Consider the following 135,355-nt stretch of genomic DNA (forward strand, 5'->3'; position numbering starts at 1 on the left):
ATGAAATGTATAAGATCAAATGGTTTGAAGGACACATAACGCCTTTGCGAGTCGAAGAAATAACAATAGATAAGTCGGAGTCTGGGGAAAGTTCGTCAGACTTCGACTCCGAAGATGATTATGATTAACAGTAATTATTAACAATAAAAGGGTTATTCCCACTAGTTACCACCAAGTTCTTATCAGTGGTAACTACTGGGAATTATTTTCCCACCTTTTACCACTGGTAACTACTGGGAAAAAAAATTCCTAGTAGTTACCACCAACTCGGTTTGGTGGTACCTACTGGGAATTTTTATTCCCAGTAATTACCACTGGTAAAAGGTGGGAATTTCTTTTCTACAAACCGAGCTTCGAAGGAGAAATGTTACAGTTGATGGAAAAAAGGCTGATTTGATGCAAAGATAATCACTTAATATATGTGAGGTTATCTTGTGTATTTTACCGTTTATTAAAATTTTGGAAGGCTCACGCGCAGTTTTTCCTCTTATATTACAAGTGTTCGATTGAAAACTAAGCTTTGGTGTATACCTGGATCACCTGCATGTACAAGAAGGCGTTTCATATACGCCCGCCCATCAGATACGTACACAAAGTCATGATGCGTATGGAATACAGCATGTGTGGCCAAGCCATTATGCCCTAAATTATGTACTACTTCGTTAAAACTTAGCTTACCTGTGTATTTACTCTTTCCAAAATATTTATCTTCCTTAAAATGCAGCCTACACAAACGGTCTTTGTCATTTGCCTTAGTTTTTGGTACTCAAAGCTTTTTCTTACCGATTTATGCATATCGGGTCCTTGGGAAAAAAGGGAGATTCTATAGGTATATTTCCACAATTTGTCGCACACTATTGCAGTATTGTGGAGAAAAAAAAACATACAACAGAATTGATAACCTCCTCCTTTGGTATTTGGAAGTCGGTTAAAAAAGGAGAATGTTTACAATTTATTGGAAACAATGTATGTGATTTGACAGTGACAGCAACTCCACTATGGAGGCGCCACCTGGCGTGATAAAATGTCAGTTATGCCTCCTCATTCTATCTGTAGTGGAAAAGTAGGATATACGATTCAAAACTTGTCAAAAATCGATGAAAACCTTTTTATTTTTGACATCTGTGAGACATCATCTCAACGTAAGTGTTACTCTGAAACCACGTCAGTAGTTAGAAAACGTTATTTAGATATTAGATAGATTTATGAATAAAATTTGAACTGAATGTTTTCTTTTTTTTTAAAGCCCTCTAAGACCTCCATGGACTCATTTACTTATGACTTTTTGCAGTTAGCATTATTAAGTTAAGTTCAAGCTGTGAAGAAACCATATTTTCAATATAGAAATTATTATTCTTTATAAATGTGGTCGGACTGCAAAAACTGCCTGGCTAAGGTGAGGCCGACCAAGACATACGTCAACAGGCTTATTTTAGCTATTATAATCCGTTTGTTTCATTCTATTTTTCGATGAGGTAAATTGTAGCTCTCACGTGGTACCACAAAATTGGTCGGACACAGGAACCTGCCAACACAGGATTTGGCCGACCACTTTTTTTTTACTGTCCTCAAAGGCAGCTATTGTACCATACAAGTTTCATACGATTTTGCGATAAAAATTTTTTGATGATTTTTGTATAAATTTGGTCGGACTGCAAAAACTGCCAGGTTAAGGTGAGGCCGACCAAAACATACGTCAACAGGCTTATTTTAGCTATTATAATCCGTTTGTTTCATTCTATTTTTCGATGAGGTAAATTGTAGCTCTCACGTGGTACCACAAAATTGGTCGGACACAGGAACCTGCCAACACAGGATTTGGCCGACCACTTTTTTTTTACTGTCCTCAAAGGCAGCTATCGTACCATACAAGTTTCATACGATTTTTCGATAAAAATTTTTTGATGTTTTTTTTATAAATTTGGTCGGACTGCAAAAACTGCCAGGTTAAGGTGAGGCCGACCAAGACATACGTCAACAGGCTTATTTTAGCTATTATAATCCGTTTGTTTCATTCTATTTTTCGATGAGGTAAAATTGTAGCTCTCACGTGGTACCACAAAATTGGTCGGACACAGGAACCTGCCAACACAGGATTTGGCCGGTCACTTTTTTTTACTGTCCTCAAAGGCAGCCATCGTACCATACCAGTTTCATACGATTTTTCGATAAAAAAATTTTGATGATTTTTTTATAAATTTGGTCGGACTGCAAAAACTGCCAGGTTAAGGTGAGGCCGACCAAGACACACGTCAACAGGCTTATTTTAGCTATTATAATCCGTTTGTTTCATTCTATTTTTCGATGAGGTAAATTGTAGCTCTCACGTGACCCAATAAATCTGGTCGGACTGCAAAAACTGCCAGGCTAAGGTGAGGCCGACCAATTTTTTTTTACTGTCCTCAAGGTCAGGTATACTACCATACAAGTTTCATTCTATTTTTCGATGAGGTTTTTTTTGATGAATTTTTGTCCAACGTTTTTGCCATTTGTACAAAATCTGCCAGGTTAAGCCTAGGCCGACCAAGTGCGTTGGAAGCTACTAAATGTCAGGTACCTCTACAGGGTAGGTATATTCTATTTTTTGATGAGGTTTGTTTCATGCAGCCGGCCACCGGACTATTCTTGTCTCCTGCCCAGTCTGCATCGGAGTATCCAGATAGGTTGGCATCTGCAGTTTTTCTAAAAATCAGTCCTCGCTCTTTGGTTTCCTTGAGATAGCGAATAACTCTCTTGCCAGCTTTCCAAAGTTGTTCATTCGGCTTGTCTAAGTATCGACTAAGATAAGATACAACAAATGTCAAATCCGGTCTTGAGGTGACTGTTAAATATATTAGACTTCCAACTAGTTCTCGGTAGGGGACATCTGTTAATATTTCATCTTGCATTGGTATATTATAGTTAATTTCCATAGGTGTCTTAGTCCCTTTGCAGTCTTCCATGTTAAATTTCTTTAGAATTTTCTCTATCATTGTAGTTTGTTTCAGAATTATGCTGTTTTCATTTCTGTTTACTTCCATTCCTAAAAATCTTTTCATTTCTCCTAAATCTTTTGCATTAAATTCCTTTTTCAAAGCTTTTATTGTATCTTCTGTACGTTTTCCAATAATTAAGATATCATCCACGTAGATAAGCATCCACGTATCTTCTTTGTAGTACATACAGTAATCATATTCAGATCTTTTAAATCCAATAGTTTTCACAAATGTGTCTATAGTTTCGTTCCAACATCGAGGTGATTCTGTTAATCCGTATAGTGCACGTTTCAATTTAAGTGCTGTATTTCTGTTCTTAGTTTCGTAACCTTGTGGTATTTTGATGTATACGTCTGACTTCAGTTTACCATTTAAAAATGCTGTTGGTATGTCAAGTTGAGCAATCTTTAAGTCTTCTTGAATAGCTTTAGATAGGAACATTCTTACTGTTGAATGTCTCGCAACTGGTGAATAATTATTTTCAAATATGGTTTCTTTCTTTTGTTGAAATCCTCTCGCGACTAATCTTGCTTTCTTAGTTCCTTCATCTTTTTCTTTAAAAATCCATTTCGTATCTATTGCTTTCTTTCCTTCTGGTAATTCTTTTTCTTCCCATGTTTCTAGTTTTTCTAATGCTTGTAGCTCTTTATTAATAGCTTCTTTCCATTCTGGCTGTCTTGCAGCTTCTTCAAATGTGTCAGGTGCATTTGCACTTAAACATATAACTATATTTGTTTCAAAATCACTCAAATATGTAGGGCGTTTGACTACTCTCCCAGATCGTGTAGCTTCTTCATGTCTTTCATCATTCATTACTTGGATCTCGCATGAATGCCTTCTGGTTTCTTCTATTTGCTGTGGTTCATTTTCTTTGGGCGGTTCTGTTTCTTCTCTAATTTCTTGTCTTACTATTTCTTCTATATACTCTCTTACATTATTCTCTTCTTTTTCTTCTTTATATAGTGTATCGCTTTCGTCGAATATTACATCTCGCGAAAGTATGATGGTATTATCTTCTGGATTCCATAATCTATAACCTACACGGTTATATCCAACCATTCTTGTTTCTTGTCCTCGTTTACTTAGCTTGTCCTTTCTTGGTATAATTGTGGCCTCGTAGTTTTGATAGATCTGTTTCACCATATCTCATGTTACAGGGTGTCTCATAGTTTATTGCCCATGACGGAGACCTGTTAAGTTGATAAGCTGCACACTGAATTGCTTCGCACCATAAAGATTTGGGCAGCTTAGTTTCTGCAAATAGAGTTCTTGTTTTGTCACACAATGTACGATTCAGGCGTTCTGCGCAACCTGATTCTTGAGGTGTGTAAGGTATAGTATATTGAAGTTCAATCCCTTTTCTTCTACAAAAGTCTTTTACTTTGTTTGCGGTGTATTCTGCACCATTATCAGTACGAATTCTTCTTACTTTATTACCTGTTTCGTTTTCTATTCTCAATATATAGTTGATGAGCTTCTCTGATGCTTCTGATTTGTAAACTAATGGGTATACCACGCAGAAATGAGAATAATCATCAAGTATAGTCATGAAGTATTTTTCACCATTTAGTCCACAGTCTTTAATTGGTCCTGCGATGTCTGAATGCAGCATCTCGGCGACATAGGTTGACTTCGGTCTTGGAGTTTGTTTGAAAGGTGCTCTGGTCGCTTTACCTTCTAAGCAGGGGCTGCAAATTTTATTAGAAATTGGTAAATTCATCATACCTAGCGATTTCCTATTCAGATGACCAAGACGTTTGTGCCAAAGAACATCACCAAGATCATTAGTTTTACTTATGTTGCAAGATTCTTTACATATGTTTGCACGTAACTTATAAAGTTTGCCTTCTAGTATGCCTGCAATAAATGCATTATTTCCTTTAATAGTTACTCTATGATTATTAAAAAGAATACTATATCCTGCCTCAGCTATCTTTTTGACTGACAGTAAATTATATGAAATATTTTCAACAATCAATGCCTCTATATTTATTTTACGTTTATCATTATATATTGTTTTAAATTTTCCTATTTTATTGGTTAATATGTACTCACCGTTAGCAACTTGTATTCTGACAGTTTTTTCTAATTTTGTGACATTTGTCATTTCATGTTCAAATTTGCTACTTACAATGTGTTGAGTACATCCTGAATCTATAATAAATGTTATATCATAGTCTTTGTCCTTTTCACTAGTACCACTTAACGCGATTTCACTTGCGATGAAGCTTATATCCTCTTCTGTTGTTAACAATGCTCCTTGACTCTGGAATCTTCCATTTCCTCTGCGAAGGCCTCGTCCTCGTCCTCGGCGACTCTGCCCAAAGAATCGTCCTGGTGGGCGGGATGAGTAAGCTCCTCTGTATTCTCCACTTGAAGTTTCTTGTTCTTTCTTTGAATTGTCATATTTTTCATTTGTTTTGCGTTGCTGGTATCTGGAGCTAAATGCTGCTTCAGATTCTTGACTTGTGCTCTCTTCATTATTAATTTTTGTTTCTGCATCTAAAAGTCTTGCTTTTACAAAGTCAAAATCCAACTTCTTCTTTTCACTTGCCATTGTTTCTATGGCTGTTATGACATTATCGTAACTTTTAGGTAAAGAGGATAGCAGATAGCATATTTGGTCTTCTTCTTCTACTTTAACATCTATAGCGCTGAGGTCGCTAACTATAGAGCTAAATTTTATTAGATGAGCTTGTAGGGGCTCATTGCACTTCAATGTGATAAGTTTTCTTTTTAAATAAAATTTATTATACACGCTCTTTCTTTCGAAGATGTTTTGTAGGAATGTCATCATTTCATTCGCTGTTTCGCCGTTTTTTATTATTTCTATATATTTATCAGATACTGCTTGGGCAATGACGGATTTTGCTTTCGCGTCATCTTTTTTCTTCTCAGTCGTATCTAATTCCTCTTTTTCCGTTGTAAGCACGTAGGCAACTTGTTTTTCTTCTAGTATTAGTTTTAATCTGAATTTCCATGTGCTAAAATTGCTATTTTCACTTAAAATCGGTAGATGGGTTGATGAAATTGTAGTTGCGGTCGTCATTTTTCTTTTTTTCTTTCTTCTTTTATTTTTCTTTCTTGTTATATTTTCTTATTATTTCCGTAAATCGTAACCCGAAATATATTATTATTCCCATCGATATGCTACCATGTTGAGGTTTATGGGCTTTTTAATTTAAAGAACGTATGACTCCGCACATAGATTATTTTATTTTATATTAAAACACAAGAATTACATGTTTAATGTTTTACATATTTTTCAGAAAGCGGGGCGAGTGACGTGTGTCAATGCTCAGCTCATTTGTTTGTTCATAGACTAACCAAAGACAATCTCAACAGACCGAGCAGCAAAACTTGCAATAACCGACGGTATTCCATACCGTTGTACACAGCGAAGTACTAGGTAAAGTTAGGATTAGTTGCAGGCAGATGTGGAGGGAATACTTTGATAAGCGGTCTCTCACTAAAGGAATCTGGTACCGAACAGTTCAATGTCAGCTCCCTCAGGTCCCCTGGTTTGACAAAAAGCTTAGCAGGAAACAGGTAGTATCACTCCTCAGACTTCGTTCCGGGCACATTCCGTCAAACAAATTCAAGCACCTGATGAAACTAGCGGCTTCACCAAATTGCCAAGAGTGCGATAAAATAGAAGATGTTCACCATGTGTTGATGGAATGTGTCCGTAATGAGGCGCTGAGGAATGACATGACATTTATTAAATCTACCAACATAGGTAGTTGCAACATCGTCCTGGCATCGCCACTATCAGACGAGGCCAGGTTGATGTGCAAACTATACTTATATGTGAATTGATGTAGTGGTGTAGGTAATACTTCACTACTACATCATTATTACTATTAGATCTCATTACGGGGGTGACATTGTCACTGCGTGACAAAACCCCTTAAAAAAAAAAGATTAAAAAAAAATATATCGATAAACGCTACACAGCGGAACGAAATAGCGATTAATTGAAGCTTCAATATCTTCGTTAAACATAAACATGATTGAAATGCTAATGGAAAATTAATATATTATAATGTAGTAAAATAATTCAATTATTGCGGAACACATATTTTAGTAGGTATTTATGTATTTTAATTAATTATCTGAACTTTCCCCTCGTTCCCTGCTGGGGCGTGACGATAAAATTGTGATCTGATATCCACAATAAAGAATAAAAGCATTTTTGTTAATTTTAGGTATCGTTAAACCTTTGAAGTAAAATTAAAATTGCAAGAAATGTCGATAGTTTATCGATATGACTTTATCGACATGGCTACAGCAAGGTGGTGTTAAATTGTTAATCGTACACTAAACAAAAGTGGCAACAGTGACAGACAGCTCGCTGAGGCGTCATCTAAATATAGTTGGTCAAGCAAATCTTGTCAGTAGAAAAAGGCGCGAAATACAAATTTTCTATGAGATGATATCCCTTCGCGCCTACATTTTTCAAATTTGCCGCCTTTTTCTACTGACAAGATCTGCTTGACCAACTATATATCATATATCTATGCGTTGGGGCCTTGTTTCAAGCTGTGTATGTTGCATAAAAAAACGTGTATGTGTGCAATTTTAGGGAAGTGAAAAGTCGATTTTAATCATGTTATATATCGATAAAACCTACATATAGAGATGAAATGGTAGAGCCGGGAGATGACTACGGAATGCAATAACCGACCAAAGTTCATAACCGGTTTCGGTTACGGTTATGCCCGAAAAATAACCGATAATTAATCGGTTATGGTTATTTTCGACAAGAAATGATAAATTTACAACCATTTAATCAAAAAATTAAAAAGTTGGTCAAGCAGATCTTGTCAGTAGAAAAAGGCGGCAAATTTGAAAAGTGTAGGCGCGAAGGGATATCGTCTCATAGAAAATTTGAATTTTGCGCCTTTTTCTACTGACAAGATTTGCTTGACCATCTATACCTACAATATTCGGGAACGTGAGTATAAGTCTTCGTTTTTTTTTTCAAAAACAAATTCTTTAAAAAATAAACTAATGTAAGTAAGTGTCAACGCTGTTCAAACATTTCAACAGAATTGATTGAGAAATGCAACCTGCCGTGTCGGAAGCCGGTGTTGCTCGAAGTGCCGAGCAGCCGGACAAACAGCGTACATACGAGCACGAAAGCATTTGCCCAAGCTGAAGCGAAGACTGAAGTCTGAAGCTTCGCTCGGTCAGTCAATAAGTGTCTGTGTTTGTAGTATAAGGGTATTATCCACATCCACTAGTTTGTTCATGCGTGATAATAACCACGGAGTATGAGTTATTATAAAAAATAAAATACATATATATAAAATAAATAAATAAATATTATAGGGACATTCTTACACAAATTGACTAAGTCCCACGGTAAGCTCAAGAAAGCTTGTGTTGTGGGTACTCAGACAACGATATATATAATATATAAATACTTAAATACATAGAAACAACCATGACTCAGGAACAAATATCTGTATCATCATACAAATAAATGCCCTTACCAGGATTCGAACCCGGGACCATCGGCTTCATAGGCAGGGTCACTACCCACTAGGCCAGACCGGTCGTCGTATATTATAGTATATATGTCGTAGTCAGATCGTATAATCCGCCGTATTACATTACGGCTAGCCGTTTTCAAAAACAGGGGCGTTTTGAAATGCAGCGGTTTGACGATTAGCCGGATTGTCATTGCGTTACGTTCTTCAATAAGGCGGCCTACGTTTAGCCGCATCGTACTACTATTTAGATTGTAGAGTGACCAGTTCTTTCGGTCGCCTACGTAACCGGAGTTTGACAATGTTTGCAATTTAATTTATTTTTACCATGGTCCCACCGCACTACATGTGTTTCTTTTCCAAAACATTCCCTTCACAACTTAAATAGACGGAGCCCGCGAAGCGGGGCTCCTATTTCTGGGCGGTTTGCCCTTCGGGCATCTGAAGCTACCTAACGAACCTAACCTACTTACCTACCTACGCTTTTTTCCCCAAAGTGTAATGTTTTCACGGACGTCTCACTAAATCAATACGTAGGTAGGTTAGGTTCGTTAGGTAGCTTCAGATGCCCGAAGGGCAAACCGCTCAGAAATAGGAGCCCCGCGAAGCGGGGCTCCGTCTAATTAAGTTGCGAAGGAAATGTTTTTTGAAAAGAAACAGTTCTACGAACTCCAGATTTGATGGACACCCCAGCGTTTTTCATAGTGTGTTGTTGTTATGTCAGGCAGCGCCACGAGTGTTAAAAATGTGAACTAAAATCTGTCAAAGCGGCGGCTAATGACTCGCTGTATTACATTACGGCTAGCCGTATTGAAGAACGTATGGCGTCGAATACATTCCGGCGGATTCTGATTCAGCCGCATTCAATCCGGCTAATCGTCAAACCGCCGCATTTCAAAACGCCCCTGTTTCATGCCACTGCGCCGCACCTGCGAGTAAAAAGACGGACAAGTGCACAAGCCAATCATCCATTTTTTTCATGCCACTGTGCCGCACCTGCGAGTGAAAAGACGGACAAGTGCACAAGCCAATCATCGGTTTTTTTCATGCCATATCGGACCATGAAAACTCGGACTGCCGGACAGTAAAATTAATTGTAGTGCACAATCGCCCTAGAAGCTTACAAGGATTCATTTTTAGGAGCACTGAGGGCCTACCGCAAACCATGTTCGAAGTAGTATTGCCTCTCTGTCGCTCTTGTAAATTCGTAGGTAAGTGTGACAGGGAGGCAACACGTCGAACGTGGTTCGCGGTAAGCCCTCTGGAAACGTACCTCACAACCAGAAACACAACACTACATACTTACATAGTAAGTAGCAGTGCTCATTAGTGGTAATTTTTCCGTACAAACGTTCTCGACAATTTCCTCACTGGTTTTCGGCTATGAGTCATTCTTTAGAACTATTAGGTTACTTCAAAGTAGGCCAAATAAATACGCCGTTAATAATCTCCATTTCTGAGATAGCTGCAGTTGTCCTTACCGCACTAATTTTGGGAGCCATCCCCGTCAGCGCCACGGAGATATTTAGCAAAAATTTTCAAATCGGAGAAGGGGCTCAGCTAATCCTCTCCTCCTCCTCCTCTTCTTCCTCCTCTTAAAACCCTCCTCCTCCTCCAAAACCTCCTGTGGTTTTCTTTATAGTCCAATCAATGGTCATTGGGGCGCTGGGTCAGAAAGCTTATTGAGTGGCGACTGTGAACCGCAAAAAGCAGCAAGAAAAGGCCGCCAACATGGCAGACCGACAACCAAGTTACGAGGATTACAGAAAACAGTTGGATGAGAACAGCGCAATGCCGGTCATTGGGGAGATCAGTGGGAGCAGGGGTGAGAGCAGTGGGCGTAGGAGGAGCAGTGACAGTGGTAGGTTTTAAAAAATGTTCTTACTTACTACTTATACTGAAACGTGTTTATTTTACTTATATAATTCATACAATGTACCTGTATTGAAACACCGGTGCGGACTCGGCTCTAGAAACTAGAAAGCCCTTTACATTTGCTACCCACTCACCCTACTAGGCTAAGAACGTTTTGAGGCATTCAATCAGCACGTTCAAAGGCAGCTTCCTCATTCAATGCTTGCATTTTTATGAATAACCATCTTAACCTCACCTCTAACCCAATAATGCCCTTGCAAAATAAACTCTGCGCCAAAAACCTAGGCTTCGATTAGAATTAACGCGAGCCTTGCGGTAGGCTTTTGCGAAAGTAAGGATGAAATTTCCCATTCGGGATTCACGCATGCGCTGAAACCGAGACGCCATTCTCACTTTCACTGCACCACAACGTGAGATGTTTTGACGTATGAAAGTCCGGCCGGTTGGACCGTAATGTGTTCTTGACACGAAACGTTAATTCGGGAATGAAACCCGGGTGTGAACTTAGCCTTATGATAGTGAAGTGTTATAGATTAATTGAGACTGGTGAGTGTTGGTGTTTTTTGGTTATGTTGGTGATAGAGGCCGTTGCCTCTTCAAGTAAACAAGTGCATCTTGTGATTATCTCCGTAACTAAGTATCTACTACGATGCCTCGCTTTGTAAATTTTATATGTAAGTACCTAGTGGTTTCCAAGAGCCGCACCAAAAATTCCCATATAAGTACATATTTCAAGTTCAAATAAAATATTATAAATTAAAACTGTTATAACGTATATTTAAAATACATTAAAATTGATAACATAGCTATATAAGTAAGGGCTGGTTTGTGTAATAAATTACTTCTCATTATTGTAATTATTTAGCCGGTAAAAACATCTTTTCGCGAACGTTTGGCCGCAACCTACCGCGCAAATGCACGTGTACAACAACCATTTAAATGAAACAACGTAAACCTGTAAGGGCTTCATACAGACTTACTACATTTTGGTATTGAATCGTTTATGGTTTATCGTAAAGTGGGGTAGGAACCTGCCGGTTGCCATGGCGACGCCAGAGGGTTGAAGGTCCGGAGGGCTTTGCTCCCCCTCAGCTGATTGGCTATCTCGCTGTTCGGGTTTGCTTACCTATAACTATATTGTAATGCAATTAAAGGCCATGACAGGATACCGGGAAGTTAATTGATTGCCGTGATGTGATATTGCACGCGAGTTTAAAAAAGTAGAATAGGTATCTCGTAGCCAGTCTGATGCATTGAGAAAATTCCGCGTGGCGGATACTAAAACAAAAAAAAATCATTAAAAGTTACAAATTTATAGACGATTATTGGTACTTCTACATTCCTAGTAGTACCAATAGTACTTTCATATATTCTGGTAGCCAGGCCAGGCCCCAGTCAAGTCGTGTAAAAAGTTAAAAACATTGATAAACGTCATAAAGTCAATCGAAATAGCAAAATTTCAATTCAGAGCGGATATTTTCTTAGAAAGATTCAACAAGCGACGGTTTAATTATATTGTGTTCAATCAGTTCAATGACCTTTTATTTATGTAGACGTGTGACGTTCATAGTTGACAAAATTAAAAATTGATCCAACGATTTTGACAGCTTGACAGGTTGGCGTCACCTATACGCCTAACTAAATATAGGTTCCGAAACCTATATTTAATGGCTCACAATCGTGCGCCTGGTACCATATCTACCTCAATTTACTTACATCTATGATTGTGTTATGATATTAAGTAAGTATTATGTTCTATTTAGGTATTTAGTGATAGTGACATTAAATGCAAAGTCCAAAACTTTTTATATTACTCTGTAGGTACATTTTAAATACTTAGGCCTTATAAATCTTAAAAAGTACATTTAATTCATGAGGCTTACTCAATACTCATATGCCCCACAATAACCTACTTCACAGCGAAACGCAAGAGGCTAGTGAGTCAAAAGGTCCTTTCAATAAAACAAACATTTGGCACCCCTCAAAGAAAAGTCAAGCACCCTACAGGGCCCCACGCTACGAAAAATCATTAAGACGTTATTCGCGATTCATGAAGTCTTAAAAAGAGTCGGCGTGTTTTTAATTATGTTGTGATCACAAGTAGGTACCTACCTAAAGAGTGCCTTAATAGATTTAAAAAAATATATAAAATTCGGACTTCGCATTTATTACGACTATACCTACCTTATACCTAAGTACCTTATCTAATACATAGAGGAGGGTGGCCTAAAGTGAGTAAGCTACCGGAGAAGAACCTAAACCTTATTGCCAAGTTATAAGGCCCACCACCCACCACTATGGTCAGCTTAAAGTGTTGTTGCTGTTAGTAACTACATAATGTACATACATATGCTTCGTATGCGAAGCTTTTACTCCGATTATTCTTCTAGGTAACTAACGTGGGGCTATTTGTACCCCGATCAAATACTACTACATTATTCCTAACAATTTTTACCGCAGAATAATTGAAGCCCTGTAACTCAAGTTGCCGCAATGAATGACCAACTTACCCTTATTTATTGCGTAGGTACAGTGCCGTACCTTACTTTACAAATTATGCTTATTATTTATTAAACTCTTACTTATTTGAGAGCAAAATGGGGTCCGGTCTGGGCTGTAAACGTAGCAACCCTTGCCCGATGCTACACAGGGATGATAGGTACTTTATACTGTTTTTATTTCTAAAATATTCATAATACAGCAGGGGTCGCTTTATAGCGCCTATAACCTCTGTAAATCTGTAATCCCCATGCCTGTAAGAGATAACACGTCACAGCGTTTATAAAACTAATACATACATCTACTATAATTATGTAACATTTTTGAGGAAATCACTGAGCTAGTGTCCAAAAAATAATTAAAAAAATTATTTGTTTCAGATGTGCCACATTTCAACCATAGATTTTTAGAGTAATAATGTGCCTTAAAATCTTCCTCCAGTATAGTAACTTACTTTAGTCTCAGATCTTTTATACCTACCCATTAATTTAATACCATGCATAATTAATGTCCAGAGACAGTACCATCCAGAACATACGTATTTCGTGGTCCCGAGAAGCTTCTGTCCATAAAAAAAATATTATAAATTTATATGATCGCGAAAATTTACAACTAAATTAAGAGTTTGAATATAAAATACAACACTGCCTTATCGAATATGTAAAATGGCAAGTTTATGAGAGCGTTTTAACATATTTTTAGTAATTTTACTCCACGAATGCCAAAATACTTGTTGCCAAATTGCCAAGCGCTGATGCCGCCGCGTGGAAACACTGGAAACCCCATTCGGGCCTAAATCCAGCGGTACTAAATAAAATTCCAATCTAATATGAATAAATGCGCCGCGCTTTTAAATAAAAACAGCGTTTAAGCGAAGACCAATACGATTCGTACCAATACGATTCCAATCAGTTCTGGAATAAAAGAAATATAGTGCAGTGTGAATGTGGGAATGTCAGTGTGGGTGGGAAGCGGCCGCGCGGGCGGCGGACTCGCGCCGCCCGTCACCACAGCCCCGCTGCTCTCCACCAACACGTCCATGGAGTCCGGCATCGAGGCCGGAGTCCTGCCAACGGTCACAGGCTCGCTGGCCTCGGCACGGGATTCGCTGGGCTCGTTGTCGAGGGCCGCCGAGCCGCTCTATGATACGGATCATACGGATCTCGGCTCGGAGTTGGACGAGGCGGAGATCCGAAGGGAGTTGATGCATGACGTAAGTATACCTGTTACGAATATGTACCTAAATATGTGGAACTGCATGCGTAAAGGGTCCTTATGATCCATGCAGTTCATAAGGACCCTTCTCTCATGGAAAACCACATATTATGGCATAAATTTCTCTCTGTGCAATTTTCTCTCAAACCCTCTCAACAAAAATATTTCTCTGCATCAGTCTATGTTCTGCCTACATATGTATTGTATACATATATACATAATGTATGTACCTACAATTAACGCTGCTACAATACATATAATTTGCGCTACACCGTCAAATTTACTCGTATTTCTCAGTATTCGTATTTCCATTTTCAGGAGGAATTTATAACTATTTGTTTTTTTTTTCAGAAATGGCGGTTACTCTTTGATAGGGTAAGTACCGTTTAATTAATGTTTTATTCCTGTTACCTCAGCTTAATCATAACAATCATATATGATTAAAACAAATTAAAAACAGAGTGCTAGGCTAAACGCGAACTTATTGTGCTTCCAACTTCCAACACATCAGAACCACCACAACCCCCCACACCCTTTTCTCTAAATTCACATTAACGATGCCGTTATGATAGGTGTGTCACAGATAGATCATCTATTAGAAGAAACAATTTATATTCATGTTCGCACGTGAGACGGAGACGTTTATTCCCATTCTTCCCTAGCGCATTACCTCAGGAGGACTACTGTAAGTCTGGTCTCTAACTTAGCAAGGATGTTAAACATTCAGGGGTCAAACTATACTGGAAAGACGAGAAAAAATGCTTTGTGAGTACCTAGTTAGATGGGAGATGCGTTTCGCTGACAGCCCGGTACTTCATCATCACGATATCTTTATCTTATTTTATTTCGCTACCTTTTTACTCCATACATTGAAAAAAATGTACGGTTAACTAAAACTTTTTCACCACAACCTCGTAAAGGCTGTCTTTATTTCGTCTATTACCAACCTGTCAACCGGACATTTCACCCAGTTGGACGGTTAGTACTTTTTTTTCCCAACCGGACATCTGGTTTGCTGGTTAATAATAGGCAATCCTGACCTACACCCTGGCTGTACGGTTGAAACTTTTTTTTTCCTAACTATTCATCCAAGTCGCAATCAAGGTGTTCTGTTAGTATTTTTTTCCTAATCAGCCAATTGAATTGCCAACCAGGTGGTCAGTTAGTAAATTTTTCCCAACAGACCAATTAGAAATGCCAGCTGGTTGGTCGGTTAGTATATTTTTCCCGACAGGCCAACCAGACACACCAACCAGGTGGTCAGTTAGTACATTTTTCCCAACAGACCAATTAGAAATGCCAGCTGGTTGGTCGGTTAGTATATTTTTCCCGACAGGCCAACCAGACACACCAACCAGGAGGTCAGTTGGTACATTTTTCCCAACAGACCAACCAAGATATACCACATCTTAATAAATGATAAGTTTTTGGCAAAGTTTCATTTACAGTATATGGTTCTATTTTCCCGTACTAGTGTGTAAAATAGCACTTTTCGTGCGTATGTCAAAAGTTTAAAGGGCCATATGTACTCTGTAAAACGTCGTACGATACACGTGCGAATAGGTAATTCGCAACTCGAGTCGATTTAAAACACTCCCTTCGGTCGTGTTTTAATTTATCGCCACTCGTTTCGAATTTCCTCTTTTCCGCACTTGTATCGTAAATAACTATTTTGGTACAAGCTTTTATCGCTGACTGTACTTTTCTTTCCACAGGCAACTAATGCTCATCGAAACAATTCTAAAAACCCCAAACACAATTAGTATGCGTTGTTTCATCACATAGTTCCTATGGCCACCTCCTATCTCCATCATCAGATCAGCTCGATGACACCATAATATTGCATTGTCACCCGACTTACGTATGAATGCAAAATTTCAGCTCAATCGGAAACCGGGAAGTGGATCAAATTTAACTTGCAAGATTTGATTACACACAGACAGACAGACAGACAGACGCACGAGTGATCCTATAAGGGTTCCGTTTTTTCCTTTTGAGGTACGGAACCCTAAAAAGTGTAAAAATCAAGTTTAAGTGACAAGTTTACCAATAACATTTATTTTGTATGTTCAAATACATTCAAAAAATTGAAAAAACAAAAAGAATTTTTTTTTGCGGAATTGACCTAAACTCATATTACATTTTTTTTCTTCTTTTGACCTCAGAAATGCGTGGTTAAAATTATTCGGTTTCCTCATGTTACACCGTGTATACAGGGTGGTTCCTGTTACAGGACCAATAAATTAAAGGCTGCACTCCTCAAACTGACCAACATTTGTTCTGCAACTTTTATAAATTATGAATCCTTTAGACTTCCTCTTTTTCATACAAAATAAATATTGACTTCAATGTACGCTCACATCAGTGTGTATGGCGTTGCTTGTCAGTTGTCACGCTTTAAACATAACAAAATTTGCAATACATTGCGTCTTAGAAATCTTAGAATAAACTTTAAAGTGTAATAAAAATCAAAACATGACTTATTTTCAACAATTGCTGAACAAATGTTGCTCAGTTTGAGGAGTACAGCTTCCAGTTTAATTTATTACTCCTGTTATAGGAAACATCCTGTATGGCAATGTTTTTTAACCGCCTTTAAAAAAAAGGTGGTTCTCAGTTTGACCCGTATGTATGTATGTATGTATGTATATTCGCGATTATCTCGCGCTTGGCTGAACTGATTTTGATGCGGTTTTCAGAAAAGTGTTTGTTACATTCTGGAGAAGATTGTAGTATACATAGATCTGAGCTGATGTTGAACCCTGGCTACCGTCCACCTAGTGGAACTCAGGTTTGGTGCAACATAGGCCCACGTTATTTTGCCAGCTTGGTGCAACATAGGCCCACGGTATTTTGTCAGCCGTTCGGGGCAGTTCCAAATCGGCATACTATAAAAGGAAAATATACTAACCGACCAACCAGCTGGCATTTCTAATTGGTCTGTTGGGAAAAATGTACTAACTGACCACCTGGTTGGTGTGTCTGGTTGGCCTGTCGGGAAAAATATACTAACCGACCAACCAGCTGGCATTTCTAATTGGTCTGTTGGGAAAAATTTACTAACTGACCACCTGGTTGGCAATTCAATTGGCTGATTAGGAAAAAAATACTAACAGAACACCTTGATTGCGACTTGGATGAATAGTTAGGAAAAAAAAAGTTTCAACCGTACAGCCAGGGTGTAGGTCAGGATTGCCTATTATTAACCAGCAAACCAGATGTCCGGTTGGGAAAAAAAAGTACTAACCGTCCAACTGGGTGAAATGTCCGGTTGACAGGTTGGTAATAGACGTCTTTCATCAAAATCTGATAAGAAAGTTGCGTTATGTTTTATGTTATATTCACAAGAGTAGCAAAGTAGTTCTTATTGACGATATGCTATCTGAAGTTTCTTTTAAACACTTTATCGAAAATTAAAAGCTTGAACCTTAGAGACTTATATTAAGACTTACGTACTTAAGCAAATCTTGTCAGTAGAAAAAGGCGCGAAATTCCAATTTTCTATGGGACGATATCCTTTCGCGCCTACATTTTTCAAATTTGCCGCGTACTACGTTGATACGTCGATTAGATAACAACACCTGTTTTAGCAGGTTCAGGTATAAAACACCTAACGACTAAGGCATACCAATTAAAGATAAAATCGTTGAGCTTTAATTCTTCACAGCTCCCGTTCGCCATTAAATTTTAACTAACGCGTGATAATTCATAAAAACTGTCGTTTATGGATTTTATGATACAGAAACAAATTTCGGGGAATGTTCTTTTGGTTGATTAAAATGTACGGAAGCGAAGTAAACGTGATAAAGGTTAACGCACATTATCAATGCTTCTGATCGTTAAACCTTACTTTATAACAGCCGTACGACGTACGTACAAAATTATTAAACATAATTAAACCCCTCACGCGCTAATGAGTGAATTCTACCTACCTACACAAGTTCTACAGGCAATTTCAGCAGGTACAAATTATTTTAAGATGCAAAAGCGGCTTAAGACAAGCTGATATTAGCTTGAGCAGCGTTTTTAACTACTCTCATTACTTTCAGTAAACACATCGTAACTGCATGTAAAATGTAGGGTGGTGTGGTGAGGTCGAGTTGTGTTTGCCAAATCGAGCAGGGTCGTGACAGTAACCTTGCAGTAGCCACGCCAAGCTAAGTCAATTCCTGTTAATTTTTAGCTTAAATTGACTGTCTGCAGCGAGTCATATTCTTACGGCAGTATTTATAAACGCGCTTCAGGGCTCAATCACCTATTAATCGTTTGTCTTGATCATGTATTTGTAAGAAAGGGATAAAACATAAATTAACTAATTGAGGCTTGTAAAGTTTTGTGGCATTGGCAAATCTCTGTGTGCGATAACCTTTATAAAGAGACAAAGGGCGGTAGCGCCGAACATCAAAAGCCGTGCGGTCACGTAGGGGACATTTCAGATAATGCCGGCTGAAGATAGGGGCGCTTACGTTTTGTCTTTTTAAAATTATGCTGTCACAACAGAATCATGTGCGAAGTTATGGGAGTTAGGGGAAGGTGCGTGCTTTGAGTGGATGATCTGGCTAGATATTCACGAGTTCGTGAGAATAGGGTGTTTGACTCTCAAGTCAAATCAGCTTCTTTTTCGATCTGACAAAACAATAACGCCACTATGGAATGTTTATTTTTTAGTATAAGTCAATAATTATGATATGAGCGACACGCATGTGACGTCACGGTCAAATTACTACAATAGCCACTCTTTGTGGTTCATTCAGATTTATTTAATGTAAATAGTGTTTAAAATGCCTGTGGCCTACTTTTTTTGTAGTATTTTTCTAGCTCTAACCTCATGAATGGTGTGAAATAATGTGTTTTAAATACAGACAACATCCCTATTTTAGCCTTGGAGTTTATTACAAGTACCTATATTAACTGGAGGTAAAACTTAAGTATTCTGGCTTTGTAACGGTGCTCTCGCTAAGGGCCGTGAATAACATTAACCGCCCTTTGTGGACGTGACGATAGGTGTCGCGTAGTGTTCTCATATCCCTTACTCAGCAACTATTCGACTTTGTTTTTGGAAACCAAGTTTTCATAAAATTACCATGCTTTTGTTTCATGTGTAAGAAAAAAGGCCATCGCAAAAGTGTCACTTCCAAGCAAAGAATATAATACTCACTAGGAGAAGAACGATAACTCCATACAAAAAAATGTCCCTTTCAAAAGTTCGTTTATACTACTAGCGCTCTGGTGGGATACCATTGTAATTAGAATTGACAACCCGTTTAGCCTAGCGGGTATTGGCAGTAATCCAGTTCAGGAAGCTAATGGTCCTGGGTTCGAATCCCAGAGAGGGAATTTCTTTTTGTATTTTTTTATTTTTTGTTGGGGTCAGGTTTTTAAGAGCCCATCAACGTGCACACTAGCGCCACTGCTGAATACAATAAACTAGTTTTTATGTTATTGGATTCGTCAATCTACCCGTCCAAAGTTAAAACGGCCGTTTTTGTTTTGAGCTCATAGATCGACGAATCCAGCAACATAAAATCTAGTTTGATGTATTCAAAAGGTACCTAAATACACAATACAGTCCGTAGCGGCCCCTTTTTTAAATACATGTCGTTAAATTTAAATAATCACGATTATTTAGCAGTGGCGCTAGTGTGCACGTTGTTGGGCTCTTAAATTAGCATTTCACAAATAAGTAAAAAAATACGTTAAAAGATAATGATTAGGTACTATATTCAGAAATTCGTGAAATATAAAAGGTAACAAAAAGTTACGTATTATTAAGATATAAATATTTTCATAATACATATGAATACATACACTGATATGGCAAATGGTTACAAGTTGTTATTACATCTATCCGGTTATCGGACATTTTCTGCTTCACAGCTCCGCGCAGCGTTCTTGGTCACCGGGAAACTAGTTTGGATATGCGGCAGATACGTGCCCTTCTGAGCTTTTTCCAAGAAATCATATGACGGCCCAGGATTATATTATTATCTCACGCTCAAGCCATCTGCTGATTCACTTTCTAAAACAAAATAGTCAAAAAATTAAACAATATAATCTATCTTCCTAATTACTAACGTCGCTAATTCCTAGGGTTACCAGCTTAAACACTGTGGGGTTTTACATCTATGTTGAATTTTGATTATAATTTCGGACGCGTCCGCGGGACTTACGGGGATAGTAAGATTAAATTATTATATTTTAATTTGGTAATTAGCACGCTCATTTTTATTTAAAGATTAATATATATCTTACCTTGAAATTATCGCTGTTTCTGATTTACTACAACGGTTTCCACACACACATTAGGGCTTTCCATAATCCGGATAAGAATTGTTGATAAAGTCGCCATTGCCGGATACATACAGCAAGGAAGGAAGAGAGACAACGGTTTAAATTTAACTAAGTCTGTGCGAAGACGCATTTAGATATGTTGCTCGTACATATGAATAGATTTTATTTTCAAAATTAATAGGTAAATAAATATATTTCAAGTGAATAAATCGTTTTATATGAAAATTTATATTTTTGCATTAAATGACTTAAATGACAGCATTGACATTACAGACTTTTATCTTGTCTATGTTCTTACCGGCCAGACCCAAATCAAGGCCTATCAAAGAGGCCAATTGACAAAGATTTTTTTTTATTTTATCAAGGAGGGTAGAGGCACGTCTACCCTTCGTAGATTTTATGAACATAGACAAAGAAAAACTGAAATATAATAGATAATAATATACATATATCAAAAAATAAATAATAATTTACATATGACTACTTCATAAAATACAAATCAAAATAATTTGATTTGTTCCTAGAAATCGCATCTATAGACAAAGCCAGTTCTAGCAATGTTGCTGTAGTAAAATATTTTGATGTTAATTACTGGCAATCTCGTCTGGGAACGGACAACACATGCACAATTTTGAAGGGTCACATCGTTTCAAGGAAGTCAATAGGCCTTGCTTCCAAGGGTGACATTGCCAAACCTTTAAAATCTTGTAAGACTCCTGTTTTTGAAGACCATCACGTCATACCTACCTGGTCGTCATATTATGATAGAAAGTTTAAATCATCTTATGTTTGACGTATATTATGTCATTATATACTGACATTAGATAGAATCAAGATAGAATAAGGCTGCTATTTAACTGATCACCAGATTTAGTAAAATTTAATACCAAAAAAATCTATTTTACCACCCTAAAATCATGAATGATCACCAAAATTATAACACCATTTTAATGTGAAATGATTACCAATTTTATTACATTTTACTATCCTTTTAAAGGAAATGACACCAAACTAATCATTATTAACCCAAAAATAGTCAATGATTACCAAATTTCAAACCCCATTTTAATGTGAAATGATAACCAAATTTGTACATCTTGCTATCCTATTAAAGAAAATGACACCAAAATAATCATTGTAAACCCAAAAATAGTAAATGACCACCAAAATTAGAACTCCATTTTAATGTAAAATGATAACCAAATTTTTAAATCTTGCTATCCTATTAAAGCAAATGGCTCCAAAATAATCATTGTAAACGCAAAAATAGTAAATGATCACAAAAATTGTACCCACATTTTAATTAAAAATGTGCAAACATTTAATATATCGTTATCCTATTAAATTAATTAATCCACTTCGTCATCTTTTTCTAGTAGCATTTTATTTCTGTAACAGTCGCAGTTCTAACCTAACCTAACCCACTTTTCTAGTAGCATTTTGTTTCTGTAAGGGTCGCAGTTCAAACCTAACCTAACCCACTTTTCTAGTAGCATTTCTTTTCTGCAAGGGCCGCAGTTCAAACCTAACCTAACCCACTTTTCTAGTAGCATTTCGTTTCTGTATGGCTCGCAGTTCAAACCTAACCTAACCCACTTTTCTAGTAGTATTTCTTTTCTGTAAGGGTCGCAGTTCAAACCTAACCTAACCCACTTTTCTAGTAGCGTTTCGTATCTGTATGGGTAGCAGTTGAAACTTAACCTAACCTACTTTTCTAGTACCATTTCGTTTCTGTAAGGGTCGCAGTGCTAACCTAAGCTAACCCACTTAAATGATAGCAGTTTAACTTACTTTTCTAGTAGCATAACGAAATGCTACTAGAAAAGTAGATTAGGTTAGGTAGGTATGCGGTGCGGGCTACGGGGGGTTGAGCGGGAGGGGCTAGTAATTTTGGCATCAGTTTACTTTATTTGGTAATATGTATACATTTTTTGGTAATCATGGTGGTTTATTTAGGTGAAAATATCGCATTAATTTGGTCTTCAAGATTTGGTGATCATTAATGATTTTTGGTGATCATTCAATATATTTGGTATTTGAATACAATTTGAAGTGCAGTCGTAATTAAAGTGGTGGTACTTTTGTATTTTTAGGCCTTATTTTTTTGGTGTTCAGTAATTTTTTTTGGTAAGCATGATTTTTTTATTTAGGGTACCAAAGTATTTTTTGGTGGTCATTATATTTGTAGCCATAGAATAATAGAAACGAGTTGCCAAAAATAATGACAAGCGTGCCTCTGATACCTTTTTATTAATTTTATAACAGTTTACAAACTGATTTTTCATTACAGTTTGACCCTGAAGGCTTTGGCGAGATCCCCTGGCCTGACTTCCTGGTGACACTACAGAACCCTGACTTCAAAGCGCAAGTGCCGCCCCACAAACAAGAGGTATAGTCAGCAAAATACTATCTCAGATAATGAGCACTAAAATATCAACAGCATTGACGATATTAAGAAATTAACATCAACCTACTCAATTTCTCTGGTTTTCTACAAGGTTCCATATTTTGTAAGGATAATTGTTTCTTTTTTCAGATCCTTCTGGACAAAGCTCAGAGTGCAACTAGTGATTCCATCACGTTTCAGGAGTTTGTCAATGTGGTAAGTAAGACTATGTATTTTTTACCAAACTAATAATGAAAGAAGTATATAGCGTTTCTCGAGTGACGCTTTTACATTTATAACTCCTGTAAATTATAACTATGTATAATTGTATATGTACCGACATAGTTTTGTTAGACAGACACTTATTACTCTTTATTCATATTTGGTCGCGTATTCTAACTTCAATTAATTTCGCTTTAGCCTTTTGGATAAATGACAAAAGAACACGGCATTCTAATTCTAGCAACAAGCTCTTCAGATTCAGCAAATTCAATAAATTAACTACATACCTATGACTCAAAACCCAGGAACCGCTGAATATAATAAATAAGAAATCCCTCTTGTACATTATAGGACAAATAATAAGCTGAGATTGTGATCCTATAAATAAAGATAGGCATTTATTATGGAATCACGGTGTATTTATATGTGTGGCGCGCCGCGCGGGCGTCCTTTGCCTTCGCAGTGGGTTAGGTTATGTCCCACTGGGCCCACCATACAAGACAACTAAATTAAGATGCGACGCCGATTACGCTCAGCTCGCGCGCGTCCGAACGCAGCTCGAGTCCCTAAAAACATTTCAACACGAATAATGTCCATTAAACCTCTCCTTAATACGTGACAAGGAAACCCAAACGCAAACGAAAAAGTTCAACCAAAGTTTCGACTCGGACCCGAGACCCTGTCCTTATCTGGTTCTTATTGTCGCCTCTCGAAAGACGATAAGGCTCGCACGATTTATTAGGTGGGCATTTTATTTTTGTACCGTAAAATATATATTATCTTAAATGCGTATTAACACTGAGCACCATCGTTTATTATTAACGATGAGGTCTATTTCGTTTTTGGGTTTGAAAAAGACCCAAATTGAAGCTAAAGTACACATTGGTCTGAGATAAGCTTGAGTAAATTTTAATTATATAGTTCCTCTTGATAAGTATATTACGGATAGCGAATACTGCAAGCAATATTTCATTCGAATCGAAAGCTTTCTCTCGTCTATCTATTTTTGGGTTAACTAATTACAAGGCGTAGGTAGGTACTACATGTACTAACATCCTAGTTGCTCTTGATCTTATCTAAACTACATATATGTATGTACAAAAATATAAACATACATTTATACTCGTATGATTACTCATTTACTTTTTACATCTATCGACCTTCACCGGGCTAAAAATAAGAAAAATAATAAAGTAAATAAACTTAATCAAAATTTATGAGCTGTTTAAAATAATTAGACGATCATTAACCCTCATATATTAGTTTAATGCACGAACACGTCACATGCGAGCAGACCCTTCATTAATAATTCCACAGATGTATATTTTTATAACATTTGCATAAAAGAATCTTAAGAAGCACTTTTCTGTGTGCCCAATGTGGATCATGAGTTATGGTGCGGTCCTTTGCTTTTATTAATTAAGATATTAAGTGCCTACTTAAAGCGTCAACTTACATTTATTACCGTGCTGTTTTTAAATGTTTATTTTTGATTTGTATGAAGATATATTTTTTTGTTCAGGCTGTCTTTATTTAAGTATCAATGTATTAATGTATCAAACACTAATTAATCGGGGAAAGGTACACTTTATCTTACGTCTCTTGTTGCTTATATAAATAAAAGGAAAATTGCAGGTTAGTCATCAGACAATGTGAATTTGGTTTTAAATTTTTAACCGACTTCTAAAAAGGAGGAGGTTATCAATTCGACCGTATTTTTTTGTACGTATGTTACCTCAGAACTCCGAGATTTCTGAACAGACATGACAATTTTTTTTTGTTTGAATGTATAGAGGTGTGGTGGAATTAAAGGACCACTCTTTTAACTATTAGTAGCAAAGTAGCATAGCCTAGTTTAATTTAAGTGATTAATTTATGTTAATAATAATAATATTAACATGAAATTTGACTGACCATTTTCACTGAAATTTAACTCTACTACGCCATTCAGAATTATCAAACGTCTCAATTTAGTTTTTTTTTTCATATTTTTTTTTGCCATAAACGAAAGCGGAACCTGTTAAATAATGCATCTATTTTGTGTTGACGTGAGGTAGCGTACACAAAGTTATTACTTAAAAGCTCCGTACAATAGGCGCATCGTCACCGCCTCACAATAGGTATTTAATCCTCAACCTAAAAACGTTTTGCGTACAATTGTATGGATTGTCGTAAATCAAAATTAAATTCGATGTATAAGAGACAAGGGACAGTGGTCGTGGGCGTCCCTGACGCGGCATTCTTATGCTAATCCACTCGGAACACCACATTCGAACGGGGTGGGCCAAATTGTTATTTATATTGTCACCTCGCGCCTTTTTATATACGGCTAAAGTACTGGCTGACTTCATTGGACGGCAGAAACCTGGGTGACTAGACACTAAAAATATTCTTCGCTTTGCCTCCTTTGGACACACGCAAATAGTCGTGTTTTAGAACTCGGCCTAGGCCTAGCCAAGAAGATGATAATAGTTGATAGAAAACGCCAATGGAAACTTAAATGATGTATGGATATAGTCACATGACTTTTCATAGCATCTGTCACCCCGATTTTTTTTTCGTTGGGCGTTTGTCAATGTACAGTCAAGTGTAAAAATATGAGTGCACACATCATACTCAAAAATATGTCCCATAGCTCTTATATCAGCGAATTAAGAACTATGGGACATATTTTCAAGTAAGTTATATGCACCCATATTATTACACTTTACTGTACGATTGTCAGCTTGGCTAAGCCCCCTATTATTTATCCTGCCGGGGTTTATTACGAGTGACAATGCAGTCCAACCTGAACCATCACGGAACATTACAGGATGTATAGGCGTATATTGCTGCCTGATCGTGAAACCCTAACGTTTGTTATACTAAATTGATATTTATTCCAAAACGTTACGCTACACGAAAACATCATTGTTGTTGGACCATTACAAAACCATTGCTCACGTCCTAAGTGGGCCAGCGATTGTGCAGTCCGTCAGGAAAATAACATTGTCATGCATTTGTTATGAAAAATACGTTTTTCCAAAGAACATGAAGCCATGATTGATGTTGCTAGAGTGACTGGTAAAGAACAGAAGCTTTTACGTAGGTACTTTAGAACATTTGGTCGGGAAAGCAATTTCCTCGCAGGAAATTGGCTCGCTACATTATGCTGATTTGGTCTCGAAGCATTTCGTTTAAGCTATTAGCTTAAATGCTTCATTTGGCAGTTCGGATTTGATAAAAGTTTGCGGTTGAACGGGTTGGATTAATGGAGATTTTTAATGTTACACTTATTATTTAGGTATTGATATATTATTTATTACTTTTAGTACCTACATTACAATTAAAATATAGGTAGGTAGGTATTAAATAGAAATATGAAAAAATAAATGCATTTAGAATATTTAGGTAGATAAGTGTAAACACAAGTTTTCTTATCGCTAAAGAGCACCTTCTCCCAGACAACGTCGTAGATGGTTAAGTGGAGGAGAAATCATATGAAATATTAAAAAAATCTTTGTATGTTTGTTATGTAGGTACTTACAAACGCTTCCAATGCAAAACTATCTTAGCATAGGTGTGAGTTTCAGAATCGCTCATTTTCATATAACGCCGCAAATAAAGGTTAAATAGAACATTTGGATCCACTCGTTTTTATCGAAATGCAAATATGTAAAGTAAGTATGTCCTTACTTACAAAATATTATTAGTAGTGGTGTAAACACACAGTAAATAGCGCTTGTTTATGTGCTGTGTAGTGGAATGCCGCGGTGACCCCAGAATGGCAGCAGCCGAGTCATTACCTGTCCCGCATCACAAAAAAACCTCTGACCGTCGCCGCAGTCCCTTAATCAATTTATGGGGCGCTAACTGGAACACGAAAAATGTATTAAAGCGCTGTGGGAACCGACCCCGACCCTAATACTAATATTAATGTGTTATTTTGAACACCAATCTTTAATTCGAACCTCCAACAATCGATAGAAATAAACTTTCCCATCCATCATCAAACACCGCGACACAACTCTACCATTGTTGTGTTGACTTTACGGCGCGTTTCAAATTCACGTATTGGAAACAAAAACAATTACTTAATAAAACACACCTCAATCAAAATTAATTGCTTTACGCATTAATCTCTTTATCTTCCCTCGGCTACAAAACAACGTGTCCGTCCGTTCTCCAAGGTAATGGAAGCAATCATTCCAGATAAGATCCCTCTAATGTGAGAAAAGGTAGACGTTCGGGTCGGATCGTTAATTTAATTTGAAATAATAAAAGTTATATCCATCATTTATCACTTTCGACAAATTTATTTTTAAGTGTCTTTTTCGTCGTCCTTATCTGTGACTGGCCAGTAGGGAAGATGTATAAAAACAAAAAGGTTTGTTTTAAATATAAGGCGTGCCGCTGACGGCGAGGCGTCAAGTTGTGGCGCCCGCGGACGCCCTGTGCGAAATGTCAGCCGTCAGCCCCAATAATTAGCTTTAAAGGCTTATCTTCAAAACTGTCAGGAGTCGTACTTCAATAACCCATCCATTATTAATCGTTCTAAATTATAAACCGAAATTAAATTAAGCACCAGCCGTGTATTCGTTAGCAGGTCCTGCGGCCGGCGCATTCCATCGTCGAGTAGGTTTTCGTGTTCGGTCTCACTGTCCGTCCGTAACTCACACGGTATCGGTGCCATCTAAATTGAGATTTTATTGACGATTACTGTTCTAGCGGCGATATCGTTGCGATCTTGGCGCCAGAAACTGCTGCGTCTTCTTTGATCCCGCCCTTGATGAAATCGCCTAAAACAAAAAACCCTAGCAGAGCACTTTCCATTTAATGGAGTAGTTTTTTAAACTCGGGCAATCTTAATGTAGATAATTGCCATTAAACAAATAACGAAATAAAATGAGCATGATCCTCAGATATTTAAACGAGTATTTGTTGTCATTGATCAGATCATTAATTTCTATATCGCCTATTGTTTCGAACGACAATGCCAGGTATGTTAACAGGCTAAACATTTTTGATTTTTAGCCTTTCTTTCCAGAACGTCCTTTGCCATTTTGAATACCTATATTATCATACAAAGCGAAAACGATTGACAATACGAACTTAATTAATGTCTTAATTAGAAGTATTCAAAAGATACAGACCCATCTTGTTGTGTACAATAGGTATAGGTAAATATTATGTCATTAATACGAAAGGGGACGACGTCACGTAACCGCTTCTCCACAAACGTAGGAGAAACGTTAGTACCTACTTACCTCTCTCTCTCTCTCTCTTCTTATTAGCTTTTATCCCGGTTGCATCCTCAGCTTTGCTTTGGATCCCAGGGTCCGCTTTTCTACTTTACTCGTATCCCCTCCACTTCGCACGGTCTTTGGCACCATTGGCACGCATGCCATCCCTCGCAACGTCCAGCCAGCATCTCCATGGCTTTCCCCTTCTCCATACAACTACGTCCCCATTTTATTGCCTGACAATTATAGAAAATACATAATTTTTACGCAATTTGATGTATAATAACCGCAGCGATGTCCCTTCGTATTTGTATTGAATTAGTTTTTCGCTTCTAACCCTTTTACACTCTAAATACCTATTGAATTGCATTGATGGTCGGTATAATAAAGTAAGTTTGAAGGCTAAAGGCAATGAGGGTTGGTAGAGTAAATTATTTATTATGATCGCTCATCAAACGCCGACTATTCGACCGCTCTTTGGCCAGTATAAATGCTAGCTCCCATTACACGTAGCTTTTATGGGTCTCTCAGGTAAATTAACACTGGTTTGCCTGAGTGACCAACCCACGTGTACTGGGTACGCAATGGGAATAAAACTGCAGGTTCCGTGGCGAATCACCGTCGGGGTAGGGCTCAAGTAATCGCCACACTTTTTCTAGGACCACACCGGAGCAAATCCACGTCAATTTCATGGTCGGCAAGTTCACACGCACCTGCCCTTTCGACACGTTTGTTTACGTTTTGGATGAAAGGGTTAATAGTGGAACATCCCTAACGACTCATTTAATTTTTAATAAAAGTATTACGATTTTTTCTATCTTATTACATACTTCATTTTACATCCCGATTCCCGGCATAAAACCATTAAGTACGTATGTAACTAATAAGTACTATGTAAGTAATAGGGATGTAGTACCTACTCGTACTAACACTCAAGTGTGAGACCTAAAGCGCTCACTTTTTAATGAACAAAAATTTTGTACAAAAAAAACCAACAAGGGTAAGTATAGGACAATGCTCCTTGAACTCAACATATCGCTGCTTGAATGAATTATTGTAACATTCTACTAATAGATAAATCAATGATAACGACATTCGCATTGTTACCGGTGAATGAACCGCGAATATGTGGAGGTGTAGATCGTAACGCTCCAAAACGGGCCCCCTCGTGTTGCCACATGACATCACTACACTCCAAATAGGATCCGAGCAAGTGGCATTTAAAAATGACCAACGAAAAAGGACAATAATAGCCAGCAGTTAACAGAACAAGGCGCAAGGAATGCAGTTATAGACGAGCTCGTTTGCGGTATGAATAAAATGAATATGAGAGAACAGAAGTTGAGCTGCGAGTATAAATTAGCAGATAATCGGCGCACATCACCTGGAACCATATTCGAACACGAAGATTTAATATCAGTTTAATACTTTTCGTCGCGCCTATACACACATGTCAACGCACTTTAAAGCGAGTGACCGCACGCAACAAATCAATTTTCGATATAATTTTAATACGTCTAGCGGTTGTTTGAAAATAAGGCGGTATGCCCACGCGCACGCGACGTCGATGCCTGATTTACTGCCGATGCTATGATATTGAAAGCACGTGTCTATCTGGCGCGCTAAATAAATAAACTGGAACTTTTCAAGGACTGCTCGTTAAGCTTTCTAATCAGTATTTACAAAACTGTATCCTGGCAGCGTATTCCTATTGCAAGCATAGTTAGAATACGTGCAATGCTCAAGCGAACACGTGTAATTCTGACTTGGAAATCCGTAACACATATGTCTAATCGGAGAGGGTGCTTGTACTGGTTTGTGTACACGTTTGACTTGCTAAGCAATTGTAACGCGCACCCTTGTCAGCGCATCGGCACGCGTCTCGACGCACGTGAAATCGTTCACGCACCCGATTCAGAGATAAGACAAGGGCAATGCCAGACGCCTCTCGGACTAAATATTTACAGTGCGACTGCTCGGATACATAAATAGCGTACGTCCGACAGTATTCGTTAGCAGTGTTAATTGGATTCGTCATGCTGCCCGCGGCGATGGAGATGGGCGCCAGGACCAAAGGCGGCTCGATACAACTCTTGTAGACCGAAGCCTTACCGAGATTATGCTTCTTCAGAATATATGGCTACAATTTCTTTTGTTTTTTAAGATTTCATCTAGAAAGACCGTTCATCGCCTTTTTAAGTAAGTAACTTTACTATCTCCCAATTTAATGTATTGTATGCAGCTACGCAAAGGCTGAAAAAAAAACATATATTAGTAGTTCGCCCCGAACTGAGAACTCGCGGTTTGCCAAAAATTATATAGAGCGATTGACTTTGTTGCACCTACTTACTCGTATAGTTCGACATAAAATAGTAGAAAAAAATTTTCAAGAAAAAAAAACCGACTTCTATGGGGGCCGGTGAAAGATTACTTATTAACTGATACTGTATCTGTGGTAAGCCGAAATATTTCCTGTCAAATGTCAAATACCTATATTATGTTTATTTTTATTTTGCTATTTATTTCAAAATGGTAAATTTAAAAACGATATTATAAAAGTGCAAGCCGAGCACTTTCATTTGATACCAAACTCGACCATACTTTCTTGCAAAAATATGACCAGAATATCAAGACCCCTCACAAATAGCTTTTTAGCCTTCTAAGCTCTTCTAGCTCAATAACCCATTGATCGAGCCTGCTCATAATTTAATGACTAAAATATAATGCCCTCAACTACACGTTTACCCAATGACCTTTTATTTATGTAGACGTGTGACGTTCATAGTTGACAAAACTAATATTTGATCCAACGATTTTGACAACTTGACAGGTTGGCGTCACCCATACGACTAACTAAATATAGGTTCCGGAACCTATATTTGATGGCTCACGATCGTGCGCCTGGTACCATATCTACCTCTTTTTACTTACATCCATGCGTTTACCCAATTTCATTTAAATTAGAACAAATTTACTTAAGTTCTTGAGTATCAAACTATCCTCTGATAGTTCAGCTTAAAAACATCGAAATGCCGGGAGGTGCCCCTAGCCAGCCGCGTGTTCAAGTCGAATGTAAGTACTTCGTTCGCTTCGCTCGCTCGTTCGAAAATTAACATTCCTGATTAGACTGAAATTTGATCCTTATTATAACATATGATTTCAAGGCAGTACGATAGCTTGCTTCAAGTTTTTTCATAGTTTTAGCGTAAATTAAAAAAGCTGGAAAAATTATACTTTTCAATTTCAGTTAGGTAACTGTTTTATGAAATTTTTTCAATTTCAATTTGTTCAGAAAACGTTGTTGATAGTCTTTCCCTTCCATATAGAAGTATCAAATATTATAACAAAGTGAAAAAGAAATTAGGTCATTAGAAAGTTCCGACAATTTATACAAATAGATGCGCGGCAGGATAATAATAACTACTTAACTGCTGAGAAATGAGAAAGTAACAATGAGAATGCTCACAAGCGCGAATTACCATAGGCATGCACGGGAGTGCAGGATAAACGGTCGTAATGTGGACTTGGCGTCCAGATAATAACACGTGTCGTACACTGCCTGGCAATTAACGAGGTTCTCAGGGAGCTGCGAATTAATAGACGCGATGGGATCGAACCCGATTCCTCAGCAAGTGATGGGGCTATTTGAAGTTAAAAAAAAAAGTGTGATAAATGTGCTAGTTATGACCATGTTTGCATAACCATTTGAGCAAGAGAAGCACAACCACTAAACCTATGTCAGGGGAAGTGCACCCTTTATAGCCTAGAGGCCAGATGAAAATTTTGTTTACCTATTAAATGATTCGATTTTTTTGAGAATCTAATATCTACGATATGTAAACAACGGTCTTAATTAAAATAGTAATGTCTAAAATTGGTTTACTAACGTGTTGCAGAAAGTTGTTTATTAAAATTTTGTGTTGCATTATGTTACTTGGTAGAAATATCGTTTGGCAGAAATACTTTTGATATTCTGCTTTTCACAAAATATTACTTCGCAGAATTTCTTTTCGCATAATATTATTTGGCAGAAAACCCTAATAACAGTAATAACCCACTTAGAATATTCTGCGAAATTAATGCCATGCGAAATTACTATTATGGCAAGTATATATTTAGCGTGTTATGCGAAGTGTATTTCTAACAAATAATATTCTGTCAGATGAGGGTCAACGGTGAGGTGGGAAATTAATGTAGGTAGAGTGTAGTGAGGGAATAAATTTAGTTGACTCTACGAGTATGGCACAAAATTTATAGTCTGTCTTGTAGGGTGGTTGCACAACACTATCCCCTTTAGTCCAAAGCTCGACATTATGACGGAAAATAATAGGCAATAAGGAAAGCGGAAGGCAGTTATTTCACGCATAGCAGCACTGGAGAATGCTCAATTATATCAATAGATTACGTACATCGCGTTAGGAGTTATTAATTAGAAAATTCATAAGAGAAAGTTAATCTTTTAGAATTAATCAGCGTTTTATGTTATTGTTATAGAATAAAGTGGGATAATTTCATGGTGGATGAACAGAGCAATTAGTCACTGGGACGTCGTATGGCTTGGATACGAAAGGTGTAAGAATTGAAGGAGGTCGTACATTGTAAGTGCCTTTTGTGGGTGTCCCCTCTCTTCTCGATGATAAGGATCTGGGCGGGCGCTGGGAGATGGGCAGTGTGGCCACATACCGAGACGGATTCTCACGAGACCGCTACTTACACGTATGTTCTAGCATAACCGGTGCAGGTGAACTAAGTACAGTTTTAAGAAACAACCCATACAATCATTTCCAGTCGCCGTTACGACGCGGTGTAGACACATCTTGTGTCGACACCGTCTGTTTCGGTCACAATTCCAGTCGCAGAGTCGTCGCCGTGTCGACACAGTTACCAGAAATGGGGAAGGGTCGACACATGACACAAAGTGACATAAAGTGTGGTCGCCGTGTGCACACATTGTTACGAGTTTGCGACTACTTTATGCCAAAATAATTCGTTCATTCGTTCATTTTGTTCCTGTCAAATGGAAACTGTCAGATGGAAAAATAGTTAAATAAAAATAAGTGACATTAATACGCCATCTCTAAAACGGATTACAAGACGTAATTATATATTGTTTGCATTTATATTACAATAGGACTTAAATTATTATGGGGAATTAAACTGCTCGAGTGATTTGATAAACTAAGTGTAATATAATCAACGCACCACCACATTGTTTTAGTTTAGCCGGAAATGAAATTGTTTACTTCTCAGTGCCTGTGTTCATAACTATATTATTTGAAGCATTTTTAGTACTTCGATGCGTATACTATACTTAAATAACAGAAATAACGCTTTACATACTACGAAACTTGTTAATTATGATGTATAAATATGGTTTAAGGCTGATAAATATTGCAGTCACAAAGTAGTCGCAATGTTTCGACTTTGTGTCGACTCTGTGTTGACACATGACACGCGCTGTCAAAAGTAATAACAAAGTTACTGGTATGTTACTGGATTTGCAAAATGGCTCCTTGTGTTGATTTGTTTTCAGATATTCTCAAAGTGTAAAAATGCCGTGGTCAGAGATGGGCATTAATCGATTAACTGTTTATTCGACTAATTCATGGAATAAAAAAAGTTAATTCTCAAATTTTAATCGCGATTAGTTTAGTCGACCTAACATAGATTGAAATTGAATTAATCTGAATATTAATCTAATAAATTATCGATTAAATCTCGATTGAAAGTTGACAGGGGGCCATTTTTGTACGTAAAAATAATAGAAATGTCTTGCATGCAGATGGTAGCAAAACACTTTGTCATAAAAGTCGAGATGGGTGTCGATATATAGGTTTTAGGGAGTGCCGATTTCGAAAATAATGACCATTTTGGAATCCGAAATGGCGGCCATGCACTGTGTCATAAAAGTCGTCATGGATGTCGTTTTATACGTTTTAGGGGGCCCCAATTTAGAAAATGATGACCATTTTGGAATACAAAATGGCGGCCATGCACTATGCCATAAAAGTCGTCATGGGTGTCGTTTTATAGGTTTTAGGGGGCGCAGATTTCGAAAATGATGACCATTTTGGATTCCAAGATGGCGGCCATGCACTATGTCATAAAAGTCGCCATGGATGTCGTTTTATAGGTTTTAGGGGGCCCCGATTTAGAAAATGATGACCATTTTGAAATCTAAAATGGCGGCCATGCACTGTGTCATAAAAGTCGTCATGGGTGTCGTTTTATAGGTTTTGGGCGGCGCAGATTTAGAAAATGATAACCATTTTGGATTCCAAAATGGCGGCCATGCACTATGTCATAAAAGTCGTTTTATAGGTTTTAGGGGGCGCAGATTTCGAAAATTATGACCATTTTAGATTCCAAGATGGCGGTCATGCACTGTGTCAAGTCGTCATGGATGTCGTTTTATAGGTTAAGGTTAGCGATTGGCATGTTGTCTACGGAGCCAGGTACGCGGGATGAGGCATGCGTGTTTGCCGAGTGCGTTAGCGATGCGCGCCGCGCCGCCCTCGCGCTTTCTCACGCCCACCACGTTTCTTGTCTTTCTTCTTTATAGCTCACTATTCTCTGTATTTTGTATTATTGCTTTGTCCTAAATGTTCAATATCGTGAATCATAATATGAGAAGGCTCAATTAGTCCCAGGTGCGATATCTCTATGGCAGAATTAATAAATAGGGTCTAAATTATAAACTATAAGTACCTAACGTGTTTAGTTAAGAGACCCACTGATTAACAGTCTGCCGGACGGTATCGGCCTGTCAGTTGTTCGGAACTGTCAAAATTTTGTTCTAACTGACAGGCTGATACCGTCCGGCGGACTGTTAATCAGTGGGCCTCTTTGACCAATCGAGACCGGATTCTATTAATATTTGCAAATACATGACTAATCACAAAATTAAAGTATCGATTTTGTTCATACGTATCGAGAGCCTCGATATAATAATTAAGGATCATATTTTTAAATGACTGAATTAAGCCGTACTTGGTCATATTCATAAAAGGACAAATACTTATCGCAATATCAAATCATTTGTGGGTATAAAAATAATATTAGTTTTATTAACAGCTAGAACATCTTAAGTCCTTTAAAAATAGAGATGCAACGGATAGTTGTTTGGCCGGATACCGGATATTCGGCGTGACTATCGGCCGAATATCCGGAATCCGGCCGCCGAATATTCGGCCGGCGGAACTATACCTGCATTTCGGTTTTTCAGGTGCGCATTGTGCAGGTTTGACCTGTTTCCTAGTGAACGTTCGCGCGGACACATTTCTAGGTTCGAAATGAGTGCGCGTGTAAGTCAGTGGAATGTTAAAATTGTTTTAAAATAATAAACAAGTACGATATATAACCGTGACTGTTTATTTAAATCCAATTTGTTTACTCCGAAATCAAGCAATGTTACCATCCGGTATCCGGCCGGATAGTAAGGCACTATCCGGTATCCGGCCGGATATTGAAATATAGGCGGGATACCGGATAGTAACCGAATATCCGGTGCATCTCTATTTTAAAACATAAAATTGTCGTAGTACTTACATATGTATCCCTAATAGCATTTTCTTGTAGGGATTTTGTTGGGCCTTTGTTTACGTATTAGTTGGGCAACCGTTATATTTGGCCGTACGATTTGCTGGAGGGCCCTCGACAAAGGCCCTCCCGAAGATTCCCTACAGAGGGCCATAAGAGTAATTTTTTCGTTGGGCCTATTTAAATAAATCATACAATTATTCAACGGTGGTGGTTTTGGTTGGGCCGTGGTTGGGCCTATACACATTTGTTAGATGGTTGGTTAATTGTTACATTTGGCCGTACGATTTGCTGGAGGGCCCTCGACAAAGGCCCTCCCGAAGATTCCCAACAGAGGGCCATTAGAGTATTTTTTTCGTTGGGCCGATTTAAATAAATCATACAATTATTCAACGGTGGTGGTTTTGGTTGGGCCGTGGTTGGGCCTATACACATTTGTTTGATGGTTGGTTAATTGTTACATTTGGCCGTATGGCTTGCTGTAGGGCCAACTGCAAAAAAAATAAAAAAGGGCAATTTTTTCGTTGTGTTTCTGTTTAGTTCTGTTTGCAAATTCAACAATTACCCAACGGCAAGTCAGGTAGGTCGGTAGGTAGTCGTGCACCAGGTTGAAGGCCCAACACAGCTTGTCCCACAAATGGCCAACATTGTAACTTTAACGTTGGGCCTTGTGTAGGATTCTTACAATACTACCGTAGGTAAATAGTTGTGTAATTTATAGTGTGCCTACAGTCTAATTATGTAATGGGCTTTTGTTTACGAGTCCTACAGTTACCCTACGTTAAGTAAGTGGTTGTGTAATACGACGTTGGGCCTTTGCTGATAAATATTACAATTACACTACGGTAGGCATTGGTTGTATCCACATGAAGGCCCTAGGCTAGGCAGCAGTTGTTGTTAATCTTCTCTGTATCGTTCCAATTTTAGTATATGTACTGCCGAAGCAAGTACACTTACTATACACTCTAATTTGTATATATACTAACCGCACTTCGAAACTTCGTAAGCGAGATTTATGTTTTTTGAGATTTAAATTGAGAAAATGTTGGTAAAATACAATTTTTAAAATTTATGTATAAATTTTATAGTTATAGCTATTAGATTTATAAGTTACTTTAAAAAAATATTATGATTATATCCGGAATAATCGAGAAAATAACTATAACTTCGATGTTTGGAGACAGTAACGCCATCTAGTGACGCCACCAGCAAACTCATCTGGTATTGTTGGGCATCAGTACCACAGCCAATGTTGGTAAATGCGATATTTGTGCTCACTGGGCCAACGAATGTTATCGTTGTTTAGCCACCGGTACCAAAATACACAAAGGCCCATTGTTAGGCGTCAGTGCCACAGCCAATGTTGGTAAATACGATATTTGTCATCATTGGGCCATCGGATGATATCTTTGACTAGCCAACGTTACCAAAATACACAAAGGCCCATTGTTGGGCATCCGTGCCACAGCCAATGTTGGTAAATGCGGTATTCGTCAGCATTGGGCCAACGAATGTTATCGTTGTTTGCCGAACGGTAGCAAAATACACAAAGGCCCATTGTTGGGCCTCAATACTACAGCCAATGTTGGTAAATGCGATATTTGTCGTCATTGGGCCATCGTATGATATCGTTGATTAGCCAACGTTACCAAAATAAACAAAGGCCCATTGTTTGGCATCAATCAATCAATCAATGTTGGTAAATGCGATATTTGTCATCATTGGGCCATCGGATGATATCGTTGATTAGCCAACGTTACCAAAATACACAAAGGCCCATTGTTGGGCATCAATGCTACAGTCAATGTTGGTAAATGCGATATTTGTCGTCATTGGGCCATCGGATGATATCGTTGATTAGCCAACGTTACCAAAATAAACAAAGGCCCGTTGTTGGGCATCAATGCTACAGCCAATGTTGGTAAATGTGATATTTGTCGTCATTGGGCCATCGGATGATATCGTTGATTAGCCAACGTTACCAAAATAAACAAAGGCCCATTGTTGGGCATCAGTGCCACAGCCAATGTTGGTAAATGCGATTTTTGTCATAATTGGGCCATCGGATGATATCCTTGACTAGCCAACGTTACCAAAATACACAAAGGCCCATTGTTGGGCATCAATGCTACAGCCAATGTTGGTAAATGCGATATTTGTCGTCATTGGGCCATCGGATGATGTCGTCGATTAGCCAACGTTACCAAAATAAACAAAGGCCCATTGTTGGGTATCAGCGCCACAGCCAATGTTGGTAAATGCGATATTTGTCATCATTGGGCCATCGGATGATATCCTTGACTAGCCAACGTTACCAAAATACACAAAGGCCCATTGTTGGGCATCCGTGCCACAGCCAATGTTGGTAAATGCGGTATTCGTCACCATTGGGCCAACGAATGTTATCGTTGTTTAGCGAACGGTAGCAAAATACACAAAGGCCCATTGTTGGGCATCACTGCCACTGCCAATGTTGGTAAATGCGATATATGTCATCATTGGGCCAACGAATATTATCGTTGTTTAGCCAACGGTACCAAAATACACAAAGGCCCATTGTTGGGCATCTGTGCCACAGCGAATGTTGGTAAATGCGATGGTGGGCCAATACAAAATTAATGTTGGCTACGGAACGAACCTCATCCCAACGTTTTCCCTACCGTTGGCACCGTAGGCCCCAACGAAAATGCTACTAGGGATATGTCTATACACATGTAGGTATCTACATACCTTGGTAATTATGTAAAATTTTGCAAGGGCAAAATTTATTAAATCGGAAAACTAAAAAAAAAATGGTCACACTTTATTCCCACATGTAAACAACCCACAATTTCACCGTAGGTGTCCAAATCGCTTGACATTTTTCAACATCTCGTAGGTAGTAGGTACAATAATGTTCTTAAGATGCCGAATCAAATTGTGCGTCTAACTAAAGTTTGCTTTACGGCACTTGCATACTTACGTTACCGCTATTTCCTTCTTAAATCGGAACTAAGCGCATTTCCTCGCCACACAAGAAGGTTCTGTATTCCAATTATTAAGAGTGGGGTGGAGTGGGTGAGTCGAACGCATTGGCGTACCAGAGTAAAAGTGTCCTTGGTTCGTAGCAACTATGCATGCTCAGAGAACGCACTTATAATAGGTGGCCTGAGAGGTGGAGTCGGTAAAGTTTTGGAATAAAATCCCAGCCCCATTCTTTCCCGGACTACCGAGAAATCGTCGGAAATAACACAGACGGCCGGACATAATACTTAATTGTGAGCACAAGTCCACGAATGCCCTGTTTACCTTACATTAGCCGCTACAGAAATAGGTGTCCTTTGTCGCACTTGTGAGTTAAATACAAAATGGATTTCGTTGTTGGATACAATGATGACGCATTGGATGTGATACTGACATGCCATCGTCTTTAAAGGCATTTGTAAAGGATTCAGCTCTAAAGACTCGTCGAAAGCCATAAGCCGATAACATGAAAGCGTAACGATTGAATTGTAGCTGTACAGAATTGGGAACAATTTATCGATATCTTTATTACTTACATACAACAGGGGCACCTGCATCGTCGGGGAGGTCATTTTAAAGTGTAACTTTTTTGTACGTATTCCATGGATATTTTCGTAAAATAAAAGTGCTAACCTAGTGGTTATGACTATACCAGTAGAAATGGAAAGCCCTTATCTAATAAATTCCTGTGAACTTGACTAGTTCGTCGGTTCACCTTGTACCTGAAAAAGCCGACGCGCCGGCCGCCCATATATGTACCTAAGTAGGTATGTCATAATTGAAATTAGCGACCCGCCCCGGCTTCGCAAGGGTTAACAAATTATACACCTAAACCTTCCTCAAGAATAGTTGATTTATCGCGAACATACAACCACACAAACAGACAGACGCGGCGGGGACTTTGTTTCATAAGGTGTAGTGCATGATTAAATGAAAATTAGACATACCTACTTACCTACCTATTTTCGTGATGTTTTTCTAGCGAGCCAACTTTAACCTGTTACACAGTAAGGTTTTCGTTAGAGTCTGCCCTTGCAAAAGTATAATCTAAGTAGTTTGTGTGTGTGTGTGAGTATATGACATTTATTTCAGTTTATAGTTTTCGTGTGATTTTTTTCTATGAGATTTGCCTTTGCAAAAACGTTTAAGTAATCAATATAAAAACTACAACTACAATTTTACGTTAGCCCCCTTTTACTTACGATTGAATTGGGAATTTAACCGTTGACCTGATGTACCTACTCGATGTGCAGATTTTGAGAAGTCATGAAAGCCTTTCCGAGCAAGTCTAATACGGCGCATCTCGACAGTAAGCACCTCATTACATCTCTATGAACGTGACATCACGTCTCCACGTCGTCTCGTGTCGCTGTGGGAAGACAATAGGTTACGGTCCGCGTGGGCCGTCGCCAAAACTGAAGCCTACGCGGTCACCCGCCTTGACCCCCACATGGCCCAAGTTTTTTAGGCTTCCGAAACGCGGTTTTGACAAAACAGGTAATTAATGAGTAAAGGTAAACGTACCATGTAGCAATATGGATCCCTATATCAGTGTCACATTGTCAAATAGTGAGTGATATCTTACTGTTTGTTTTATAGCGTCACTAAACCTTTACCTACTCAAACAAGTCACGTATGTATGTATGTATAAGACTGAATGAGTAAGGGTTTAACTTGGATCACGTATGTAGGTATACCTATAGGTAATTGCTTTAAAATTGACATTGTCTAATACCATGCCCAACATTGCCTGGCTCGAAAGACGGTGGTGTCGGTCGTTATTTGCAAAACAGCAGAATCGCGACCATTATTAGGAATTATACATAGACAACTGTTCTGGGTTATGGTAGGCAATATTGAAGAAGTGAACCAAACACGATTTGAAATGAAATAAACAAACATTTTAAAATCTTCAGCCGATTTCAGCACCTCCACGGTTTGGTTAATATATTTTGTCTTTATCAAAACATGTGTTAATAACAAGTTTAATCATTAATAAGTTCACCATTTAGCATCATATCTCTATTAATGACTGTTGATATACATATTTAGCTACATATTAAATTAAAAGGACAACATGCCATATGCGGAGATCGCGCTAAATATGGTGACGCCCATTTTGTTAGCATTAATTGAATAGTCTGTGAAAGAATAGATTTGAAACAAAATAGGTACTTTTAAAATGGCTAAGCGGTGCTTGCATCATGAATAAAGAGTTCTGCACATATTTTTTTATTAATTAGTGTAGTCTTGGGATAAAGGTGGTGAAGACCATATTTTATGAGACGAAACTGTCCTACGTGTCCAGTTGTCCACGGATACGTCCATAGGATATTAAAAATAAAGAGTTAAAGCTTTTAACTATAGTCTATAAGTAAGGTAAGTAGGTATAAAACGACAACATTACACATTTACGAAATACGAGTAGGTAACTTGAGAACTGAAAATGTCAAGTTTGTTTTTCACAATAAGACAAGAAAATAAATGGATAAATATATTCAAGGGTGTTGTTATTTTACACTTGTGGGCGTGGGTTCGAATCCCACTTCTGAAGTGTAAAATAACAACACCCTTGAATATATTTATCCATTTATTTTCTTGTCTTATTCCAATTCACAATAATCTCATCTTATGACAACCGTTTGCTAGCACAACTCAACAACCAACTGAGACCCGTCGGCCGAGTGTAGTTTCTTTTTATACCCAACCAATAACAGTCTTCAATTTCAAACTACCCTTAACTTTAAAAACGAATTAACTAGGTATGCTAAATACCAAAAACCCTACACTTAGTAACTTTAATTTGTATTTTAAAAGTGACAATACACCATCATAACACCTCGGTCTACCTAAGAGCAAAGCATCAGATTTTTTGTGTAGGTAAGATAACACGAGGAAATACTCTTAGTGTTGTTGTCTGTCCTAGGCCACCCCGGAGGTGCATAGGGCCACCACAAGATCCTTCCACGCCTTCCTGTCTTGAGCAACCGTCTTGGCCTCGCTGCGCCTCCAGGACGTCTATGATGGTTTTGTCACCATATCATTAATAATTTAATGCATGATATGACGACTATTTGATAAATGATATAATTCGGTAAAAAGTCGCGAGGATAACGTATAAGTGGTGCACAGGGCGTTTGCGGGCTCTCTCGCACTGTACAGAGAGAAAAATAGATAGGTATCGATTGAAAAACAATGATAAGTTTTCCTGCAAGTAATACTAGTTACTTTTAATTTCGTAGAGCTATACATCAGCCGGCTACGGCGGTGTCAGATTTTACAGCCAAGGAATCCTAAAACAACTTTTATAGCCTTGGACATTTCAGCTCATTTAAATCCTATAATAGGTCCGACCAGACTATCGGACTTGGCTATTTGGTGATTAGTTGTTATTTACGACGTTATGTTTTTATTGACTTGATTTTATAAGAAGATAAGACTTTTCAGGCGATATTAGTCCTATAACCCTAATATTATTTTGTCTTAAGTCTGTTTGTAAATTAACCAAAAAAAAAAAAATATTATGGGACAATCTTCCACAAAACGATCTAGCGGCTAGATCTTATTAAGCTAATGTAGGGCTTGATGATTCTAAGCTTAATAAGGCTTATGTTGTGAGTACTAGACGACTATATAGATAAATACTTAGATAGAAAACATCTACAACTCAGGAACATATATCTGTGATGAACACACAAATAAATGCCCTTACCAGGATTTGAACGCGGGACCTCTTGCTTCGTAGGCAGGGCCACTACCACTACCGACTAGGCTAGGAGGCCGTTAATAACTTAATAAATTCCTACAATTTAAGTTGACCAAAAAGATGTATTGTGGACGAAAAGAAAAAAACTTGTTTGTTTAGCTTATTTTTAGCCAAGTTTTACCAACGTCGGAACTCTTTACGCCTGGTTTGAAATATTGTACGTTTATTGTCGGAAGCATAGGTGGTATTAATTTAGCTTGGACAGGCCGGCGGGGGGCGCCGACAAAGCCTTGGGGGGCCGCATACCGACTATTTGAATAATTTGACACTTCCACTGTTACACATTAACCCGCAAGCGTCACTTATTTAAGTCCTGATTATAAGAAGACATTTATAAGTTTATGTAGGTACTTGACGTTGGCAGCATGGCAGCTAGTCTGACATATGTCCTACCGCTGGGCACAGGCTTCCTCCATATTGAACAGGAGGGTTTAGTTAGGCTATAATCCCCGTGCTAGCCCATTGCAGGTTTGGGGACTTCACACACACACTTGTTTCAATTTCTTTGCACGTAGGTTTACTTGAATTATTACAAAAGATTATTTAGATTATTGAGGGTAATACCAACTGGAGCATTGTTTGGTGCGTCACGTGTAAAAAAAGTAGGTCTTTTATTCGGAGATCTAGACGTGGTCCCATTTAACCAGCGGTATAATATAGCCGACTCTACCCTAACAAGTACTGAGATAACTTATACCTACTTATAACAAGTACGTAGAGGGGTAGAGGTTTAATCCTCCCAGAATTTACAATACGCAGTCTGACTTTTACTCGTTTACATAAAAAACAAATAAAAGTCGTATGAAGAAGGCAAGTGTCGAGATTCACGTCTCAATAAAGGCCGGCACAGCAATTTTAATCACTTACCTAGCTCGATCAAACCGAGAGCTCAGACGACGAGCTACACAAGAAAATTCTAATGTTGAGATTCAAGTGTCTCAATCTCTGTCACTGCAATATTATAGGAGCGATAGGGATAGGGAACATATAATTGTGACGAATCTCAAGGTCACGTTATACTGGCTGAGAACTTGTCTAAGTACTGCGCGCACGCATCCTATGGGAATACACGGCACGGTCCCGGTGGCCGAGCGTGATTTATCACAGGCTGGGACAAATAAAGGCCCCTATTTCCCAAATTACGGCCGCTCGGTAATTTTCTGCCCTTAATTGTGTCTTTTCGGTCGGAATGCACTAATCATTTGTAATTGAATAGGTAGTGTTTAGATGTGATTAAACTGATTAATTCGTTTTAATTAGTCATGAAATGGAATAGACCAGTAATCACGAGTAAGTAGTTAAGCTTAGCTATTCTGAACGACTGAACGTGTTCCATGAAATTTAAGTAATACTGAATTACTGAATTATTGAATAAATATTGTATTATCAGTTTAAGATATTATGTAAAACGTGTATTTTGACTGTAAAAATAGACAGTTGGTAAACAAAAAACAAATACTCACAATATCAATTTAAATAGTAGTACTAAGTACACTACCTAAATAACACACACACATGGATTCACATTCTGGAATAAATTAATTTCATTCATTCATAACGCCAATAATATGTATTGTGCTCATAAAAGTCAGTAGGTAGTTAGGTACTCCGGTTAACAAAGAATATGATTTTAGTTAGGTATCTTATTTACCACAGTGCATTTGTTTTCTTTTTCATCTACGATTACAAATCGTGGGAAAGACTAATATAGGTATCTAAAAAAACATTCAAGCTTCAACAACAAAACATGATTTTAAGCCGAACTCTAAAATAAGACGACACGTTTCTAATGAAGCCGTCCGATGTATCGGAATCGATTCGTCACCGATCAACGATGTGATCTACCGTCGTGAGTGACAGGTGCGGAGTCGATAGTCGACACGCTCTCGAACGGTAGCGATGAGTCGATTATTCCATCGATTATACACGAGGACATTGAGACGTCGGGCTATTAGCGATGCCGACCGCACCGCATCAGGTCAACCAATATATTTTCTGATTTTCCTTTTCTAATATCTGGTGTAGTACTTAAGAGTGCCGAAAGACAAGAGATGCGGTAAATTTAGCAGATAAAAAAGAAATAAGCAGCAAACATACTTTGAATTACTAATTATTTAGCGATTGCGTTGGTCAAATTTTAGTAATTTACTTTTTATGTCAAATTAACAAAAAAAGGTTTTTTTTTGTCCTGTCACTAATGTAGTCGTATTTGTAAAAAAATACTTAAGACTTTGGTCTCCAGTCTCCAGTCTCCAGTCGACACACGACACACGACACATTGGAAGACAACGACATTTCTGAATATAAATGTGACGCTGTATGCTTACAGCGTACGGCCACGTGCGGCGTAAACCGGAAAATCCTTGATATTTATTACTAGGTTACTTATGTGTATCCATTATACAGTATTTGTTGTGAATCTCGAGGCCAATATATACTAGCAACAAGCTTAAACTCGAGACAGTGTTTTGTGAATTACAAAGCTAACCGTGGCCGTCACGTCGCCGGTAAAAAGTAAAATCGTGCGGAAAGGGATTTGATACGAGCAAGTATAAATAGACGGTGTGACCATATAGTCTGGGAACAAGTCCTGCTACGTGTTGATGGTTAAAGGACCGACCACACCGGAACTTGACGCTGCGTGAACGCAGTGAGATCGTAGTGCTTTGCGTTTTTTGGGATATTTTTGCGGGAATGGTGCTTTAGGCCCCATTGTGGAATCTAATGTGGAGCGAAGCAGTTTGCCGTGATAATTGGCCATAATATTATGCACTTTAGCTTTAGCTTAGGTAAAGTAAAACTACTGTTATGAAAATAGAGGCTGTGACGCTATCGCAAACTGGATAAATTGCTGTGAAGCTGAGTTTAATGAGTATGCATGTACTCGTAAGGGGAAATTTACCCCTCCGTTCACCGATTCCAATTCAAGTATTTTTATACACACACGAAGACACGAAAGAAACAAATAAACGATCGAAACAGTGTATCGATATAAATCTCGAAAATACCCCGTTCAAAACACACTGAATCACTAAAACATCAAAGAATGAGTCGAGACGCATGTGACTAATTTAAACACACGATACACCAGATTAACGCCAGGAAATCGGACACAGGATACGTCAATTTAAACTAGACGAAACTGTGAATAAGGATGGCAAAGCTCACCTTAAATCTATTGTTTTCAAGGAGACAACATTAGATAGATCCCGTTTCATTGCTCCGTTTGTTAAGTGTTAACGCTTGGACGGTAAAAAGGACGGTCGTTGAATGGTGCGTTAGTTTCAACGCGCTCATTAAAAGATTGAGCATTGAAGTGGCAGGACGTGCAGCGAGTAACAAAGGAGTCCGTCTAAACAGGCCATTAATAAGGAGGCGGCTCGCGGGGCTGCCGGGACTTCCGCCGCATTCCCAGAACTCCCGGGACAGGACGGGAATAGCTCGGTGATACTCCGCTAACATCTAAATGGCAATCAACTATACATGCGCACTTTACAGAAGTCATACGAGACAGTTTAGTTGCTGTGTTTTACGTGAGGAACAAAGCGATGAGCTAATTTTGCACACGTGCTGCAAGTAAATAACTTTTCAGATACCAGTTTATTTTACCCTTCTGTAGGTTTTCTACCCTTAGCCATAGTCTTATTGAGAAACTTTCTTACTATGGACCCAACCCCCAAAATTGCGAAAAAAAACACTTTATCATAGTTTCGAATGGTCATATGGTTACATCTTCTCTATGGGACAGGAAAATTTTTAACACAATTTTGGGGTTTGCCCATTATAAAAGTTTTGTAGAGTTAGACCAAGATAAGTCTGCAACGAATTTATTGCATTTTATTGCATTTTGTGGCGGCGGCTAGGATCGTGTGACTCTTTTTTTATACGTCCTTTTTGGTTTCACCAGTTGGGTATAGGTATCATAAATTCGTCATTACTGAATATAAAATTATAACTTTAAACTGCAGCATTAGTACTATTCTCAGTATTTTGGATGGCCCATCGCAATTTCCTAATCACAGCGCCACATGCAATGTAAGCAGCTGATCAAAACCTGTAAATGCGTTATTCACAAACATAGGAACTAGATATCAATCAAATATACGCGTAATCATAAATTTGTTGCTATCAGTGTAGTTACATTGAAACTGTGTCCTAAAGCGAGCATACATATTTACCTACCAAAGTAAAATATAATTCCAATTTGATATGTATACCACTTTCTGAATAAATCCCTTGGTGGCGATCCCTGTGACCTTACATCGTATCATTAAAGCGTGAGATCAAGATGGCGCTGGACCACCTTGTTAGCCGTAATCGGTTTAGGGGCCTTGTCAAAAATTAACTTATTAAATTATAAATGGGGCTTATAACACGGCCGAGGGGAAGACGTTATTATTGCGCTGGTGCAAACGACGTTGACACTTTGGTAGAAACGAAAAAAATAATACTTGAGTAGCTAATGTAGTTACCCGATTCTACTTATAAATGAAAAACAACTAACTAACACATTCACGGCTAGCTCTATCTATTTATTTGGTATTGGAAATTGGGCACTTGGCACTGAAAGTGTTAATGATAAATTATGTAACTGTCGCTTTCATAACGATAGGAGGTACCCGATCGGTTGTTGTGATGATCCTTATGAGAGATCTTTATCTAGCTGTGGACGTCTTTCAGTTGATATGATGATGGAATCAACAGAATCTAAGAAATCCTGGAAGTTGGGTATTGTTATGGTTCTGGCAATATTTTGGCATTTATATTGTATATTGTGTAATTAAAAAGCAAGGGAGAGGGAGGGGTGGTGCATCACTTCCTAAGTTATTGATAACATAATAGCCAGTATACGAGTAACAGCCACAAGATTAAATTTATATAGTTGTCGATGAGTGTCCCTGCACTATGCAGCGCTACCTGAGCGTGATTTGTGATTTATGTCGACGAGAGCTTTCGCGTCGCATGCTGATGGACCGTGAATAAGTTGTTAAGTTTATTTTATTTACACTTTCCGCCGGGCATAATTCATTCTTGCCATGCTATTTAACAATAATACGGAGAGATTAAGCTTTTTTTAGTAAATAACCATGCTTAGAGTAGAAATTCAGTACCTAACCAATCATAAACAAAATAATATAGTTAGTAGCAAAAATGCGACCAATATAACTAACGCTAACGTGCCCCGGGCGCCGTCCAAGGGGGGGCGCCAAAATGGGCAAAAGACTACCTCTCCGCCTTGCCAAAAGGCAGCAGGGAAACTTTTGTCAGTCGTATTTACCACCACTGTGAAGTGTGAAATGCGGATGGTAATCTGGCCCACAGCGCAAAAGAGAAAGCCGATCTTTTAGGTACTCTTTTTGCCTCGAACTCGACCTTGAAAGATGACGGTAGCGCCCTACTGCCCACCCTCCCGCAGTACGAATACTCTATGCCAGAAATTTCTATCAAGCAGAGGGATATTCGGCGGGAGTTGCTATGCTTTCGTTTTATAACTGTGAGTGCTTCAGAGTTGTGTCCCGTGTTAGCGCGTCTTTTTTAGGGGTCTCCTGTCGAAGTTACCATCTTATGGACTGTCCAAGAGACTACCTATCCAAATGGATCGCTAGCCCTTTGTCCGGCAGGCGCATATGAGCCGTAGTAGACGGAACCTGGCCGCGTAGCCAAGATGCCAATCGCTTACGCTCTGTAGCGATCGAAACGCAACTGTCACTGTCACATCAATAATGGGTGTTCCAGCTTCGATCGCGCCACTACGTGCACTTCAACTCTTTTGTGGTGCGCGTGCCGCGACCGCTGCAAGAGACCATCGAGTGCGCCGACTTCTGGCCGAAAGGTGTCGTGTTTCGGAGGTTCCGGGGCAAACTGCCGAATCCGACACAAGAACAGCCGATTCAACGGAGCCACGCCGTTTTGTCGCATAAATAGTGTTTAGTTTTTAAGTTTATAATATATATATATGTATGTTAGTCTGTAAGGTATTTGTAATATGGGCCTTGTTGCCTGATTTAAATTTTAAATAAATAAATAAATAAATAAATAAATAAATAAGGAAGAGTGATAGAGAGACATAATGCTTTTCGTTGTCGAAGCGATAGCGATTGTAACCTTGGCTAGGCCGGCTGCTCCAATAGCTGCTGCTGCATATCTGTGACATGTTGTCTATCGACGACATTCATCGAATCGATATGCGGACGACAGTACTATACAGGGATGGCTAAAAAATAACTACATTCCCGTTGCCAGGTAGGTTTTGGGATTATACTGAGCAACTTTTACTACGGGACCAACCCCGAAATCGCGAAAAAATAGTTTACCTTCCCATAGAAAATGGACCAGCCAAAATGTAGGAAACATCCAAATTTTTTTTCGCGACTTAGGGGTTGGACTCATAGTAAAAGTTGCTCAGTATAATCCCAAAACCTCCCTGGCAACGGAAATGCAGTTATTTTTTACCCAGCCTGTATACAAGCTGGTCCAAACCTTGACGCCCAAAAAATTTTTTTTGAATCCTCGTCGTGGGTTATCAAATATCCCCATGTACGAGTATGTTAGCCGATTTTTCGTAGTTTTCAAGGCTTTTAACTTTTGTTAAGAAATTCCGGGGTGAAGCTTTGCTTTACTTTGCTTTTATGCCTTCTAATAATTGTTCGTGGTATTTGCACTGATAACACGAAATAGCGATGGGGAAGTGACCCCATAAAATAATAGTAGAAATAACAAAAGAGGATTTTTTTTATTGAATTACTAATTTGGAAGCTTTCCACCTCAGTTCCTTTGACCGGCGTTTCTGGCAAATTATGACTATTAAGTATCACTTTTTTGACCTTTTCAAAAACTTAGGGTCTAGCAGTTTCTAAAATAACCAAAAGTCCTTGAAATCGCTTGTATTTTTTATTTATTTAGGTAAGGGCAACATCTAAGCTTGACATGCTTGAACGTAAAACTTTGTCTTTTTTTCCCAACTCAGCCAAGTTAAGATGCTGATTTTTTTAGCAACTGCGCCGTTTGTCAAGGATTATGTTACAAAAAGAAACATTTAAAAAAGTTCAATAGTGTTTTTTAATAAATTAATTGCTTCACCCCGGAATTTCTTAACAAAAGTTAAAAGTAATAAAAATCATAACTCGAAAACTACGAAAAGTCGGCTAACATACATACCTATTCTAATAGCCCACAGCGTGAGCAATGTAAAAAAAATTTTTGAACGTCAAGGTTGGACCACCCTGTATAACACATGCCGTGCCAACATCACTCGGTCTGTGATACTAGAATGTCGTGAAAAACCTGTGTCAGGTATCGAGAGCATTCTATCCAGAGTTTCGGTGTGGGATCGGGACAATTTAGTCCAATTCAATCCCACCAAGACTCAATTTTGCGCGTTTACCGCTAAGAAAACCTCATTTTTCAAGGCACAACCCTTCCCATGTCAGGGAGTATTGGGAGCCTCGATCGGTGTTGACATCTCCATTAGTGACGCCCAATAATTTCGTAGCCACCTTGCTGGGTAGGGTGCGCTCGTATCCAAAAAACTCGGTGTGCTCAATAAAGGGAGGCGATACTTTACTCTGGGGTAGACTGATCCCATATATTGAGTACTGCTGTCACCTTTGGACAGGAGCACCTGGATGCCACCTTGGACCCTTCAAATCAGTCCAAAGGCGCGCTGTACCTATGAATAGTCTACGATCCCAAACTCACAAGCGATATTGAACCTTTAAGTCTAAGGAGATCTCCAAAAAAGAAGTATATAAGTTTTAAAATGGTCGGCAACGCGCATGTAACACCCCTGGAGTGTAGACGTCCATAGGATGCGGTGACCGCTTACCATCAGGTGGGTCGTAAGCTTGTTAGCCACCGATGTACTAAAAAAACATAGGTACACTGTGTTTGTCTAAATTGAAAGTAAACTTTAATAAGCAAAAAATAACCCTTTCGTTTCGTTAGTTCATTTCGTTTGGCGCGGGGTTGCGCAAATTTGGTGTCTGCCCCGGGCGCCATATCCTCTAGCTACGCCACTGCCAGTTTTAGCCTAGAAATAGACTCCTTAAACGATGACGAAGAGCTCTTTGGCCAGTACACTTGTAAAATTGTAATTTGTAGCTTTATAAAGTGGAATCGAAAATTTATACAACTGGCGACTAATCACAAGAGACAATACGCAATGAGCGACGCGTGCGGCGCCGACACTTGCATTGCGCGATTCACAAAGCAAGGTTGCACTTGCTACAGTTACTACATAGTAACAAAACATTGCTCTTGTTTTATAGCTCTTAACTTTGAGTATGTCCATTGGAAATACGTGAAACTAATTGGTGTGCAAAACCCATTTATAATTACAGTATAATTGTATCTTTGGGTTTATAAAAAAAAGTTTCATGAATTCACACGGCGGTGAAGGTTTCATGAGAGAAATCGCTTAGCGTAGTATGGGCATTAAATTAAATTAAATCAGGCAACTAAGGGCATAGATATACCTTACAGACGAACCTACACATAATAATAAAAATTTAATGCGAAGGGATGAAATTCAGGTGACAAACAAAGCTATTAGGAATGAGTGTAGGATGTAAGCGGAAAGGCAAACGAAGGAAAATGTGAATGTGCGCATATTTATATAATAACATGACGGACCATAGAGAGCTTTGAAGGAAAATGACAAGGACAAGCGAATGATGATGCCAACATAGAGCAGTGAGGAGTACACTTACACTGGTCCGGCTATGCCGAAGCGGGTACCGTACCGTCGTGTACAAGAAGCCCGCACCGGCGCCCGCGCCGCGTAATCACGATCATTGCCCATTCACTGCCCACGTGCTTCCGATATTGGGGTTACGTTGCCACTTAGGAAGTGATGTGTGCGATACGGCATACTCGATGTTTGAGCTATGGTTGTACTGACATTTTTCCAGCGGTTGCATGTTGGTACCTTGTCGGGCTTTCTACAATTTTAATTTTACTAAGAATTTAGGAGCAGGTAGGGGAGACCGAGGTGAGTTGTGACAGAGGAGAGTTGTGACATCGTTGATTTTTTGGAATCTAATGACTGTTAGCGAGCTCGCAACTTTGTGCGTTTGTTAGCTCATAACTTGAACTAACAAACGCGCGCTATTGCGACCTTGTTTTTAGTTAATAGATTCCAAAAAATCAACGATGTCACAACTCTCCTCTGTCACAACTCACCTCGGTCTCCACAAATAAAATAAAAAAACAACAAAGTGTCATAACAGCATATAATAGCCTAAATGAATTTCGGAGTTTTGTAAATTTTATAGGTTTTATCTATTAATATCAATGCATTTTTTTCGTTTTAGTATTTTTTCTTTGCTCGTAGACCTCGTAGTGAGCACGTATCTGTACTCAAGTATCCACTTTCCAAAAAGCTTGAATAGAGACCGCGTTTCATCATAAGGGTCCTATTACGTAAGCTCTCGATAATTCACAATCGACCGTCCTAAGTGTCGAAGACGTCGTTGGGGGCCCGTTTGGCAATTATCCGTATGTGTACGCGTGTTAACGCACTTTCATGGGTACACCTCCACTGTTTACCTTTTATTGGGATTTCCATTGTTCCAGTCGTGAGAATGGTGGGAATTGTGTCATAATTATAAAGTATTAGTTTAGGGAAATATTTGACTATAAAGACTTTAGTTTAATCCTTTCTTCGTTGTCAGTAAGATTTTGTTTGCGTCTTATGGTCAGACTATTCAATTGCGGAATAATTTGAACCTTTGACTAAAATGGAAAATTAATAAATTTATATAAATTAAGGTAGTTTTAGAATAATTGTTCAAAAATCTGGTTTTTATTTACCACACCCAGGTGGTAAATAAAAACCAGAATAACAAATAACATGATTAAATCTGATAGGAATCTGATTTAATTAAAAATAATATTGTTTATCTTCCTAGTAATTATCCGCCTTGAACAAATGAAAACCAACACAAGGCATTATCATTGGCATTCATCATAGTCGTGCCTATATTAATGGAAACAACAGCAAAATAAAGCACAAAGCATCTAAACTCATTTAACTATTATGCTCAAACAACACGTGGGTCTTAAAAAGAAATAAAACAAATAGTAAATTTCATTTATTTTCGATGCGTTGCTTACCGCAACCGACTAGAGTAGATGATTGCTCAATTACCAGGACCTCCTTAGTAGAAGCATTAACAGCAATCTCGATGACCATATTTTCAACTTTACGACAGTGAAAATAAATGCTTTTATAATATCGTTGCTTCGATAATCTCAGTCGGCAACACAAAAGGTGGCTTCGAGTCCGCGCCTTGTCATTAGGGCGCAATCAAACATTATGTTTAGGATCGCCGACAGCTTAACCGGGGTTTTTCATCCATTTCATAATTTGTTATTTCGGATTATAGGGAGCGTGCCGCGGCGGAGACAAAGTAAATATTACCACCGCTGCTGGCCACCCGATTCCGCATTGATTTCTGACAGGTCGTGACATCGCCAATCATGCACCATATGACCACTACTGTATCACGATTATCATAATTTCACTTGGACTATCTATTAGAAATCGGGAAGAACAAGTATAGAAGCTAAAAATATAGATACATCTACTTTGCGTACGAGACTAAATACTCTACCATTATACAAATTTTACGCTCAACTTGTAGGATAGAGATAGAGGCACTGTATTCCGAAGCGTGTACCTACATCCCCATCCCCCAGACCTTTGCCCATAAAGCAAAAAATTTGGCAGATTGCCAAATATCTGCGTTTTCATTAAATAAGTCATGTCAAGAGAGGTCATTAAAATATATCGAATTGGTCTCCCGCAGGGCGATCGACAAATGACGATGCGTCGCACCTTATGTCGACCGTTCTCATAATTAACCACCTTGAGTTTTTGCCGAACGCAAATGCAGACGGAGTGCAATTTACACGTCGGGCGGCGTTACGGGTCCTAATTAGTAGCTAAGGATTTATGGTTCCCATCAGAGTAATCAAATAAAATAAGGAATCTTGAGAAGCAAATATAATCAAATACAAACTAGAGGTATTCGTCATACATCTTCTTTGTGGATAATTTTGGAATGGTATGTATATAATTTTTGATGACGCATTGACACAATGGAATTTTAATCATACTTAGTCTGATCTCAGTTGAAATAGGAGCAAAAATAACATGTAGAAGTCCAAATAAATAAACAGATGAGATTTTGGAAAAAAGTTAATAATTTCATCTAATACGTTCGAAATCTCAGCAGCTTAGCACGAAGTACGCAAGTTACTAAAAGTTTTTTTTCTGATTTTGTATATTTCTCCGTGTCCATTTCAAATCTGTGTCCATGATTAACACGAAATTTTGTCCGGTATTTGACTTTATTGACACTCTATCACGCAATTGAGTCCTATGCAATCTTTGACTCTATGTATCTAGTTCTTTCCATCTACCTTGGTGGTGTCATCGGCCGATATTGCTGCTTACTGAAAATCTTCATCATTCAAAAATTTACCAAATTCTTCACTTTCCTTTTGATCCCATTTATCGTCTGTACGCTATTCTAGACCGCTATTGCTAAAAGCGGTCTAGATTTTTTCACACCCTTTCACAAACTTTACCAATTTAGTTTTGTTTGGCTGATGTATCTATATGCTCTCTGACTCATCTATTTTTTTCCTATTTACGACACTCCAGCTTGCGTACCCAGTGCGTGTACTGTACAGTTGCGCGGTACGGTAAATGATAATGCAACTAGTTAGTTCCGCCACATGCCGGACTCGCCGCTCCGTTTCATGCAACAGTCACGGTTGACGACGCTGCTGTTTGTTGCTGTTGCTGTCGTTATTTTAATGTCACGTTTAATGCAGTTATGCGAATTATTTAACTGTGCGTGATAAAGATAACGTTTTACTTGTGTAAGACTTGTGTCTGTGTTAGCCCTTATATAGACTGTCAGCATTACAGTTTAGCAATAAATATTTCTACCCGACTGATGAAATAGAAAAGGCATAGTTTTCCGAGTGTATGTTTTCTTTAGCATGCTTTACAGCCTAACTCGCTAGGCAATTTTTTCTTTCAATATATGTGTTTCGTCGACTCCACAAAGAGCTGTCACAGATCAATACCTATAATAATGACTTATTTAAATCGCTCTCGCACGCACATTTTCCTTTCGTCAGCTAACGGTAGCAATGTAACCGAACATATATTATTATTATGAATACTAAATATTTATTTCGCTACACTTGGTAACAATAAAATTATGACATCTTTTTAAAGTTACGAATTAACTATTCAGCTATGCTTAACTGAATGATCATTGTGAAACCTTTTCATTCCAATCATAATAGATAAATATAACGCAATAAATGCTATTTCATGGCCAGAATGCAAAGTTTATTATCCCGTTATTCATTTGTCACGGTGCGATTACGAATCTGTATTCAGTGACGTGTTGAAAACGAGATAACTATTAGAAGGATTGAGGCTGAACGCATTGGAATAAAAACATAAATTGCACTACCTGACTCGCTTTGGCAACTCTGAAATTAAAGCGGATAACCTTGGATTTTTATCAAAGATATTTTAACTAGGTACATCACGCACAAGGTACCCTCCAATGTCTTTAGGAATATCAGTAATATCGCCTATATTTACCAATGGCGACACATGTAATTACCTATTCTCAAGTCCCTTTCGACCTATTTTAAACATGCTGTTAACATTTACTCAACAACGAGAGGCTCGTCTAGCATGCAACCCAATTGGCCGCAAGCAGCTGATGCGTCCTGACAGTTATTGCTTTAAAATTAGGAATTTGTAAACATTAGTAAATCACAAGAATAGCGCAACACAAAGGGGCCCGGATCTAGCTTCTACCTGCGTTGCGGCTTCCGAATCCGCGCAAAAAACGCAAAATTGATTCAATGGGATGGCACAAAAAGCTTTATATTGTGTCCCCTGTATTTAAAGATGCCGATACGAATCGACAAATAAGGTTATATCGTTTGGAAAAAAATGAGGATTATCGGTTAGTCGCCACTGTTGCGAGCAATTGGGACGAACGCACATTCTTCAGTGTTTGCTTAACAATGCACATCTGGCCTTAATACCTTTTGATTGACTATCGACCTGATTATCGGCGTTCTAGGAATGTGGGTCAGTGTTAGGCTGGAGACGGGGCACGGCAGGATGGAGATAACGAGTGGTGTCCTGCGCGAGATGAACTAACTACCGATTGCTGCGATGACGCATTAGAACACTTAGTGTACTTCAACAAGCTGTTAAAGTATTATTTATTGCATAACTGAAGACGTAATCTTTTGTATGGAACGTATTTTGTAACCTTGTAGAGCAATGTTCTCTTAGTTACGCTTAATAAGTTTAATAACGAATATGGGCTAAGTATACACAGACTCGATAACAAATATTCTTACGAATGTTAAGGTCAGTGGATTTTAGCCTACAATGCTAGAGTTCCAAGCATTCAAAAGCTATGTACTATTATGTTTATTCCTAAAATTATTGTTTCAAAATAATTGTGGCTGTAATTGTGATTTGATTATAAAACATGAAGTACTTAAATTACACCTTATAATGCAGTAATAAAGTTAACGACACAAATGCCAGAGCATTAAAGTGTAGCAATGACGGCATATCAACGATACGAGTAAGTGTTAATAAAAAGCGACTTCCCTGCGCACGGGCAAAAAGAAGACCGGCGCGTGCGGCAATGAGGAAATGCCGAGGATGTCCGCGCGGACGACCAGGACACGCGATATCAAACAAAGCTTGGTTATTTTTTGCTTGATATAATGAAGGGTGAGTCACAACGAACCTCTAAAAAGACAATATTTACTCACTATTTACTAAGGACTAGAGAAAAAACTTCGATAATTACTAGACAAAAGTTGTTGTTGTTGTCGTAGACTGTATTCTAATTCTACTTATGTTTGGCCTAACCTAATCTACCGTATCTAATTAGTACGTATTGTGGACTAAATATGCTACCGTAGAACGGGGTGACTCTGGAAAATTTGGGGTTACTTTGATAGATTTAAAATTTAAAACGGCCATAGAATTACCTTTATTCATTATTTACTGAAAATGTCCCTGTAACTATTAGTTAGATTACTATATATGTATTCATATTCACCTACTGTAAAAAATCTCGCATAAAAATATATTATGGCTTAAAAACGAGAATTTTAAAGTTCTACCGTGTTCGACGTAACTTATTGCCATAATAATATAGGATATTCTAATAAGATCGGGGCGAACTAGAAAAAAACCGGCCAAGTGCGAGTCGGACTCGCGTTTCTAGGGTTCCGTACATAAGTCCGACTCACGCTTGACTGCACATTTCTAATAGGTTTTCCTGTCATCTATAGGTAAAGAACTATTTTGTGTATTTTTTCAAAATTTTAGACCCCGTAGTTTCGGAGATAAAGGGGGGGGGGGAATGGTAATTTTTTGGCTATTTTCTTAAATAACTTCGAACCTATGCATTTTATAATCATAAAAAAAATTTCATCTTTGGGTCACTAATTTACATATGTGTACCAAATTTCAACTTAATTGGTCCAGTAGTTTCCGAGAAAATAGGCTGTGACAGACAGACGGACAGACAGACAGACGCACGAAAGCTATAAGGGTTCCGTTTTTTCCTTTTGAGGTACGGAACCCTAAAAAGGTTGCAATGTTGCATAATGCTCATGCTCAGTCTCGTAAATGGGACGTCGACGGCATATGGTGCATTGCAGTTTTTACTGATTGCGAACAAGCATCTATGCCAATTTGGTAAAAAAATGTTAACTAACCTATGTCACGACCTGTTTGTTAAAGAATTACGTTCGTGGCTGACTCAGGTGTGAAGTCTCAATCGACTAATATGGCAGAATCCTGTCACGAATATGACCCGTTCCCCTAATGGGAAAATTGGGCTCATCCTGAGATGATGGCGCCACGGCGCCACAGTTGTCGGTTATGACTACCCAATATTCAGAACCGGCATACAGATATTACAAGTGTGACTATTTTTTGTTCATGGTAAAGAGATAAAAAAAACCGGGCAAGTGCGAGTCGGACTCGCGCACGAAGGGTTCCGTACCATAATGCAAAAAACGGCAAAAGAAAACGGTCACCCATCCAAGTCCTGACCCCGCCCGACGTTGCTTAACTTCGGTCAAAAATCACGTTTGTTGTATGGGAGCCCCACTTAAATCTTTATTTAATTCTGTTTTTAGTATTTGTTGTTATAGCGGCAACAGAAATACATCATCTGTGAAAATTTCAACTGTCTAGCTATCACGGTTCGTGAGATACAGCCTGGTGACAGACGGACGGACGGACGGACAGACAGACAGCGGAGTCTTAGTAATAGGGTCCCGTTTTACCCTTTGGGTACGGAACCCTAAAAAGCTCACTCCGGTGTGAAAATACCAATTAATGTACTAAATTACAATGATTACATTGTATAATTGTGAGATATGTAGTGTACTATACCATACACTAAATAATATTTGTTATTGCGGAGTATTTATCATGATGTGCATATTTACATCTGTGTCCTAAACTGTGGGCGTGCTTACATTTTTTACGTAAAAGTACACATGGTCAACTTATGTAACTACTTAACTACCATTTAAATACTAATCGATTACTCGATAATTATACTGATCAATCAAGTTATTGCTCTGAAGTCTGTAGGTAGCGATAGCGTGCGAAGAAATTCAAATGCTAATTAAGACTAAGAGTAAAGGTTTGCTCACACAAAACACTTAAATACATATATATTTAAGAAATGTATAATGACTAGTCGACCGTGCACGTTAAGAAGCCCTAACAAAAAACTAAAAGTGCTTTATTTCTTTAGTAGCTACCTGGCCTTGTCTAGCTCATTTGACGTCAAAGGTTAGGCCGTCCTTACCTTGTTGTGAATAGAATCAGGCGTTACTTTGCGGAAATCCATACTAATTAAAACCAAAATATTACTTTGCTAATCCGCGGAAAGATAACGTGCTAGTCAATCAGTGCTAACCCGTTATACTTACTTGCGTATTTTTACATGCAATTAATATTCCCACCCTCCCACCGCAAAAATAAATACGCAAATAAATATAACAAACCACCACCAAAAGAATAAACCTCGACACGTGTTTCGCCTCTCTACGAGGCATCCTCAGGAGTTGTTGACGGTCTGACGCCCGGCAACGGAACGTAGTTTCACTACTAGGTATAAAGAGCATGTTGCGTCATATAGACATAACCATCCAGAGAAGTCCAATTTTGCAAAGCACTTATTAGATACAGGTCACACTTTATCTGAGAATCATTCTTTTGATATTTTACATGTTTGCGAAAAGGGATTGCGTTTGGGTGTTCTGGAACAACTGGAAATAATTAGGTACAACAATAGGGGCATGATTCTTAACGAACAATTGAATGTTGCGTCATCGCCGTTATTACGAATTTTTCCATCTCACTCACACTTGCACGGTAGGGGGAGTGGTCAAGGTATAAATATGGCCGACCATTCTAGACAGGTTATTCCGTTGCCGGGCGTCAGACCGTCAACAACTCCTGAGGATGCCTCGTAGAGAGGCGAAACACGTGTCGAGGTTTATTCTTTTGGTGGTGGTTTGTTATATTTATTTGCGTATTTATTTTTGCGGTGGGAGGGTGGGAATATTAATTGCATGTAAAAATACGCAAGTAAGTATAACGGGTTAGCACTGATTGACTAGCACGTTATCTTTTCGCGGATTAGCAAAGTAATATTTTGGTTTTAATTCTTACCTTGTTATTTAACCATACATGAAACATGGCGGCTAGAACACACGTAAACCTAATTTTACGTTATAATTAGGTATATTGACTAATTTGAACCGATTAAACTCAAAACATTGTGATGATGGTAAAAAACCTAAATCTTTAATAGGTACCTACGTACGAACTGGACCTCATTATTGAGTGCTTATTTGGTCAGATTACCAGAACCCTATCTTAAATGCTACTTCTCAGTTAACATTTTTACAAGTCTTCTTTTGCTCCAAAGCAGGAGTCTTAACTTTTTTGCCCGAGGGCCATATTGCACTTCGCGGGCCGTATTTGGTCCGCGGGCACAAGTTTGGAGACCCCAGGGCCTAATTGCATAATAAAATACAAGCCAATACTATTAGTGATTCTACATATAAAATCACTAAGAATATTAGCTTTTATTTTATTATGCAATAGGGCCCTGGTCTAACGCATGTTGCAGGTTTACACCTGCAGAATAGGAACTTGTAGATTTACAAAACACAGTTGGTATTGAGTTACTGTCAGTTTTTTCGCCCTTCTCGGCACAGTATGAATAATAAGATGTGTGCGCGGGCGCCATGTGATTGGATAATGGGCCACTCTCGGCAATCAATTGGTTGATTGAATGATTGCTCAGTCGTCATAGCTACGTCTACACTCATCGCGTACGATACATCCATGTGATCAATTTACTAATGAACTATAAGGTTGTTTATTATGTCTTTAATTTTCATAAATTCCTTTCTATCTACAAATATTTAAACAGTGTTTCATATTCGACGATTTTAGCACATTTTATCCAGATTCTGGGTGCAAAATTTCCAAAGGTTTGTTGGTTCATCTAACTTTGGATGTTTCCGAACTGTTAAATAAACATGAATCTTAGTGGAATCGAGTTAAGTAGATACGTGTTTTATGTCTAAACTTGCTCTTTAATCTTTGCATGGCCTTTTTAAAACATCCTTAGCGTCAATCCAGTAAAACATTGTTCTGAATCTGAGTTTCCCTTAAAAACTACTTAATCACCTAACTTAAGTTGGTGTTTTACCCTAAATAGTTGCGTTTAGCTGAAACCTTACAAAAGTATCATTCGAACCGGAGTTTCTTGACTCACAACTTATTCGACCTAGATTATTCGCGGACGTCCTTGTAGAACTAAGTCCAATAACGCTAATATAATATTAGATACTTATTCCAGTAAAGTTCGCCTAGGTTTAGTGTGTGTTGTGACGTGTGCCACGTCGTTTAATTAAAGCAATTTCAATATAAACCCCCTACCCTATTTACGATGGCCTTTCCATGCGACCGGTCAAACAAAACCTAACCTCACACGAAATATTATATGTAGGTACCTACTTTGAAATATCTTGCAAAAAGGACACTTTGCGGCTCACAAAAGGCGAAATTTCATGACTAGCTTAGTTTTAAAAGAAGGCACTTAAATTATTGTAGCATACGAACGGATAGGGTATTTTGCTTTGCTATTTTGGCTACGGAATCCTAAAACGGCAAAACGAATCAATTATCTTTGTACAATCATACTTAATGCCAACTTTCCGGTATTAAATAGTAGCGCAGAAAAGACAATGCTCAAATCATCAGCGCGGAATTTAAATAGCAGAAAAGATAATCATGAAAGTCAACCGTGGAGAGACGCGCGAATGCAATTCCCATCAATTTAGAGATAACGAAGTTGAGACCGTTTTTCCGCATTTTTTTAATACAAAAAGCTACGTTCCGGCGTCTACCGCCACGGTCGTTGGATCCACGTGAACTCGGCCAATTAATTGCTCAGTGTTTTAATTAATGGATTAGCGAGCCGCCGGGGAACTCTTACAAGTGCTTAGGCTTGGGAAGCGCCATAAAGCCCATAAATGACATTTATTGTTTAAGTTGACCGCGTAATTGAGGTAACTGTAACCAGACAGCCTTTTCGGGGTGGTTGAACCTTATTAGGTTTATCCTTTTTAGATATTTGGATCTGCAAACAGACAAATAAGTTACAAAATCTATTCCGATCGAAGACGGTGGCTCGGTTTTCATCGTGCGAGACAGAATGTGCTATTTGCAAAAGGATAATGAAATATTTCTGCTTTGTTACTAAGTGACTAAGCGGTCCGCTATTGCAAGAGTATGCAAATCTTCCAGTGGTCTTATTTCTCTGTATAATGTAGGGATTCGTCACGGTAGACGTGTGCGTTGCACTACGCTTTCACGCCCCCGTTTGCTATGCATATGTAGCCACTGAATTGTGTAATTAGTAATTATACTTAATTAATATTCCTACGCTCTGTTTAGCAATAAGTATATCACAAGTTTAAATCTTCGTGGAAAAACATGATTTTAATGTATGTACTCCGTTAATTAGCTATTCCCTTATCTATCGCTAAGTCTACAAGAAATGTTGAATTGTTGACCGAGTCGACTTCGGTTGTCCTCACAGTTTTCCCATAAAGTTTGAAAAACAGTCCATATTTGTAGTGTGCGGCAAACTGTCAGGGCAAACAGTTGTGGTCAAATCTTTTAAGTAGGCAGCCGGTCAATATTTTTGTTAATAATTTGGAGTGTGTGGGTTCCCACGGGAGGCAATGGAGACGGCTCGGTTACAGGCTGTGTAATTGTGTATTCCTACTGCTAGCTGAGGCAAGCGAATCATAATACGTAGCCACTCTGTACCCATGTACTTCTATAGGTAGTAGGTACTATAGGTAGTAGAACTCTATTAACCCCTTACGTGACCGGCGAAATGCTCACAACTTTTTAATAAATATTCAGGCGAAAAATCGCTATATCCCTGTTATGAGATTGAACCTCGAGATCAGCAACTCATAAATGGTTCATTTGAACAGGGCGACTCTTCTCCTGCGCTCCATAGTTTAGTGATTGGAATATAAAGGTACATATCTGTGGCTCTAGTGAAAAAGGGTACAAGTCTTGGGTAGCGCAGGTGTAAAAGGGTGAAAGTCCCACGTAACACTTATGCCCTTTTACACCTAAGCCGCGGAAGACTTGTACCCTTTTTCACTAGGGCCACAGATATAACCCGGTGAACTCGGGACGCGGTTGAGTGGGGAAGTGACAGACAAAGTCAAATACTCGTACAGTCTCGGCCTAAAATCACTCTCGTGATTTTTTTGGGGAACTAATAGTAAACCTTCGTAAAATAGGTATTTTAAATCTATCATCAAGCGGACGATTTTTATTGAATCCTCGTTTGATTGACAATAAGATTCAGAGATTTATCATAAATACGTATAATGTAATATAATATGTAAATATAAGAATAATATATTTAGAAAGACTGTTACTATAGCCCGCCGAGATACCGTTTACCACCGCGGTCTTAATTGAGCTAACAGTTTGAAAGTTTTGTTAATTATTCCACTAAGAATGTAAGAACTATTCATACTTTTGCTTAAACAATTCACAATTTTAACAGTTAGATCTTAAACATATGGGCATTGACCCACACACATAATTCTCACGGCTTGCGCGATAAGAAAACGTTTTGTTTCATTGTTTTTGGCGTTAACACAATAAAGATGTTCCTTATATGTAGCAAAAAGTCGGTCAATGGATAAGTTAACAATACGAAGAGCAAACAAAAGATAATCAAGACCTGACGTAAGACGAAGTATTTGCCAAAGTAACGGAAAACAAAGGTGGGTAGACAGAGAACTGCTGACTGTTGGCAGGTAATTGCGGAGAGAGAGATATTGTTAACATAAGACTTGGAAGACATTGTCGCAAAATTGAGATATAAGTTACTACTAATTACTACTTGTTCATTTTAAGTAAATATGTCTGTGTAACTAAACTAAAGCATTTTTAATTACCTTTATAATTTCATGGCGATTAAATTAAGTTATTTCAATTTTATCTAAGACAATGGAATTGCATCATTATTATCATTGGATTACTAGATTTTAGGCAGGTGTTGGTTGTGGGAGGAATTACAATTACAATTTTGTGTTTAATGTAAAATTGAGTTATTATTTAGTTGAGAAACATAACCAAGGTTAATTACATTCGATTAAGTTCGATAGGTAACTTAGCTCGTTGCCCTATTCACTACAAAATGTATAAATAAAGATATGAAGGTAATTTTGCGAGAAGTTCGTTATTTACGGTTCCAACTTTTCACCTTTTAATTAAACACACTCTTGCCTTTGACATAAACATTTGGTTTTGTTTCGATCAATAAACTAGTTCATGCTGGTTTTCTTATCATATAAATAAATAGCATTATATTGCAACCGGTAGGACCACACACTGATGTACAAAACGAAAACTTAGTTAGTTTATAATTAACGTGCTTTCTTCACAACTGGTATTTTAGATCTATTATGATGAGTGCAGCAGACATTAACAATAATAAAAAATGGGCATAAAATTCGTGTGAAAATATTTAACTGTGAAAAGAATACGCTAGTTATTATTTTCACACGGTCGCAATGTTGAAAATGGAATCGGCCAACAGGGCGGTTCGGCGAAGCGCGGGGTGTGAACTCGCGGCGCCGACGCCGCCGCGGTGTGAAGGCAAACATTGGATACAACTCTGTTAACGCCGATCGAGTGCAAATCATAGTCTAGACTACGACCTCGCGGTATGACACCTTATCGAAGAGCTCGGCTGTTACTAAATCGAATAGGTACTTAATTCTATGGGTCATACTTATTTGATATAATAAATATAAATAATAACATCTGGGAGAACGAGCTTTGTTCGGAAAACATACAAAAACTCAAAAATGAGCGTTTTTCCAGGGATAACACCGATCCTCGAAATAATATAGGTATATATAAATAAATATACAAGAATTGCTCGTTTGAAGGTATAAGATAATACTTATAATATGTACCTATTATAAATAAATAAATAAATATTGGGGACATCTTACACAGATCAAACCTAGCCCCAAACTAAGCAAGGCTTGTACTATGCAAGCATAAGTTCCAATTTTAAAGTTTCTTTTGCATTATCGAATAAGTATACACATTATTACATGTTGGTAATTATTAGGGTTATGTCGTATGGTTTAGCTCTCTTACAATTTGATCTAGTGATAAATCATCAATTCAAATTAATACAGCAGAAAAGTAATTACTGCCAAATATTTAGTCCAGTAATAATTGAACCAACGATCTTCGATTGGTTGATAATCTGGAACGCCGTAGCCGAGACTATGTCATACTCCGTCGATTTCATCCTCCTTGGGAACCGATTTGTAGGTACAAAGAAACAAAAAACAGACTGTTTGTGGTTGTGGACCCTGTGCTCTACTAATGGCCACTTAACAGTTTCAGTGCTAAGAACAACCAAATGACCTCACGTGTATGACACACAATACACACATACACATATGTATTTCGTTCTTATTTTTAAACAATATTGCACATTACAAATAAGCAAGTTTTACCTTGCTTTGTATATTACGTATACAGTCGAGGTGATAAATTGGTGAGCTGATGAACTTTACCAAAATTCTTCCTGAAATCTAGAAATATAGTTAAATACAAACCTATGTACACATATTAATATACGTAGAATAAACAGCGCATTTTTCAACTTCCTCTGTTATCATACCTGTCTGTACCTGCTCATCATTACGCGCGTGAAGCAATTTGGTACAAACAAACAGACATAAATGACCACTCATATACCTTACCTCTTTGCAATAAAGCTTCAGATGGACACCTATTGGACGAAGAATTATAAATTCACCACTAGAATTTATTCCTCTCTAATAAGGTTTAGAATCGTGCAGGTTTTTCATGCGATCGCTTGCGCAGGCAGCGCACGCGCCGTCGGCGCTGTCATTGTTTTGATGCGCTTTGTCGCCCCATTCATAGTTTTTATAAAGCCCATTATGAACGTGCGACGGGTTGTGAATTTGTAGGATAGTGTCTAGTTTCTAGGGTTACTAAGTTACAATGTTCTAATTTTAGTTACGGGTGCATATATGCCTGTTAATTTATAACCATATATCATGGTGTGTAATGTTTTCGGTTAACCCGCGTCCCTTAAGAGCACATCAACGTGCACACTAGTGCCACAGCTAAATAATCGTGATTATTTCAACTTATTGAAATAATCACGATTATTTAGCTGTGTTCGTTAAGACGAAAGATATTTAAAAAAGGGGGCCGCTACGTACTGTATTTTGTACTTAAGTACCTTTTGAATACATCAAACTAGTCTTTAAGTTGCTGGATTCGTCAATCTATGTGTCCAAAGTTAAAACTGCCGTTTTTGTTTTGAGTTCATAGATCGACGAATCCAGCAACATAAAAACTAGTCCGATGTATTCAAAAGGTACTTAAATACTTAATACAGTACGTAGCGGCCCCCTTTTTAAATATATTTCGTTAAATTTAAATAATCACGATTATTTAGCAGTGGCGCTAGTGTGCACGTTGATGGGCTCTTAACCAGAAGGTTCCAAAGGATCCAGTAAAAACCTGAGGACAACGAGACATTTCCCCATTCTGTACACTTTTACACGTAAGTATTTAAAATTTAATTAATCAATCAGCTCTTGTAAAGCCGACTGTCCGCTTGCAGTCAACCTCTGTCCGAATCCTAATGCACCCATTGTTGAATGCGACATCAACATTCCGGCCACTGCGGATGTCATTGCATTCCCAAATTATACTTGGCACCCTTTTCGTGTAAAATTACTGAAATTATGTAGTCATTTTCCGGGTTATTACTTACAAATTTTGTTGAATAATGTTATGGGATTACACAGCCAGGAATTTTATATTATATTTATATTTTATTAACTAAGTACATAGGTACATGACTTTGCACGTGACGTAGGTGCTGTGCTTTTTTTACTCAGTAGATTAATAACAGTATTTTGTAGGTACCTTACAATAACATTAATGATGGCATCGATTTTGCCATCGTAAACAAAACATTAAATAATTAGGTAGCATTATAATCAATAATCATCCAATTTCGTGTATATAATTTTCAAATTAAACCTATTCATTTGAATCCAATATTCTGCTTTATTTGTTATTTTCATGGCGTAAATAGGTAGGTAAAGAAACGGCCTTTACTACGTTAACATGTTTAGGATTAATAAATAATATGTATTCGATAATAATGCTATTAACATTAAAAAATGAATTGCCTTTAACTATGTATACTCACGAAATATTATGTAAAATACTTATTAAAAATCCAAGATTTCCTCGGGCAATAATATGTTACACAAAGAAGGCCGCAAAAATATCTGACACGATCTTATTTGTAGAGCCATAAGAGCGTGTCACATATTATTGCACGTGACTGCACCTTACTGTTCGTACTTTGAGTTTGGTCAAGGTCGGAAAGACGTATCGAAAGCCCGGTATGCGTGGATAGGAAGTGAATCACCCGACTGAATGAACACGCGTAGCCGTTCCGGGACGGGACCGGTGCCGGAGGCTCTGCGGCTTCCATTGATCGATGGTTAGGCCGAGAGCCGAGCCCTATTTTGCAAAGATACTAGTCATACTAGTGTAATCCGGCAACCGTATGCATCACTAATGCTATTAAAACGAGAATTATTTTTTGGCCCTTTTGACCAGAGTTGCTGATTCCTGCGGACATGGTGATATCAATGAAAAAGTGTACTCATAGCTATATATATAATTGGATCCTGGTTGTTATCACAGCACCTCCCTCATTTACCTTGTATAAATGAGGGTACCCTGTTATATAACGGTTACATTCAAAGTCTTGCAGGTTTTTCTTAGTTGAGATTGCATTATTGTAACTTACTTAATTTTCCCCTTGATGCTTATGTGTAACATTGATTAATAATAAGTAATAACGCACGAGCATGTTCAAAATCCTACATTTTATCTGGTTTATTGTAAAGGTTACAAATAATTGTGCCTCTTGATCGATAAGTTTCCCAGATGTGCCCTTCAAACTCATATCTATTGGCAGAATTACGTTAAATTATCGATTACCTACCTAATACAAAAAGCATGATTAAAAAAATAGGTATTATCGAACGAGCGAGCAAAGCGAAGCGAAGTTCTTACATTCGACTTTGAACACGCGGCTGGCTAGCGGCACGTCCCGGCATTTCGATGTTTTTAAGCTGAACTGTCAGAAGATAGTTTGATACTCAATAACTTAAATAAATTTGTTCTAATTTAAATGAAATTGGGTAAACGTGTAGTCAAAGGCATTATATTTTAGTCATTAAATTATGAGCAGGCCCGATCAAGGGGTTATTGAGCTAGAAAAGCTTAGAAGGCCAAAAAGCTGTTTGTGAGAGGTCTTGCTATTCTGGTCATTTTTTTGCAAGAAACATGGTCGAGTTTAGTATCAAATGAAAGTGCTCAACTTACACTTTTATAATATCGTTTTTAAATTTACCATTTTGAAATAATTAGCAAGATAAAAATAAAATAGAATAAACATAATATATGTATTTGACATTTGACAGGAAATATGTCGGCTTAGCACAGATACAGTTTATTTTAATCTCTATGGTGGTGACTTAAATCCAGGGAAGGGACAGCCGTATACGAAGCCCTTTATTCGAAAAAAATAGCGCCATCTATATTACTTAACGCTAAACTTGTAAATGGCGCTTCAAAATTGATGCAAAAAAACAAATCTTGTAAGTAGAAAAAGGCGCGAAACTCAAATTTTCTATGAGACCATATCCTTTCGCGCCTAAATTTTTTCTACTGACTAGATCTGCTTGGCCAACTATATTATACATACCTACTACGCTTTGCTTAAATCTATCAGTTAAGGGCTCCACAGACCTTGCAATAAATCCACGCGAACTTTGATCCATTGCCGCCTACAGAGCGACATAAAATAGTAGAAATTAAATAAAATGGAACTCAAAAATGTCCATACTAAATTGTTACCATGTGTAAGCATTTTACGTCAAAAATGTGACAGTAACGTAGAAAGTGGCGCCCTCATTTATTTTCTATTATTTTATGTCGCACTATACGAGTACCTAAGTAGGTGCAACAAAGTCAATCGCTATATAATTTTTGGTTAACCGCGAGTTCTCAGTTCGGGGCGAACTACTAGTACTCGTACATTAGTTTCTCCGAACCAACTCTCGGCCTATACTCGTTAGTCACGGTGGAAACGCACCGTGGACGGATGTCCGCGAGGGCGCGACGTGACGTTTGACGAACTGTACCTATGTGCGTCATTCATTAAAATATAATGGTTCAAGTTGGGATTCAATGGAATTCCGGATATTTGGTAATAAATCGTTATTATCTTCTTAGTAAAATTCGCCAGTTATTATGCAGCTAATTAAGTATTTGGTAAATTATGAGTTACTCATTCTTGTATCTAAATTCAGTCGGTGATTAATTTACTGTTACAAACTTTATAGCAAACATTTTAACTTAAAGTATAGCGCTCTAAGTATTTTCAAGTTTTTCTACAAAACAGAGCAAACTGGTTTTGAAACCAGCGCGTAACCATCGTCTATGAGCTTATCTACTATATTTGCTTCCATTACGATATATAGCTTAGGGTGGTATTCTATCTGTCCAATATATTTGTCCAATGAGTAGGTGAGACGCAATGACATTGGACACGTCGAATACCACCCTTAAGCTGAAATCATACTCACCACGCAGTACGCAAGCTAGAGCTCCAACCGAACTTTGATAAATCTGAACTTGATTTTACTTAGGTATAACTAATTTAACAATCGCAGTGCATGTGGACTATATTTATTTTGTATTGGTGCGTGCAAGGTGCACTCATGCGAGTACCGAACCAAGTTACGAATTTTAAAGTTCGAATGCGTTTCTAGTGGTCGGATGTCCGCAGAGCACGGACCGTGACGTATGCCGCGTTGTAGCGTATGCGGGTGTGTGCTTGCTGCTTGTGTACATTTACCGCAATGCACCGGCGTGATACAGTATTCGACTAACAGGCGTATTCTGATTTTAATAACAGGTTATGAATTAGTTTTGAATTAGTTATGGATCTAATTCATAACCTGTGTTAATTAAACTGGTACTTCGTACATGTTGGATTATGCCGTAAGCAAGATAATGTTCGGATATCAGCAGGGCAAGCATTGTGACGTATTCGACGTTGTAGCTGGCGCCAGATTTGTGTTTATGTACATCGTTACTGCAATGTACCTGCGTCATAATGGCGTCATATTTTCGTAGTTTTGTAGTAACAGTTAGTCACTAGCTGGTACCTCCTTCTAGCATTTTGTAAGAACTTCTCTAAAGATAGAAGAACCTAGTCGGTTCTGTGGGCGTGGCAGTCTGTACGAACTAAACAGAGCTTAGAGAAAATAATTCTTCTGTAACGTACCTACTAATACTACACTATTAACTTGGTATTTATTAACTAAGCAACCAAACTACCAAAAAGGTGTTATGTGATCTAAAAATTAACATTCGTATAAATAAATCCACAATAAGATTAGGATATGATATGTAACTGCAGCGTTAGTTCCGAACAAGACACCCTTAAATATATTTTTGACAATACAATACACTATAGTTAGTTCTAAAAGTTGGTAATGGTCATCTAACTAATAATATAAAAGTCCATTGAAGCTGTATCGTTACTACGTGACAGCAATGCGGATGCCGGAATCAGCCCATTCACCAATACCTTTACAACTAAAAGGATTTACTCCAATCGTAAACATAAAAAATGTTTCATTCACCTACCCGTCTAAGTTTTCACGGCACTGTTTGCGTTTCACAAGCGCAGAACATTGTTATTTCAGTCAATGAACGCGTCAATCACTCCAGCCATCCAGTTTAAGTGCACTCTCCGATAACCTATACCTTTAAGGATCTCGTTACACAGGTTTTAGTGTACCTGTGTACTTTTTAAACGTTTAGAATACACAGGTAGAACAATGAGAGCAGTAAACGAAACGTAAACGGGCGTCGGGCGTCCCCCGCCGTTTAGTGTTTACAATGGATACGGAACGTGAGAATGTTGTTTTAAAGTTAAACCAACCTTACCTCCCGAATCCTACGTGCCGGTACAACAGATATGCTTCTATTGTAGAGGCGGCCTTACGTAAAGGTGCCATAAACCATCTCAAAGACTATAAGCTGCCCAACTTGCATACAATCACGTAATGACTTTTGGGTGAGAAAATGCAATTATTGTCATCCGTGGGAACGTTTTTTGTCCTTCCTGCAGACATGGTGATATGAATGTAGGTATTGTTTAGAAATTGTGAACGGCTAAATGCAATGTTTTTATGCTGAGGAAGTAACGCAGACAATACCTGAGACTTGTGGCTAAAATAGACGTTGCATTTGCATTTACCGCGTATTTTATGAAAACCAAAAGCCTATTATTTTCATTGCATGGCCACTTGCTAAATAAGTAAATAACTTTATTTTATCCTAAACTAACAACTAAAACATTACAGATAAGAACATCTTCATCCAATGTCAGAGAGTATTTAACATTTATAATTGGATTTCACCCAAAAATGTACGGAATATGTAGAGCATAATTGTAAAATATTAACACATTATTACTCGGTGACTGAAACGTGTAATAGAATACGAATATAACAAATAAACACCAGCAGGGTGGAGGAGGATAAGGTTTGATTTGACATAAGTACCAACTTTAAAAATATGAATATGATGAGCAAATAAAATAAAATATTCTTTGTCTGTGGGATATTGTAAATAGAGGTAACAATTGATTGTCCAAGCTCCAAGTACTTGACCTGTGGCGTCGTTATGAGCGATGATGGATGGTGGGTGGCATCCGGCGGACACGCGAGCTTGTCCTGCATTGTCTTCCCCTCCTATTAACTACTACATCCGAAATCAATGGGCCCTTGACAAGTGTACCTATACAGTCAACACACGGGATTGCTATGCGGGCTATGCCATTTAGGATCCTTGCTAAATTGGAAATTCTATAGCGTAAGTATTGAACAACCAATTTAGCTAGGACCCTAAATGGCGCAACAATCGCGGAGCGTGATGGTACCTACAGTTACAGTAGAGAATTCATTGACGCAAGGTTGAAGGGAACTCTCGAATATTCCAGTTGCTTTATTTATATAAAATCTACCTACTCAAAGGATTTTCTCATGATTGCATTTCACATGGAAATTATAAGTGTGGATTGATCCAACCCTAACAAGAAGTTTATGAAGACCCTGGCAGCAGATGGGTTTGCAACTTGTAACCGGTGTGGGAGAAGTTTAATTCATGATCCAGAGTATCAATGCGATCCACCACAGAAGCTTCAGTAAGGTACCCTTTTTAGCACTTACAAGTCAATTGGACAAATATTACATAAGTAGGTGGGTGGTTATGTTAATTTTACCTACTAGGTATTATTCACAATGTTAGTCATTTAAAACTTGATGCTATATAAAATATGTACCTAATACCTACATATATGGAGAGCATTCCATTCTACCTTGCACTTTTGGGTTTTCACGTATTGTATTTGGTTTCCTACTTAGGTAAGTAATTTTATTTGACTATAGGAATATATGATACGTATTTGATTATCAAACCAAACGGTTTTAGTGAAACTAATTGAAAATGCAAATCCCTTAAGTATAGTTTAACGCCGCGAAGGGGACTCCGATAAATGCTAATGGGTCCTTAACAGCTGCTTAAAACGATCGTAAAACAGCTTAATAGCCCACCAGTCGAATTTACAAATTGTAGACTGTCCAAACTTTGTACTTCCTCTGCTAACGGTTTATTTGCAAAAAGAGGTGCAGTTCGACATAGTTTTCTTAGCTACTGACATTGCCCATGTCATTGTCGTTGCCCATTTGTTACGTACACTTAGTCACCATTTTAGTGATTTTAGGCAAATTAAATCTTATTTACACATTTTTATTTTATGCTAATAAATTCACAATTCCCCAACGCTATCACTATGTAGGTATAATTAACTTTTGTAAATAAAAACAAGTCTTCTTTATCTTTAAAAACTAAAATAAGTAAACTAAAATCGCCTTATTACAGCTCGTTACTCGTCTCGGCACAAGTTTTAATCGACAAAGGAAATCTTGCACAAACGAAGGAATTAAGGAAATACTGCCTTTTCAGTTCCTTTGAGTTATTTATCAAAAGGAATATCTCTTCCTGAAATTGGTTTCCTTTGGTATCATTACTTTAGTGGGATTGAGTTTACGAGTCTTAAGAAACAGGAGCTGAGTTTTAAATATTTTAGGACCCGTCTCGCTAACGGAAGCGGCACCTAAAAGTAGTGCGATAAGGACAAGGCGAAAAATCCTGCGTATAAATCTCAAAAATCGAGGTTTCGTACTCCTCTGTTTCCTCCTCCAAAACTTAACCAATCGTAACCAAATTTGGAAATCTAAATGATTATGAAATTATCTGTGTCGGACCGTTTTGCTTTTTTGGCTAATTGATATCAGTTTTGAATGCCACGCAATTGCGGCATAGTCAATTAGGCCATTTTGGCCATTTTTGAAGGGCTCTAGCGCCTTAAAAAACAAAAATATCAAAAAAAGCAAAACGGTCCGACACAGATATTGACAATATTAATCTGTGTTGAAAAAAATCATTGCTCTAGCTTCAAAAACCACGGAGGAAAACGAGGAGTACGTTTATATGGAGAAATGACCACTCCTGTTGGCTCTTAAAAGTTTATATTTATTTTTAAGAGGTCTGCTGCAATGCGGTAGAGCTGCGTTCGAACTGTTTTCAAATAATAGTAAAATAGTTTTGAAATAAAGAAACTGCTACGTTAACTATCGGCTCGATTCGGGAAATTAATTAGAGACTCGCTAGATATGAAATAGGAAAGATATGTGACGTTCCACTACAAAAGGTACCTTATGGCGGCTGGCGCCGCGATACGGGAAATGAATTAGAGATTCACTAGATATGAAATAGTCAAGATAGTGACGTTTCACGGAAAAAGTACCTTATGGCGGCTGGCACTTACGTCACATAGCGCCGCAATAATATTGGAGCGGCGTTAATAATAGCGTAAGCGCCAACCGCCATAAAGTACCTTTACCCGTGGGACGTCACAATTATCTTTACTATATCGTATCTAGTTAATCTCTAATTCATTTCCCGAATCGCACCGTATGTAGGTGTTTGTTTGTGTATGTTCTTAGCGTTTTTTGTAATTTTTTGCTTATAATGTAAATCTGGGGGCACGGCAGTGCCCCCGCCAAGTCGAGCAATACAAAGAGGCACGGCCGTACCATCCTTTTCTCGAAGCAATTCAGGCCATTTTCGACGTCCTGTAATTTTGTGCTGGCTAAAGCTAGAACCATGAATTTTCAGTGACATATAGGAGTTTACATGCTTTACATATAATCTCAAAAACATTCAATTTGAACTTGTAGTTTAAAAATTATTTTACGTCAAAGTTCCTTAATTTCGACACTGACACACTCACGATCATCATAATTCTAAGGTACTTCTAGCATACCCACAAGCTTTAAAATTTAAACATAGGTAGTTTTCAGTGTATCAAGCCATAGAAAACCTAAAAATATTGCAATATCAGTCACGTTTTAAAGATCTAAGAACTGCATAAGTAAGTTTGTAATTCCATATAAATATATGCTATTACAAAGTTACTGTTGCAGTTAATACAAATAGTAGGTAAAGTAAAGGTACACTACGATGTACGATGTGAGTATGAATGAAGATGTGTTTAGTTATAAATGTGTATACATAGTATAAGTGTGAGTACCCGAAAACAAGGACTGCTTACAAAAAGAGATGAGATCCCATCAAAAACATTACATGTAAAAAGGTGCAAGTCTCGCAACACTTCTACTACAAAAAAGTTTTGAGATGTAATGTGAAACCAAGTCGGTTATTTTAATCAGTGCCAGTAATACATATAATGACTTGGCAATCGCACATAATGCTTTACTCGTACCGTACTCGTAAATATGTGTAATGCTCAAACTGCAATTTTATTAGCGCTAGCGTTATGTTCAATTAGAAGAATTTTTAATAGGTGACGATGATCCTTATGTCATTATGCAGCCGTGCGATTGCCAGGTATGTATATACGTATTACTGGCACTATACTATTATTATAGTATTACTAATATATGTATTACTGGCACTGATTAAAATAACTATTGAACTCTCAACGCCCAATATAGCCGACGATAGCAGTTGGAGAAGGTAACTGGTCTACTGGCGCCTCGCTCGAAACCGCAGTCGCCCCAGCCTACTAGATGCCCATGTGCGAAGCCCTCGACGAATATCTTCAACCGCCTCGCGATAAAGAATAAACTACACGATTTAAAAAAAACTGACTTTTATTACGCGGTACAAATATAAAAATACTCCTACAACGATTAGGCGGTACAGCTTCGGATCCCTCAGGTCTTCCTTGGTTTTCTTCCTTTGGTTTTCTTCCTTTTGGTTTTTCCTTTTCGGCTGCTCCTGGTGTACTGTACGATCCGAAGCGGTTCCGTCTTACTTTTATACGAAAAATCAAGAAAGAGAGTCACCTACGATAGGGAGATAAAATCATGTCTTAATTCGCGGAATTAATCGGCCTGTGATTGGTCGCTTACGTCATACGGTCATTTTCGGGTGAATTTTCATTATCCCGCTATCGTTCTGCGACTCATATTACATACATCCGATTAATTACTGACTTAAAACTATTACAAATAGTTAACTACGTTCATTAGTTATAAAAACAAACGATAACAAGTTCACTAGTCCTTACGACTTGGCTTACAATAGATAGGAAAGCGGCCGAAATGAATACAATGGATGGTTTATGGCCCTTTTGCCGACTCGCAGGCCTTTGTCTACCTGTGACTGCCTTATGATTCTTATCTAACTAGGTGACTAGGCTAACGACCTATAATATCTACAAATATTGTTATGATGTAACTTTAACAGGTTACGAATTAATTAATGAAACGTGTATGTTTCTAAGTGAAAATTACGCTGTATCGGAGCGCTGAGCTCGAATTTGGCCGACCAATGAGAAGCGGTCATTCTGTCCCTTTCATATTGAGACTTCCTTGTCTTGATCCGCCTTTCTTTGGTTAACCAATGACAGAGCCTACATTATTTTACTAAGTTTATAGTGATTACTTGGGAATTGGGAAATAGGTTTAACCATGTTTTTTCCTAACTTACTGGGTGACCTAAAACTTATTACGAACCTACGAGTTAAATAACGGATATTTTGAATACTTATGACTACTGACAATCTAATCGCGGTTTTCCCTACCTATCAAATAAATCTTTATTGAGAATACAGTCTTAATCGAATTTGATCTTAATCTAACTTATAATTATCCGCGTCTTGTCGTAGCGTCGCTAACATTTTGTCCCCGCAGTCGAAGACTCCTGGTGCATGGGTTGCGACGCGATGACCGCCAGCTTGCAGCTCGGCCTGCGTAGCGTCCCGTGCCTCGTTCTGACGTCTGCGGAGCGAACCCTCCCGTCGGGTCCATGATAGACGGTCTCGACGACTCCTTTAGGCCACACGCTGCGTGGTCCGTTGGGTTCAGAAATGATGACAACATCTCCCGGCTGGATCTGTCGCCCTCCGTCGTCGGATGATTTGCGTGGTGCCAGCAGTGGAAAGTACTCCTTGGTCCAGCGCCGCCAGAAGTGGTCTGCTAGCGCCTGGGCAGCCCTCCATTGTCGCTTGTCGTTTTCCTCGTAAGCGCCAATCATAGGTAAGTTAGCGTTATGAAGTAGAAGAAAGTGCGCAGGTGTGAGACTTTCTTCGCTCTCTGGGTCGACGTTCACGTGTGTTAACGGCCTTCTGTTAACGATATTCTCGATCTCTGCCAGTAGAGTCTCGAACACTTCGGTTTTCGGTGCTCTAGTGTTGAAGGTATAGAGCATCGCTGTCTTCACGGTGCGTACCATTCGCTCCCAAGCTCCGCCTGCAGATGGGTTGCCGGGGGGAATGAATTTCCAATCCATTCGTCGCTGCACGCCGTAGTGTTGCAATTGCGGAAGCCATTGCCTGTAGGCCTCGCGCAGCTCGTTCGATGCCGCCTTGAAGCAGGTTGCGTTATCGCTATACATAACGCTCGGCCATCCTCTTCGTGCGGCGAAGCGCCTTAGCGCCAGTAGAGCGCTATCCGTAGACAGGCTATGTACAGTTTCGAGGTGAATAGCCCGAGTTACTAGGCATGTGTACAGACACACCCAGCGTTTCTCTCGTCGTCGTCCTATGGTCACGTACATAGGCCCGAGGTAGTCTTGCGCGGTGTAGGTGAATGGCCTCTGGTAAGCCTGTAGCCGCTCGGGTGGTAGATCGCCAAGGGGCTGCGCTCGCGGTGAAGCTCGACGTAGCTTACACAGCGCGCAGTCTCGCGCTACAGCTTTCACAGTAGGTCGCAGTTGTAATATCCAGTAATGTTGTCGTAGCTGATTTACCACTGCCTCGTTATGAATGTGCGCCATTCGCCTGTGTGCGCGTTGGACCATTAGTCTGGTAAATGAGTCCTTGCCGTCCAATATTACGGGTCGTACCGATGTGTACAACACTGGAGCGTTTCCTAACCTCGTCTTCATTCGCAGCACGCCGTCGTCGCACAGCTCGGGTGCTAGATTGTATATTCGCGATTTCTTGTCCAAATCGCGTCCTGCGCTTAGAGTGCGCAGCTCGTCCGGGAAACTTCTTCGTTGGCTATTCTGTAGCCACATATGCTCGGCTCGCTTTATGTGGTTCACTTGCAGCTGCAGCGTCTTGTTCTTATTTTTCATCTTATCTATGAAAAGTAGAACGTAGGCCGTCGAATTCATTAGCCTATCGTAATTACTGAAGCGTCGTATGTCAGGTAGCACGCTCGACGGATCTGACTTTGACGTAGTAGTAGATAACGTAGTCTCTACTGTGACTCCGCTTTTCCTTTCAGGAAGGTCTTCAGTCGGTCTGCCTATTTCTTGACTCGGCCACTCCACTTCTGGTCGGTGAAGAAATGACGGTCCTTTGTACCATTCGTCGTGAGCGGTGATTTTCCTCGCCGGCTTCCCTCTCGTAGCGTGGTCTGCGGGGTTCACGTCGGTTGGCACGTACATCCACGCCCGCCGGTCCGATTTTTCAGCTATTTCAGCCAAACGGTGTGACACGAACGGCTTGTAGTTTCTTGCGTCGTCTTTGATCCATCCTAGCAATACTCGAGAGTCCGTCCAGTAGATAATTTTCTTGACGTTGTATCGTTGCTCCTTTTTAATCGTCTCGGCCAATCGAACTCCGATTACTGCGGCTGTAAGCTCTAGTCGTGGTACTGACAATACTTTCAGGGGGCAAACTCTGCTTTTGCCCGCTGCTAGGCTGACTCGTACATCTTCTTTGTTCTCGATACGCCAATACGCCACGGCGCAATAGGCTTCAGTTGACGCGTCGGTAAAAACGTGTAACGTGTATCTCGTAGCTCCGCCCGGTGACTCATACCTTCTAGGTATGCGTAGCGCCGCTACGTGTTTCAGTGCGTTCTGCCACTGAAAAAAGTCTTCAGCTTCTTTATCTGGTAGCGGTGCGTCCCACGTAGTGCCTTTTGTCCAAACTCGCTGAAATATCATTTTAGCGCTGATGACGTAGTGAGCGATAAGTCCCATGGGGTCGTATATGGACATTATCGCGCTGAGAAGTTCCCTTTTTGTCGGCGGCCGTTCTTGCGTCTTCACAGCCTCGGGAACTCGCAGCATTTTCGTGTTGTAGCCCAGAGTGTCCGTCCTAGGGTCCCACGTCATGCCTAGAACTGTGGGTTGACCTTCGCCCAGATGCGTCGGTCCTTGCGCTGCGTGTAGTTCGTGCTCGACGCTTGCCAGCATTCGCGTACTGTTGCTCGCGTAGCCTCGTAGATGAAAACTGCCCTCCGCGTGCGAGTCTCGCACTTGTTGTGATACTCGTAGCAGCTCATCCTCGGTCTCGTACGATGCCACGTAATCGTCCATATAATGATTATTGTGGATGTCGTAGACCGCGTCCGGATATTTGTCCTGGTTGTCGAGCGCGTTCCTATTACGCACCGAATGCGCGAGGAAAGGCGATGACACGTTGCCAAAACAAACTCTGTTTAGTTTGTACACCTGGGGCTCCATATCTCTTCTAGTGCCGCGCCACAGGAAGAGTTGGCTCTGTTGATCTTCTTCTCGCATTTGAATTTGCAGGAACATTTCTTGTATGTCCGCGACCACCGCGAAATTCCATTCGCGGAATCGTAGCAAAATTCCTAATAGGCTTCGTAGTAGGTCTGGCCCCGATAAAATATAGTCATTCAGACTATTTCCTTGACTTTTTGCCGCGCAGTCAAAAACGGCTCTTCCTTTGCCTTTATTTAAATTAAATACATTAAAGTGCGGCAAAAACCAGGTTCGGTCGGTCTGCGGCGGCTCCATGATACGTTCCGCGTATCCTTTCTGTAGTAACTTCTGAATTTGGGCTTCGTAGTCTTCAGCGAAGTCCTTGTTGCGCCGCATTTTCATCTCCAAGTTGTGTAGCCTCGACCGCGCCATTACGTAGCTCGGTGGTAGCTTCACGTTGTCCGACGCCCACAGTTGACCGACCTCGTACCGGCCCCCTGCAGTCTTGCGTACCGTAGCGTTGAAAATGTCGATGGCTCGCTGATCGCTCGGACTGACGTTTTCTTTATTCGTTACTCCTAACGCTTCGATCGACCAATGCTTCTTAACTTGATCGATTAATTCGTCGTCCTCTGTGCGGCAATGAAGTACGGTTTGCTCGATCGTGCGAATGATGCGCGGCATTCGCCCAAAAAATACCCAACCCAAGGGTGTCTTCATTGCGCAAGGCTCGTCCTCTCCGCCCTGCCTGATCTCGATGGGAGTCTTCAGGTGGCAGAAATCGCCTCCAATCAGCATCTGCGGTACTCCTGTACCCACGTAGCATTCGTCGCCCAAATCTTCTAAGTGTTTGTGCTTCATCAATTCGGCCTTGTTGAGTGATTGCGATCGTATGCCAAGTCCTTCTACGGTCTTCATGACGATCTCGTGCACGGTGCCTCCTCGCAGCGGTCCCACTTGCGCCTTTACAGTTTGCGTGATAGATGTGTGCTTCAGGTTTCTTATCCCACGTAGACAGAGAGGTTCGTCTTCGCCTACTGCTCCGATTTCATCTGCGACGTCTTGATCTATCATGGAAAGCGTTGACCCGTCGTCGAGGAAAGCGAATATTTGAGCCGTACCCTTCGGCCCCGTGACTGTTACAGGCAGCACCTTCAGTAGCACGTTGAAGTTTGGGGTTGACGACACGTAGACGCGCGGATCGTTGTCCTCTCGTTCTGTAGGCCGCGACTCCGTTTCGGCCGCTGCCGCAAACGATGACGTCACTCTCGGTGAGGCGACCGCTCGATGCGTCGACTGAGCTACCGCTATTGTAGCCCCACTGCTGTTGTTCGCCTGTGTAGGCTCGGTGTGCAGCAAACGGTGATGCGTGTGCGGGCAGCCTGTCACGCCGCACCCTTTCGCGTTGCATTGCGACTTCAAATGTTTCGCGTCCATACATCTGAAGCATATACGATTGAGTCTTGCCCATTCCCATCTAGCGCCTATACTCTGTGCGGCCAGCTTGCGACAATCTGTAGTAATGTGATTGCCACCGCAGTACAAACACGTGCTCTTCGCTGTGATTTGTCGAGCCGCATACGTCGCCTTCTGCCCTCCGCTGCATCGATTTGCGGCCGGAGCTGGAGTGGGGATGGGATTGCGCGGCGCGGGCGCGTTCAGTCTAGCGCCAGGCGCGCGCGCGTACGGTGCTGTCATCGGTCCCTGCGCGCGCTTCGCTGGTGCGCGCGCGTGACAGAATGACATCTCTAGCTCGCTCTCTTCCATCAGAAAATCAGCCAACTGCAGGATCTCGGGGTCGTCAGTATCGCGATGTCTGTTGGCGTAGTCGCACCATCTGCTTCGTAGATGAGGCGATAATCGATCGGTTACTTCCCGTATCAGCATCGGGTTGTCGGCGTAGTGTCTTCTATCTATGTCCATGATAGTAGATACGACGTTCATAATCTTGATCGCAAACGTATTGAGGTCGTTCGCGCTCGGCCCCAACGGTGGCAGTCTTCGTAGGTCCTCGATTGCTTTATCCAAAAGCACCTCGCTTCGGCCAAACTGCTTCTTCAAAATACGTATAACCATGTCTGGACGAGTAGCTGTAGACAGGACATGTGACACGCACATCTTAGCGTCCCCGCGTAACGCCATACGCAGTCTTGCAACGTTCTCGTAGTCGGTGAACTTGTAGCGCTTCGATGTCTCGATGTAGGTATTGTAAAAGCTTCGCCATTCGCTCACATCTCCATAGAAGTGAGGTAGCTCGAAGATATCTTTAGGTGCCGGACGAGCCGCCATCTGCATCTTCTCGAACAAATGCAGCATAGACTCCGCAACTGTGCCTTCTTGCGTGTGTTGCGTACGCGCCGTGTGCGGCGTACGGGGCTCCTCCGGTGGCGATTCCGATCGCCGTTGACGTTCCACGCGGCTCGGTGAGCGGCGTCGCATATGTCGCTCGTCCCGCAGAGGTCGTCTAGGAGTCTCGTAGTCCGGTGGTGGCTCGTTGGCTAACCTCTTCTTAACTGGCTCGGTTATAGTCTTGTCATCCTGAGAGTCGTCCATCCACTTCAGGATTCGTTTCTGTTGTGGCTCGATGTCACCCGCATCTGAGACTGCGCCCGTGCTTCCTTCCGCTATAATCTGTGATTTCTGCGCCTCTAGCCTCTTCTTTATTAAGTCGGCTTCGATCCGCAACTCTTTTCGCTGAATTTCTGCTAGACGTTCGCTCGCCTCAAGCTCCACTTGAGATAGCCTTGCCTCGATGACCGTACTAGCGCATGAGTGCACGGACTGAGTAGGGGCAGGTGCATACGGAGTGCTCGACTCCATAGTGCCTCCCTGCTGCGTAGCTGCGACGTCCTTAAGTTTCGTTCTCGCCCGTCGCAGTGGTAACGGTGTGGGCCTCGCAAGTCGTCGTAACCGCTTGCGGAGCTCTCTGCTCCACAGCAGTGTATTTACTTGCGAGGGAGACCCCGGTGGCCTCGTGAAGTCGTCCGCCCTGAGGGAGTGCTGTGGTGCGGCCGCTACGCCAAACGGCTCGGCGCTAGCCGCGCGCGGACGCTCGCTGAGCGCGTCGGACGACGTTACAGGGGTGAGGAGGGGGCGCGCCGCCTCGGCGCCCTCTGACCTCTCGGCGTCCGCGCGGGCAGCCCTCTGAGCCGCTGCCGCGCCCTCCGCTAGGTAACGCCGCCTATCTTCGTCGCTCTGCATCGACGCAGCCTTTCGCGAACGCGTACCGACCATTTTATCGGTCATTTGTGACGTTTCTTCGCAGCAAGTGTAGACTTGAGCACGACGTCCCGGTGCGCTGACAGTAGATCCGGCTCGAAGGACCAGAAAATATTGAACTCTCAACGCCCAATATAGCCGACGATAGCAGTTGGAGAAGGTAACTGGTCTACTGGCGCCTCGCTCGAAACCGCAGTCGCCCCAGCCTACTAGATGCCCATGTGCGAAGCCCTCGACGAATATCTTCAACCGCCTCGCGATAAAGAATAAACTACACGATTTAAAAAAAAACTGACTTTTATTACGCGGTACAAATATAAAAATACTCCTACAACGATTAGGCGGTACAGCTTCGGATCCCTCAGGTCTTCCTTGGTTTTCTTCCTTTGGTTTTCTTCCTTTTGGTTTTTCCTTTTCGGCTGCTCCTGGTGTACTGTACGATCCGAAGCGGTTCCGTCTTACTTTTATACGAAAAATCAAGAAAGAGAGTCACCTACGATAGGGAGATAAAATCATGTCTTAATTCGCGGAATTAATCGGCCTGTGATTGGTCGCTTACGTCATACGGTCATTTTCGGGTGAATTTTCATTATCCCGCTATCGTTCTGCGACTCATATTACATACATCCGATTAATTACTGACTTAAAACTATTACAAATAGTTAACTACGTTCATTAGTTATAAAAACAAACGATAACAAGTTCACTAGTCCTTACGACTTGGCTTACAATAGATAGGAAAGCGGCCGAAATGAATACAATGGATGGTTTATGGCCCTTTTGCCGACTCGCAGGCCTTTGTCTACCTGTGACTGCCTTATGATTCTTATCTAACTAGGTGACTAGGCTAACGACCTATAATATCTACAAATATTGTTATGATGTAACTTTAACAGGTTACGAATTAATTAATGAAACGTGTATGTTTCTAAGTGAAAATTACGCTGTATCGGAGCGCTGAGCTCGAATTTGGCCGACCAATGAGAAGCGGTCATTCTGTCCCTTTCATATTGAGACTTCCTTGTCTTGATCCGCCTTTCTTTGGTTAACCAATGACAGAGCCTACATTATTTTACTAAGTTTATAGTGATTACTTGGGAATTGGGAAATAGGTTTAACCATGTTTTTTCCTAACTTACTGGGTGACCTAAAACTTATTACGAACCTACGAGTTAAATAACGGATATTTTGAATACTTATGACTACTGACAATCTAATCGCGGTTTTCCCTACCTATCAAATAAATCTTTATTGAGAATACAGTCTTAATCGAATTTGATCTTAATCTAACTTATAATTATCCGCGTCTTGTCGTAGCGTCGCTAACAATAACCGACTTGGTTTCACATTACATCTCAAAACTTTTTTGTAGTAGAAGTGTTGCGAGACTTGCACCTTTTTACATGTAATGTTTTTGATGGGATTATAATTACAACATGCCATGGTAATTTTAAGTTAGGTTCCTACCTATGCGATACGGTTCGTACAAGCTGTCTTACCTACAGTTTAACTAATTTGACTATAAGTCAAGAACAAACAGGCCTCAAACTCACACAAGCGGAACCACTGTCGTTTTATCATCCCTCAAGTTCCTTCCGATCTGTTATCTCGTATTTACACACATTGTCTGCTATAACAGCCGCTAATCACTTAGAAAATATTCCTTTCATAAACCGAACAACATAACAAGTCACTAAACACTTCAACTTGATATGTTACGTTGTTCTTTCGAGTGTGGAAGTATCAGCGGGTAGCGCCGCGCGGCGCCCAGGAGATTCAACCACAGTTAAAATCACTAAATCAAGCAGAAGTAAACCTTGTACCGATGATATACGTGCTATGTCAGATGTACAGTTTTCGTGGCAAGAGGTTCTAAGGGCTCGAGGGCGGCAGGTGCGCGAACGCACGTGCGGTGCAGCTTTCCGCACCTAAATACATGAGCGCGCACAAAAAATAATTAATAGTCGATCCAATTTAATTAAGACTGAATCAGCAGGAATTTTGTGGTAAACAGCATAAGAGGATTCTCTCTTTATTAAAATGTTTTACCGTTGAAAGTTTAACGCTAACATAAATATGTGAGTTTAGTCAACTAGCTACTTATATAACTTGTTTGGTTTTTAGGGTTCCGTACCCAAAGGGTAAAACGGGACCCTATTACTAAGACTCCGCTGTCCGTCCGTCCGTCCGTCCGTCCGTCTGTCACCAGGCTGTATCTCACGAACCGTGATAGCTAGACAGTTGAAATTTTCACAGATGATGTATTTCTGTTGCCGCTATAACAACAAATACTAAAAAGTACGGAACCCTCGGTGGGCGAGTCCGACTCGCACTTGTCCGGTTTTTTATTTAAAAGTTTTGACTATTTTACTGTATATAGGTACTACAATCGACAACTTCACATGCCTCACTCTACATCCCCTGCATCCTAGCGCTTCAAACATAATTGTCTTTTGACAATAAGCGCCATAAGAAACTTTAAAAAAATATCTAGGTACTTTCTTTCTATTTAGGCCGCAGTTAATTTGAGACTGGCTTTTATAAATCCACATTTACTATAATCACCGTTCACCGTTCTTCTACCTACTCAAGACATCGAACAACATGGTATACAATTTAGAGACTAAAACTATTGTGTATAATTGTGTGAACAAAATTAAGTAATTTTATTAAACTTAAAACCTCGGAATTTAGAGAGTGCATAATCCGTAACATTTCCGTCAGTCAATCAAGAATGGAATCATTACTGTGGTCGCAATCAACTCCGCACCTGCTTAGCGTTACGCTTCGGCGCCGGGATATAACTATAACTCGGTTAAGTGCGAGTCGACATCGCGCGCCGAAGGGTCCGTACCACGACTTGAATCAAAAATTACCGTTTATCAAGAATTATCATTACCGTGAATGTAAGCAACCTCAGACTACTCGGTTCGTGCGCCCAGGGTTCCGTATATACTTATCCCAGTTCAGTAAGTTGTACGCATACCACCCAAACTTGGTCTGTTTTTGCAAAGGTTTGGTTATTAATCTTGAAATTTTCCTACGTCCCTACATCTAAGTATTACAATTTAATAGAAATTCGGGTTTGAAACGCTGCTCTGCAAGAGCCAGGCAGATATAAAAATAGCGCAGCCTTAGTAATATAAATATACTTGTATGTATTTTATAAATTTACGGTTAGGAAAAATCCTAAGAGCTACGGAACTCTGATAGTATAATAATATAAAATTCATTTGTAACCACTGACTGCGACAAGTAGGCGTTCTATGTGTCGAGCCGAGATATGTCGAACACGACATTGTTATGGGAGAATTAGTTTACATAAAAAAAAAGTTGCATTAATGAAGGGCGTCCTACTGTACGCAGTACAGTCAACCTTCATTACCGCATTTGTTAACGAGGAATCGGCTTGAGCCGGTCAGAAATACGTCTAATATAACGGGCATTAGAACATAATAAACATGACAGTCACATTTTTCTTTTCTCTGAAGATGCTACGTAGCAACAACCTGCCCAGAACCAGCCCAGATATGGGCAGGGTAGGCCACCATCGAATAAATAAGAAAGTAATCTTTTTACGGGTAAACTTCACAGAATAATTGTGCGGATCCTTAGAACCCTATGTTTACTGTAGAGTTTTCATTATTTTCTGTTATTCTGCGTCCCTTGTCCGTTGCAAGAGATTTTGACTAATAGGTGGGTTACCTATTAGTCAAAATGCCATGAAGAGTGTAATACCAATCTCTTTGCAGTGTACTAGATTAAATAGACCTCAAAAATGTGTTAACATATTATTTAAACACATACATATATTACAATGTCTTAAACTCCCAATACTCATTGTCAAGTCTGCTTCGCAACTGGCTCGACAACTACGGCTACCGAACAATACTTGTCTCCACAATACCTCCGAGTAGCAAACTTGTTGTCACTCTGTCACTTGACACCCGCTCAAGACCTGTACTACCAGCTACGTTATAATCACTATTTTTGAACTTGTTTACATAATTAGGGTTGAACATCGCTCGTTTTTGAGGTCTTCGAGCTTCGAGATCATGGTCACAGACCAAGTCTGACGTAAGCAATCCGATTAATTGTAAATATTATTAGAACGTTGCTTACGAATGTTAGTTTATTTACTATAAAATAATGGTAGAGTCCAACCACGCTAAGTTTTCATGCCAAATGCAAAGTTTCATGTGAAGTATGCCTCCTATGGGATATGTATGCATTGTCTAGGAATCCAATTTTTGGGATGATGATATTATTTAATGGCTTGGTTAAAAAAAATGTCAATCCAAATTCGAATACATGGCATTTTTGAAAATACCAAACGAGTAGCGTTTGTAAACTAAGTAGACTCTCGTGGAATGTTGTAATATGTCTGAGTCTCAGGCAGTTTTCATTTTAATTTAATTATATTTCTGTAAGTAAATGAGGTATAATAATGCAAATGCTGGGAACCACATTATACTTTCTACTTGAAAATGAAAGACTGTTTAAGTGTTTATTATTTTAACGACGCTACGATTCTGTGAGAAACTGCGGTTATAGGTGGACAATTACCTTCATATTTAAGTTATTAAATGAGTTTAAATTTACTTTTCGATTTTTATTTTGCAACTTCAGGCTTATCTGTCGCATCAGTACGCAAATATGGCTGTCGGGATTGTTACGATTTTTTTTAGTAAATTTGGCCTTATTGATATTAAAAGAAGAAAGTGAATGTAATACAATCTCACAGCCTGCAAATACGAACGCCCCTTTGTCATAATAAAGTGAACGTTATGTAAAAACGTCGGAGTCTTTGGATTAAGGGACATTCGGCAACGTCAACCCACGTCGAAATGTCCACCCTCTGGCGGTGAAGGCAGAACAATCGGGCGGAAACGGAAGGCGCGTTTCGCGATCGCCGAAATTCGGCGGCAGCTGCGCGCGCGCCGGCACACCGCACGTAGGCACAGCAGGTTCATGTGCTATGAAGAAAATTCTGTATTCATTATTTAGTAAAATAAAATATTATTTTTAAAATATTTCTACTAACCCCTGCCCGCGTATTTGTCCACATACAAGTCGTGAAATGCTCCCGTTAGAAAATTAAATACCTTATCTTTAGATTAAATATTTTATCTTTAAGATTAGTCTTTAAAAAAAACTCTGCAAATTATTATGCTATTTGTTTATGCAACAGCATTTGATCACTAGTACTCTCGCTAACGTGTAGTTGACATTAATCCTTTATCTAATAAGAACTGTAATCCGGTTATTATAATTGTGATCACGAACAATTGTCTAATTGAATTGTATAATGTGACCTACATAGAAAGAAATACAGATTGCATAATTGTATAAAATATACCTACCTAAACGTAGTACCTAAACGTAATTTAATTAAAATTATAAGTCAATTAGAAAGGTATATTGATACAAAACTATTCAAAGGATGGGACAGTTAAAGTTAATAGAAAAATAATACGAATAATTTCCTGAATAAACGTTATGCTACTGTAGGAATTAAAACAAATCGAACAATTCCTCACAGGATAGGTACACGCCATAATTGGCGCCAATGGGCAACCAAAGCAAAGCAATAGACATACAAAGTATAATACTATATACTCAATACATCTAAAAATATTAATAATTAAATTTATTTCACTGTTAACAGTCATTATTGCAATAATCTCTTTGTTTAGTGGATCTATACTGAAAGCCGCTAATCCGGCATTGTATAAAGCGGACCTGCTGTGATATATCCATTTTATCTGCGACCAGCAGCTGCCCTAATAGCTCATTTCCGTTTTGCATGTCGTAGAACTCAGTAAAACCACTACAAATCTAAAGACATTACCCTCCAGTAACCAGGGACTGATTGTTTGAATGGCTTTAACGTGCAATTACACATTAAGGGTCTAAACTCTAAAGCCTGACAAAAGGGCTATGATTCATTTATTGAATAGAAGAAAACAATCATTAGCGATAATAGTTTTATTAGTAGGTATACGCAAGCACTAGTTACGAGTATTATAGGCGGGTTAGACGAAATGTAAACCTTTCACATAAGTGACAAGCATTAGAATTGTTATTAAAAATCTATCTTCTTCTTCTTTGCCAAACGACAGAGTGGCCATGGTCATCATTTCAGGGATTGGTGACAATTGTCACAACATGGCTCCTTCTTATCTGATGGTTGATTGTTAAAATAAACTTTTGTACCATAAGACTTCAGTGCAGAAAATTACTTTAATTGTCAGTAACTGACTCGTATGCCTTGCTCTGCGATTGGTTCAGACTATTTATTCCAATACTAACACAGAAATCCCAAATGAACGTTTTTGCCGACAAGAATTTGCGTCACGTGTGGCTCTACCGTAAATAGACGACATACCATAACAGTTATGGCACAAAAAATATAAAAACATAACATTTATTTTAAGATAACCCTAGGGGACGCCCAGCTTCCGTCGATTTATCACCTGGATTACAAAAAATGATCTCTTGAGACTGTTAAGGGGGGCTATTGCTAAATGAAAAAGTGGAGTATTACATATTCTAAAATAACATGCCGACTGTATGAAAATAATTTAGGGATACGTTTTAAGAGCTATAATTAAAATTTAAACTAAAAACATTATAAGTAGATGAAAACGGAAGTGCCAGTAGTATATATAAGTAGTAGTATACATATAAGAGTACATAACAGTAACGTGTCCTTGCAGAATTATAATATCAAAACTTCCGTAAGACTCAGACATATTAAATATATTTTTTATTCGACCTGACATGATAAATGTGGGTGACCCGTTTTAAAACATTTAATGTGTCCATACAGCAGTTGGCGTTACTTTTCGTTCCATGTCGTTGTATAATTTTATACACAAGCAAGACGGAGGGTAGGTACCTAGGTACGTAAATGGAGCTTCAATATTTTATACTACACAGAAATTAATTCACATTTGACGCAATCAAATTCCCAATTTCAGTGACATTTCTGTGTACGAAAGCGAACTGACCAGCAATTAATATTAATCCTATCCGATCACAGTCAAACTAGGGCTATGGCATACCTCAGTGCAGTAAATATAAAGCCAAAGATGTACGTAGCTCACTGATACTTTTAGAGGTAATAACGTTAATGACTACTTAAGAATTATTTAATTGTTAAATCAGCAACCCTGGTTTCAATTAAAATCACATCTAAAGCGTGCTCGTATTTAATTTCAGCATGATTGTTCCCAACTGAGCGGAAGCCATTCGTACAGATGTTTCTTTTTTCATACTTCCAAAATAGATCTACAGGAGAGATCAAGAGCGCATGAACTTTTTATCTGCCAGTGTTGACAAATACTTCACATTTCATTACTTACTATCGCAACTTCATATCTCTTTCCAATTACGTTATGTCTTCAACTTTATTGAGTTCATCATAAGGTTGCTTTTACTGTACTATTTGGGAAAAATACGAGTCTTACAAAGTAAGTCAATATTTCGTTGGTTCACGGTTATTAATTTTCATGTCTTCTGTAACTGGGATCTAATAACGAAAGGATTTATGAAGGCGCGTCCGCAGGAAACTTCACTAATAAGAGATGGACGTTTAGTGCTCTTCATGTTGAAATAGCCTTTCGGCGCCGCTTTCAGTCTAGTCATCACAAACAACCCCAACTTTTACAACGTTACTTATTATACTTATGCCACACAACGGCTTGACACTTTTCTCTTTTCTCTGCCCTCCGTCGTCGACATAGTCTTTGGGTACCTACCCACTTAGCTTTACACTTAGCCATTTTTTTTGCGGTAAATATTATATATTCACCTATTTTTTTACATGCCGCCCGTTTATTTGTAAAACACAGTAATTAAAAAAAATTCTCAATTTTAAATTTTAATATGTGTCTAGGTATACTTATGTATGTCCTGTCGCCCTGATGTAAGGTCGTATCTACATACCTACGATAGGCAAGTTACTGTGTCACAGCAATACCAGTCCGATACTTATTAAAAACTCTTGAGCATGATTTTAGAGGCACATCCCCTCGTTACTCAGGTACAGGGCGTGTTGTACATGTACTAGTAATTCGATTACCCGACCCCATCTGCCCGAAACCCCCCAACGTCACAAAGCCACAAAAAGCACGCGCTCAAATACCTCTTTCCGCCAACCTGCTTCCGCTGAGCACGCACAAATGTCTATTATGTCGACTACATTAAGCCTTTTTTATACTTAATCGATTGTGCTTGATATTGCTTCGGGTTATAAGTTTTACGTTTAAGAGTGCGATATGAAGTACTGTTATTGTGTTTCAATTGCGGAGAGCAATGTTTTGTCACTTGAACCTACATACATAGTATTCAAATACCCTACCACCTAAGTTGAAAACTGAGAGAATTTGCTCGTAGCTTCTTTATGGAAACATAATGTAATAACGGTTATTATAACTTGTTCGTACATTAATATTCACACCTTTTGACAGTTTAAAAACATGAGCAGAATTGTAAATTGTAAAATAATATCAATGACTTATATTTATTTTATCCAGTCGCTAATTTAGGTACATAATTAAGTTTGAAACTTCATTTGCCGAGAAGTTTCGCTTTTCGAATATAGTGTAAAAATCATTCAGTGTCATTATTAACGGAGATAAATAACATACTGAATGGTTTTTTGGTTCTCTCGACTCGAAACATTCTTTTAGCGAAATTTTATGTAGTAGCCAGTCTCGGAGTAAATATACTCCGAGTATCCAGTGTCTGGGTCATAAACAGATTTTAAAACAAATATTGTCACTCCTGTGGACAACAGTTAACTTGCGTGCATATACCTAACCTATGCAAGTAATGATTATTACACAAATTAGGTTCGGTGAGGCAGGTTAGTAAAAAAGGCATACTTTCATCAGATTTGGGAAATCCTGAAGAAAGGCCAGGTCAAGACCACCCTAAACCGGCGAGCGTGTATGAGGTATCTTATGAAAGTGAAGGAAGCGAAAGAGGTATGTCAGGATCGTAGCAAGTGGAAATCCGTGGTCTCTGCCTACCCCTCCGGGAAATAAGCGTGATTATACATATGTATGTAATGTATCCTTTCATGTGATAAATGATTCAATCAGAAAAGTAGACTTTGTAGCTTGTAGCCCTTAACTTTGGGTACATACTACATATGTCCACAGAAGAGACGTGTCATTTATTGCTGTGTATGACCCGTCTTTTGGAATGTTTGGATGTTACATAATTACTTACATAAATAGTCACGTACGTACATTACCTTAATAAATTACCAAATTATTTACCTCGAAGATATTTTCGTTACAAACATATTATTTAATTTAAATCCAACACCTTTTTTAATTTGCTGTATTATTTGTTACAGGTAAGCGTCTCTGATTACCGGCCTACAGATAGTCTACAGATAACCATCGACATAATATACAAACAGTAGAGTCACAGGCGCCTTGTAATCTTGTTACAGGATTTGTTCGAACCTTTAATACAATATTAAGCTCTTTAGCTTCCTCACCCTGATCTGTTACACCAGAAACAATTGGTCGTATCTCTATTACATTTAAGTAACACGTTTAACTAAAAGGTTCTGAGGTAGAGCATTGTATTTCGCCTGTAATCCCATTGTCCATGTACGATCTAACGCCCTGTTAAAACTCACAGAACATTTTATCCCGACTGTAAGCCAAATACTAGCATAATATGACCCTCAGATTTCTAAGAGGTATACGTAATTGTAAGTTCGACTTATGCTGGATTGAAGTGGTGTTGTGAGTAGCCATGGCGAATCCATGTTATCTCTTGGCTTATCTCTTACGAAGCAAATCTCGGAACACAGGTAATTCGATACGAGATCTCTCGGCTATCTACGATGTTATCATTCTATTATGTCGCTAATCTTGATCGTTTTGTATAATGTCGTTATTTGGTTTAATTTGATTTACGAGTAGTTAATTGTTGAGCAATTGTTTTTGTTATATTCACACGTTTTGTTTTTGTTGTAGGTACCTGTGCTGTGCTGTGCTATACAGTGTATATTTGAGTTATGCTTATTTATTTTGTTAACCTTTTGACCTTCTATTATTTTTTGTAATAAACCATGCAATTTTGTATTTTTTTTATTTAGTTATTTATTCGGAAACTAAAACTAAATACATAATATAAAAGTTTAGGCATGTAACGTGTCCTGAGTCCTGATTTCCTGAATAACAGAAGCCTTTTTCCATTATTAAATTTTATTTAACAAGACAAGGTTCCATATTCAATTACCAATTATGATATAAGTGATTACGAGATAATAATAATAATAAAATAATCATAAAATACTTTATTGCACACTACAAAACAAAAGATACAGAAAATACATTGGAGTTTAACGGTGTAGGTAACAACAGGCGGACTTATCGCTAAACAGCGATCTCTTCCAGACAACCTTCAGATAGCGAAACGGCGAACATACTAAGCGTACGGGTGGTGCAATAATAAAAATTAGCAAATATAATAAAATACATAAACTACAACTATACATAATTACAGTTTAAGCTATGTATTAATATGTACGAGTATGTACACAATTTTCACCCTGGATTAGGGTGATGGAACTGATGAAATGTATTGACACCTTGTAAATATACCTATGGCAATAGACAAACGAATACTTAGACGAGTGAGATGATGAAAAATATTGTAGTCGCAGGAAATAGATCATATCGTATGCCTCACTAGAATACCAAATCAAGCTCATGCGCTAACAATTGACAATCCGCCCAATCCGTTTACCACAAAGGACCATATTTTTTTTATGTTTAAAATCATAAGATTTTAGTACTTACCTAATTGTATGTTGATGCTATGAATAATACCAATTGCGACACCTTTTCTTAGGGCCTTTAGTACCCCAACGCAATGTGTCAACATCGGCCTATAATCAAGTTATTCTCCACCGTAATCCTGAGATTTGTATGGAGCCAATCCCATCGAACATTATCCGTCGATAACATCTGGCCGGCAAGGTGTCTAGAGCAACTATTACAGTTTTTGCAACACGTGTGTCGGTGTCGGGGAGGCTGCGAGCATGGGCCACAATTGCAATATGTTGCTCGTAGACAATGATATGCATTAGTACAGTCTGCAGCGGTAACCGGGCGAGGTGTTCAAAATGTTCTGCACGCGATCAATGACACAAATAGTTGTGTTAGATAATTTTGAACACTTCGTCCTTTTTAGGGTTCCGTACCCAAAGGGTAAAACGGGACCCTATTACTAAGACTTCGCTGTCCGTCCGTCCGTCCGTCCGTCCGTCCGTCCGTCCGTCCGTCCGTCCGTCCGTCCGTCCGTCTGTCACCAGGCTGTATCTCACGAACCGTGATAGCTAGACAGTTGAAATTTTCACAGATGATGTATTTCTGTTGCCGCTATAACAACAAATACTAAAAACAGAATAAAATAAAGATTTAAATGGGGCTCCCATACAACAAACGTGATTTTTGACCAAAGTTAAGCAACGTCGGGAGTGGTCAGTACTTGGATGGGTGACCGTTTTTTTTTGCTTTTTTTTCGTTTTTTTTTGTTTTATGGTACGGAACCCTTCGTGCGCGAGTCCGACTCGCACTTGCCCGGTTTTTTTCTGTCTTACTTCATGAACACCATTGTTGCACAGAATCCTGTTTGAAATCATTGGGGTCATACATGCGCAAAAAGAAAAGTTTTCTTTTTATCCCGAGAATCTAAGGATAATGGAGCCTAATTTCTGGCTGTGACTTATATTATCCTGAAATCTAGGACAAATAAAGACAATGGCAGTATGTATTTTAGGTACAATGAGACCAAAGCCATGTCCTTTGCTCTTTCGTATTCTAAAAATAAAAACATTTTAATAAGTATCTCATTTTCATAAAAGCTCGACCCCAATAACCTCTAAACCATATCAGTAATAATTTTTTTATTTTTAAATATAAAAGGAATAAGGATACACCTTTTAAAACTACCTTTGTTGCATCTCGCAACAATTTCACCGACAAAATCTTAACACATGCACTTAATAATGTTACTTCTACCCCAAAGCATTAAGGGGTCCAATCTGGGCCACCGGCCGGGTGCTAATGCGTTTTTTCACTGACATGTGCTACTGCCAATTTGACAGAAAGGTGCTCGCCGACACGTGAGCGCGTGATCTATTAGCTGCATACCGGGCTGGCAACAGGGTCAATATGTCTGTAAATAAAAATATTTATTTATGGAGTCAGGACAATATTACAACTATTACAAGTCTTAATAATCCAAAACTAGATAAGGTAGGTATCGACAACATTAGACTACTCAATATAATAATTATCAAAAAATACTGCTCTAGCTAACAGTGGTGGCTGGCGGGATCTCCTGGACTTTGGTACCCATTGGCCTAATTTAAGACAATTTAGGTACCAATAGCGAAATGTTTTTTTTTGTTCCAACTGCCAAAGATAAACACGAATGTCGATTGCTAGTTGCTACGTCGCGGCGTTGCCAAACATTCAGAAACCTATGAATAATAAATATTCCAGACATAATATTGAAACTATATATAATGTATTCCACTAATTTGAGAATAGGTCCTACGAAACTCAACATGGTTTGTTTTTGCATGTTAGAGGGTAAACTAATTTAACTTTTCACATAACATGTCGTTTATACGAAGTCAAATGGGGAAACCCCGTGACGGAGGGGGCTATAACAGAAAGGGGGAGCAAAAGCCTTCCTCTGTATATACTTCTATATGCAAGGAGAACTTGTAAGGTTTTACTTAGAAGAGAATATATATATGTAAAGAAAAAACTGTTTTATATGTTATTTAAGTATGTCTATCTTTCTACCTATAATTTACCCGCTCCGCGGCAACGGTTTGACGGATTGCTAGGATGTTAGTCTCTGTTGTTGATGTAAGATATAAATGATATTATATATGGTGTGGTACATATAATGTTATGATATAAACAAGATTTTGATTAAGTAGGTACTAACATCAATAAGGATTTGATTTAATACAAAAATACACATGAACAAACACACTTTGTGTGACCGTGTTTTTACATTATCAAACTACACAACGGGACTTAATCGCGTATTTAAGTTTTAAGATTTACTCCGACGTTTCGAGGACGGCGTTGTCCCCGTGGTCTCGGAGAAGACTGGCCCATGGTCTAATAAAACATGGTCTTCCATTCCCAGAGTGACACGCGATTACGTCACAATAACATTGCCACTTTATTTCAACATAACATGTTACATGGGTACATTATACCTATGGTTAATAAGTTAAAATATTTCTTTATAATTTTATAATTTTCATTTATATGTATTTTAGCTTAAATTTTACAATAACACGTCATTTTTAATTACTCGTTAGCAATATCTTCCGATTCACGAAAGAAATTTCAGACTTTCGGGTAATTCTGTTTATACTACTGGCAACACAGGATAGCGCTGTGGACATTTGACAATTCGGATCTAGATAACTTCATGCCCTGACCGTCATCCTTGTCGAACGCGTGTTAATTGTTATTTCCTTCTCGCTCAGTGTCAGCAGTCGCAGTGTTTTCCAAACTTTTCACGTCGTAAGCTTGGTAATTAATGTGTAACTGTGAATTAGTTTTTTAAACGTTTGTCTTGTATAGATAAATAAAGTTTAATTTAATACATTAGATTTGTTTTATTTTACTATGTTTCTACATGAATAACTTAAAATTAATGCCGTTAAAATAATTTTCACCGTTGGTTAAAATTCTCCCACATTTCAAAGTTTGAGAACCTGTAAACAGCATGATGACGTAGGCGCGTGTCAGTTAGGTCATACGCGAATCTCGGAATGGAGTACCAGGCGGAGTATATGTGACGTCCCACGGGTAAAGGTACCTTATGGCAGTTGGCGCTTACGCTATTATTAACGCCGCTCCAATATTATTGCGGCGCTATGCGACGTAAGCGCCTGCCGCCATAAGGTACCTTTTTTCATGGAACGTCACATATTATTATACCATGTTCTAGCCGCGCGAGTTTTTCGAACTACCCGCACTTGGTCTTGTTTATCAGTTTGAACGTTTTGCGCACTAGGGATGTTACTCTGTCGACACACAACACTAACGATATTCGATTTAACGACTGTCGATATTCGTTTCCGCTTACATTTACTAATGACCGTGTTTTTGTTTCAGATTAGGTTATTGATTTAAATTTTTTATATAGGTACCTAATAAGATTTGCTAATATTTTATTATTTTTGTTTTATTAAATGTTCAAAGATTTAAATCACGTATTCCAGATTTCGTAGCAACGCCAGCCGAAGCAATCACGCGACCATTTCACAATTCACAATGGTAAAGTAATAAAAGTCCGTGGCGGAAATGCTATTCCGATTCACATAATCGCTGTTCATTGCTCGCGATGATTACACGGTATTTAACTACTTCCAAATCAGACTAAACCTTCGAAACACAATAGAAATACTAACAATCGTAATTATATTTAATTGGTGACACTCTACAGGGCTGGACATTTTCCTTTTCAAGTGCTGCACCACAATAACAGGACAAAAGGACCACATAATAACGAGCTGACAAGCGTATGGAATTTCATTTCTATAGACTTCACGTAGACATAGTGGGCGATCTGGCTCCGATATTATAAAGGCTAGATATTTTTGTGGCAGTATATTGACGTATTAGGCAGTTGAGTGGGCGCCACATAGAGACTGGACACTTCGAGAATGTCTAGATAGCACCAATAATGGAGAACTAAAACAGATTATGCGTATCGTCTTTCTATGTTTCTTACAGAGACATGGTGCCTGTATAAGCCAGATGTCAAAAGACTAGACACGTACCACCTAAGATGTCTAAGATCTATACTGAGGATTCAATGGCAGGACCGTATTCCCAACTCTGAGGTACTGCGTCGTTCCGGGATGTACGGCATGGAGGCACTATTGATGCAGCGTCAGTTGAGGTGGTGTGGGCATGTTCTCCGGATGGACGATCGCCGCTTGCCTAAAGCTATATTCTACTCAGAATTAGCAGAGGGTAAGCGAAAGCACGGCGGTCAATATCTCCGATATAAGGACGTGCTCAAGCGTCACCTAAACGCGTGTGCCATTGATCCAGCACGTTGGGAGGAGCTCGCTGCGAAACGGTCATCTTGGCGGTCTACCACCTTTGAAACCATCAAGTCGTTTGAGGAAAACCGCCTCGCGACACTAGACATAAAACGCCAATTACGCAAGGAAAGACCTAAGCCCTCCAACGTGTATACGTACAACACAGCCGGTCAACTCTACTGCCGTGAATGTGACAGAGTTTTTAAGAACAAGTTTGGCCTGGCCAGCCACATAAGAGCTCATAAGAGGAAAAACCCTTGATTGCTGAGGTCGCCGTCATCGAAATCGATGTGGAGGACTATGTTTCTTACGTATATGTGCGCCAATTAAATGTAGGTAGATTTAAGATGTTTTTAGCACTTATAAAAACCTATTAACACATATTGGCTCACAATCAACGACATAAGTATAAGTGTATGGATGTAGGAATCTTTACCGTGCTAATTTGCCGTAGTGTGAAAGCTATTTCTATTGAATGTTATCCCAACTAATATATGAAGGTGCGCTCACGGCGAGCCGTAATCTAAATAGGTACATAAGTATTAAGCCTAAGTAATTTAGCTCATGCATTTGTGTCCGACATTTTAGTAACAAAATCTTTGCATCCGCTAATTTCTTTGCCTGTTCAACATCTCAATCACTTTCGCCGCATCTTTAATGCATGAGACGAGATAAACGGCAAAAATATTCCAATGACGGACGTGGCTGACTTTATTAACGAAGAAAAAAATTATAACATCGCCGTCTACGATAACGTGCATTGCTCAGACACGGCGGCGCCTGTCTAGGAATAATTTTGTGATTCAGTGATTCTAAGTTGGTCGCGTTATTCTTGGCCGCCCCGCTTGTCGCGGCGGACATGAAGACAATTATAACGACAGCGCCGGCTTCATTGCGAAAATAACAGACGTATCGGTTATTGTTGGACTATTTTATTTTAGGGGCAGCTAATAACTTACATCAGAGGCTACCGAGTGCCGAGTTTCTAGGATAGACAGTTTTCGCATTTTCAGTACAAATGTAGTGCATAATTATTTTCCATCGTATTTTCACGGAATCGAACGTGTCTTGCTATTCCAGTCAGTCTCGGTACAAAAAGTAGTGACATTGACTGAACTAGCATGACATATATGAATATTTCCGAGAAAATACGATGGAAAACAATTATGCATTACACTACATCTGTAAACAGATTTTTAATCATCATTTTACATGTATAAATGATTCATACGCAGAGTGGAGTTGCAAGTTTTTATAACAAACATAAACAATACTATATATACAATTTAATCACGGAAACGATTTGAGAAAGTCCTGGCTAAAATGAAAACATAGAAAGTTCGAGGCGGTTAATAAAATTAAAGTATATCCACCCCACGCTCCCTCGGCGAATTTATCGCAATCCGATACAGGATCTGCCGGCAAGGGGAAAAACGACCCTACATTTTCCTGCAAGTGTATTGATAAGCGCTGATTTCATAACCCATTAGAGAAACATCGACACAGACAATTTTCCACAACAAAAAAAAAACCGGGCAAGTGCGAGTCGGACTCGCGCACGAAGGGTTCCGTACCATAATGCAAAAAAAAAACAAAAAAAAAAGCAAAAAAAAAAAACGGTCACCCATCCAAATACTGACCACTCCCGACGTTGCTTAACTTTGGTCAAAAATCACGTTTGTTGTATGGGAGCCCCATTTAAATCTTTATTTTATTCTGTTTTTAGTATTTGTTGTTATAGCGGCAACAGAAATACATCATCTGTGAAAATTTCAACTGTCTAGCTATCACGGTTCGTGAGATACAGCCTGGTGACAGACGGACGGACGGACGGACGGACGGACGGACGGACGGACGGACGGACGGACGGACGGACGGACGGACGGACGGACGGACGGACAGCGAAGTCTTAGTAATAGGGTCCCGTTTTACTCTTTGGGTACGGAACCCTAATTAAAAGATGCTTAGTAATATACAATATGGAATATAAAAAAAAAAACGGACAATTGCGAGTCGGACTCCCCCACCGAGGGTTCCATACTTTTTAGTAGGTAAAAATTCAACTGTCTAGCCTGGTGACAGACAGACAGACGAACAGGGCAGTGGAGTCTTAGTAATAGGGTCCCGTTTTTACCCTTTGGGTACGAACTACGAAACCCTAAAAACTAACATTTCATGTAAAAGCACACTATGAGTAACTGACTGAAAAGTTACATAGCCATTTGCTTACAAACAAATCGTTTTAAAAGCCCGATTCGTTTGTTTACGAAACGTTTTTTCTAAATAGTCGTGTGCTGAATTAATAGCTTGCATGTCCCGATACGATTGCTTTATAACGGCTCATATTTCCAGGGCTACCTACACGGAAAAGTTACACGACCGCGGTCAATGCCTCGTAAGCCGCTATTGGGCTTGCTATTTGAGTAAAATTATTTTTTACTTTTTTTATTGTTTTTTTAATAAACGGACATCAAATATGTATCTGGAATATCTGGATACGTTCGAGGTTCTCTGAGCAGATCTGCTCGGCATTCAATTATGCTTGAGCGAATCATCATAGGCCTTTTCGTCTATTGCAGACGATTTATGGTGTAACACCGGAGAAACACCGTTTTTGGTGGCTGAATAGACCGATGCGAGACCGACATGGTCTACCACAGGTCTGATAAGAGAAGTTTGCGGAAACTGGTACTGAGACACCTTGTCGTCGTTTTTGCCTCTGTCAGCGAGTGCGGCGAACCATGTCTCATCACAAAACTTGCGACCCTCCAAAACACGTTTGCGCCATTCCGTCCGCCGTTCGGCGAGCCTCTCCCAGTCTCGGTGGTCGATATGGAAAGCAATCATGTCCCTCTTTGCGCAATCTTTAAAGCGAAGCAATGGCCTCCCAACGTTACGTTTTGCATTCGCAACCGCACCAAGAAGAACACGACGAGGTAATCGAGAGGGTTCCATCCTGTGCATTCCGTCTGTTTACAGCAAATTTCTTTAGGGCGATACATTTAAACAAAAAAATATCGTCTATAATGTAAGTAGACGATAGTTTTCTACATATTTATTTTTATTGACTGTTTCTGTTTATATTTACATATTTTTATTTGTTCCATAGCATGTCTTTTAACAGTGCTTTTAATTCAGTTACTTAATTGAGTATATTAGAGATTAGAGATTATTATTACGTAACTTTTAAAATGTATCTATCACAATAAGGGCAATAAGATTTTAATTTAATTTAAGCTATAGTATTTAACAAAATTCAGAACGAAGATTTTGGTACTTTTCGGCGGAAAGGTGTATACCGTTTCCATGAAAATCGTATACATAACTGGCGCTTTCAGCTTAAAAAAAAATTAAAAAGCTTTTATTTCGGACAAGGTATCCATATTACAATCACAACATAAATAAATTATAAACCAAATAAATTAACATAAATTATTTTTAGTTTGTACATTCTTTCTCATTCACGCGTCACTCACATTATATTATATTAAACAATTACAAAGGCTACATATAAATTAATAACATATATTATACACTAGCTCTGCCCGCGGCTCCGCCCGCGTGGAATTCGGTCTGTGTCAGTAAGCGGCTAATTTCTAATCCTAATTTCTCTCCCTCTCCCCTGTAGGCGGAACTTGAAGTAAAGATGACAGATGGATATGCTAGAAGACTGCAGTCCAGATAAAATATTTTACAATTACGTACCACTAAATAAAACTACACTCCAAAATCAATAGTTTTTTTCGGCCTTATTCAAATTTTACACGTGATTTAAACGATAGAGTAGATGTATATCGGATGATACAGTAAGGTATACGCGCGCGAGCGAAAGCGAAGCCAGGCAGCCGCCTGGCTAGAGCGCCACTCACCGTGCTCTTCTTCAGACTCCTGAGGAAAACCACGTGCCCCTTGTAACCTCAATGCGTTGCGAGACTTTCGCGAATGATTGGATTTTTTTCTGGAAGGCATGGTAATGCGTATTAAATGCGAGTCTCAAATCGTTTGACTCCGCAAACGGCCAGTGCCGGATTAAGATATTTTGATGCCCTAAGCATTTCTAGACCATGGTGCCCCCTCTCCCTAGGGTCATCGAGATTACATTCAAATTTTTTGGTAAGTTGAGTGACATTAATTGCCGCACTACAGCTGAGAATGGAAATTAGTCACATCATTTGATCACGAAAATTGACAGTGCTGCAGCAGTAACGTTGCAACAGAGTAATGCTGCTTCAATCGCCATATCTTAGAAAGTAATTGAAAACGCGAGCGAAGCGAGCGCGAAATTAGTTCGATATAAAAACGCAATTTTATAGACAGTTGTACATTTTTACTTTTAGTATGGAAATCAGTCACATCGTTTTATCACGAAAATTGAGAGTGCTGCAGCAGTAACGTTGCAACAGAGTAATGGTGCTTCAATCGCCATATATTAGAAACGATTTGAAAACAAGAGCGAAGCGAGCGCGAAATTTTTTCGATATAAAAACGCAATTTGATAGACAGTTGTAAATTTTTACTTTTAGTATGGAAATCAGTCACATCATTTTATAACGAAAATTGACAGTGCTGCAGCAGTAACGTTGCAACAGACTAATTCTGCTGCAGTCGCCATATCTTAGAAAGTTATTGAAAACGCGAGCGAAGCGAGCGCCAAAATATTTCGATATAAAAACGCAATAAGATAGACAGTTGTACATTTTTACTTTTAGTATGGAAATCAGTCACATCATTTTGTCACGAAAATTGATAGTGCTACAGCAGTATCGTTGCAACAGAGTAATGCTGCTGCAGTCGCCATTTCTTAGAAAGTGATTGAAAACGCGAGCGAAGCTAGCGCGAAAATATTTCGATATAAAAACGCAATTTGATAGACAGTTGTAAATTTTTACTTTTAGTATGGAAATCAGTCACATCATTTTATAACGAAAATTGACAGTGCTGCAGCAGTAACGTTGCAACAGACTAATTCTGCTGCAGTCGCCATATCTTAGAAAGTTATTGAAAACGCGAGCGAAGCGAGCGCGAAAATATTTCGATATAAAAACGCAATTTGATAGACAGTTGTACATTTTTACTTTTAGTATGGAAATCAGTCACATCATTTTATAACGAAAATTGACAGTGCTGCAGCAGTAACGTTGCAACAGACTAATGCTGCTGCAGTCGCCATATCTTAGAAAGTTATTGAAAACGCGAGCGAAAGCGAAGCGAGCGCAAAAATTTTTCGATATAAAAACGCAATTTGATAGACAGTTGTACATTTCTACTTTTAGTATGGAAATCAGTCACATCATTTTGTCACGAAAATTGATAGTGCTACAGCAGTATCGTTGCAACAGAGTAATGCTGCTGCAGTCGCCATTTCTTAGAAAGTGATTGAAAACGCGAGCGAAGCTAGCACGAAAATATTTCGATATAAAAACGCAATTTGATAGACAGTTGTAAATTTTTACTTTTAGTATGGAAATCAGTCACATCATTTTATAACGAAAATTGACAGTGCTGCAGCAGTAACGTTGCAACAGACTAATTCTGCTGCAGTCGCCATATCTTAGAAAGTTATTGAAAACGCGAGCGAAGCGAGCGCGAAAATATTTCGATATAAAAATGCAATTTGATAGACAGTTGTACATTTTTACTTTTAGTATGGAAATCAGTCACATCATTTTATAACGAAAATTGACAGTGCTGCAGCAGTAACGTTGCAACAGACTAATGCTGCTGCAGTCGCCATATCTTAGAAAGTTATTGAAAACGCGAGCGAAAGCGAAGCGAGCGCAAAAATTTTTCGATATAAAAACGCAATTTGATAGACAGTTGTACATTTCTACTTTTAGTATGGAAATCAGTCACATCATTTTATTACGAAAATTGACAGTGCTGTAGCAGTAACGTTGCAACAGAGTAATGCTGCTGCAGTCGCCATATTTTTTTATATAAAACGCAATTTGATAGACCGTTGTACATTTTTACTTTTAGTATGGAAATCAGGCACATAATTTTATCACGATAATTGACAGTGCTACAGCAGTAACGATGTAACAGAGTAATGCTGCTGCAGTCGCCATATCTTAGAAAGTTATTGAAAACGCGAGCGAAGCGAGCGCGAAAATTTTTCGATATAAAAACGCAATTTCATAGACAGTTGTAAATTTTTACTTTTAGTATGGAAATCAGTCACATCATTTTATAACGAAAATTGACAGTGCTGCAGCAGTAACGTTGCAACAGAGTAATGCTGCTGCAGTCGCCATATCTTAGAAAGTTATTGAAAACGCGAGCGAAAGCGAAGCGAGCGCGAAAATTTTTCGATATAAAAACGCAATTTGATAGACAGCTGTACATTTCTACTTTTAGTATGGAAATCAGTCACATCATTTTATCACGAAAATTGACAGTGCTGCAGCAGTAACGTTGCAACAGAGTAATGCTACTGCAGTCGCCACCCGAATGTCACTCTTATCATAGCTTACAATGTTATTGTAAATTGCGAAATTTTTTCGATATAATAAATGCAATTTGATAGACAGTTGTACATTTTTACTTTTAGTCCCAACCAGGCGCGAATCCAGGATTTCATACAGGGATGGGACAGTTTTCTATCAGCCTAGCTTCGCATAGGGCTCGACATTTAAGGGTCTCAGTTACGGTTTTGGTGCCCCCTATACTTGGTGCCCTAAGCAAGTGCTTAATTTGCCTAAAAGGGTTAATCCGGCACTGCAAATGACAGAGGTCAATGTTTTTTTTTTTCAAAGTACCCACCTTCGTGGCCATTATTAAGTGCTTATAGGAGGCGATACGTATGAATATGGATTTGATATGGGTGCGATATAATTACGATTAGGTATAATTCATGATGGAGAAAATTAATAATTTTAAATAATTATGCAATTATACGCGTGTTGATATGTCTGTTTATTTTACCACTATGTAAACTCATTTTTAGTTTTCTTGATTACTTAATGTTTACTCAGTTCCCCCAAAGATGGCACTGTGCAGTGTGCAATGAGGGGCACTTAATTTACTGTCGTTTAATTTTGTTGTATTATTAATTTATAAAATCAACATAATTATTCAATTATTTTTGTTGATATCCGTACTCCCTCTTCTAAACTTAGAGTTAATTTGGCAAAATCGTTCCTCGGTGGCTTATTCATGTCACAACGTATTAAATTCAGCGCCATCTGTTAGTTTACCAGGGTACTCAATAGTGGTAGCACATATTTGAAAAAAGTTTGCCCCTCCTTCTTAAGTAGCACCATAAGATTCAGGGGCAAACTTAAGTCAATCGAGTGTTGTGGCTACCCCCCTTTTAGGGGTTGAAATTTTATAGCCTATAACCTGGCCGGGGATTTTCTCGACAGATTAGTAAAGTTTTCATCAAAATCCGTTCAGCCGTTTTCACGTGATGCGCGTTCAAATAAACAGACAAACAGATAAACAGACAAACAGACAAAAATTCTAAAAACTTTTGGAACGTGTTCTGTTATCGATTCTAAGTATCCCCAGCCAACTTTTTTTCAAATATCTTCCATGTACAGACTTTCGACCGTCTTCAGCTTTATTATATGTATTATAGATATTAATTAGCTTAGTCGATGGTTCTGAACGCACGCCAAAACAGAAATAAAATTAACTATGCACCCCAAAAAAATAAAGGCCAATACGAACTCGTATTAATAGTTTTTCTGTGTAATTACTCGTAACTAATTAATAGGTAGTTCGATATAAGTAGTATAATAAGCGAGGGCATTTGCAGTATAATACCTATTATATCTATTTATATGAACTTTTTATGTGGTTTGAACCCCAAAATGTCACTTTTGCCCATTGTGATAGATAGACGCATACTTAGCCTACACCTAACACGTATTCTGAAGTCAAATAAGTACCTACACTTCTTACCGTTTCTCGTTTATAGAATTTCATGAGTAGCGTGTCAACTTTATTTACCCAACTTCGGGGGTTTACTTATCGTACTATATCACGCAGGAATCGCCACGGGGTGGCTGTGGATCGACATACTTGATTCTTGTTTTATAAAAACTATACGCATTACTAATTAGAGTAAAATTAAGGACTTTCATTCGAAAACTAAAACAGTCATGGTATCGAGATCCCTTTACCTTCATAAAATTATTTTAATTGCGGAAAATTATATTGTTATTTTAAAACAGTCTTTAAGCCAAAAGCAGGTGTATAATTACCATGGCAAGAACATAAATCCCAGATAAGCAAATCGGTAGGAAGCGGACTGATTAAGTCATGCGGGTCTCTCTATATTTCAAACATGAACAAATGTTTCAGGCCAACACACGCGCCGTTTATACCACGATTAGATTAAACTTAAACTATTCAATTCTTAAATTAAAAAAGCTGAGAAATGTTAATCTATTCTTTATGCCATTGTAACTTTTAGAACTACAACAGATCGATATTAAGCAGTTGCATAGTACTCCTTCCCAAAGTAACGCCTCAAACAGGAAAGTTATGTACATACATCATTCGAATAATGCCACTTTCATACATTGCCATAACATGATGGCAATAAATATTATGTATATGATTAAGTTTGATACAACTCGGAATTTAACTGTAGTTATAGTACGACGCTTAAAAGAAGTCACACTATTTGATTTTAAAAGATCAAATCGATAATAAAGTTTTATTAATGCAATTGTCTGTAGAATTAGCACGGCTATAAGAGCGTTAATGCCCAGTGTATTAAAATACTGAGACGCTAAACTTTCTTCGATTATACGCCATTGTTGTCACTTCATTCTTATCTCAGAGAAAGCCTTCGATAAAGGAAAACGTGGGAATTTGTGTATAATTCAAAGAAAGTAATAGTACAAAACGTCAACAATACGATCCCATTTGATCACGTTTCTCAGATCTCGGTGGCATACTGTATTGACGTCATTCTATTCAGCTGGAAATGACGCAAAATAGACGATGCTTTCAGAAAAACGTTTTTACTGAGTTCTCTCGCACAATAGAAAATCTAAGCTCAGCTATTTATGCTTTGTAGGGTGCATAAATAAGAAATAGGGAGGAAAAATGTAGGCCACCAGATCAGAAAATAGCAAGTATATTTAGTTATAAAGCTCTTGCTGTTTTAGATGTATTTTCAAAGCCGGCAGCAAGATTAAATTATTAGTTATTTCAGCACGCGTCTCGTAAAGTACCGCTCGCTTCTTAATGGTCATTATCAAAAAGTATCGTACACTTACGTGTAGGAATGCCTCTGGATTCTGATAGTAATTATAATGGCAAGAGTAAAAAAGGAGAGGACGTATTGAATGTTAATGGCACTGTCCACCTGCCGAGGCGGAGCGCGTGCGCGGAAACGGCATGAATGAAATGTGCAAGTATCCTGGCCCGTTCCATTATTTATACATACTTACACAGCTTTTGCGTCAAAAAGGTTGGTAAAAAGTTCTTGCAGAACTTGATTTCATAAAGGCTGTGTCGGTAAGGAGCGATCTGCTAAATAGAGGGTTAGATCGTGATCAAAATTATTTTTTTATTCAATAATTTATATCTATTTTGCGTTTTTATAAGCCTGACTGCAATTTCATGCCTCTCTGCTTCCAAAAGCATGTGACCTGGATATGTTTGTTAATTTAGCTCTTAGGTTCTCTTAGCTATAACTGCTGCGGACTGTAATAACAACCAGTGCTACAAAATAGTTATTTTATTGTAAATTGTTAATTCTTAATAATTCTTCTTCTTCTTCTTCCTCGCGTTGTCCCGGCATTTTGCCACAGCTCATGGGAGACTGGGGTCCGCTTGACAACTAAACCCAACAATTGGCATAGGTACTATTTTTTACGAAAGCGATTGCCATCTGACCTTCCAACCAAGAGGGTAAACTAGGCCTTATTGGGATTAGTCCGGTTTCCTCACGATGTTTTCCTTCACCGAAAAGCGACTGGTAAATATCAAATGACATTTCGTACATAAGTTCCGAAAAACTCATTGGTACGAGCCGGGGTTTTAACCCGCGACCTCCAGATTGCAAGTCGCACGCTCTTACCGCTAGGCCACCAGCGCTTTTTTTTCTGAATAATTAAGCTTCTAAAAAAGTGAGTTTGAAAAAAGTTACTTCAGTTAAAAACACCGCAAAAACAAAGAATATGTAGCTAATTAAAGTTTATCTTATAGCACTACAAACTCTCGCGTTTAGTACACATATTTAGTGATTTAAACGGGTCTAACGCAATATTACTTAATTAGTTACTTTTGTCATCCGCGACCACAGCTGGTGCCACTGACCTGAAACGTCGGATAAGGTAAGAATAATGAAATAATATCGTATTATATATATTATGCCAGTTTAAATTATTACTATTTAAATTAAATCTTGGTCTTATACATTAACCGCTGCACGAACAGCTTTGACTTTGATCGCTAACCGCTTACTCTCAAACTTCAACCTTAGGCAGAGCGTACCGGATTCCTGCTCGACCAATGCGATAATTTTAAGGTTCTTTCATGAACGGAAACCTTTATAAGGAAACACAGTTTGTGTCCGCGTTAATGAAACTCTTTTTTTAGCCAGTTCATTCATGCCTTTGACTTAAGTTTGACAAGAACTTTAACTTTATTGTGCTGAGTGCAATTTGGGGTAGTGATGAATGTTAAAAATGTGTTAATATGGTCTGATGACCATCTTCATACTAGCTGTATAGAAATGTGGATACTGTGCCTGTAGCACTGACTGAACCTGTTGTTACCTACTTTTTAGATTTGGTAACTGCGCAAATCCTAGACTCATACTACTCAATCTACTCATAGGTTATTAGTTATTAAATGATTTTATAGTTAATAATAACTTATATCTGGTTCACAGAACCCTCCACAGATTTCGTCCTGGCATCCTGTACTCATGTTAGGTTTTTTCGATGCAGATAGTATGTAATAATGGCTCCCATCCCGTTATTCAGCTGTTGCGAACTTTTTGTCTAAACCTTATTTCACTGCGCATAACCGGAATTCCCATTTTTTTGCACAGCCTTCTTAAGTTTATATATTGCTCTGCTTTTCAATAAAAGAAGAAACGTAAAAGTTCCAAAGACTTTTTTTTCATGGAGGTTTGTGTACACAACTTTTTAAAGAAGTTTACCTATAGTTCAAACTTTATGCGAAACAATTGGGTTTTACTTTTGGTCTTTGAGTCCAGCGTTAGACCTCGTGGTTTATTGTGGCTGTGTTGCGTTCGTTTGCCATCTTATGGAAAGAGATGCAGAACATAATGGGGATGGTTTTATATTTTTGCTGTATCGCCCTATACAAAAGATCTCCTTCCTTGTCTCAGTTGCTAAAATTCATCAAGTGTAGCAACCTCTTATCATAACAAGGGAAATTATAACAAGGATCCATGACATAACTATTAACTACCTTCACCAACAATCTAGTTCACATCCTACTACCATTGTCCTTTTTCGGCAACCAGCGATCGTTCAGATATAATTGCATATCATTACCAGCCCCAATTTATTAGTGACCTAGCGCTAGGACACTTTCCCATGCGGCCCACGCAACACGTAATTATCGTATTGCGCCACGCCAATGCTGCATTGTTCGACGTAATGCGTCTTCTAAATCAGAGCTTCGTCTGTATATTGCCATTGTATGCGCGAGCGCAAGTGAGCAGTGTCGCCGGAGTTACCAGTATAATTGGACTTTTAGATTTGTAACCTCATCATCTTAGTGTTTTTTCCTGATCCAACTTTAAGGCACCCACTCCACAACTTACATTTCACTATTTTCAAACCAGAGGGAAACTGAGGCCTCGTGTGGCCTAGTTGAGATTTGACCTTTTTCATCTTGAAGTCTTCTGCCGAAGACCACTGGCAAGTATTTTCTCTGTAAATAATTAATTTCAAAATACCTAACGGCTAACGGCTAAATTCGCTCGTGAACGTTTAAATAAGTAGGTAGGTTTCTTGAGATAGTTGTACGAAGTCTCCGCTGTCGGTCCGGCGCTGAGTTTTTACTATTCATTCATTGGTTCCAAGGAACTCATTAGTGTGAACTACGAGCTAATAAATGAAGCTATAACTTCCGCCTTAACATCAATTCCTAAATGGAGCTCACTTATACTGGTTGTCTGAGCCGTCGACAGGCCCGTGATGGCTAAGCGTTTGTGATTGACAACCCTAGGTGCATCTTGTATGCTTTGGCCATTGTCGCCCGTTCTCACACACTCACTAAAATGCTCCCACGGATGCTTCCAAAAGGAATGATTGGACGCTGCACTGAATAAAATTGTACGCATTATAATTGGAGACATTAGCTATTGTATTTTCATAATTGTGCTCTTTTAATATGTTCTCTCGACCGTGCTTTACGTGCTTTTATTTGTTTTCCTGCTATTTGAGCATCAGTGTGATGCGATGTCGCATCACCGATGCCGGGGTCAGGAGATCAATTTAACTTGTATGTATTTCCTAACGACACTCATGATATAGCGACCACAAAAAATAAACTGTTGCTGACTAAAGTGCCCTTACCTGGCTATAGGTTATATACTAGGTTTTAAAATTGGTTAATAAAACACTTTAAACTCTCGCGTTTTGTACACATATTTAATTACACAAACGGGTCTACGGGTCGGAATTAAAGGTAAAAACAATGAAATTATATCGCGGTAGACCCGTTTGTGTAATTAAATATTGGTTAATAAAATTTGTCACTTTTCTTTTTCAATATTAGTGGCGTGACATTAGGGTCACAATTATAAAAATCCGTTTTTTCAACAGATCAGTTTGTAAATTAAGTACAGTCACCTGCAATAATATGTTACACAACGAAGGCCGCAAAAAGTGTAGAGCTATTTACATTTGTAGAGCCATAAGAGCGTGTCACATATTTTTGCGGCCTTCGAATAGTAACATATTATTGCAGGTGACTGTACTTGTATGGACATTACCACCCTTTCTTTTCAATATATATAAATTTACTGTTTGTGTTTACACAATGCCTGTTAGCACTAGCTGTGATTGCATGTCAAGACTATTATTCTGAATTAATTAAGCCTGTCTAGTTATTTTGATCAGAGTTATATTAGATTATAACATGTGATTTGTGGCCTCCAGGCACGCCACTTTACAAATAATCGTGGCAATAAAAAGCGACCTGCCTAACTGCAAATAAAAGCTAAAAATAATTTACCTATTATTTCTATTATTTTATTTGCCCATTGTTTCGTATATCCTAATAAGTATACGTAATACGATTGGAATTGTGAACACTTTCCAATCGTCCGTAAAAAATATACAGGCTAAAAACATCTCTCTTAGCTACATTTTTAAAAGCATTCGTCCTATTAAGGTACTTGTTTGAAAATATATTCATTTTAATGCACTTATTGTTGTAATTTTAATCGTTAGGCAACATTACACTGCAAATTTGATTTCGACTTGGATTTACACTTACAATAGAATACAAACACGGTTGACGATTTTACTTTTCACTCGCGTGTTGCTAATGCTTCCCCTAAACGCAAAAACCGATAAAACCGTAAAATTTGATTGATCGATGTCTTCACAAGTCAATGTCCACTGCTCGATGTTCTCGCCCTAATTTGACAACGTCTGCCGCATCGTGGCGTGCCACACGCCACTGCCTAGTTCACTTTACATGTTATATCGACTGTGAGCTCGTCTCTAATATGGTACCAGTATAACAAGAACTGGGGGACTAGCCAAGAAAGAGAATCGGACATCGACAAACGCCGAACGAAAAGAATTTAAAGAATGTATCGGGATGACAGATGCTACGAAAAGTACCTAACTTGACTATTTGCATCATTATTTTAGTCTCGATTGGCGTTTTCTCTTTACTGTGTCATCTTGGCTAGGCCCCGTGGTGAATTTCAGATCCATAATTTGATGTTCAAGTGATATTTTCTCATCTTATACCAAATGTTGACTATGAAAAGGGATAGATGGACTTTGGGCAAAGCCGAGCAGAATAACCAGTTTATGCTTAGGTTAAACCATGTTATAAGGATTTTATCCTTAGGTTTTGAGGAAATTATAACATATTGTCAGATTGTAAAGTTTTATTGTCTTATTGTCTAAATCTTCTTGAGGACAATTATGCTAAAGGAATATATATTTTACGTTACGCGCCATTGAAAAAAGTAACTTGCTCTGTTTGATGATATTGAATACCTCCTTCTTTCACTAACTACCAGATCTTTTTTAGATATAGGTATATTTATATACGCAAATTAAAATTTTAAGAGTCTTCTGTACCGACTGTACTTATGTACAACGTACAACCTATGCATGTCAAAATTTTAATTCTAATTTTCTGTCCAAGATTCATTAGACAAAATCCAAAAACGCATAACATAAACGTATTCCGTTTCGCCTGATGCGATTTGCTATAAGCATAGTGAATAACAGTATTGCTATCGCTACTTAAATGCAAACGACATGTTTCTATGCTCCGTGCCGACCGTGCCTTATACAGTCCCAATAAAAACGCAATAAGTACACGATTGCTGAGATTAGCTGAATATGTATCTATCAGTGCTGTCACAATATCTATATTAGAGAATATCCCTATGCCTATGTTGCCGCAAAAAATGGTTTTGAATCTTGCCTCATTACTACATTTATTATTAATTAAAGTGGTCAATGTGGTGGTTTTTAAAAGCTTGAGACTATCGCGAGCTGTGAAAACGTTCACCTTTTATTTCTTTATATCATAAATATCAACTATTTTTTTTAAAACCACCACATTGTCACTTTAATTTCGACTCACACTCGAATATGAAAGTTTAGCAGCATTAGCAGCGATAACACTGAAACACGTTTCAATAAAGTCTACATACCTACATAATAAACCATTAATATGTAGTTTCAAACATAAATATCGTATTCTATTATCTAACGCCTAATACATTTAGCGGCAACATTAATACCATTAATCACCCTTATTTCTTTCTTTCTCACATTTCTCACACTTCTTCTTCTTATGGTGCCTGTAATGTCTTACCCAGCCTAAGTTCTACTATAGAAGCTTTATAACCTGAAATACTGAAATTTTCCTCAGTTTTCTCTATTATTGAAACCTTTGGAAAATAATACTGAAATTTAGTATATAAGGGTCTAGGCTAGAGGGGATGAAGTATAAAATAAACAAGGTATTGAATGCTAACGAATTTGATTTATTGCATTCAAATATATTAAGTTTGCAAGCTGAATGAATATAATAATTAGAAGCTCTATATCCAATGACGTCTAGTTAGGACACATTAGGATATACCGCCTTGATTGCTAGGGCCAAATACCTAAGTCAGGAAAACAAGACGGGACAAAAACCTGACTGCCCAAGTTTAACCTGTACACAAACATAATAAAATATGTCACAGTAATAAATAAAACCTTATGTAAATATATAAGGAAAGTATGCCAAGATCATCTAGTTGGGAAATATAGACCAACATTATGACAAGTAATAACCAAAGCTCTCCGAGGTGTGAGCCATGCTACCACATAACATAAAATCTGGAATATGTTCCAACAAGCACAATACATATTCTAAATATTTTCTAATACGTAATTAGCAACGTAATATACGAGATTTAACAGATAACGCTCCTAAAATAAGATGAAACTAACATGTCAAAAGATAATAAATATAACGCTCCTAGACAATTCATAAAACCCTATCAAAATAACGGAATTTTATTTATTAACAAAAGATTATTTATTGTAAACCCTACATTCTTCCTATAAAATGGGTGTCTGAAAATTATGAAATCAAGTAAGTTTTAAATCTGTTTGAGTCCATATGTTTAAATATGAAAATAGGTTGTAACAAGTTCTATTAATAAAATATAGTAGATTAAGATTTATTATTAACTTATGATGTGAATGGCATATTAACATTATTCCAAAATATATTATAATAGGTAAGTTTAGGAATGTGAAAAGGAGAGTAATCTGGCTTCTTACAATTTTATCTTTAATAGAACAGCGTTGTTAAATAAAATAACTGATTGCAATCAACCATAAGGCCACTTTGTGTGCCCTATAAAATTACTGTGCATATGCCGCTACCATAAGCAACTATGTCTGAACTGTAGTCCCATTGTGATCCACTCCACGCAATACCAGAGAAGTAAAAGTCATGTAGACGTACATTCAAATGCGCAACCCTCAGGTGGTCCCTATCCAACCCTAGTGGGGTGTTACATAGTAACTTGCATAGTATGCAATCCCTTGGGTATATAAAATCGATCATGCTAACCATGTTGGGTTCGTCATATTATTCGACTTAGGCGTCGGACGTGCATTTGACTGTACTACCTTCTGGTAAAACCCTATCAACCTAACGTACATGCAGAGCACCCAATAGATTTGCGTATTGGAGTAATTCACATATGGATGAGACAAACGAGTAGACCTGAAACAGAGTCTAGTAAGTAATGAATAGACAAATAGTGCCCAAGAGAGAGACAATATACACAGCAATGATATAAGAGTCGCCCCAAATATCATGAGATCAGTCATTTCATTATTTTATATTAGAGTTTACTCGAAAGTAGAATAGAACTACTAAAAGTAGAATAGAAGCCAGTTGGATTAGGGTTTGTTACCTTTACCCAACATACAACAAAAGGCTAAGCATTCATAATACAGGTTTGAATCCAGATTGAATCATACTGAATAGACACTTATAATAAAGTTGTCCTCATTACTGAGCTTGTGGTAAAACTCAATAATGATTCAGTTATCTATGAACGGGCAAAGGGGTTAGCGCCCCGCCAATAACCTGTGTATCATCATTGACTCCGATACAGAACCATCTCGTCCTATAAATATATATAGTCCTACCAATAAGTATATAAAGGAGTCTTTAATGGCTTGTACCAGCAAACGATGAATACAGATTTCTCGCCAGGGAGGTGAAAGGCGTCTTGTAAGGATCTAAAGGGATTTATTCAGATCCAATCAGATTCCGACCAGCAGCCTATATCAGCTCCAGGGTGCACGAACCTCTATGTGAGGGGAGGTTGGTAAACGTATTGCATGAATCATAAGATTAATGCAATCAATATACTTAGCTTAGCTCCACTGAACGTGCTACAACCACTGAAGTGATCCCTTTTCAAAGATCCCTTCAGTGCCGGAGGCCAAAGACGGGACACCCTTCATAGAAACAAGGACAGGCCCTATAATAAAACACGTGGACGTATTTCATCAACCTGGTATACATAAAACCATTGCTTAGTGATATCTTAATAAATGAACTTGGGTAACACCTAAATACCTCATTGTTAAAACAGCCACTTATATGTGACTAACTTCAACAACTACAATTTGTTAGTAAATAAATATAATATACTTTTAATTGGATGTAATCCAAAATGGTAGTGATAGGTATTAACCACTCTCTAGTCGAATGACTTAATTCAATATGACAAATGAATTTGGGGCAAGTAAAAATATTGGCTAAATATAGATCAAACTATATACCAAATATTCAAAATATACACCCACAATAGCATTTCATGACTCTTGAACTCTATAGCATATAGCTGTTTGCGAATCACAAGGACTCGTAGCTCAAGTATAATAATATGTAAGACCATAAGAAATATACCAATCTGTTTACCAAATATTATCAGTAATAATAGATAAAATGATACGCATTAGCAATGTAACTACTATGCTTTACAAATGATACAGTGATTCGCAACTAGCTTAAGCTGAACCAGATTGTAGGAGAGAGAGATATATATGTAATATGAATAGCTAAGTCATGTTCGGATGAACTAGAAAATACTTGCATTAAAATATGAATACGAAATCACGATCATTAAATAGGTATCAATTATCAGTATTATCACACAGATGGCTTTACCGAATGTTCTAGAAGTCGTCAAGTCATTAGCTTTCAAATAATTCAGCAGATAGTCATAAGAACCATAGACTAGATTTTTAAATCAATAATCAAATGAACGTTAAGAAATACAATCCGTACCTACATTTTAAACCAAAATCCGTAATAAAATATATCTACCTATTCTCATATTAAAACCGCAATAATATAAACCTACAAATATGGCGAATGTCCTACATAATACTACCTACAAATAAATACACCGTAATAAATCAATAATCCTATTTAACCGTTTTAGGACACCTAACATAATTGGTAATGATCTACGTCACCGTTTAGGTAGATATCAGGATCAGCTTGGCGGGGCTTCGAAGCTCTCACGTTGTGGAGAAGACAAAGCTTGCTCATCCCACGTAGATGAATACCGCACCGGATCCAGTGAGTAGCTTGAAGGTTCAGATGCGGCGTAGTGCTGCCAGTCTCGCTTCTTCCTGTAGAGGGTAGGGGCGCCCGTAGCAGCGGGATTGACCAGGTTCAGACGAGGATGCTCCGAGACACACTCCGAAGCCGTTGATGGAACAAGGCTCGCTGCCGCACCCACTCGTGAACCGGGAATTGAGAAATAAAATAGTGTTTAATAAACTATTAAGTAATTGGTTTAAATAGGTACCTAATTTTAATCTAACCAAACATTTACGCCCTACAGAGCTAATGATTTATATGGACAAAGACATCTAAGCATTTATAGGGACCATCATTTCAATTATGAAAATTATAAATTGTAAAGTTTAATTAGAATTATGGATTTCTAATACTGAAAATAACCTATAATCTATTGCTACAAAATATGAGTATTTTACTGTCAAACCAAGAATAAATATTCATAATTATAATGTTAAAACTTATGATGTTTTAATCTAAACGTTCGTTAAAATTACACCCAATACTATTTATGGAAGTTTATGAACGATATTGATACCTGAAATAATTAACTACTATAGTAAACGATAAAGATATACTCGAAGAATGCAACACTAACTCAATCTAATTAAACACATCTACCTATTTCATTTATATCTAAATCAAGACGCGCCCTACCTTACCATTTAAATAAAACGGGTAAAATACATACATACACATCTAATTCTCTGTCGATAGTAATAGATAATTCTATTAAGGGTAACTACTGAACAATCTAATTTTAATGTGATATTTTGTAAATTGATCACAATTTATGTATGCTAATGATGTAGATGGCAAATGTGCACACGAAGTAACCTCAACACCTGAAGGATTGCAAGCACCTTGCTAGCATCTAAGATGGGAGTACGATCTTACATAAAATACACTTACATACACTCATAGATGATGATGAACGCATTAACGTTCCTATTCCCTTCGTAATTGGTTAATCCATAATTATAAGAACGCTCGTTCACTACACGAACTTCAAGTTGAATTAATATAATCACACCAGCACATATATGATTAAGGTATTCACTGCACAAATACAATTGAATAGACTACACTGCGATCAAGTCTGTTATATGTGTTAAAATTCACTAACGTACGAAGATCGGACTTACATAACCATGAATAAAAGTGTACTTTTGTTTGTCAATGAAGGGTATAATCTAAAGCGATCGATACAACTACCTGCTATTCATACGACAAGCATATAAAAATAATGATTCTATTTTTAACTCGCCGACATCAACAAGTCTATAATCCTACGGATAGTAGGCAATCACTGCAGCCTATGGACGATCGCAACATGTATGTAGGTTTCCTCAAAATATAAAGTGACATGCAAATAATAAAATGTAAATGAATTAACGTACCATCATAAGTAGTTGATTGGCAGCGGTCACGTGATGGATTCGTGTAATTATACACGCCCATAGTCCAGGTGAAGCTTCGCTCGATGATTGCGAGATGCAGTGCTTTTGGTAGCTGCACCGCGGTGACCACACGCCCGGTCTTCACACCCATGGTTCAACCATGGTACCAGGTGCTGTCAGCGGCATCTCGCCCATTGGATGTTGCTGGCTCTTGTCCAAATCTTGAACTCGTGAAGGCAACAACTACTCCTCATTTCTGCAAACAAGCTTAACACATGGTTTTCCTTACAAACTAACACTCACAGGACTCCTTATTGACTCGACGCTCTGCTGACGGAAAAAGCCCCGAATGCTCTTTTCGATCCCTTAAATAACCTCGTTCGCGGGTTCCATGAGAACCCCTAAACCGCCATGTTAATGCAAGTTCCTCAATGGTTGAACCAAAATCGAAAGTTTTGATTGGTTAACATTTGCCACCCTTGCATATGATTAGTCTACTTCATTCCCGCGTATTTTGATTCATCCACCTTACAACAGATGGCATCTCTAAGGATAACATGAATAAATTAAAAAGTACAATGAAGTAGTAGTAGTATTTAATTAATTAAACAATAAATATTGCTTTAATAATTTTCATCTAAAATATTAAATTATATAATTTTGCAGGGTAGCAAATAGTGAACCAAAACTAAGCTACCTACTAGTTTACCCATTGAAAGCCAGATGGCGCTCCGACTCCACTGTCGCATTAACAGTGCCAATATAACGCGGGAAATTCAATCCTAACAGATTCAGTAATTTCCGAGAGAGTAAATAAATGAATGTAGATGTCAGTCTGTTACATGCCGTCTCCTGCCGGAGGTTGGCTATCATTAGGGCTATTTTCACTTTTGACGCTGCAGCTCGAAACAGCGATCTGGTGCTCATCTTGAACCAGCACCTGAGGTTTTTGAGCCACGAGGTTCGTCTTCTTCCACATTTTCGTTTACCCTGGATTTTCCCCTGTATTATCAGCTGGAGGAGGTGGTATTTGTCATTTCGTAACATATGACCAAAGTACTGCAGTTTCCTAATCTTTACAGTATCCAAAATTTATCTTTTCTTTTGCAGTCTCTGCAGCACGCTGTCATTGGTTACTCTATCCGTCCATGAGATTTTCAGTATTCTCCTGTACACCCACATCTCAAACGCCTCTAGACGTTTACTTATAGCTTTAGTGAGTGTCCATGACTCAGCACCATACAGTAGAACCGAAAATACATACGTCATTTCTCACTGCACTAGGTCAATTTAACTCTTAACTCTTTACTCTTAACTTTTTTTTACTGTATCCTCATGTTTTTGTTATGTTTTATGGCGGTAGGCTTATCTTTGAGTTATAGTTATATTTATTTTTTCCAGTATGTGTTGTCAATTTAATTATCTTCTTATTAGTTTTAAGTTAGTGATAAGTTAGGTCCCCACCGAAAGTCAGCGCTACGGCTTACCGACCCTATTTAACGTCTATGTATATGCCTATGTAAAATTTATAATTTAATGATTGATTGACGTAAATAAATGTATTTTCTTTCTTTCTTTCTTTCTTTCTTTCTTTCTTTCTTAATAAAAACCAATTCAAAGCAATCTCTATAACAAGCAAATATTTATAATAATCGATTAAAGCTCTTGTTTGCAGTAACAAGTCGGAATGAATGCTTGCCGATACGTGATTCAGTCAGACGGATACAGTCACAAATACACAAATCCAGGTTATTTTTAATGGCAACCGTCGTTTATTATTATCCGCCCGTGGCCTACAGGCGCTGTAAAATCTGACCGGACAAAATCAATGGCAAGCCGCCCGCCCAGACACAGCGGCAAAACAGTAACCAGGGCGTCCAGAGCTCGGAACCGGTTTTTTTATAAAACCAGAAATAGCCCAATATTTTTAATTATTTTATGCTCTTTACATAGGACTTAATCGTGTATTTAGGTACTTAACAACTTCGTATTATTAGTAATACCGTTATTTTTAGTAAGAAAAAAAAACGGTTCCGAGCCTTGACAGTAACGTCGTACACTATAAGGGATCTCTTCCAGCTAACCTCAGATGTAAACTTGATAGTTACATCAAGAAACTAACTTACGATTCTAAAAGTCTAAAAAGTCAATAAACTAATGGTGGGTGTTAGTTTAAAAAATCCTCCTGTAGACACTGATCTGTACTACAGATCAGTGTTCAGATCAGAATTATTCTGTAGCCACTAAAGCCACTTATTACTGTGTATTATATTTCTCTTAAGCGTTTAAGCAGTTTTAGAACTATATTAAAGGCCTTTAAGTAGGAAAATAAAGCTAAAATATATGTAATTGGTTTAAACCGACCTAAGATGAGATGCAACACATTGTAGCGCATCAACTGTAAGACGGATACACAGCGTCGCGACATCGCAAAGAAAACACATTGAAACAAATTTAAATGTGTTTACGTAGCAGGTCCATCAACAATAAATTAAGTCTACCTATAACATAAAGTGAATATTACGTATGAATGTATGTATGTGTGTGTCTTCCTTTAGTTTTAAGTTGTTTTAATATAATTTCATTTCACATTTGAACATAACTTTACAATATGCCTCATATTATTGAACTTTACGCAATTAAACAATAGCCTTGTAATTTTTTTTTATTGTGGACCCGTGTCGTATTCTTTACAGAAAGTGAATTGGATTTTATTATGCTTACTATACAAATATTTACGATGGTTACAGCCCGACTCGAACTTTAAGATACGTCAGTTAATAGATCTAGAAACTATATACATATATGGATTAGATATGCCAGTGTCAAATGTGAAGTTTCTTCAAACAAAAACGTCACTTTAGACACTGACACATCTAATCCATATCGTTTCTAGATTTATTAATTGACGTATCCTAAAGTTCGAATCGGGCAGTTAGTTTTAACTTGTAAGTGTCTGGACTTGCTTTACAAACGCTCTCGAAAGATGTCCAGATTTAGCACCAACTCAGCAAAGGATTTGCGCCGCGCCGGGCAATGGAGATGTTTTTGAACTAATGCTGTCGTCTGTGCTTTAGTGCTTAGTGATGAAAAGAAAAGCTAACTATAGCAGTTCAGAGTTTAAATCGTTTGTGAACAAGTCATACTTACTAAACAGTCGCGATGTGCTTTCTGTCTAGATTAACTTAATTTGTTTTAGTGTGAGTGATGAACTGATGAAGATAAAATAGGGCCAATGAACATATGGAAATATTGAAAATTATCTACTATTTTTAATGTAGGTATACGCGGTGGTGGCCGAGTGGATATGACGTCCGACTTTCAATCCGGAGGTTGCGGGTTCAAATCCTGTCTCGTACCAATATGAGTTTTTCGGAACATGTACGAAATATTATTTGATATTTAATTACCACTAGCTTTTCGGTGAAGGAAAACATCGTGAGGAAACCTGCATACGTCTGCGAAGAAATTCAAAGGTGTATGTAGCGTGGGGAGCCCTCTCGCGCATGAGAGGAGGCCTGTGCCCCTGTGCCCAGCAGTGGGACGTATGTAGGCTGAAATTATTATTATTTTATTTTATTTTTAATGTACAATTTCAATATGAATAAATGGTTTATATCTCGCAACTGCTACTAAAGTTTGTATAAATAGACTACAAGGTAGCACAGCTGAAGCTTTGGTCCTTGAACCGGCGGGTGCAGCGTAGCGGGCCGGCCTTGTGACCTATTCCGCCTGACTACAATGTAAAGCCTTCTGTCCCTTACAATGACCAGAGACATGAGTTCTTTCGGACTTGTCTAGTAAGCACTGCGGCCTTGCAGATGCACCGCGCAGATGCAATCATTAACGAGTAATGCACTCGTGCTAAGCTGCTGCTAATGTTTTTGCTGTTGTTACATGTGTACAGGTCAAAAATACGTAAACGTTTTAAGTACTCACGAAGCATATACGCTTTACTACCTTTTACACTTCGGACAGTTATTGTATTAAGTGGCGTCTGTGGGCTACTTAACGAGTTTGATGAGACTAATTTAATAAAGCCACAGATCGCTAAGTGCGGGCTCATCAATATTATTTGATGTTGGTAGATAATCCTTTAAAAATACACTTCTAAGTATCCGTCGATGAACAAACATAAATAGTGAGTGACGCGCGACTTCACTTGAAAGTATCGATAGATAAGTCGTCGCGTGTCACTAAAACAAGGACTAGAGCGCGCCGCGGACTAAAACATCGCAAACACGTCTACCGTCTCTTATGTCTTTGTAATAAGGTCGATAGTCGCATTGAACGTAGTTATTGTAATATGTATGGATGGCGGTGGTTCAAACAATCAGGTGTTTGCGAGAGATAGCTGCTATCGCCTGGGAACGTTAAACAGCGCGCTGCGGCCACCGCCTGCCCGCTTGCGTAAGGGAATCGCTTGACAAGGGAAATTCCGGGCCTCTGAATATTTACCGTACTGGAATAATGACGAAAGGGACCACGACGTCAATGGAAATAAGTCATTATTCTTGCAATAATGCGATTCAGAACCAAAGAGCAAATATAATAAGTGGATTAGGATCTAATACAATCTACGCGTTATAGTAGTCTCAAGTGGCAAAGTCTACAAAAGAGCATTCTATTAATATTTACCTACCTACCCATACTCAAAACTAACATGGCTCAATTAAATGCTGATAGAGATATGTTGACATTTTAACAATATTCGATTTAACAAGCTCATATGGCCCATTTCTGTGCTAAATTCCCGCTTGCATTAAATAAGGGACAGCTATTTTACAAGCGTTTTATTAACTTGCAATGTACCTATGTATGTATGTAGTTAACTATGGTTGTACGGGTCAAATCTTACAAGCTAAATTTGACCCACTTGCCGACTTCCAATGAAGCTGAAAATTTGCATACATATGTAAGTCGGATGACAATACAATATTATGGTACCATCGAGCTGATCTGATGATGGAGACAGGAGGTGGCCATAGGAACTCGGTGATAAAATAACGCAACGTAATTGTGTTTAGGGTTGTTAGAATTGCCTCCATGAGTATTAGTTGACTGTGGAAAGAAAAGTACAGTCAACGATAATAACTAGTATCATAATAATTAAATTTTTACAAAAGCTGAATATTTGCATAGATACATAATTATGTAAGTCGGATAACAATGCAATATTATGGTACCATCGAGCTGATCTGATGATGGAGACAGGAGGTGGCCATAGGAACTCGGTGATAAAATAACACAACCCAATTGTGTTTAGGGTTGTTAGAATTGCCTCGATGAGTATTAGTTGACTGTGGAAAGAAAAGTACAGTCAACGATAATAACTAGTATCATAATAATTGAATTTTCACAAAAGCTGAAAATTTGCATAGGTGCATATGTAAGTCGGATGACAATGCAATATTATGGTACAGTCAGCCAAGAAAGTGGTTTACCACTTTTCGACTCTATCATCTGATTGATAGACGAAAACGTACTACGTACGAGGCTCGCTGTACGTGTTCCAAAGCCGGGCGCCTTCGGCGCCCTCATGCTAAAAGATTCGGGCGTAACCCGACGTACGCGTTCCAAAGCCGGCGGGCGCCTTCGGCGCCCTCATACTAAAAGAGTCGGGCGTAGCCCGACGTACGCGTTCCAAAGCCGGGCACCTTCGGCGCCCTCATACTAAAAGAGTCGGGCGTAGCCCGAACTACGCGTTCGAAAGCCGGTAGCCTAGGCGCCAACTACGCGTTCGAAAGCCGGTAGCCTACCCATACAACCATTTCCAGTCGCCGTTACGACGCGGTGTTGACACATCTTGTGTCGACACCGTCTGTTTCGGTCACAATTCCAGTCGCAGAGTCGTCGCCGTGTCGACACAGTTACCAGAAATGGGGAAGGGTCGACACATGACACAAAGTGACATAAAGTGTGGTCGCCGTGTGCACACATTGTTTCGGGTTTGCGACTACTTTATGCCAAAATCATTCGTTCATTCGTTCATTTTGTTCCTGTCAAATGGAAACTGTCAGATGGAAAAATACTTAAATAAAAATAAGTGACATTAATACGCCATCTCTAAAACGGATTACAAGACGTAATTATATATTGTTTGCATTTATATTACAATAGGACTTAAATTATTATGGGGAATTAAACTGCTCGAGTGATTTGATAAACTAAGTGTAATATAATCAACGCGCCACCACATTGTTTTAGTTTAGCCTGAAATGAAATTGTTTACTTCTCAGTGCCTGTGTTCATAACTATATTATTTGAAGCATTTTTAGTACTTCGATGCGTATACTATACTTAAATAACAGAAATAACGCTTTACATACTACGAAACTTGTTAATTATGATGTATAAATATGGTTTAAGGCTGAGAAATATTGCAGTCACAAAGTAGTTGCAATGTTTCGACTTTGTGTCGACTCTGTGTTGACACATGACACGCGCTGTCAAAAGTAATAACAAAGTTACTGGTATGTTACTGGATTTGCAAAATGGCTCCTTGTGTTGATTTATTTTCAGATATTCTCAAAGTGTAAAAATTCCGTGGTCAGAGATGGGCATTAATCGATTAACTGTTTATTCGACTAATTAATGGAATGAAAAAAGTTAATTCTCAAATTTTAATCGCGATTAGTTTAGTCGACCTAACATAGATTGAAATTGAATTAATCTGAATCTGAATATTAATCGAATAAATTATCGATTAAATCTCGATTGAAAGTTGACAGGGGGCCATTTTTGTACGTAAAAATAATAGAAATGTCTTGCATGCAGATGGTAGCAAAACACTTTGTCATAAAAGTCGAGATGGGTGTCGATATATAGGTTTTAGGGAGTGCCGATTTCGAAAATAATGACCATTTTGGAATCCGAAATGGCGGCCATGCACTGTGTCATAAAAGTCGTCATGGATGTCGTTTTATACGTTTTAGGGGGCCCCAATTTTGAAAATGATGACCATTTTGGAATCCAAAATGGCGGCCATGCACTATGCCATAAAAGTCGTCATGGGTGTCGTTTTATAGGTTTTAGGGGGCGCAGATTTCGAAAATGATGACCATTTTGGATTCCAAGATGGCGGCCATGCACTATGTCATAAAAGTCGTCATGGATGTCGTTTTATAGGTTTTAGGGGGCCCCGATTTAGAAAATGATGACCATTTTGAAATCCAAAATGGCGGCCATGCACTATGCCATAAAAGTCGTCATGGGTGTCGTTTTATAGGTTTTAGGGGGCGCAGATTTCGAAAATGATGACCATTTTGGATTCCAAGATGGCGGCCATGCACTATGTCATAAAAGTCGTCATGGATGTCGTTTTATAGGTTTTGGGGGGCGCAGATTTAGAAAATGATAACCATTTTGGATTCCACTTTTATGACAAAATACGTAGCCGCCATCTTGGATTATAAAATGATCATCGTTTTCGAATTCTGCACTCCCTAAAACCTATAAATCGACATCCGTGACGACGCAAGTTATCTTTATTTTCAGATCTAACAAATTGCTACAGAATACAAAGGACAAAAAAGAAGCGAGGAGGTAATGAAACAAGCAAATATACAGATGATTCCTCGACGCAATTGGGTGATTCTTAAATTGTGTCCAGATTTTTTTTGTCATAAAAGTTTTTATTTTTCACATATTACTCTCACAAGTTCCGTGACATTTCGACCTTGTAATTTTTTAAGTAAATGTTTTTGTTTATCTATGAGGATCTCACTAGAATAGTATAATCAAGGTATGTTTATATTTGATGAATGAAATAGTAACGCAAAAAAAAAATATATTTGTGTCTTATATTATATTCCTGCCGAAGACTTTTATTTTACCTTTTCCTTCTACACAAGTTTGGCCAAGTAATAAGAATTTAGGGCTCTCAATTTTATTTTGACTTCTACAACAGTAAAGCTACGAGGCCATGTTTGGTATCGTTTTCGTATAAATTCGCAGTACCAAATTTAGTTAAGGTATCACATTGACACCATTCCGAAGTAAAAACATATAAACTTATTAAAATACTTTCTTTTAAACTCCTCTTCACGCTTAAACTGCTGAACAGTTTTAATTTAAATTTGGTACACATATATTTTGAGTCCCGAGACAGGATATAATAAGTTATCTCAAAATTCATCCTTTAAAGGTGTGAAATGAGGTGTAGGGGGGAATTCAGAATTGACTTCTTGAAGTTAATACTGTTTAAGTTTAGGTTTGAAGTCATGTTTTTTCATCATTTTTAACTAAATCAAAGATGTAGACCATCCCAAATTTCATATAAATCGGTTCAGCGGTTATTGATTTCCCGTACAAATTTCCACGCCACTTTTCACACCTTCAAAAGATGATTTTGGTTATAAGATCTATCCTATGTCCTGTTCCGGGACGCAAACTATTTCTATACCAAATTTCAACGAAATCGGTTCAGCGGTTAAGCGTCAAGAAGAGTTTCAAAAAACCGGCCAAGTGCGAGTCGGACTCGCGTATTAAGGGTTCCGTACATTAAGTCCGACTCGCGCTTGACTGCACATTTCTAATAGGTTTTCCTGTCGTCTATAGGTAAAGAACTATTTTGTGTATTCAGACGGACATACATACAGACGCACGAGTGATCCTATAAGGGTTCCGTTTTTTTCCTTTTGAGGTACGGAACCCTAAAAAGATTTATTTTTATTTTGTGGAATGGTGTCAATGTGATATCTTAAATGGATTCAGCACCCCAGATTTATACGAAAACGATACCAAACACGGCCTAGCACCTTCACTGATATAGGTATATCAAGATAAAATTGAGAGCCCTAAATAAACTTTCAAGAGCGGATATCTCAAAAACTATTCAACATATCGAAAAAATTGACTGAATAAACTTGTAACAAATTAAATTAACTGTCATTTTGTAAGTGGCCATGTCGCTGAGATGCATAGTTTCCGAGATATAATCGAAAAACGGGAAAATGGGACCTTCAAAGCCCCCTCTCTCCCCCCCGCTCAAGGGCTACGGCCGGGGACTTTTGATATGTTCACCTCCTAACTTGTCAAACCGAGTTACGGAGTCAAAAATTGTGTTCCGAGCATTTCCCTCTACAACTTTTAGAGCATTCGTTGCCTGACCTAAGTAGCTTATTGAATTTCTTTAAAATCTTTTCTGTAAAAGGTTGACGGGTGTTGGGTGTTTATATGGTTTCGGTCGATTATTATCATTTGCATTGCCCATGATGAGTTACTAGAATTACGAGCACACGAGACACTAATAGTAGTTTGACAAACCTTGGTTTTCAAGAGGTATTTTATATTGACATTTGCTGTCACAAATTTGCTGTCAGATTTAGTCGCAAACCGCACGCAAAGTGCACACAAATGTGTCGACACCTTGTTACGGAAAAGTGTAGACACGGCGACGACACTTTGTTTCGAAACAATTCTAGACACATTGTGTGGACTCTGTTACGACACATCTGACATTTAGTTACCACTTTGTGATTCTGCGACTGGAATGGTTATATGGGTAGGCGCCCTCATGCTAAAAGAGTCGGGGGTAGCCCGACGTACGCGTTCCAAAGCCGGGCGCCTTCGGCGCCCTCATACTAAAAGAGTCGGGCGTAGCCCGACGTACGCGTCGAAAAGCCGGGCGCCCTCGGCGCCCTCATGCTGAAAGAGTCGGGCGTAGCCCGAAGTACGCGTTCCAAAGCCGGGCGTCCTCGGCGCCCTCATGCTGAAACAGTCGGGCGTAGCCCGACGTACGCGTTCCAAAGCCGGGCGCCTTCGGCTCCCTCATACTAAAAGAGTCGGGCATAGCCCGACGTGCGCGTTCCAAAGCCGGGTGCCTTCGGCGCCCTCATACTAAAAGAGTCGGGCGTAGCCCGACGTACGCGTTCCAAAGCCGGGTACCTACGGCGCTCTCATACTAAAAGTGTCGGGCGTAGCCCGACGAACGCGTTCCAAAGCCGGGCGCCGAAGGCGCCCTCATACTAAAAGAGGCGGGCCTACTCCGACGTACGCGTCCCAAAGCCGGGCGCCTACGGCGCCCTCATACTATAAGTGTCGGGCGTAATAGTCCGACGTATACGCGCTCCTAAGACGGCCACCATCGGTGCCCTCATACTAAAGGAGTCGGGCGTAGCCCGATATATGCGGCGCTCTGCGTGCATTTCTGTACTGCGGACGCCCTCGCAAAAGTAATATAAAGTGACTTCAAATAGTTTGTAACGAAATCATGACCCCAAAATTAATTAAATAAAAAATAAGTTCAAAAACTAAAACCCGACTACTGCAATTCGCGCTCTAAAAAGTATGAAACAAGATAGAATTCTTATCTGAAATTATCAAGCAGGAAATAGTATAAATGTTACCATTTTTTTAATAAAAAAAAATACGACCTAATATAATTTACTAAATTTTTTATTCATTTACAGAGATTCAGAGGATACCCGTGGTCGTATGCCACTTTACCTTAAAGTTTATAATCGCGTAAAACGTTTTTATTAAACCGAAAGATGAAGTTTTTAGTAAATTTATTGAATTCTAATAATTGTAATATGCCTATTTGAATAACCTTACAACAATGATGCGTTGAATGAGATTAACAGATCTGTCCAGCGATAACTAAAAAGTAAAAAATAAATTATAAGTAAAAAAACTTATTTAAAAACAAGCTTTTATTTAAATGCGCTAAAAAGAATAAAATAATTTATCTTTAAAAAAATTACTATGTAGATTTAACGTCATTACACAATTTGTATGATATAAAAGCTTGTCGCGAGATTAACCTTTGTAGATAAACAAGTAAAATAAATAACTTGATCTGATGGATTACAATTTGAAAATTTTTCATATGAATTAAATACGAGTACTTAAATCTCGCGACAAGCTTTTATATCATATAAATTGTGTAATGACGTTAAATCTTCATAGTAATTTTTAAAAGATAAATTATTTTATTATTTTTAGCGCATTTAAATGAAAGCTTGTTTTTAAATAAGTTTTTCTACTTATAATTTATTTATTAACATGTTAATATAGTGACAAAAGCTCTTGTTAAATGTTAAATGAATTATGATGAAATTAAGAAGAATATTGAAATTGATAGTTGAATGTTATGTGTGTATGTACCTACAAATGACGTAGTCGTAATAATTGTCTAAAATTCCCACCCTCATAATTATATAACATGTATATACATGTTTTTTATGTTTCCGTACCCAAGGGTAAAACGGGACCCTATTACTAAGACTCCGCTGTCCGTCCGTCCGTCCGTCCGTCCGTCCGTCTGTCACCAGGCTGTATCTCACGAACCGTGATAGCTAGACAGTTGAAATTTTCACAGATGATGTATTTCTGTTGCCGCTATAACAACAAATATTAAAAACGGAAAAAAATAAAGATTTAAGTGGAGCTCCCATACAACAAACGTGATTTTTGACCGAAGTTAAGCAACGTCGGGCGGGGTCAGTACTTGGATGGGTGACCGTTTTTATAGATAATGGTACGGAACCCTTCGTGTGCGAGTCCAACTCGCACTTGGCCAATTTTTTTTTATAAACAGGTAATCGTAACGGTTCGTTAATTGTAACGTAGGTCCTGTTATTTTATAGGTATGCGATCCTGAAAACTGCTACAAACGTAATAACTTAATCCCTGCTACCCTGCATGCTTGCACAACATTGCTATCTAAATGAGGATCGCACATTAAGCGCGGTGAGCAAAACCAAAGGGTTGTTACTTCTGTCGCTAACCGAGTGTCGGCGAGGGCGGCCAGTCCAATGCTCTGGTGACCTAAAGCCATTGTTCGTCTAGTTCGTCGAGGGTCTACCGCAAAAATCGTATTTTCACGGTAGACCCTCTGACCATCTTATTTGATCAAATGTTGCACATGCAAGCATATTTACGCTTTGCACAAACGTTTTCTAAAATTGTTTGTGCAGTCAAGTGCAGTACGTGATATGGCTATCATTATCACACATGTTCTAGGTAGTTAGATACCTACTTTCAGTTTGAGTCATAGAATCCTGTCACACAGAACTGACTGATTTCAGATATAATTATCATTTTTACCTAATATCCGTACAATAAACCTGAATTTATCACTGTGATTATAAAAAAATATGTATTGATCTATGTATAACCCTTTTCCTGATTATTCGACTTGCTTGCGCTCGGTAAGCATAGAAAATTAACGGTCCTCTTTTTAATTACGAAAGTGCTTAAACTTGATAACTTCGTTGCCATTTATTATACCGAATAGCTGGGAGTTAGCGAAGGGAGACGTTGCAAATGCGTCCTTACACTACATTTGTGTTTTACGTAAGTTAATGTGTAATTTGTGGTCATTTACATAGCTATCTCTAAATAATTGAATAGGTATCTCTAAAAATGGTACTTTCCGGTCGAGATTTAGAACCGGAAAGTACGATTTATTTAGAGATACACACAAAAACCACACCAGAAGTGTCTACTATAAATAAAAAATTCTATAAGATTTTAGAAATTAAATAATAATGTATCATGGGTCTCGTCTAATATTTCACATTACTAATTCAATTCTTGAATCTCATGAAGTTAGTGAAGAAGGAACCTGTACCTAATAGTTACATTCTCTTCCTATAGTTATATTTTATTTTAAAATAATACTTATTTAAAAAAATACATTACTTCAAGTGTATAAGAAATGTACTTGGCTGCTCTTTAAAATCTTTAAATGTCTTCATCATCATGACACAGACTAATGTTCAAGTAGCAAAATCAAATTAAAAATCACACTGAATCGATTAAAATTAGGTATTCGATTTCCTATTGATTTGTCACTTCGATTATATGGGAATGCTTTCGGGGAATCCCGTCTTTAGTTTTTGCTTTAAATTCCGAACTCTTGTTGTCTATTAGTTACGGCTCTGGTCGAATTTCAGGCTAGAGTCAGACCAAGAATAGTTTGCAGCGGATTTTTTAGCCCTCGCAGTGCAAGTGTTATTTTAATCGTCAAACTTCTAAGAAATTATGACGTATAAATGACACTTGCACCGCGTGGGCTATCAAATCCGCTGCAGACTTTTTATGGACAGACCTTAAACGTATTTATTTCACCTTTCTAATTCAGTGTGCTGTCGTCCTCAGCTTCTGCCAAGACTTTATAATCTGAATACTGGATGGTATTTATTTGGGGATATAAACGTGATTTGCGGCCGAATCGATTTTTAGGGTTCCGTACCCAAAGGGTAAAACGGGACCCTATTACTAAGACTTCGCTGTCCGTCCGTCCGTCCGTCCGTCCGTCCGTCCGTCCGTCCGTCCGTCCGTCCGTCTGTCACCAGGCTGTATCTCACGAATCGTGATAGCTAGACAGTTGAAATTTTCACAGATGATGTATTTCTGTTGCCGCTATAACAACAAATACTAAAAACAGAATAAAATAAAGATTTAAATGGGGCTCCCATACAACAAACGTGATTTTTGACCAAAGTTAAGCAACGTCGGGAGTGGTCAGTATTTGGATGGGTGACCGTTTTTTTTTTTGCTTTTTTTTGTTTTTTTTTTTTGCATTATGGTACGGAACCCTTCGTGCGCGAGTCCGACTCGCACTTGCCCGGTTTTTTTGTACTTCTATTGCCATGTGTGATTTCCTTTTTAATTATTGAGACTTGAGACTGATTGAGAGTGAAACTGGCATGTTCGTATTGTAAACAACTGGTACAATATAATTGGTTGGGGACAATTTTTCTGCAGAGTACCTAACATGGTATATTTTGTGCATGTCACTTAAGCCTTTTGTGTTTTAAAGAGCTACCTATAATACCTACTCTAATTATTTTATATAAGATTGGTAATATGGGGTCATCCATTAATTACGTCACACGAATTTCAAGGTTTTTTTACCCCTCCCCCCCTCCTTGTCACACTTGGTCACATTTGGCAAACCCCTCCCCCCTGGTGAGACGTCACATTTCTTCAACGAAATCGGCAAATATTTATTTAATATTTTATCAAAATATTTTTGACAATAGAAATATTAGTAATTTTATAACCCAAAACTGATTAAGAAATTAAATTAAACGAAGAAAAACGATTATCGTTTGAAAACCTTGTTATTTAAATGATAATTAGCGTATAAAATAATTTAAATACATTTTCGGTTACTGATGAAGTTAAAGTGACGTCACAAAGTTTATGACCCCCCCTCCCCCTTGTCACAACATGTCACATTTTCTTGACCCCTCCCTCCCCCTAAACGTGTGATGTAATTAATGGATGACCCCTATCCGTCCGAAGAATTAAAACTTCCCACTAGCTTTGTAGTTAAAGCTTTACACGGTTTAGAATAAAAACTTGATAAAGTTGACTGACCGAAATGAGACTGCCATAAAACAATAGTGTCATAGTCGAACTGTGACTTTGAAGTTGTTGATTGGTCACAGGTCACAGTTGAGTGAAGCGAGCGCCGGCGCCACGGCGACTGCGATAAAATTCATAGAATTGGAGCGTTCAAAAACTTAAATCACACTTTACGCCGTCTCAGTGCACAATTTTGACATATAAATTTGAAACACAAACAATTATTAGTATGTATGTACATATTTACGTAAATTAGATTTTTATCGCCAAGTTCAACCCTTTCACGGGCAAACTTCGATTTTATAAGGCAATAATGACCATCCTATAGCAATTATTTTAAACTTGATTACAAAGTGACAGGATTAAATTTTCCGTAATTTCTGATACGCTTGTCGCTTATGCCCGTTAAAGAGAATATATGCATTTAAAAAAAGTTACGGACTATCTAATCTGTCAGGTCAGTTGACCTATGAGTAACATTGGAGCAACAAACATATTGAAGAGGTAATGACTTATAATCAGCACGAGCCTGCCATTTACATAAGCACATTACCCCTAATTAGAGCCCTAGTACCTACAGAAAACATTCTTAACGCTCAATTTGAGCCCAAGTACACGGATAAACAGCCGGCCTAGCCAAGGTTACAATCGCTATCGCTTCGACAACGAAAAGCATTATGTCTCTCTATCACTCTTCCATATTAGTGCGACAGTGACAGTTGCGTTTCGATCGCTACGGAGCGTAAGCGATCGGCATCTTGGCTACGCGGCCTGAGCAGCTATCGATGCGTTGATCCAGTACCTATCGGAACTATAGCGATGTATCGATCCATCGCGAAATCTTGTAACTCAAAACGTTTTACAATCCATTTGAAGCCGTTCTAATTTGAGTCTTATTTTTCTTGTTATAGGGTTGACATTAGCTTTATAGCCACAGTGCGCTTGTTACTTCTTGGTAGTGTAGTGCGGGATTGTCACCGCGGCAGGTGCGCGTGCACCTGTACCGGCGATTGTTGCATTCCGCCTCCGAACCGAGCCGCTTGCGCATGTCTGACCGCGATCAAAACATTTGCCTTCGGCCAGTAAGTAGTTCTTTTTTGGAGGCTTCGATTCTTCGTGCGTCTGCGCTCAGGCTCAGCAAAAATAATAAGGAGTTATGGTAGGTGAGGTTAATGTTAATGCTCAATGTCGCCAAAGTTTTACATAGGTACACTGAGACAAAAAACTAACAAAAACACACTTAGAATTACAAAAATAAAACTTAATCCGGGGACAAGGAGAGTCAACTAATAGGAACAAATTAACTTTTGCAATTTCCATTTAGTAGGAAATACAACTTCTATATTTGTAATTTGAAGTATGCTAGAGTAATTTCAGAAATTTGGTTTTGTTATTCCGAGAGGTGCTTTAGCAATATCGGAGGTGATGACGTCATGGGTGAAAACTAACCGTTTTGTAATTTTAAGCGTGCTTTAGCAATATCGGAGACGATGACGTCATAGGTTTTACTAAACTGTACTGCGATTCCAAGCTAGCTGTTGTTATTCTAGAGATAATGACGTCACAGGCAAAAACTAAACTGTTTGCAATTCCTCCGCCCCTAGCAAACGGGCGCCGCGAGAGCATGTCGCGCGCGTGGTAGCTACCCGCCTCTATTTCTGTCTGTATGAATAAAAAAGCATTTGGTAGTATATCTCTGTACTAAAGAGGCACTATAAAAGCCTGTCGAGATATTCTACCCATTCCTTTCTTATTCATACAGTCAGAAAGAGACTAGTAGTTATTACGCGCGCAACATGCTCTCGCGGCGCACCTGTGCTAGGGAGGTTGGAATTGCAAACAGTTTAGATTTACCTATGATGTCATTATCACTAGAATAACAACAGCTAGCTCGAAGTTGCAGAACAATATATTCCTGTAGACCCCAACTACACAGTAGGTCGCGGGTTAATATGTCCATGGCCCACAATATATCCTAAATTTATTATTTAACTTAAGTATGTTTTAAACAAAGAAGACACGAAGACACGCCCGCCCGACATCCGACACAATACTAACTCTAACCAAATGAACGTAGCAAGTAGTAAATTTTACTAAAATCACTAACATTCGTTTCGCTGTGTTGGTATTACAAAACTCGTTTAGTGATTGGTACAACAATGAACATAAACACAACAAGTCTATCTACTAAATACCAGTAAACTTTGTAATGTCGCTATAGTAACAACTGAATTGTTATTTTAAATGGGGTAATGTTATTCCCGCGAACTCGTTTTTTAGATATTACAAAACTATGTAAGTGAGACATTTACTAAAATCATAACTTGAAATCACAGATGCTTTTTTCCAAAAATCACAAACTTTACTAGTAAAAATCGGAGAATTTTAGTAGTAATAAAAATGGATTGTAACAAATACTGAACTTTGTTTAATGCTCCATTTACTAAAGTCTGTTTGCTGAAATTAGATTTAGTATTACTGAGCTGTTTGTAGAAATAAATAAATTTTACAGAAATAGTGAAACTTCCATGATTACTACTAAAACTTCATTTTTTCCCCCAGTACAGAACTGTTTATTAATTCCTGGTGATGATTTTTCTCTCAGTGTACCATTATAGTCCGGTAGCCGGCTGCATGGAACACACCTGATAAAAAAATAGGAAATACTTACCCTATGGGGTTAGCTGACTTTCAGTAGCTTCCACTGCTCTTGGTCGGCCGTGGCTTAGTGCAAATGGCAAAAAAGTGGTACTTACAAAAATTCATCAAAAAAAACCTCATCGAAAAATAGAATGAAACTTGTATGGTAGGACAGAGGCTACCTTTGAGGACAGTAAAAAAAAGTGGTCGGCGAAATCCCGTGTTGGCAGGTTCCTGTGTCCGACAGAATTTGTGGTAGGTACCACCACGTGAGAGAGACACAGGGACAGTTGAACATAATTAAAAGTCTAATAAGTTTTCTGAACCTTATAACTAATTAAGACAACAAAATTCAATCAAAATACAGATTTATTTGTGACTCTTTATAAATTCGAATATTAATACAAATTGTATAATGGTAAAGTAGGTACCTTCATAGTTAATTTCGTTTAAAACGACGACTTTTTAATTGTACATATTTAAAAGAAAAAGAGTCGGATCAAACTAACGCTGCAAACATATTACTGTGATCAGTGAGTGTGGAAATTACTATTATGACGCTTATGGTGCACGGTGGCACTTCTCCACTTTGTCACATCAAAGGTGTAGAGTTAGCTAAGACTGAGTTTATAGCTTTGGGAGTTCTAAAGGGACTGATTCCCAGTTCCACTGATTACCAGTTCGCCGGACGATATCAGCCTGTCAGCTATACCTACGCAAAATTTGACAGCTCCGAACAACTGACAGGCTGATATCGTCCGGCGAACTGGTAATATGTGGGCCCCTTTATTCGCCGCCGTCGATTCTCTGTGTTAAAATACGGATTTAAATGTTTGTACCGTGTCGTGCAGTTGTACGGGATACAGATTATCACCTAGAGTTCTTACGATAAGTACGCCTAATTACAGGTGATTGAATCCGACTTAATACAGTAAATTAGTTTCGGCAGTGTTTGTGGTGCTTTCTCCGAATTCGCGGTATTCAAAGCCACTTTCCAATGTATCAGAAAAAAATATCAAATTCATTTTTATATTATATTTCTGAATTATGTCGTTGTTATATTTATTAAAGACTCCAAAAAGATAACAAAAGCCGATAGCATTTTAGACACTCATTAAATATAACAAGGCTTATAATTAATTTAACACTGTTTAAATGTAAATCCATTTACGACAAACGTTATACTAATTGCTACGTTATTTTGATTCATCTTTTATCTTATATTGTATGTATAATTGCAATAAACACTTAAAATTCTTTGCCAATCGTGATGCAATTAATAATAATAGGTTTCGGTACTTTCCGGTAATAGGCACTTTTTAATTTTATAGGTATCCAATGAAAGAAGTGGTTTAACAATAATGTTTTATGTCCAGATTTTTCGAATACGGTACAGTCAGCATCAATACGGATGAAACAACGGGCCAAAATACCGAAATCTGTTTAGCTAAAATGTATAAAACAGGCAATGTTTTTTCGCGATTTCAGAATTGGTTCCATAGTACAAGTTGCTCAGTATCTGGTCTACAACCTAATATGTATTACATTCACTTCGCAAAATATGGCTAACAGGCCTATTCGGATTTCGAGATATTCACAAGATCTTGAGACGATTTAGAGATCAACTAGATCTACATTAGATATCGACTAGATGTGACTTGGATATCTAAGTCATAACTTGTCGAAATCGTTCAAGAGGACCTCCAGAATCGCGGAAACGTCAAATTTGACATATATTATATCTTACAAATATCTTTAAATTATCCGTATCGTAACTTGTTGAAGTCTAGTAGAAATCTAATTCATTTTCCGAATCGAACCGTGAGGGTTGAAATAACATCCTGTACGCAACAGTCAACGAATCTGTCTAAAAGTAGATTGACCCAAATCGTAATTGATCTAGGCTAGAGATAAAAAGGTAGTGACCGGTTCAGAGGGCGTCTCAAGATCAAGCCTTGATTGAGGTCGCTAAGTAGCCGTAGGTAAACCTGATGGTTCGTCTCAAGGACACTAAACAGTCCACTATTGTTTTGTT

General features: G+C 38.6%; 1 protein-coding gene across 1 annotated transcript; it reads left to right on the top strand.

Moving 5' to 3' along the window:
* The first annotated feature begins 13,721 nt into the window (after window positions 1–13,721).
* LOC134791761 (uncharacterized) lies at window positions 13,722–91,590 on the top strand. The gene is made up of 5 exons (XM_063762912.1): window positions 13,722–14,057; window positions 14,411–14,434; window positions 22,641–22,739; window positions 22,887–22,952; window positions 90,893–91,590. The coding sequence occupies exons 1-5, from the start codon at window positions 13,797–13,799 to the stop codon at window positions 90,959–90,961; spliced, it is 519 nt and encodes a 172-aa protein (XP_063618982.1). The 5' UTR covers window positions 13,722–13,796; the 3' UTR covers window positions 90,962–91,590.
* Window positions 91,591–135,355: the final 43,765 nt, after the last annotated feature.

Source organism: Cydia splendana, chromosome 6 (genome assembly GCF_910591565.1).
Source record: "Cydia splendana chromosome 6, ilCydSple1.2, whole genome shotgun sequence".
Classification (NCBI taxonomy): domain Eukaryota; kingdom Metazoa; phylum Arthropoda; class Insecta; order Lepidoptera; family Tortricidae; genus Cydia; species Cydia splendana.

What these genes read in the sequence shown, in the direction of transcription:
- LOC134791761 (XM_063762912.1), top strand. Translation starts at nt 13,797, where the DNA reads ATGTCAGTGTGGGTGGGAAGCGGCCGCGCGGGCGGCGGACTCGCGCCG. An exon ending in GGCGGTTACTCTTTGATAGG is followed by an intron (nt 14,435 to 22,640) that starts GTAAGTACCGTT and finishes TTTTCATTACAG; the next exon opens with TTTGACCCTGAAGGCTTTGG. An exon ending in TGCCGCCCCACAAACAAGAG is followed by an intron (nt 22,740 to 22,886) that starts GTATAGTCAGCA and finishes TTCTTTTTTCAG; the next exon opens with ATCCTTCTGGACAAAGCTCA.